Raw genomic sequence first — 137439 nt, 5'->3', positions numbered from 1 at the left:
TGTATAAACAACCCCACAAATTCATCACATGTTATTTTCCTTCGAGGCATTTTAAAGGCAACTTCTATTTGATTATGTTGTTACAAATAAAGATCAGTCAAGATTGACAAATGTCTAAATTGACTGATAAGGTTGCGTACCTAATAGGTAATCTTTTTAAGTACCAATCAAGTCAAGTATGGAGGTAAGATAGCATTGATATTCAATAAAATAATTATACATTTTAAGGTCGTAGGTATAAACGTTTCTCTATACGAATGTCATTTCTGTTTTTGACTGTTTTTTATAATCTTTCAGTATTGTCAAATCGTATTTGCTCCCGCGATAACGATGTATGATAATTTCATATAACTTATGTAACGTAATGCTGCATGCACTGTTAACTATTAAGCGTTAAATATTTAAGTAATTTTATGATGTTAGAACTCAAAGTAATAATAACCTTTACCTTGTCAATGCCTCCCGGAGCCTTAAGCTCCGAGTAATCAAAGTATGTACCTATAGTAGTATACCCTATAATGGACACGGAACCAGTAATGGGACAAAAAAACACAATTCCTCTAAAATAAGTATATAAAAGTAGTTTATAAACACTGGATATATTTCTATCATAAATAAGAGTCCAAGAGCTGATTATGTTTGAATTTTTATTAAATTCGGTTATTTTTTAAGAAATGTGCGTCAACCCAAAAGTTGTCGTGCCACTGAAAAAAAATATCACTAAAAATTCTTAACAACTTCGCTAAGAGAGGTGAGTTAATTTATTAAATTTTAATTAATTAATACTTGATGAAAACTAGAATGTGTTTTGTTAATTGCATTTACCATGAGATAAGGTATACAACACACTATGTTGTGACTCCACAGATGTAAAAAAATAGTGGTATTTGGCCCAATCCCATTATAGGAGCTGTAAAACTGCATACCTCCTATGATGGGACAATTGACATAATGATGCTTGCCATGCCATAATTTCATGTTTTAAACAATACAGAAGTAAAATGTAGTTACGAAATATGTCAACCAGGAGGTATTCTCGGACTTAGGATAAATTAATATCGTTTTTACAAACTTTTATTTAACTTGCCTTGTGAGTTAGTGTGGGTCAAATCTTGGTAGCTGAATTTGACCCACTTTTCGATTTCCGATTCAGTTGAAATTTTGTGTAAGTACGTAATTAAGTATGCAAATCGGATGATAATGCAACATTATGATAACATGGACTTGATCTGATGATGGAGACAGGAGGTGGCCATGGGAACTTTATCGCAATAAACCCTAACTAATTGTGTTTGGGTATATTAGAATTGTCTCGATGAATCTAATACAATAATAATTGGCTGTGGAAAGAAAAATACATTCAGCGATAAAAGCTTATACCAAAAATTGATATTTTTGCCATAGCTTATTCCCCATTTCAATATTTTATACTGATAGAGCAATGTCCATTATAGGGGGCCCATTACTGGAGCTTTGGTGTCCATGACTGGAGAAAAAAAGCATAGTTTTAATTTGTTAATTATGTGGAAACTCATTGCAGTATCTTTGATACAACACGCCTAAAACATGAAAGGCGGATAGGACTTTCATCTTTTAACACGCTAAGCGGAAGACCATTTACATGTACAAGGGAAATATCACAAATACTCCAAATTTCCTCTTAAATGTCCCATGACTGGTGCTGTTACTATAATTGTAATAAGTGGTGAACGGTGTTGGTCACACATACTGTATATAGTGTTAAAAATACTTTAGATTTAAGCCTTTCTTGTAGTGACTGTTTGTTTACCTAAATAAATAAAAAAAAAAAATGATTTGGTTTTTACCTACTGATAAAACTCATTTTAGTCACGAGATTGCATTGCATGTGATAGGATATTTCAATCAAGAGTATAATTATACAATTAATACAATTTTGAAAAACAGCTTACTATTAATTACATAGCTGTGAATACCCGTGGAATTAATTTCCTTCCTCCGTCCTGTTGTCAAACTTTCGAAAAATAGAATCTAGAACCACACTCGCACGTGAAAACCTAACCTATTAATACTCCCTGAATCAGGGAATCCTCGTGATTCATTATCACTACTTAAGCCAAAAAATACGGTTTAACTCAAGTAATTTCAGTCACATAATCATAATTATTTAGGTATTTGCACATAAAAAGGGTACACATAACTTTACATAGAGTTTACAGGAAAAGGGAAAGGGAAGGGAAGGGTTTACATAGAGGTGTTATAAAAGTTACATGTCCTAGCCTTTTTAGTTTGCGCGACATGTTTAGGAGAGCCTAGGTCTCCATTTTCAAGTACTAATAGTGCATGTGAGTAGCGTCCAGAAAGACCGCGCGTTGCGCACTGCTGCACGCCGCATCGCGCGGGTAGTGTGCGCGACCAGATAACTGGTTGGGGTAGGTCTTGCGTTGTCGTTGTAAGCGGGCAAAGCTCTGTGAAACAATGCGTGAGTGACAAAAGTTTAACCGTATTTTTTGGCATATCTAAGTTATGACTCACGAGTCTAAATTCGATCATCATTATTACCATTTAAATGAAACTGAAGTAATCAATATAATATTTATTGCTTAGATTGGGACGGAGACCAAGAGTTGTTATCGGATTTACAAGTTTCGCTGTATAGATTAAATGTCTAGAAGAATTTATTCAGGTTTATCGAACTGCACCAAAATTACCAAATACATGGCAGCAGACGTTACAATCTGAAAATAATAAATAAATATAAAAAAATAGAAATTTCCAAGCAATAATTGCATGAATTATGTCAAGAGTAGCGCGCGGTTGCTTTATGCGATAAACAGCGATAAGCGCTTTGTCATCTTTCATACAATCCGTAAACGCGTGCGTTCAACACTGCGTTTATCGTATAAAACCAAAAAACAACCGCGCGCTTAATAGGGATTATTTAACTTTGAATACAGATACATTTATACAAATATTTGAGGAATTTCGTTAACTTCTAAACAATTTAAATATTAGATCTCAGACTCCTGTTAAAAAAGTGTATTTCAAGAGGTCCAAGCACATGTACTTACATGAAAAATAATAACTTACGAAATCGGGTAATATCATATAGGTCAATAAATAAATTGAATAGCTTATGCAACTTACATTAAATACCAGAGTTGAATCCAAAGGAAAATATCCATAAATAGTAATCGCCGTGTCCTGATAAGCCATCAATGACGAAAAATGCAGAACCTAAAAAATGAGGACATTTTGTATTTTTAAGACGTGTACCATGTTCCTTCTGGAGTACTTTAGAAAATACGCATTTATAGTCTGTTAGGAAAGAGAAGAGTCGTGGAATGTACTATTAGGACTGGGCCCCATACATTCCACAACTCTTTCCGCACAGACTCTACTAGGTAGGTACTTAAATCTGCCCTTAAGCTTATTTTTCGTGTATATTAGGTCTTCCCCTTACGCAATTTGAAAAGTCAATACATAAATATAAAACAATCAGTAGGTACCTATGTACAAAGTAGATTACTTACATCTAAATATACTTTCAGATCTTGATCTCCACTGATCGGGATATTGTGAATAGTGCGCCCAATTTCATTTACCTAAAACATTTAAAAGGTAATTTATTAAGCACTGTGTTATCAACTACATGGGTTAATTTTTTTTTGTATGAGTTAAGGTTACCATGCGACTTAATTTCCTGTGAACATCATAGTCTACTCGAGAAACTGAAAAATGTGAATAATAGAGATACTACTCCTAAAAATACGTGTGAAACCTCATTAGATTCGTAATGATGCCTAAAAAAATGTATTCGAAGCGTAAAAAATATAAAAATTATAAACAAAAAAAGGGGGAAAAAGTAGATATTTTTTATTTCCCCCAATATCTCATAAAGTATTAATATTTAAGAAACCAAAAATAATGTCATAAAAGAGAAGGATATTTCCAATAAAACATTCCATACTTGAGGAACTGTATCTTCATTATTTATACTTTTTATTCAACGCTGAACAGCCATACACATCCCTCCGCGCCTAATTTTCGGGAAACGCGTGCGGCGTGTAAAAGCGTGTACGTTACATTAAATAGGTATAAATAATTTTAAAGGTATTCAATATTCATCGAAAAATGTTAAAAAGTTATAGTGTATTTAAAACATGTCAGAAAATGTACTACTAATGGAAATTTATCTTAAAGTTATTTTTTCAACAAATTAGGCATATGTTCATTAACAAAAATTATTCGAACTTCCTTCTTTATTGAAAACTAAAAATTTTTTTTAAATATTTATCGTAAATTTTTTTCGCTTGCCCTTCTCATATAGACTAGACATAAAAGATTCAAAATCGCTCTCCTTCTTGATTCGACTGGCAAATCATATTCGGTAAATAATAGTAATAAATCGGTTGCTTGATCGAATTCTTGACCGGAAGTGAGATATTTGATATAAAAGGTCCCTTTTTTAGTTTTTCGTAAATAACTCCTAAACGGTGGCGCATAGCATGTTCTAAGTAATCTGCACAAAATTATCTACAAGAAAGATTCAGTACAATTTTTCGCTAGGATCAATATTCAAAGAGATATTAACGCGGGAAATGTAATTATAATCACTTCTACGGCCCCTTTTTTTAGTTTTTCGTAAATAACTCGTAAACGGTGGCTAATACCAAAAAATCTTGTTAAACTTTAATAATCTACACAAAATTTTGTACAAAAAAGATTCAGTACACTTTTCGCAGGGATCAATATTTAAAAAAGATAATAAAGAGGGAAACTTAATTATAATAAATTCTAAAATTCCTTGTTTTTACTTTTTCGTTAATAATTTGATAAGTATGACTCAAAGCAAAAATAAATCTTGCACATAAATAATAAACATAAAATTTCCTACCAGAAACATGTAGAACACTTTTCGCTTTTTTTATATTTAAAAAGACAAAGCAGCGGGTAAGTTCATTATAATCAATTTTAAAGTCCCTTTTTAGTTTATTGTAAATAAGTAAACGGTCACCCATAGCAAAATAGGTTTTTAAGAATAAATTATCTACATAAAATTTTCTCCAAAAAACATTTTGAACACTTTTCTCTAGGATCAATAATTGAAACGATATTAAAGGAAGAAAGTTAATTACAATCAGTTCACAGGTTACTTTTTTTTAGTTTTTCGTAAATAACTCGTAAACCGTGGCCCGTTGCAAAACAATGTTATACATAAATAACGAAATCGTTTAGATCGAGATAATATTTATTAATTCCATAATATTTATTGAACATAAAATTTTCCACAAAAAAGGTTCTGTACACTTTTTCGCTACGACCAATATTTAATGAGGTATTTTTACCTTACCCCCTGTAAGTCAATAATAATTAATTTCCAGGGCTCTATTTTTAGTTTTTCGTAAATGACTCGTAAACGGTGGCCCATAGCAAAATACATAGGTTCTTAATGTTCTTGTATATAAATAATCGACATAAAAAAAGCTATTAAAGCGGGAAAGTTAAATAATGTGTAGAATTGATTATAATTAACTTTCCCCCTTTAATACCTCATTAAATATTGATCCTAGCGAAAAAGAGTAGAGAACCCTTCGGTACACGGCGGGAAGAAGTTGATAACTCGAGATATTTTATTCATAAGGTCATTAAGAACCTATTTTGCTATGGGCCACCATTTACGAGTCATTTACAGATAACTAAAAATAGGGACCTGGAAATTGATTATAATAATTAACATACCCTCTTTAATACCTCATTAAATATTGATCGTAGCGAAAAAGTGTACAGAACCTTCTTCGTGGACAATTTTATGTTCAATATTTATGTATAATATTGTTTTGCAACGGGCCACCGTTTAGGAGTTATTTACGAAAAACTAAAAAAAAGTTACCTGTGAACTGATTGTAATTAACTTTCTTCCTTTAATATCGTTATAAATATTGATCCTAGAGAAAAATGTTCAAGATGTTTTTTGGAGGTTTTATGTAGATAATTTATTCTTGTACACCTATTTTGCTATGGGACACCGTTTACGAGTTATTTACAAAAAACTAAAAAGGGACTTTAAAATTGATTATAATAAATTTTCCCGCTGCTTTGTCTTTTTAAATATTGATCCTAGCGAAAGGTGTTCTACATGTTTCTTGTAGGAAATATTATGTTTATTATTTATGTATAAGATTTTTTTTGCTATGAGTCATACTTTACAAATTATTAACGATAAAATAAAAACTGGGAACCTTAGAATTTATTATAATTAACTTTCCCTCTTTATTATCTTTTTAAACATTGGTCCCTGCGAAAAAATGGATTGAATCTTTTTTGTACAAAATGTTGTGTAGATTATTAACTTTTAACAACATTTTTTGATATTGGCCACCGTTTACGAGTTATTTACGAAAAACTAAAAAAGGGACCTTAGAAGTGATTATAATTAACTTTCCTGCGTTAATATATCTTTAAATATTGTCCCTAGCGCAAAATTGTACGGAATATTTCTTGTAGGCAATTTTATGCAAATTACTTATCTAGTAGAACATTTTTGGCTATGAGCCACCGTTTAAGAGTTATTTACGAAAAACTAAAAAAAGGGACCTTTAGTACCTATCAAATATCTCACTTCCGGTCAAGAATTCGATCAAGCAACCGGCAAAATCGGATTCAGCGGGGTCTAATTAGGTTAAAAAACCCGGTTGCCAAAAAGTAATATGATTTGCCAGTCGAAATCGAATTTTACAAAAATAAAACCAGTCTAATATACATGCTTAATAAGATTACGTTATAAAAGTTCTGAAAAAAATAATAGTTTGGTTTACATACACGCTAATATACACGCGTTGAATACATTTTTCTAGGAATCATCACGAATCTAATGAGGTAGGTATCACATGTATTTTTAGGTTACACCTACCTCTATTTTTCACCATTTTCAGTTTCTCGAGTAGACTATCATGAAATAAACGAATTTATCGTATTTGCACAGTCGCCAGCAGAAACAACTATGTCGGCGAGGTATTTATAATGGCCTTGGCACGACTTTGTGAAGAGAACACGAGCTTGCTTTCATTGGCTAGGCCCGCTAAGTTGCTTCTGCTGCTTGCTGTAGGTAGTAGAAATACCTGTGATTTCAGCAAAGCACCCGATTTAGCTAAAGCGTACATTTTGATTAACTGGTTTAACACCCACACGGTGCACTCGATATCATCATGCGTAGTGAAGTTAGCCTGGAACGACAGCCCGTGGTATATCATGTGGGGCATGGTCACCAACTCAAAGAAGCATACCACCAACGACACTAGTAACGGCGCCTGGAACGCCTCGTTTATCTGCCTCTTAATCTTCAACGTCTTCACGTATATCTCCCTTAACTCACGAATGCTTACTACCAAACGAGCTTCAACCAAATCATTAGGAACGCTATTCTTCACAAGCGAAATTACTTTGAACTCCTCTTCAATATTCTTTAACAGCGCCACAACCATCAATATCATCACGAAGTAAAACGCTATCATTGTAAACTGTATCATATCTGGTAAGACAAAAGTCAGTGCTACTAATATCATCTTCCATACTCCTGAATCGCCTGTGTATGTGGCCACGGACAATACAAGAATCATTGCCAGTACAGTGGTCAAAACCACACAGTTGATATGTACACGTAATCGTCCAAGAATCAATCTCCTCTTTCCCATTGCCAGCCTATCCCAGCAAACAGCCATGTCGTTCAGTATAGTGATGTATACATTTCTGTCACGAATTACGTAGAAATAAGAAACCGTGCAAAACAGTATTTCTAAAACTAGGTCAGCAATGTAGTTCATTAGAGTCATTTTACCTTCCGTCATGGAGTTATCTTTACTAGAGACGTTTAATTCTTGTAAATGAAACACCAAAAAGGCGTGAACAATTACAATCATGAACAAGGTACACATCGAATTTATCATACTGTTTTTGATATTCAAAGTGGTATTTTTTATTCCATCAGGAAATCGTACAGCTTGAGGAAATAAACCGAGAGCGGAGAGTAAAATATACAAGGGTTTGAAGATCTGCAGTAAACATAGTTCTTCATCCTTATTCACCAGTGGTGAGAAATATTTTTTCAGTGAAGTGAACATTATTGCATATAAGTAATTCTTGGCCAGTAGTTAAAATGACACTGGAGAATGGAATAACTACAACTTGACTAGAATGTTTTAATTATTGGTGCGATAGCATCTCTTACTAATCGATGATATATTTTAAATGCATGTTCAGTTGTCCATGGTTTACTAAATATAATTTGTTTATTTTAAATATTTATTTTATTTTACTATTTAAAATTAATTCCCGTCATAAATTATATTTCATGTGACACGGTCTCTAACTAATCAAGCATCTAGTTGGAACTGCTTCATACTCGTAAACAAATGAAAAACATTTTTTGAAGTGAAAACTTCTTTTGTGATGGGGAAAAAATGTTAAACTCGCGACAGGTCACGTGACCGATAGATTCGACAGATTGAAAATTCGTAAGATGGACACGTGACCTGATCGAAAAACTGTTACAATGTCATTGAGTTTTCACTTCTACCGGCACTCCCGGAGTGCAACCCGTTGTTATTTTGCTAACTGGACTGTTTGTCTTTAACTGACCAACTCGTAGCGAAACCTATCTTTGTAAAATGGCGTTACGAGTATAATATTTTGCTACAGTCTTCTAAAACCAGATTGCCTCCATTATCAGACCACTTTGCTGCGACTATTAATCGATTGCGCCGTAATTGTTTTCAACTCGTTTTTATAAGTAAGTTACAGGCAATGGAATTGGGGCATTCCAAGAGACTGTCGCTTACATAACGGTTTTGCCTCGTATGGCAGCTACCTCAATAAAATACGTGAATCTCGAGAATATACTGCCAATTTGTTAGCCAAGTCATGAAATATTACCTGACCCAATATCGCTTACTCAGCATTTCCAAGTATTAGAAGAATTGCGCTATGTAAGCGACAGTCTCGTGGAATGCCCCAATTAAGCTCTAATATCAGTTAAAAGTCAATTAGGCAAGAATATCGAAATCTCAAGGGAGTACAGATGTAGTGCATAATTATTTTCTATCGTATTTTCATGGAAAGGTACAAACGTGTCTTGTTATTTCAGTCAATCTCGGTTCCAAAAGTACTGAGGTACATGCACTACATCTGTACTTTATCTATCTATCTATACATATAATAAAGCTGAAGACGGTCGAAAGTCTGTACATGGAAGATATATGAAAATAAGTTGGCTGGGGATACTTAGAATCGATAACAGAACACGTTCCAAAAGTTTTTAGAATTTTTGTCTGTTTGTCTGTTTGTCTGTTTATCTGTTTATCTGTTTGTCTGTTTATTTGAACGCGCATCACGTGAAAACGGCTGAACGGATTTTGATGAAAACTTTACTAATCTGTCGAGAAAATCCCCGGCCAGGTTATAGGCTATAAAAATTAAACCCCTAAAAGGGGGGGTAGCCACAACACTCGATTGACTTAAGTTTGCCCCTGAATCTTATGGCGCTACTTAGGAAGGAGGAGCAAACTTTTTTCAAATACGTGCTACCACTATTGAGTACCCTGGTAAATTAACAGATGGCGCTGAATGAATAAGCCACCGAAGAAAGATTTTGACAAATTAACTCTAAGTTTAGAAGAGTGGGTAGTGTGGGTACGGATATCAACAAAAATAATTGAATAATTATTTCATTTCATTTCATTTCATTTATTCCATGCTTAGTGTGTGTACAAAAGGTCTTATGTGTAAATCATTACATGTCTCAACACAACCCTGTGAGGGTATTGCAATACACTTAAGAGCTAAGAACTAAAGTACCAATACATAATAACATTTAATATACAAATCTAATTAGTTAGACATTAAAATTACAATTTAAATTAATTTAAAAATATGATAATAATATAATTTCCATTGATTTATGATAATTTTATATAAGATATATTGCTATTAAAGAGAGGTGACAATATCTATGACCATTTTCAATATCTTGACTCATCATTTTGTAGATATTCCGCGACGGTATGATAGTTTTTTTCCACAAGAAATTGCTTTAATATACGTATAAATTTGTTATAATCAGATTCAGTTTTTATGTGATTCGGTAATTTGTTAAAAATCCTTATTGACGTGGGATAAGGTCCATTTTTATGTATCGCTAAATTAGATGATATTTGTATTAGATTACTTTTGGAACGAGATTCAAAACGACGAGGTACATCTCCGATTTTAGTGAACATTTCTGGGTGATTTTTAACGAATTTGCATGATTCTAAAATGTAGATACAAGGTAAGGTTAGGATGCCAAGGTTTTTAAAATAAGGTTTGCAGCTTTCTGGGTGTTTAGTGTTTGAAAGAATACGGATAGATTTTTTTTGTAAGATGAATAAATCTGGTGCATCAGTGCTATTGCCCCATAAGATCACGCCATAGCTAAGCCACGCGTGCGCGAAGGCGTAGTATGCCGATAGGGTGGTCTGTAGGTCGGTGGTCCTTTTTAGTTGCCCTAGTTAATTATGTTGATTTAATAAATTAATAATACAACAAAATTAAACGACAGTAAATTAATTGCCCCTCATCACACAGTGCCATCTTTTGGGGAACTGAGTAAACATTAAGTAATCAAGAAAATTAAAAATGAGTTTACATAGTTACGTAGTGGTAAAATAAACACACATATCAACACGCGTATAATTGTATAATTATTTAAAATTATTAATTTTCTCCATCATGAATTATACCTAATCGTAATTATATCGCACACATATCAATATTCATTCATTTTGACCCCCCCCCCCCCCCCAAAAATCATCCAAAAATCATGTTTCGAATGACCCCGTTTCCTTCTTCGTCATGCTACCATCATCCGATGTCCAGACCCCCCCCCCCCCCCTAATTCTAAATGACGTAATGTATGAATAGCCCCTATCGCCTCCTTTAAGCACTTAATAATGGCCACGAAAGGTGGGTACTTTGAAAAAAAAAACATTGACCTCTGTCATTTGCAGTGCCGGATTAACCCTTTTAGGCAAAATAAGCACTTGCTTAGGGCACCACGTCTAGGTGGCACCAAAACCGTAGGCAAAAAAAAGCGCAGGGCTGCATCAGCATTGCAGTCGTCGTGGAGTAGGTACCTACATGAAACTTTTATACGTGTACAAGTACCCATCTAATAACGAAGGTAAGTAGGTAAGTAAAAGTACGTAAGAACATCTCCAACGTAGGCTTTCGATTTGACATTACGCGGAGGCCCTTAAAGTCATGGAAAAAAATCTTGCTTTCGGGCTTACGGCCAGCCGATTTTTTCGACATAGGTTACCGATTTTATAGCGAATTTTGCTCTCTTGCACGCCAGATTTGTCGGCCAAGCCGAGTTGCTCCTTAGCCGAGATCCTGAGACCTAACTGTCAAAGTGTTATAAGGGGCTCCGTGAAAGCCTAAAACTAAAAGCATCCTATCAAGTAGCGCTTTCGAGTGAAGCCAAAGAGAAAGCTTTCCTCTTTCGCAGCTGGGCCTTCTGCCTTACTCACACTTCGCCAATTCAATTCACTTGGTCAATTCCAAGCTCTGCTTTCTTGCATCTTTTCTGTATGAAAACAACCTCGCTGAGACCCTTAAATGTCGAGCCCTATGCGAAGCTAGGCTGATAGAAAACTGTCCCATCCCTTCTCTGTATGAAATCCTGGATTCGCGCCTGGTTGGGACTAAAAGTAGGTAAAAATGTACAACTGTCTATCAAATTGCGTTTTTTATATCGAAAAATTTTCGATAACTTTATAAAATATGATAATAGTGACATTCGGGTGGCGACTGCAGCAGCATTACTCTGTTGTAACGTTACTGCTGCAGCACTGTCAATTTTCGTGATAAAATTATGTGACTGATTTCCATACTAAAAGTAAAAATGTACATCAAATGTCTAACAAATTGCGTTTATATATAGAAAAATTTTCGCGCTCGCTTCGCTCGCGTTTTCAGTCACTTTCTAAGTCAAATTGCGTTTTTTATATCGCAAAATTTTCGCTCTCGGTTTGCTCGCATTTTCAGTAACATTCTAAGATATAAAGGTGACATTCGGGTGGCGACTGCAGTAGCATTGCTCTGTTACAACGTTACTGCTGCAGCACTGTCAATTTTCGTGATAAAATGATGTGACTGATTTCCATACTAAAAGTAAAAATATACAACTGTCTATCAAAATGCGTTTTATATCGAAAAAATTTACTACTACTACTCTGTCGTTTAAATCACGTGTAAAATTTGAATAAGGGCGAAAAAAACCATTTATTTTGGAGTGTAGTTTTATTTAGTGGTACCTAATTGTAAAATATTTTATCTGGACTGCAGTCCTCTAGCATATCCATCTGTCAACTTTACTTCAAGTTCCGCCTCCAGGGGAGAGGGAGAGAAATTAGGATTAGAAATTAGCCGCTTACTGACACAGACCGAATTCCACGCGGGCGGAGCCGCGGGCACAGCTAGTTTATAAATATTTACCTACATTTTGTTCAATCACATTGTGTTTTATTATGGATTTTTATAGACTGAATGAATTGGAACTTATTTTGTAGTAGGGGAGCCCAAGAGGGGATTTCAGGATCTACTCGAGCGCGGCAGATTAATATACAGGGGGATACCTTGTACCCGGTTAAGTACTTCCACCAAATATGAGCCCCATATATATCGCAGCCATCAAGGATAAAGGACTAGTAAAAAAAAATTGATCATCTGAAATTCTCGAGCGCGTCAGATTAAGGTAGGGTGAGTTAGTTACATGCTAAAACGTGTATATTCCACTAATCTGACAATTTAAGAGTGACGTAAAGACGGGGGAGGGCTACAAAGTTGTAAAAAAAAACGTCATCTCGACATTCTCGAACGTGGCTAATTTTTTTTTTATTTTGAAGGGAATTATTTATTATTCAAGGAACCCGAAAAATATATAATCTGACGATTTCCACAAGCCGAAGTAACAAAAATTCATCGATAAAGTTGAATGCGTGCAGCCACAGAATAAATAATAGTACTAGGTACAGAAGACTCACTCTCTAACAAAATGTGTCTGTTACGATCAGCACAGATATGGCCGCTAGGTGGCGACAGCGCCACGCGCGGCTTATGGGTTTCCCCAAAATTGGGGCGGAACGGATGTACTTTAGCAAAGCGACGACATCGCGGAGTGAACCACGCCTGGTGCAGCTACGTGATGCCTATATTCCCCTCTCCGCGTTTCAATTCCTTTCTCACTCTTTCTCTATTTATTACTCTCTCACTCTGTCCACACTCTGGACCAGAGTTGCCAGATGGGTACGCAACAGTACGCATTGCGTACTATTTTATGGTATTGCGTACTCGCGTACTCATCCGGCGATGTGCGTACTATTTTTATATTTTATCACCTGACAGCCTGTTACTCCACTTGAAAAGAATAAATATTTTTCATTTCTCATGCTCTGAAAGAGGGTCATTGTTGTTCTAAACGGGGTGCAGAAAATGATACCATAATGACAAGATTAACTTCAAATCAAGGTATTGCCGTTTTCGGTGGTTTCAAGCTGTGTATGCGGTGTATGTGTGCGTAAAATCGTGTATGTGTGCAGTTTTAAGGAAGTGAAAAGTAGATTTTAATCATGTTATATTTCGATAAACGCTACAGAGCGGAACGAAATAGCGATTATACTTGGTCAAGCAAATCTTGTCAATAGAAAAAGGCGCGAATTTCAAATTTTCTATGGGACGATAACTAGGATGAAATCGAGGCAGAGGAGGAAGATGATTCTACCGATGATGATTTTTTAAAGTATTTTTTAAATTATCATCTTGATAATTTAAAAAATACTTTAAAAAAATATTTTTTTATAATTATGTTCTTATAAATACAAGTATTTTACATAAAAAAACATCCACTTTTTAGGGTTCCGTACCCAAAGGGTAAAACGGGACCCTATTACTAAGACTTCGCTGTCCGTCCGTCCGTCCGTCCGTCCGTCCGTCCGTCCGTCCGTCCGTCCGTCTGTCACCAGGCTGTATCTCACGAACCGTGATAGCTAGACAGTTGACATTTTCACAGATGATGTATTTCTGTTGCCGCTATAACAACAAATACTAAAAACAGAATAAAATAAAGATTTAAATGGGGCTCCCATACAACAAACGTGATTTTTGACCAAAGTTAAGCAACGTCGGGAGTGGTCAGTATTTGGATGGGTGACCGTTTTTTTTTTTGCTTTTTTTTTGTTTTTTTTTTGCATTATGGTACGGAACCCTTCGTGCGCGAGTCCGACTCGCACTTGCCCGGTTTTTTATTTCCATGCTATTTCCTGAGCTTTTCAATTAATTGTCTGATTAGGCGAATCCCTCCAGATAATCGTCAGATTATGAGACAGCACGTCTAGGGCATAAAGATGTACCGTATATATCTTAATCTGACGCGCTTGAGTATTTCAAAATGGCGATTTTTTTTGCACATTCTAATAATGGCCGCGAGCTTGCGTCTCATCCAAATCGTCAGATTATTATATAAGAGCTTTTTTTAGGTTCACTTAACATCTTCTTAGAAAATCTGACGCGCTCGATTAAAAAATTTTTTCTTCATTTTCAACCCTTACGTACGACCACTCCCATCATGGAAACAATCAGATTAACATACGTACATTTTTTTAAATACGTAGTACATGGATGATATCAATATCTGACGCGCTCGAGTATGTCCATGCAACAGTTTTTTTTACATTTTTGAAAATCTATAGCCGTTCCCCCCACCGATTAAAAGGTATATATTATATGACATTTTTTCTTTTTATCATCTAAGCTTTGCAACCCAATAGGTCTCTATGACGCTCGAGTAAATCCCGATTTAGCATCGTGGGCTACTACCACTATGTACCCATATGTATTTTGTTTACTATAATTAAAGAGGAGCGATGGTATCTGTACATTAGTAATTAAGTGTCCTTGATATATTCAATGGTTAAAACTAGTTTCCCTCACGTGTGACACGGTACCTATTTAACTAGTATATTAGAGTTTAAAAACTTGATATACTAAAGTTTAGTACCTAGTCGCACTTTCTTAGGTTTTATTCGTAAATATCAAGTTTTTTAAACTCTAATTTACTAACATTGACAAGAACATTATTAGAACATTGTTAGTATGTCTCACAACAGTTTAAATTCGATCTAATTTACTAGTTAAATAGATATGGGTTGGTTACACTAAAAAGTATTTATTTTAAAAGATTTTTAAATGACAGTGAGTTCATACTTTATTAACCAGTCATTTAATAGACTTAACCATGTTCTGCCTTGAGAATCTTGCGTATAAATTGTAAACTGTGTATACCTACAGGGAAGAAAGAAAGTATAAGCTGTGCTTTGAATATATGCTTAAATTTTTGACAGTGAATTTCTTTTTGAACATGTTATTTTCGAGGTCCTAAAATACTTATTGTGCATCTTGTGTCAATTTTGTTATTTTATATTTGCTTGTATATTTTTTGGCACGACTTCCCTTACTTGGGCTTTGGGCTTATTTACCTACAGACTTCTTCGAAAAGACCAGAAGCATAAAGGGTAAATTAGATTAAAAACCTTTTATCCGTGATCATAAATTTATTACCATGTAAATATACACAAACGTTGATTGCAAAATAGGTACCTATATTCTCACCTTGTTTAGGCACTATCAAACTGTACCAATATTACCAGAAAAGCAACCGCGGTAGCGATCATCTGAAGAACAAAAACATTGTTATTAATATAATTGTGATTCTTAACAGCCCCTGGAGGTCCCTGAGAGCATATGAAATAAAGTTGACGACCGGTCTGGCCTAGGGTAGTAGCCCTGCCTATGAAGCCGATGGTCCCGGGTTCAAATCCTGGTAAGGGCATTTATTTGTATTATGAATGATACAGATATTTGTTCCTGAGTCATGGTTGTTTTCTATGTATTTAAGTATTTATTAGGGATGTACCGACTAGTCGGAAAAGCCGACTATCCGGTCACATTTGTAGTCGGCGATTAGTCGGCGACTAGTCGGCAAAAATGGCCGATTAGTCGGCACTTTATTAGTGAAAGAAAAACAGAAAAAAAAAGAAATCAACTGTCAATATTTACCACATGTTTTATGTTTATTTTACTAAAATACCTATTCAGGGAGCATACGAAAACTTTTGTTCATATAATTGACCGTTTGATCGTTATCGTATGTTGGTGGGCTGATGTTTTCCCCTACAAGTCGATCTCAACTGATTCTCGTGTAATTTCATATGTAAGTTCAATAGTATTTTTTTTTTATTATTATTCCTTTTTTGTTTTTTTTTTATGGTGGAGCCATGAGAAACTTTTAATGTTATTGCAAAATTTAGATACTTAGTCACGGTGTTAGCGCCTCATTGGTGCTACCGTGCTACCTTCATGTACCTACGTTGCTGGCCGCTGATAGCCTTATGAATTTGGAATTCAATTATTGACATTGACGAGATAGATATGATTTTGTTCTTGCTGTGAAAATTATTGATTTTTTACCAAAAGAAGAAATGTTATCTAATTTACAAAAATGTTAGAATATTAATAAAGTGATATGTTTAAATGAGTTGTATACGTTCTCAAACACACGGCACGTTGCTCGTAAAGACGCTGACCACAGGGGATAGATTATAGAGCCTTGGAAACCTCCTACAAGCGTTACTGACGGTCTGCTCAGGATCGCAAAATAAAAGAACTAAAGACAGAAATTGAACGAGGATTCTTGTGATAGGTCTTTGAACCTGTAGAGAACACCTTTTAGCCAAGCAAAATTATGATGAATAGCGCAACCAAAGGAGCAAAACTATAGTTTTTCACCTGAACTTATACGAAACTAATGATCTGGCCGACTAGCCGACTAGTCGGCCGACTAATCGGCCATTCGAGTGCCGATTAGTCGGCTAGTCGGCCAAATCAATAGTCGGTACATCACTAGTATTTATATTATATATATATATATATATATATATATATATATATATATATATAATATAAATACTTCTATAAGCCTTCTTGAGCTTACCGTGGGGCTTAGTCAATTTGTGTAAAAATGTCCTATAATATTTATATGAAATAAAGTGAATTTATTCGATTTAGTAGTATAGGTAGTTAGACAGTCGATGATGGACCCTGGTTATTTTATCGATCACCTGATTATTCGCCAAAAAGAAGCCATGTCTAGTTGGTACAGTAACCACACGAGAATGTCATGCCATTTAGGGCCTGCTAAATTGGAAATTCTATAGCGTAAGTATTGAACAACCAATGATACCTATAAGAATATACCCAAATAGAATTACCTACTCGAAGAAGCTCACACTATCACATGCGTGGTATTGTTTTGACAGTATTTTTTGTTTCTAAATAAGGTACCAATAAATTATTTACAAAATGATTATACAATATTTACAAGTATAGCAAACAATTGATAAACCTAATCATTACAGTAGGTACTAGGTATAATGATCCACTAATAGCTCTTCAAAACGTTTTAATAAAACACTTTCATAATGCGTTTTTAATGATCGTTTTAATAACAATATTTGGATTGTTACACGTAAGCACCTTACAACCATTATAAAATCTGTAAGTTGAAAGTTATAAATGTTATAAGTTATAATAGTAGTTTATGTGACTGCTACATAATGAAACTGTTCTCGTTTTCAGCTCGTTTCGTAAAATTACACTCGTGTTATAATGCGTAATTAATAATTATGTACAATTACATACACTGCTTTGTCTACACACGGCCCGATTCGAACTTTAAGATACGTCAAATATTACGTCTACATACGTTATGGATTCGATATGTCATTGTCAAAAGTGACGTTTCTTCAAACAATAACGTCACTTAACACAAATTTATTTCTTGCGAAAATGGAATAATAGAGTGATTTTGAAAATAGTGGCATCTTAACCTGTCATAGAGTTTTTGAATTGAATGTATCTTTATTTGCTCTTTTTCATATGAAACAAAAATGTATCTAGATAAACTAAAACAATGTTTATCGAGGCCAAGTCATTATTTTTATTAAAATTTAATACTTATATTTATAAAAAATAAAGAGTAGCACTTTTCACTGTAACCTGTCTTGTCCAAAAGCATCGCTCTTCCAGTTTTAGTTCTTTAGATTTTATAAGCATCAATTTATGTAAATAAAATATCATTTTATATAATAACATAAACAAGGGTAGGGTACCATCATGACCCAAGTGTCGTAGATTCGTAGAGACGAGTGGTTAAAGGCAGACATCTGGGGTTTTGTAACGGAATGTTAACTTTAACTTGTCTCGATTATTTTAAGAATTTGGTATGGGGCCTAATGTAATTATATCATTTTAATATTGTATGAAGGTTTATTCATCTATGCTAAAAGTGAGACATTCGTAATATTATCCGTTCAAGGGAAAAAATAAAAATGAATGTATTTTTCACTGTAACCTGCTTAACTTTAACCTGTGTTCAATGTATAGGTTATTGTAATTCTTGAAAATAACTTCTTCATTTTCCGTTCCCTTTTGAAAATTTGGGGTACTTGAAGTAGTAAAACATATTTTTCATTCTTAAAAGTAAAAAAAATACAAAAAAATTTTTTTCATTAACTTTAACCTGTCGATGCCACTTTCTTGATAATCACTCAATAACGTCGATATCGATTAGACATTCAGAGAAGTTATAATATGACGGCCCGATTCCAACTTTAAGATACGTGCTTGTAACAGAACGCAACTACAGACTGTTGACCCAATGCATATGGAAGTAACAGTGACAGCAACCCAGCGCCCTCGCCAGACAAAGAATGAAGGACTTTGGAGCAGGATATCTGGAACCAAATGACTTTAAAACGCTACCCATGAGCTCCATCATCCGACACATGGATATGGTGGGAAAAGCTCTTGAGTAGTTGACGGATCTTCTCTAGGGGGTGATTGCACAAAAGATCCCTATAGGTCGAAGAGTATCCACAAGGGCCCCCGAAAACAATAAGATAGAAGACAGAACAGTGACAGCGAGCGGCATTTATTAAGTACAGACGCTGTTGAAGAAGAATGAACTGTGTAACTTTAGGGTTAGCCATATTGGATTTACTGGTAGGTAGATGTTGTTTGATCGCACATGTGTAAAAGTTATTATAAAATTAATATAAATCAAACTCAGTGTCAGCAAGAAATAAATGGTTTTAATTACAAAACATTACATGGCGCAGTCGGTAGGATATGTCAGTGTCAAAAGTGACGTTTTTGTTTGAAGAAACGTCAGTTTTGACACTGTATCTTTAGCAAATTTTTGACGTATCTAAAGTTAGAATCAGGCCGTTAGTCTGGTAAGAATCGGCTCTAACGACGGAAAACTTAACAGGTTTTCTATGAAATTACAACGACTTATGTATCTTTGTGTCTCCATCTCTGTCACTCTAGGTGTAAGACCGATAGAGAGAGATATATCTAGTATAAAGGATATAATATTCGATGTTCACGGTAGACAGACAGGTTGCAGTCGGCGGCAGCCATCTTAAAAGATCGATTGAATTAAGACTTTTTGTTCGTATCAAATTGCACAAGCATCACTATGTACATAACAGCCGCTGTAACTACCTAAAAATGCGAACAGGCATCAGTACAGTCAACCGGTAAATAGATTTTTTTTATGTGATAGCAAACGAGCAGACAAGCCGTCTGATGGGGAGCGGTCACCGTTGCCCATGGACATAAATAACATCAGAGGAGCCACTTAAACGTTGCCGACCCTTAAGAGCCGTGAATACCCGCTTCTTGAAGAACCCCATGTCGTAGCGCAAAGGAAATACCATTCCACATTCTGCACGTTTTGGAAAGAAACGAGTGATATGCCCGCTTATTCTTGGTGAGCCATGTACCTAAAGTGGAAATGAGCTTTGCTCCTTTGGCGACTAAATAAACAAAGTACAATTTCTCAAAGGCTCTGGTGCAGGTGTCCACGAGCGACGGCAATTGCTTACCATTAGACAATTCGTCTGCTCGTTTATCTCCTCCTATATCATAAGTAAACTTACATTATAAGTGAAGGTAGAATCCAGCGGGAAGAAATCGTAAACAGTCATCTCCGCGTTCTGGTACAATATCATCGAGGAGAAATGTTGCACTTCCAAATACAATCTAGCGTCATCTTGGCCTGGGTGTATATTATGCAAGCTGCGTCCGATTTTTGCCGCCTGTAAGAGTTATTTTTTTAAACTATTTACTATAATATATGTAATAAAATCTTACTGTTGTTATTTGTGAAGGGAGAGGAGGGTCGATTATTATTTTGTTATAGACAACTGTTATAGAATTATTATTTTTTCGTTAGATTTGGATAAAGTTTGGCTGGTGTGAATAGCTCCTTATTCTAGGCGGAATAAATAAGAAAGCGAAATTTGTCTCGAAAAAAAAGTATGTATAATTTTCCGTTGATTACGGAAATACCAATACGTTTACTTAACTCGGAGAAATAATTTTTTCACCTCAGCAGCTCGGACAAGGGTACTTTGCTTCTTAAAAACAGTGAGCAAAATCGCATTTTGCTCACTGAGTCATTTTGTCTCACTCAGTGAGCAAAATGCGATTTTGCTCACTGAGTGAGACAAAATGACATTCAAGTGACCTTTATAGTCAAATGTCATTTCAACATGCGGGGTCTAATACAAATTCGATATACTTGGGTTCTATTATCTCTGTCCCTCTAGGTATGTTCTCACTGCTTAGGGTGAAAAATTTTGTGTACTACACGAGATCAAAGTTATTTACATCTCGTGCGCTTTTGAATCCCTTACTACGCTCAAGATTCTAAATTAGATTCACTCGCTACGCTCGTGAATTTATTATAGAATCTTTCGCTTGCACGGGACTCAAAATAAGCACTCGAAGAAATATCAAACTTTGATCTCTTGTTGTACAAATAACTATTATGGCATAGGTGAAATTGCGCTTATATCATATAGAATAAGGAACTATATCTATCTACCTTTTATCAAAATCTGATGAAAAAAAACCGACCACAAAATGAAAATCGGCCCAGTAAAATTGGGCCCAGGTTTTGTTAAAGCCCTGATTTTGAGCTCACAGTAAGCCAAAGAGTCTGTTAAATAATCAGAGGGCCTACTGTGAACACTGAAGTTCGCAAGTTGGGGGCATCATTTTAACTCCAATTAAGGCGAACTTCGGTGTTTGCGGTATAGGCCCTCAGGAGCCTTAGCGAAAGATTCTCAAGAAATGCCCAAGAGAGCGTTACGAGAGACTTAAAACACACAAGGTGCAAATAAATGGTCTTGGGTGGCGCACAGGTACAAACATTTTACTTTGCGAAAAAACACAGCAGTAATTTTGTCTTTAACTAAATATATATTTTCCTAAGAAACTTCGTCAAACATGTCACTTACATGCTCTTTCAACATGCTCCCTGAACACGATATAGTGTATATCTTTATCAACTGATACACAATCCATATCGAGCAGTTACATACGTCATGCGTCGTCAGAGTATGATCTACGACCAGCCCGTGGTAGAGAATGTGCGATTCACTCACTATTGAGTGGAAACATTGGATCGCAGTCGCCAAAATAGATGCTTGAAATGCTCTATTTATCTCTCGTTTCATCTCCAACATGTTCACATAAACAACTTCTATCTGATTCAAAGTAATCCTTTTATCCACTTTTATAAATCCAGCATTAATCCTGTTGTAGTAACATAACCTTTCCATTTGCTCATTAATGTTTTTCAGGACACCAACAACCATCAAAACTAACACGTAATAGAAGCTTATAACTGTGAATTGTATCATCTGTGGTAAAATAAAGCTAGAAGTCACCAGCATCATTTTCCTCACTGTGTCTAGTCTTGTGAAATTTATCGTAATTTGTATCAATAATAATAAAAACAGACACAAAAGTACTATCTTCACCTGCACTTGTAATCGACGGACAACTTTATGATCAATGAACTTGTTACTCGATGAAACTATGGCATTCAATATTTTCACGTAATTAAATCTGTTTTTATAAGCGCAAAAATAACTGATCGTGGCAAATAATAATAAAGTGAGCATTTCCAACATGTAGTTGAGCTTGGTCGTTAGAACTTCAGTCATCGTGTTGCTTTCGGTTGTGGCGAACACTTGCTGCGTATGAAGAACGAAAAACGAGTAAAGGATTAAAATCATTGAGACCGAACAGAGTGAGTTGAAGTATATCGACTTATGGATTATTATAGCGCCTCCAGATCCCTTTGGAAACTTGAGTGAGTACGGTAACAACCCAAACAAAGTTAATATAAAATACAAAGGTTTAAATGCACTCCAAATATTAATTTTCTCACTTTTCGTGCTTGTATATTTTTTGAAATATGACATGGTTGACTCTGTTGCATTACATTCAACGAACGTACGAAACGAACGAAAGTGTAGTGCGGTTGTGTTTTAAGATTAATGGCTTCGATATATTTTGATGATAGCTGCACCGTGAATTACTAACAGCAACAGAATTAACTGACTTTAGATGTACTTTATGCCTTTACGATAAGGTTTAAAATTGTCGATTAACAATGAGGGTGATGGTACAAATAGCGACACTCTTAACTGTCCATCGGTGGATCTTATGCCTTTTGTAATAAGGTTTAGGAGCTGTCAGTTAACAGTGTGGGCGTTGGTACTATAGTGGAAAAAAATGCTAATGGTAACATGCAATCAAAAATCAACCTTAAGTTGAAAGTATTAAAGGTTAGTGTTACTAACAGCCTGCGTCGTAACGTAACGAAGCAAAAACCGATGGTATCGCTTAGGTATGTTACTGAAATATTTATCGAGTGCCCATGTCTGCGTGATCAATTTGTAATATAGATTGGTATCTACGTGTGATTTTTACGGTTTTAGTTGCAGCAGTTAATTATACTATTTATATTTTATCAGATGCATTTTATTGACTTTAAACCCTAAATATAAGTTTACCTAACACTCGAATACATGAATAATCGGATGCAAAACGCGTATTTTAAAGCTATGGTATGACATCGCTGGTGTATCACAAATCCTTCAAAGAAAACCGCAGTAATCGGCTTTTTGGAATATAATTGGAAACATTTAATTCGTAAACAAAATAAACAAATAGCATCTCATCCTAAATGCATGTACTGTTTTCACGACTTAGGGGTAAATAAATATATTATCTGTAAAATATTAAGACGCTCTTATACTCGAGTTTTACGTTTTCAAGGGGGTGAAGCAGACGCAGCGATAGAATAGGCAGGGGGGCACCCCGCGCGCCCCGCCGCACGATGTCCAAAATGTCTGCAGCACTATGTATAATTGACCCATCCTCCTTTCTATTGAAAAACTTTAGTTCCGAAATTGCTGGCCAGTGAGCTCAAATTTGTAGCGTTAATTGTTTAAAATTCGAATAGGAATTGTAAAGTTACCTTGCAGACCTCGCATCTAAATATATTTGGTCATGATATTTTGAGTTTTATTCACCAGTACTAGAGTTCACTTTTATTAGCGATTTCATCAAGATGAGACTTTATTGAATTATATTGGAGTGATATATAAAGGGCTACAAATATAATGACCACCAAAAAATAGTTTGGTACCCTAAATAAAAAAATCATGCTTACAAAAAAAAATTACTGAACACCAAAAAAATAAGGCCTAAAAATACAAAAGTACCACCGTTTTAATTACGGCTGCACTTCAAATTGTATTCAAATACCAAAAATATTGAATGATCACCAAAAATCATTAATGATCACCAAATCTTGAAGACCAAATTAATGCGATATTTTCACCTAAATAAACCACTATGATTACCAAAAAATGTATACATATTACCAAATAAAGTAAACTAATGCCAAAATTACTAGCCCCTCCCGCTCAACCCCCCGTACCCCGCACCGCATACCTACCTAACCAAACCTACTTTTCTAGTAGCATTTCGTTACTCCTACTAGAAAAGTAGGTTAAACTGCTATCAGTTTGAACTGCTATCAGTTAAGTGGGTTAGGTTAGGTTAGCACTGCGACCCTTACAGAAACGAAATAGTACTAGAAAAGTAGGTTAGGTTAGGTTTGAACTGCGACCTTTACAGAAACGAAATGCTACTATAAAAGTGGGTTAGGTTAGGTTAGAACTGCGATCCTCACAGAACCGAAATGCTACTAGAAAAGTGGGTTAGGTAAGGTTTCAACTGCGACCCATACAGAAACGAAATGCTACTAGAAAAGTGGGTTAGGTTAGATTTGAACTGCGACCCATACAGAAACGAAATGTTACTAGAAAAGTGGGTTAAGTTTGAACTGCGACCCTTACAGAAACGAAATGCTGCTAAAAAGTGGGTTAGGTAAGGTTTGAACTGCAACCCTTACAATGCTGGAATGATATCCCTCCGCCTTTAAGACAACTTAAATCCAAAAAAACATTTAAAACCCACTTTAAAAAACTTCTCCTTGAAAAACAAACCGCTGGGATTCCATTCGGCTATTTGGTTGCAGATTTTAGGATATAACATGGTGAGGCTGGTGTCACACAACTGGGAGACGTCACACAGTACACGGGTCAATTTTACCTACTATCTAAGTATTTCATCAAAAAATTATCACACGACATGCACATATCACACTTACACTGTACGATTGTTTTCGACGTACGTAAATACTTCTACATAAATATAATATTTGTTGTGACCTGGGTTCCAGCAGAAAATCAGTGCTTTGCTCGAAAGAGCGAAGCATATCACTGAGCCGTGACCCTTTTGTCCTGCTGCAACGCACACAGTTTGTACCTACCTACTTTTATAAAATTTTACTTTTGTACCTACTCATTTCTATGTTATTTTCTTTGTAACTCAATTTTCTTTGTTAGTGTAATAATTATTGTTTTTTCTTTCTGTTATGATATGTTTAAATTTATATTGTGTGTCATTGCAGCTGTCAAATAAATGATTTATCTATCTATCTATCTATCTATCCTTACAGAAACGAAATGCTACTAGAAAAGTGGGTTAGGTTAGGTTGGAACTGTGACCCTTATAGAAACTAAATGCTAGGTACTAGAAAAGTGGGTTAGGTTTGAACTGCGATCCTTACAGAAACGAAGTGCTACTAGAAAAGTGGGTTAGGTTAGGTTTGAACTGCGACCCTTACAGAAACGAAATGCTACTAGAAAAGTGGGTTAGGTTAGGTTTGAACTGCGACCCATACAGAAACGAAATGCTACTAGAAAAGTGGGTTAGGTTAGGTTTGAACTGCGACCCATACAGAAACGAAATGCTACTAGAAAAGTGGGTTAGGTTAGATTTGAACTGCGACCCATACAGAAACGAAATGCTACTAGAAAAGTGGGTTAGGTTAGGTTTGAACTGCGACCCTTACAGAAACGAAATGCTACTAGAAAAGTGGGTTAGGTTAGGTTTGAACTGCGACCCTTACAGAAACGAAATGCTACTAGAAAAGTGGGTTAGGTTAGGTTTGAACTGCGATCCATACAGAAATGAAATGCTACTAGAAAAGTGGGTTAGGTTAAGTTTGAACTGCGACCCATACAGAAATAAAATGCTACTAGAAAAGTGAACCCACTTTTCTAGTAGCATTGCTAAAAAGTGGGTTAGGTTAGGTTTGAACTGCAACCCTTACAGAAACGAAATGCTACTAGAAAAGTGGGTTAGGTTAGGTTGGAACTGAGACCCTTATAGAAACTAAATGCTAGGTACTAGAAAAGTGGGTTAGGTTTGAACTGCGATCCTTACAGAAACGAAGTGCTACTAGAAAAGTGGGTTAGGTTAGGTTTGAACTGCGCCCCTTACAGAAACGAAATGCTACTAGAAAAGTGGGTTAGGTTAGGTTTGAACTGCAACCCTTACAGAAATGAAATGCTACTAGAAAAGTGGGTTAGGTTAGATTGGAACTGTGACCCTTATAGAAACTAAATGCTAGGTACTAGAAAAGTGGGTTAGGTTTGAACTGCGATCCTTACAGAAACGAAGTGCTACTAGAAAAGTGGGTTAGGTTAGGTTTGAACTGCGATTCTTACAGAAACGAAATGCTACTAGAAAAGTGGGTTAGGTTAGGTTTGAACTGCGACCCTTACAGAAACGAAATGCTACTAGAAAAGTGGGTTAGGTTAGGTTTGAACTGCGATCCATACAGAAACGAAATGCTACTAGAAAAGTGGGTTAGGTTAGGTTTGAACTGCGACCCTTACAGAAACGAAATGCTACTAGAAAAGTGGGTTAGGTTAGGTTTGAACTGCGACCCTTACAGAAACGAAATGCTACTAGAAAAGTGGGTTAGGTTAGGTTTGAACTGCGATCCATACAGAAATGAAATGCTACTAGAAAAGTGGGTTAGGTTAAGTTTGAACTGCGACCCATACAGAAATGAAACGCTACTAGAAAAGTGAACCCACTTTTCTAGTAGCATTGCTAAAAAGTGGGTTAGGTTAGGTTTGAACTGCAACTCTTACAGAAACGAAATGCTACTAGAAAAGTGGGTTAGGTTAGGTTGGAACTGTGACCCTTATAGAAACTAAATGCTAGGTACTAGAAAAGTGGGTTAGGTTTGAACAGCGACCCTTACAGAAACGATATGCTACTAGAAAAGTGGGTTAGGTTAGGTTTGAACTGCGACCCTTAGAGAAACGAAATGCTACTAGAAAAGTGGGTTAGGTTAGGTTGGAACTGTGACCCTTATAGAAACTAAATGCTACTAGAAAAGTGGGTTAGGTTAGGTTTGAACTGCGACTTACAGAAATAAAATGCTACTAGAAAAAGGTGACGAAGTGCATTAATTAATTTAATAGGATAACGATATATTTTTAAATATTTGCACATTTTTAATTAAAATGTGGTTACAATTTTGGTGGTCATTTACTATTTTTGGGTTTACAATGATTATTTTGGAGTAATTTGCTTTAATAGAATAGCAAGATTTAAAAATTTGGCTATAATTTTACATTAAAATGGAGGTCTAATTTTGGTGGTCATTGATTTTTATTGGGCTTACAATGATTATTTTGGTGTCATTTTCTTTATTAGGATATAGTAGAGATGATATAGCCTTTGGGGTCAAAATAATTCCCACAAAGACGGGGTTTGATGTTTTTAGTTCTTTGGGTGTATCTTTTTGACATACTAAAAATATATCAAAATATATGCATGCAAAACGCATTTATTGACATTTCAAATTTGAAAAATCAAAAAAAATATTAAAAATCGTGTGTGGTATCAAATGACAGGAAATTACACGCTAAAAAAGGTCGTGAGGTTAACTTTACAAAATAAAAAAAAACAAAGTGGTGGCTGAAAAACTGTTTTTATTTCAATGTTGAAAATTATTTCCTACATTGAAAACTAAACTAAACGATTATAGTTTTACACATCAAAATACATTGTGTAAAAGAAAAGAATATTTAATGAATGAATACCTATTTTTAATTATATTAATATAATATGAAAAATATAGGCTCTATATTAATTTAAAAAGTTTTATCAATAAACTGAACGAACGAATATATAAAAAAAAACTATTGTAAACTGGTCATATTTTTGTAAAACTCGATTTCGACTGGCAAATTATATAACTTTTTGGCAACCGGGTTTTTTACCCTAATTAGACCCCGCTGAATCCGAATTTGCTCGATCGAATTCTTGACCGGAAGTGCGATATTAGATATTAAAGGTTCCTTTTTTTAGTGTGTCGTAAATAACTCTTAAACAGTGGCGCATAGCAAAAATGTTCTTATGCGTAAGTAATCTGCATAAAATTTCCTACAAGAAAGATTTCGTACAATTTTTCGCTAGGATCAATATTCAAAGAGATATTAACGCGGGAAAGTTTATTATAATCACTTCCAATGTCGCTTTTTTTTTAGTTTTACGTAAATAACTCGCAAACGGTGGCCAATATATTAAAATGTTGTTAAATGTTAATAATCTACACAAAATTTTCTACAAAAAAGATTCAGTACACTTTTCGCAGGGAATCATATTTAAAAAGATAATACAGAGGGAAAGTTAATTATAATAAATTCTAAGGTTCCTTGTTTTTATTTTTCGTTAATAATTTGAAGTATGACACAGCAAAAAATATCTTACACATAAATAATAAAAATGAAATTTCATACAAGAAACATATAGAACACTTTTCTCTAGGATCAATATTAAAAAAAAAAACAAAGAAGCGGGTAAGTATATATTATTAGGATTATAATAAATTTTAAAGTCCCTTTTTAGTTTTTCGTACATAACTCGTAAACGGTGTTCCATTGTAAAATAGGTTTTTATGAATAAATAATCTACATAAATTTTTTGTCCAAAAACATCTTAAACACTTTTCTCTGGGATCAATATTTGAAACGATATTAAAGGAAGAAAGTTCATTACAATCAATTCACATGTCACTTTTTTTTTAGTTTTTCGTAAATAATTTGTAAAGTATAACCTATTTTGCTATGGGCCACCGTTTACAAGTTATTTAAGAAAAACTAAAAAGGGACTTTAAAATTGGACTCAGGCCTCTTTGCCAATCCTTCATGGCGGCCTGGGCATCCGGCTAGTTGTCAGCATCGCCCTCCCAGGTTTTTTGTCCTCTTTCCACAGCACGCAAGATCTCGCCAGTAAAATTTTTTGCCCTCCTGCCGACAATATCTGCATCCAAATACAGATCGAGGCCAAAAATGCTTGGACGCAAGCCTGCCCGGAAAATCCAATCCCAGCCTTCGTTCATTCTCAAAAACTTTGGGATGAGCCCCTCTGCAGAGCCACCTTAAAAGCTCTTATTGATAATGCTCAAAGCCCTGCAGAGCGCGCTCGTCTCTTAGCTGTATCGGAGCCAGAGTCGGGGCTCTCGCTCCATGCATTGCCATCCCCCAACATAGGCACTCTCCTAGAGAGAAAGGCTCTCGCACTCGCTACCAGTCTGCGATTGGGGGTCAAAACCAATGAGCCCCACCGCTGCCGCTGTGGCTCCAATGTTGACGAGCTGGGCCACCACGGCTTGCCCTGCCAGAGAAGCGCAGGCCGCATCTCTCGCCACACCTCCCTGAATGATGTCATCCGGAGGGTGCTTGCTTCCTTTAGCGTGCCGGCCATCCTAGAGCCGAACGGTATCGCACGCGACGACGGCAAGCGGCCCGACGGAACTTCACTTATTCCGTGAAGGCTGGGGAGGACGCTTGTGTGGGACGCCACCTGCGTTGACACGCTCGCGCCGTCCCACCTACAGGCGACCTCCGTCAAGGCGGGACCGGCGGCTACAACCGCTGAACAGAACAAGCGGCGCAAATATGCTGTCCTCGGCGAGGGCTACATATTTGCGCCGTTTGCCGTAGAGACTCTCGGACCGTGGGGGCCTAGCACAAAAAGCTTATTTAAGGAATGTCCCAGCGCCTCATGGACATCTCAGGTGACCGGAGGGCTGGCAGCTACCTCGGCCAGAGGATAAGCCTGGCCATCCAAAAAGGTAACGCTGCCAGCCTTCTGGGCACCATAACTCATGAAGGTGACCTGGGGAGCATTTTTTACTTATAAGTTTAGTTTAAGATTTGTTATATTTTAGTTTTAATTTTAACGTTTAGTTTTTTTTTTCACTTTGTTATTAATAAATAATATCATTAAAATTTATTATAATGAACTTACTCGCTGCTTTGTTTTTTCAAATTATTAACGAAAAAATAAAAACAAGGAACCTTAGAATTTAATATAATTAACTTTCCCTCTGTATTATCTTTTTAAATATTAATCCCTGCGAAAAGTGTACTGAATCTTTTTTGTAGAGAATTTTGTGTAGATTATTAACATTTAACAACATTTTAATATATTGGCCACCGTTTACGAGTTATTTACGAAAAACTAAAAAAAAACCGACCTTAGAAGTGATTATAATTAACTTTCCCGCGTTAATATCTCTTTGAATATTGATCCTAGCGAAAAATTGTACGAAATCTTTCTTGTAGGAAATTTTATGCAGATTATTTACGTATAAGAACATTTTTGCTATGCGCCACCGTTTAAGAGTTATTTACGACATGCTAAAAAAAGGAACCTTTAATATCAAATATCTCACTTCCGGTCAAGAATTCGATCGAGCAAATTCGGATTCAGCGGGATCTAATTAGGGTAAAAAACCCGGTTGCCAAAAAGTAATATAATTTGCCAGTCGAAATCGAGTTTTACAAAAATATGACCAGTTTACAATAGTTTTTGTTCCATATATTCTGCCAAGCACCTCCTTTGAGGTGCGTTCAGTTTATTGATAAAACTTTTTAAATTAATATAGAGCCTATATTTTTCATATTATATTAATATAATTAAAAATAGGTATTCATTAATTAAATATTCTTTTCTTTTACACAATGTATTTTGATGTGTAAAACTATGATAGTTTAGTTTAGTTTTCAATGTAGGAAATAATTCTCAACATTGAAAAAAAAAACAGTCTTTCAGCCACCACTTTGTTTTTTATTTTTATTTTGTAAAATCAACTTCACAACCTTTTTTAGCGTGTAATTTCCTGTCATTTGATACCACACACGATTTTTAATATTTTTTTTTAATTTTTCAAATTTGAAATGTCAAGAAATGCGTTTTGCATGCATATATTTTGATATATTTTTAGTATGTCAAAAAGATACACACAAAGAACTAAAAAAATCAAACCCCGTCTTTGTGGGAATTATTTTGACCCTTACATACAAATTTTCATACGACTCCTCTACTAATAGTAAAATGTAAAAATTTGGTTATCATTTCACATTAAAATGGGGTTTGAAATTTGGTAATCCTTTACTATTTTTGGGTTAATAATGATTAGTTTGGTGTCATTTCCTTTAATAGGATAGTAAAATGTACTACAATTGTTAATCATTTTACATTAAAATGGTGTTATAATTTTGGTGATCATTTATTATTTTAGGGTGGTAAAATATATTTTTTTGGTATTAAATTTTACTAAATCTGGTGATCAGTTAAATAGCAGCCGATATAAAGTTAGAATGTAACTGTGAGATCCTCGTATTTCAGCCCGTACAAGATTAGAACATTGAGCTTTATTGCTTAATATAAAAGTCCAGTTTTAAATAATTGACCTGATTATGATACGTTATGACTAAAGTTCTTTGGTGAATAACATTGTCCGTGACACATGACGTCAGCTTTACGTTACGCGTTACGCTGAATCGAGTTTATCATTTTTTCCCCACCTCAAAAAGTGCTCAACGCCGCTAAAGAAGTTTTCACTTCAATAAAATTTAAATTGATTATAGGCTAATTCGTATTTTGATGATTATTTAATGAAATTTACAATGGTAGGTATAGTTGAATCATCGAGAGCGTGGAATTGCATATGTAGTAGTATTGTTTGTTTACAGGCATTCTATATTTGAATTTTCTATTTTCTTGTACTATCAGCATACAACCACTACAAATGCAATTCCATCTTCTCGATAATTCAACTATAAGTATAGATAATTATATGTAAGTATACAATACTAGAGTATTCCACAGTAAAATAAATAAGCAATCATTTCTAATCACAGTTAATTCCACATTGTTTTACCATTCATGTAGTCTTGTGTGGTATAATAAGCTTTAGAAATCGATACCTTTGGGTTCAATTAGCGTAAAGGACATTTTGGCGAAAATGAGTTATATATACAGTTTTGTTCAGAATTCCAAGCGCTTTCGTTCTGTATAGTTAAAATTTCGATATCTCTTAAAAAGAAATGAAATGAGTTTTGAGGTAGAAAATAAGGGTATGTTTGGATTTTTTTTCTATCGAGCGAAGTTTGTCCAATTATGTAACGAGTACCCGACGCGACGTAATTACATAAAGGTCTCAAAAGCAACATATATTTTTTTCACGTGTTTAATCTTTGCTGTTTCTTAATAAAATGGCATTAAAAATTACGTTTCTAAGAGCTTACCTCGCCTTAAGTAAATTGACAACATAGGTAAGCCCCTGGCTAACTAGTGCCTACGTCAATTCTTGGGATTAGTTGTCAAGTAAACCCGAGGCTCCCATGAGCCGTGGCAAAATGCCGGGATAAAGCGAGGAAGATGATGATCATAGGTAACCCCCCAGCTTTACATTGGCTTAAGCATGCGAGAGCATAACTAGTTATATATAGCTACTATACGGTACCTCTGTAAGATGTAGGCATGTAAGCTGTTACACGTAGTGATTTAATTCTCTTTGAACTGTTAGTGCTGGCCGCGTAGCCAAGATGCCAATCGCTTACGCTCCGTAGCGATCGAATGTTATTACAGATACAGATACAGATACAGATTTTTTATTGGTAAAAAGGTACATTTTACAAGTCATTCGGTTCTTATAATTAAAAATATTATTAACAATAATAAATTAATCATGCAAATGTTATTAACAATAATAAATACAAATCAATGATCGTTACGCATAGACTCTATGAATTCGTCAATTGAGTAGTAAGCTCTTTCAATGAGTAACAATTTTAGCTTTTTGTTAAATATTGGGTCACTTTTCGACTCCTTTATATAAGTCGGTACTGAGTTATAGAGAGTTGGTCCCATGATATTTAGTGACTTTCGTGATTTCGCGAGCCGGCATTTAGGAGCGAGCAAAATAGGCAACTTGCGGGCAGGGCGACTGCGGGTAGAACCACTGGATTTATACAAGTGGATATTTGTTCTGGCATACATACACGCGGTCAGTATATATATACACGGCAGCGTTAATATTTTGTGCTTTATGAACAGAGATTGTGCAGGATAGTCAACGGGTTTGCCATCAATAATGCGAAGGGCGCGTTTCTGCATTCTAAGCAGTCTATCGCGATCAGCAGCTGTGCCCCAAAGATCAACACCTTGAGAAAGTATTGCATGGAAATATCCGTAATAGGCGGTCTTTAAGTTCTCAATAGATAGACTAGGTGCTATTCGGGACAGCGCAAAACAGGCTGAGGCTAGTCTGTCGCAGGTGGATTGTATGTGCGGGGCCCAAGTTAGTCCAGAATCAATTTGGTATCCTAGGTATTTTACAGTGTCTACTTGTGGGATTTGGGTGTCATTTACTACAATATCAAGTTTATTGGTATTTGTATTTTTTAGTTGAAAATGGACAATATTTGTCTTATCAAGATTAATTAACATGCCATTTGCAGAAAACCATTTTTCAATTAAACCTGTCACGTGACAGAGTTTGGACTTTAAGTTGTTAAAGTTATCCGCTTGTACAATAATACAGGTGTCGTCCGCAAATATAACATATTCAGGGTCTGGGCAAGCTGCTGTTATATCATTTATGAGAATCAAAAACAGGTTGTTACCGGCAATAGAACCTTGAGGTACCGCGCAACTTCCTGTGGATTCTAAATTAGACTTAGAGTTTAGGACGTAAGTGCTCTGTTTCCGGTTTTTTAAAAATGATGAAATAGTTTCGTGAAATGTACCTGCAATGCCATACTGTGACAGTTTAGTTAGAAGGAGCGAGTGGTCAATCATCTCGAAGGCGCGGGACAGGTCACAGAATATGGCCGCGACCTGCCGTGCGTCCTCGAGATGCTTTAGCACTCGCATCACTACGTCACGAGCGGCGTCCGTCGTCGATCGACCTGGCCGGTAGGCATATTGCTGGTTGTTCAAAAGTGCATTGGAGGTAAAATGCTGCGTCAGTCTATTACTGAGCAGTCTCTCAAATACCTTTTACTAAACCAAAGCAAGAATGCTATACACATAATAATATTGACAGAAATCAATGTTAAGAGCGAGGAAACGCAACTGTCATTGTCGCACTAATATGATAGAGAGACATAAAGCTTTTCGTTGTCGAAGCGATAGCGATTGTAACTTTGGCTAGGCCGGCTGGTTAGTACCTAAGTAATAATAAGCGTGATTATATAAGTATATTATGTAAGTATGTAGAGAGAGACTGACAGTTTTCTATCTACCCCAGTATCTACCCTTATTAATTTTTACTTACCACACGTCGCTTCGTAGCTAGACGCATTGCAGACGTCGTCTAAAAATGTTCACAAAACAGTAAACACGTATACACAACACAACTTTAAAAGTAAAGTAAGTATTACACCGAGGTAGAAAAATTGTTATCACAATAAACTCGTTCCCCATAAGTAAGGTGAGCTGCAGGACGCCCAAGACAGAAGTCTAAAAAAAATATTTAAATGAGAAAACAATACTTTTCAATGCTTGCAATACAGATGTAGTGCATAATTGTTTTCCATCGCAATTTCTCGGAAACGTTCGTATTTGTCATGCTACTTCAGTCAACGTCATTACTTTTTGTACCGAGACTGACTGAAATAGCAAGACACGTTCGTACGTTTCCGTGAAAATACGATGGAAAATAATTATGCACTACATCTGTATTGCAAGGTATTGTTTTCCTATTTAAATATTTTTGTTGCACTACATCCAACTACATCTGTAACATATTTGACACGCACGAACTGACAAACTTATGACAGTATTCAACGAAACTCTGTGTTGAGTAAATAGTAAGCAAAGAGTTCCGATATTTCTCTCAAAATAAAGAAGAACTGTCAAAACTTCAAAAACGTCATACTAATGTTAAATTTTCGGTAGTATAAGTACAAACCATCCAAAAAAATATATAAAATTCCAAGTACGAATAATGGTTCTGTGTGTTTTAAGAGTGTTATGTCGAGGTATCAGGCAAGTCAGCAATGCGAAGGCGGACTGGGTTAAGGGCTTCAATCATTGCGGGTGTCCCCGGTACAGCAATTGCCCTGCCGGAATGAAAGTCACAATTTGCGGGGCTGGTGGATGTACTGGTATGTTATATTAATATCTGGGAGACCGAGCTTTACTCGAAAAACATATAAAAACACAAAAATGCGCATTTTCCCGGAGATAAGACCTAGCTAGATCGATTTATCGCCCCCAAAAACTCAGTTAGAGCCGTTTCCGAGATCCCCGAAATATATAAATAAATATATATTGAATTTGAATTTTGAAATATAAAAGAATTGCTCGTTTAAAGGTGTTAGATAGATAAAAGACTGTTCCAAATTCAAAAGCATGAAATTGCTCTGGGTCGTACGAGGTTAGAGTTGCCCTCGGAGTTACTCTGAATGTTTATGGAATAATAAAAGATGTTAAAATTAAGGCGCCCTCAATAACTTTCTACAATTTCTTGTCAGACTATAATACAATTTGTGTCCAGTTGTAAAAATATTATTAGAAAATGTAGTCAAATAAAACCTTGGTTCCTTCCAGGGCAGCCGCTCGCCCTACTCCTAAAACAATGCCCACTGCTGGACGAGATAGCTCTGTATGACCAATGCGCCACCTGTGGCTTTGGTATGGAGCTGAGCCACGTCGACACCAAGTGCAAAGTGTCGTCCTATTCAGGGCGTCATATGCTGTGTGATGCGTTGACGGTAGGTATTCTATAGTCAACACCTGGCAATCTGCTCCGGCTTTATCCGGCTTTGTCTCTCTATCACTTTTCCATATTAGTGTGACAGTGCCAGTTGCGTTTCGTTCGCTACGGAAAGGTAGCGATTGGCATGTTGTCTACGGGGCCTGTAATCTCTTTACTAAAACAAGTTGCCGAACAACGTTATGCTCTACAAGCATTTTCACGTTGGCGAAAAATCATATATATGATGATATATATCATCAAAAGCAGAAAACGGTAGGTAGGTATTTTATGCCACGAAGCTGTACCACCTGCGCCTTGGAACCACTTGACATCAAGTGCAAGGTGTCTTACTCCGGACTTCTTATGCTGTGCGATGCGTTGATGGTAGATAATCTGACACTGCAACTAAGGCACTCGCCGCTGCAGTTGATGGTGAAATTTCCTTAACCCGAGGGCTTTTAACGCATTTCCAGCGTGTACGCTCGATGCTGATGCCGACCGCCATAATGTTTCTTTTTTTAACCAATGCAGCGTTTCTTGTGCTGAGCCGCGTGAGCTGTTCCGTGGCCGAAGATTAGGAGTCTCTTATAATTACTACATTAAAGGCTATTTATTTAAATCTTTGGAATGAGGTCATGTGGGGTAAGAGAAACATAGTTTATTTAACTCGGGGCAAGAGCAACAGTATGAGGATTCCCTACAAGTGGCACTCTTGCCCCAGTGTTTGCCTTACCCCATAGGAGCTTAGTTAATCTTATATTTTTCTTGGACATTAAAGGATTACTTATAACATTTTACAGCACTCCAAGATAGTAGTGATTATGGTGCGGAACCAGTGTGACTCGTTCGAATCCAACGCCCCCGCCGTCTCAGACATCGCTCTTCAAATCTGCAACGCATGTCCATCAGTAAGCTACTATATTTATTATATAATAACAACAGATATGTACCAAGTTTCTTAATTAAGCATTGGTGCATGTTGGTGCGCCAATTGAAACATAAAGAATGTATTGTATCAAAGAGAATTTGAATAGAGAGTTACTGCCATGGTAAATTATGTAGCTACTACTGTACATTTACTGCCATCTTCCGACAGACGATTAAAACAGTTAGAATGCCATTTGATTTTGATCATTATTCTTTCACTGATATGTTGTGTTAAATTGTTAAATATTAATATTAACGCCACCTATTCGACTATAGGTTATACGATGATCGGAGCTAATGATGATAAGAATTATAATGGTAATGATAATGAAGATGATGATGAAGATTATGTTTTTTCAGGCATTCACAATAGTAGCAACGAAGCCGATAGAGAGTATGGTGCCGATCGTGGCGGAGATCCAAAGGCTGCGCAATTGTTACGACCCGCGCAAGCTTCTTGGCTGTGTTGAGCTGAACTGTGTGCGCGCTAATACGGTGATGGCGGATTTTCTGCGTGTGCCTCCTGAGACGGTGGGTATATGAAACATGTATGGGTAGTTTGTACTAAAAATTACATTTACAAAAACATATTTATTTATTGCCAACTCTACTTAACATTCCCAAAGAACGTTTTGTAGAATACACTTTTTGACACTGACTTAAGTAGGTACTTAAGTTTACTGCAACATCTTTCTTCGAGCGAGACCACACTGGTCTTAAATAGTGACTATTTAAGTCAATGCCGTCTTCGCAACGGAGGTAGTTTTTCAAATATTTTTCAAACAGCTTGGATACGGTGACAGACTTCGTCGGAAGCCGGTGTCGCTCGAAGGTGACAGATGTCATCTTGATAAAATTTTGCGGCATTTCGCGTTTTAAGGTTATAAATTATATGGAGATGGCATTTTTCACCGTACCCAAGCCGATTGAAAATTACTTTAGTGAATAATAATAAATAACTGTACTTATTTACAAAAAAAATAACAATTTTATGACAGAAATTTATTTAGAACAGTAAACCATTTTTTATTATGAAAGATTATTATCCTATTATTTGTGTGGGGGGTACTTATCCGCTATGAAATAAAGACATCCTCAAATCAACGACTTAGCATTAATGATGCACCATGAGGTCATTACTGAAAATATACTCGGAAAATAACGAATTTTTAAATATTTATAGGTGCGCGTGCCCGTCATCGGAGGAGCCACGCCGCAGACGATGGTGCCGATTATCTCTTCTGCCGTGCATCCTTGCATGCTCACTCAAGAACAGGTAATACCTATAAACATTTCGTAAACAGATGAGTACAATTACATACACAAAGAGAGGACCAGCTAGCAAAATCCTAATTATTGAACCATGAGTTTGAGTCGTCTCGTCAAGGGTAGTCCTCCATGGTTAGTCTTTACCTTCCTTTTTTTCAAAATTGATATTCCATTTACAATGTAATCTTCTTCTTACTCGCGTTATCCCGCTGCCGTGTCACGCCACTCCGTTAATAACTCGAGTTACATGAGTTACGGATAACCAGTCTAAATCGTCTTAAAAATAAATACGCAAATAAATATAACAAACCACCACCAAAAGAATAATCCTCGACACGTGTTTCAACTTTTAAAGTTACGTGAGATGCGCGTGACAGGGCAGCCCGGCATTTAGCCACGGCTCATGGGAGCCTGGGGTCCGCTTGACAACTAATCCCAAGAATTGACGTAGGCACTAGTTTTTACGAAAGCGACTGCCATCTGACCTTCCAACCCAGAGGGAAAACTAGGCCTTATTGGGATGGGATTAGTCCGGTTTCCTCACGATGTTTTCCTTCACCGAAAAGCGACTGTAAAATAACAAGTGATATTTCGTACATAAGTTCCGAAAAACTCATTGGTACGAGCCGGGGGTTTGAACCCGCGACCTCCGGATTGCAAGTCGCACGCTCTTACCGCTACGCCACTAGCGCTTATTCAATTTCAATTTCAATTAGCCTTTATTTAACAATTTTACTAGTTTTACAAAATATAATATAAACATCTTACTTAAAAATAAAATATAAAGAACTATTACAATATTTGCGCTATCAGACATCGGAGTCAAGATTGTCTTGCTTTCCAGCATAGGCCTCCCCCAAGTACCTCCAAAGTTCCCGATCATGGGCTTTCCTTCGCCAAGTGGCACCAGCTATAACAATGAAGTCATCTTCCCATCTTCGTAGAGGTCTGTGGTTTTTTCTGCCTCCTTCCCTAGGATACCAATCAGTCACTTCTTTGGCCCATTTGTCTTCCTTGCATCGAAGTATGTGTCCTGCCCACTTCCATTTGGATTTTTTGATAGTATGTGAAACATCTTTGACACGTGTTCTTCTACGTATGGTCTTTAGGTTGATACGATCTATTCTCCTTATGTTCAGCATACTTCTTTCGATGTTATGTTGTGTTGTTTCTAGTCTTTTCGTGTGTTCTTTTGTTAATGCCCATGTCTGAAAGCCATATGTCATACAGGGCAAGATACAAGAGTTGAAAATGCGACTTTTTAACTTAAGTGGCATTGATGGGTTCTTCGTTATTTCTTTCAGCGACCAGTACCTGTTCCATGACGAGTTAATGCGACTTTGTATTTCTTTAGATGTGATCTCTGAAGTAGATATTATTTGGCCCAGGTAAGTGTATTCCGTGACATATTCTATAGTGTAGTTATTAATTTGTATTATAGTAATATTAATTTTGACGTATTTATTTGAAGTCCGACTTTATCGCTTTCCACTACTAGTTGTTCCAGCATAATGCGTAGGTGGTTCACGTCGTCAGAGATAACTATAAGATCATCTGCGAATCTAAGATGGTTTAATAGAGCGCCGTTTACTTTGATGCCGTATTCGCTCCAATCCATTTTCCTGAATACTTCCTCCAAGACTGCGGAAAATAATTTTGGCGACAAGGGGTCTCCCTGCCTGACGCCCTTCTTGATCTTAAACCTATCACCATGCCTTTCAGTCTTTATTGTCGCTGTCATGTCCTTGTAGAGGTTCCGTATAAGCCTTATATATTTTTTATGTATGCCTTGGTTCAGTAAGGACTCCCAATTTTTTGCGTGATATAATGAATCGAATGCTTTATTGTAATCTACGAATGCCAAATAATGGGGCATTTGGTATTCGTTGCACTTTTCAATCAATTGCTTTATTGTGTGTATGTGGTCAATCGTAGAACAACCGCTTCGAAACACTGCCTGTTCCTTGGGCTGGTTCTCATCTAGTGCTTTTGTGAGGCGACCTAGCAGAATCTTTGAGAACACGTTGTACATAGATGACATAAGACTTATAGGCCTGTAGTTATTAATATTGTCCCTATTTCCTTTTTTGTGGAGCAAGGTCGATGATGACCATTGTGATGGTATTATTTCGCTTTGTATAATGTCATTAAACAACTCTATTAAGGTTTCAAAAATAGTTTCTGAAGTACCTTTCAGGACTTCATTCGTGATGCCGTCTTCTCCTGGCGATTTTCTGTTTTTCAATGTCTCTATGGGTTTGGATATTTCTATTTTTATCATAGGAGGGACCGGTTCTTCTTCTTCATGCTTGTCTAAATACGGTGTCGTAAAAGTAGTTGTATCATCATTGTATAACTGTCTGTAGAAATCGGTAGCTGCTTTTAGTATATCTGTCCGCTTAGTTTTAGTTTTGTTGTTTTTATGATTCTTCATATTTGGAATCCACTCTGTATTTTCTTGTAATTCTTTCCAAGCCTTTTTGACTCCTCCTGTAGATTCAATGTGATGTATAAACCTTTCAGTTCTCATTTTTTCTCTGTGTTTTCTTATACTTATATTAATCTTCTTGCTTATACGTGAAATTTCTTTTCTATTCTTTGGTTTTTGCTTTTGGAGTGCTTGTCTTTCCGTTAGTAGCTTTCTGGCGAGCTCTCCGAGCTTATCTTTTTTCGTTGTGGTTGTGTTTAAGGTATTTTCTATATTTTGGAGCCCTTTTTCTAGAATATTGTATTTTTCTTGAACACTTGTTTTGCTTTGTATATTTAGTTTCAGATTCTTTTCTAACGGGTTTAGTGTTGCTTGCGGCAAAGGTATCCGTATTTCCTTTATGTTGTTTTTAATATGTTTTCGATATGGATTTAATTTGCAACTTTTTATCTTTCCTCGCACCATACGGTGATCAGTACTAAAGTTTAACTGGTTTATTATGCTTACATCTGCAAATATTTTTGGTTTGTTCGTTAAAATGAAATCTATAGCGTTCTTTACTTACCCATTGGGTGATACCCATGTCCACCTTCTGCAAATTTTTTTGTTAAAGAAATAGCTTCTTTCAGACTTCTTCATAATGCATAAGTTTTGTTGCTGTACGAAATCAACTAACCTTTGCCCATTATCGTTTCGTTTTCCAGTTGTATAGGGTCCAATAAATTTACTTTCATTGGGATATTGATCTCCTATTTGGCTGTTTAGATCACCCATAATAATTATAGTGTTTTTTAGATTTTCGACTGTACATTTAAGGGCGTGATAGAAATCGTCTTTTACTTCTTTTTTAGAGCTCTCCGTTGGGGCATATACTTGGATTATCGATGTACATTGTTCGTCTCCATGTAAATCTATATTTAAGATTGCTATTCTGTCGGAGACTCCTATAAATTCTCTAATTCTATTTTTTAAATGTTTTTTGACTAGGAAGCCTATTCCGTATCATCCTGGTGTTACATTCTTGTAGTAAAAGATAAAATTTTCGTGTTCTTCAATTTTTTCTTCAGATCTACGAATTTCGCTCAGGCCAAGTACATCCCACTTAATATTAGTTAGCGCATCCTCAAGCTCATATAGTGATTCTTGACTTTTTAGCGTTCTTACATTTAGAGTCGCAACGAAAAGATCTTGTTTCTTCTTCTCTTTTTCCTTTCCTTTCAATGTATTGGGAAGTTTAGGGGGGTTTTGGTCTGTCTCCCCACGGTGACCAACCGTATTGGGGACGCATTTTGTTTTTGATTGTTGTTCCTTAACTGTTGTTGTATTGTCTCTGTCTCCGATGTCTACTGTACCAGCGCTTATACAATGTAAATGTAACATGAGAATGTAATTTAATATGAGAAAATTATTACTTCCTATCATATCAGTGTGGTTGTTCATCTGATGAAGCTAATATACCTTAGTTAGCAGGTGCGAGGTGAGCTGTTGTTTTTAGTAGATTCTTCTCAAGTGAGCACACTTAGATTAATTTTGACGAGACGTGTACGTTGTACGATACCTAAACTTTGAAGTGTGTTTTTTTTGTAAAATATGAGTTTGAGCCGAAATAACAAAACACGTGTCCATTATTTTTTCATGTTCTCTAACATATATGCAAACCAGTAATTAACTAGAAATTTGCTTGAACAAAACTCTCTACAGAAGTTAGAGCGTTTTGTCACTTTTCAGTACTTTGGAAGCCTATTTCTCCCAGGAAGTTGAGTATGGGCAGCTAAAAAAAAAATACGTGTCCTTTATTTTTGACTACCCTATAACATATATAAAAATTAATAAAATCGGAGCCGGCCAGTTGGGTACCCTTCCTTGTCAGCGTAGATCTTTCGTCTTGAAACCTGACAACGAATGTTCCAGGTTGAATGTTTAACTTCCTGCATAATGGGCGGAGGCGACGCCGTCTGCGCTGCCAAAGGCTGCTGCAGTGAGACCGCCTGCCTCGCCGGGGCCTATGCCATCGCCCGTACCACCATCAACGTGGCGCGGGGGCTGCAGGGGCAGGGAGGGGTGAAGCAGTGTGCTTACGTCGACAGTCTGAATACTTGTGCCCCATGCTGTCAGTTTTTTGCTAGTCCAGTAAGTACTACCCTCTCCGGCTTCGCACTTGAAAACCTTAACAAATTATACACCTAAACCTTCCTCAAAATTCACTTTATTGATAGGTGAAACCGCATAAAAATCCGTTCAATAGCTTTTGAGTTTAACGGGAATATACATACAGACAGATGCGGAGGGGGACTTTGTTTTATAAGGCATACCTAGTGATTACTGCACCTGTTGGTAAAGGGTCGCTAACTACCTAGCATGGATGTGACGTGCAGTGCAAAAAGTAGCAATAATAGGTACAGTAGTTACATCGCGAGCCGTATGGTATCACTCGATGTGGGTAAGAATCCGATTCGCCGGATTTTTGTTTCGCTGGATTCCTGTTTCGCCGGATTTACTTTAGGACAAAAAATGCTTAGTCCTTTGCACATTCTATTCCTTAAACTTAAAAACCTAGTGTACTCTCTAAAATCGATCCGTGGAGTCACAGGCTGTATTATTTTTATGAAACTGTTACAAAGACTCGCGGTCACAGACATTGACTTCACTGTAAGGCGAAGATGTCTCGGACACGTCTATGATGTTTAACCCCTTAACCGCCGGAGTCTGATATATAAGACATTACATATCCAGCTCATTTCGCCACAGTCTGATAAATAAGACAAAGATCTGATTTGGTTTTTACAACACATTTATAACTCCCCTAACTATGCCAACCTTACTCTGCGTGGTACAATTACTGTCGGTGGCGACACGAGCACGCTCGATCATAAATTGCTGGCGGTTAAAAGGTTAATAAAATACTACGTTGGATGTTATTATTTAGAAATCTTACTACCCCTGTCTTTGATCAAATCACAATAAAATACGATTAAAACTGTTACCATTTTCTGGTCTGATACATTTCAACAAGAGATGTCAGCAATTTTTGCTCCGAATTCCACTAACACTTATATCCACTAATATAATTCTTTTCAGGTGCTGTTGGGCGCGTCGGGCGTGACATCGAACTTTGGTGTTCCGGAGTTGTCCAAGTTCGAGCACTGTCTCCTGATGAACTGCCTCCCCCATGTCCGTAATGAAATAGCACGCGCCATTTGGCTGGTAATATTTTTTTACCTTTTGAAACGACATTCAATCTCTACTAATGTGAAACTTGTGAAAGTAACTTTGTCTGTCTGTCTGCAGTGCCGTCTTTACTATAAGGGTACACGGGCCCGTGCCCAGGGCCCCCATCCTCAGGGGGCCCCGAAGGACAGACAGTAACAGTATATTTGAACACCCATAATAAATAGAAGATCATAGTAGAAAAATGTTAGTTTAATTAGCTTTCTTTACTTTCCAAAACGGCCCCAAATTCTTATGTGCCCAAGGGCCCCGGCATAGTTTAAGACGGCCCTGCCTGTCTGTCTGTCAGTTGTGTGTCTGTCATACCTGTTCACGTTTAATATGATAACCTAAATATTTAAATGAAATTTGAAATGGTAATGGTTCTAGTCCCGGGGAAGGATGGTATTTATCATTGCAAATATCTGGCAAATATTGTACTTAAGTACCTGGCTGGTGCGATGACCCAAAATGAGTCTCGGCCTGTAACACAAGAGCACGACATTTTGCTTGGTCCTGAGCGGAATCACACCACCTTTCGCCAACGCCGAGCTCACGGAGCCTACCTCCTCTCTATCCGCCGAACGATATTGGATGACCAATAGGACGGCGTCCAGTTGGTCGATCCAAGTACGAGTATGCTGTTTTGACTGCCCGATCTTCACCCATCCTTTCGAGGTGGCCAAGGCAGCAAAGACGATGTGCTTTGGTCTCACCTATTATGTTCGGCTCGGCTATTAGTTGTATGCTGCCCCTTATTGCTTAACACACGCCTCTGTTCTGTGTGTGCGAAACCTAAATTCCAATTAAACTGAAACATCGTACACTGGTTCCAGGTGTGGGTATATGGGAGGCGCACAGCCTGCCTGACGTTGATGTAGCTGCTGGTGCGAAGGACTGGAACCAGTGTAAGACTTTTTTGCTTTATGTTTATTAGATAAACGTAGTACATGTACCCTGAAAACCTGATACAGAACTATGAACCCCTGATACATTGCTTATAAGCTAATTCAGTTGATGATGACTTCCAGGTGTATTCTATTTGTACTTCCTGCTGCACGGCGGGGTGCTGCGTGCACCCGTGCACGTGCCACCATCCGCCGTACATGCCCTGCGTGCCACCTGTAAATTGGACTTGCGACTGTCCAGACGCCTGTCGTGATGATTATCTAGCATCTGTAAGTGACCTTCCAGATGTACTCCAGTCGTACTTCAAAAGTAGGTACTCTAGGTGTTAGTGCGTCATATATGTCAATTATATCGAAAGACGGGCCTTACGGGCAATTAAGGAGCCCACAGATTACCAGTTCGCCGGACGATATCAGCCTGTCAGTTGTTCGGTGCTGTCAAATTTTGCGTTTAACTGACAGCCTGATATCGTCCGGCGAACTGGGGTCTATTTCTCGTACGTTACAAGTTCACAAGTCTACAAGCTTACATTTAAAATTTCATTGTACAAGTGTGTTTTAATTCTGTTTCTCGTAGGAATGATTACTACAAGTGCTACAAGGCGGCTGTCTAAAGTTAGAAAATAGGTTTGTTTACTATGCAAAAAGGAAATGCAATGGCCATTATAAATGTTATCTTAATGTCAATGTCACTGCTATGCATCATAATCTTAATAAGAGGAAAATAAAATGGCTGACTTGTGTTTTCGGAATATACAAGCGTATAATAATACAAGTAGTAATGAAAAGCGTTTCTCAAAATTATCAATTACAAGTGTAAAACCAAACTCAGTTTCGTCAGTCACTCTATGAATGTTTACAAGCTTCAGGGTGGGTCAGTTTTTTTTTATAATACGGGTGAATTCGTTACAAAATTATTATGTTATTGGTCATTTACTGGTTCTTTCCCAATTATAATAATTTCATAGGAATGAGTTTACTGTTTTTTTTTGGAGAATAAAAGCTTTTAAATAATATTACTGATTTTAACGAAGTGCATTCAAAACTTACACTTTTGAGATCTTAAAAATGCAATATCTTCATTTATTTATTAATCGATTTTTACCAATAACGCATATTAGCAGTTTATAGAGACTCCTCATTATTTCGTGATAAGTCACAAGCTACAAGTATAAAGTACAGCTTTTGAGAAACGAAATTACTATTTTAGTATATAATATCTACTAGTGTTTGTCAACTTGTGAAACAACAACACTTGTGAAAACTCTTTTATCCCCGCTCTTGTAACAATTATACATTTACGTGAAACGGAAACTTGTAAAAATTATTGAAATACAAGCGTTACCATAGATACACACTTGTATTACAAGACTTGTAACGTACGAGAAATAGGCCCCTGGGGCCTATTGCATAACAAACTACAACTAATATTACAAGCGGAACTCCTTATTTAATAAGTGAAATTAGAAAAGAAGTTGCGCTTGTAATATTAGTTGTAGTTTGTTATACAATAGGCCCCTGGTAATCAGTGGACCGCTTATTAAGTATGGAGCAGGTCTTACTAGAACTTCGTGTTCCTCAGATTTGGAGTAAAACTAGAATCTGGGAAGTGATCTTTCTGTAAATTGTGTAGAGTGAATAATGCCTCTAAGGTTGTATAGGTTTTTGCCGACAATTTACCCGTCCTTAGAGCTTGACAACATACACAAGAAATGCCCATAGCCTACGATTAAATGGGAAATACAGTTGTTTACATTAAAATCAATCTGTTTTCCTTCATGTTGCCAGATTTGCCGCAAACACACCTGCATCGACGGCCCCTACGACCTGTGCTGGCGCCCTCGTCAGAGAGACTACGACGAGGCGCGAGCGCTTAGTTTCAAGCATTCCGCGGCACATAAGTGTTGCGCCTGCTGTACTTGCAACATCCCTCGGAGCGTGCGCTATGCACAGGATTATTTAGAAAAGCATAGGGACCCGTGCTGTGGACGGAATGTGTAGACCTCAATAAAAATGTTGCCTACACAATAAACTTTACCTACACCCTAGGAAGCGAGGCCCACAACATGATCATGATATGCCTGGTTAATCCACAACTGCCTCGTCGAATCGTGCTCCGGACGGAACGTGTAGGCGTATCTGTATAAAGCTTCTGCTGTTCACGCTATGTGCACCTACCTACTTATAAAGTGTCATTCTATGGAACTTGCTAACTATGTAAACAAAAGTCACTAGTAAATTCGTCATTCTTTGCCGCGAGGCGAGGATTTTGCTGATTGTTTGGATCTTTATCTTGTGAGAAATTATCTTGACTGTTTGTTATAAATACCAAACTAAGATAAAAATAAATAGAAATGAGGATAGAATAAATTGAATTATAATGCATGGTTATCGTTGTTAAATAAAAGTGACTGTTTAGAAAAATAAAAAGTTTACTATGTTTTTTTGTAAATATTTCAAAATATAATATGAGAATTTCATCTGTTGAAATAATTTATTATTTTGTCGCATATAGTATCAAGCTTCTCTCGTAGCACGGTCAAGCAATGCGGTGTTGTTGAAAATTGCTGTAAAAGAATCAAAGAACTATTGATTGTATTGATATAATAAGGTAAATGGTACATGTCATCTTGAAACTTAAGTCATTGTCAATAGAGGTGACAGCAAGGTGTCATCTATTGGGCTTTGCATGTCGAGCGAGCACTAGTACGTTTACCTTACCTAACTAATATTAATTTCCCTGTGATCAAAAAAAATCTACTTAAGTAAAGCCTGACCAGTAATATATGATCATTGTCAAGAGGGCGCTGTTTCTCATGTATAGAGTGACAGTTCAGTATAGTATGAAAAAATCAGTTCCAGTGAAATTCCGCAACATGGCGCGTTATCATGTATTACTGGTCAAGTTCAAAAACATCTGATTATACGATGTACGTTACCTCATCATCAGATGATGTCTCCGGCATCTTTTTATTCTCTATGTCCTCCATTTGGGAAACACTAAATTGACTTTGAGATCGTACTAAAGATCCCTGCAAAAACAAAATTATAATAAATAACTAATAAGCTAAGTACGTATGTATAAAAGTTTCATTTATTATGACGTATGCACATTTTTGTGATACGATACGCTGCATTGTAAAAATGTAGATTTAATCATACAGTTTCAAAGTCCTAAAAAATCCTAAAAAAATAAAAATAAAAAATTGGTCGCTCATTAATCTCATTGTGTTTTCTGTTACAAAAACTTATTAAATCTACAATATTAACTAGTGAATTGAAATTGTAAGTTTTTTGAGATAGGGCCCTGATGTCCGCAAATTTGAAAATGATGAATGATGAATCATCAGTATCATTATCATCGAGTATCATCATCAATGATGATATTGATGATGATACTCGTTAACTTATGGAACTTATAAGAGGTACTGAATGGTGATTACCTTATAGATTTCAATATGGATTCCTGTTTTAGCTGTGCTGCTGCTGTTAAAGGCTGACTGAGATCTCTGAAAAGTGAGAAGTGAGTTATGTGACTTAGTTATTGGGTAAAGCATAGGTTTCTCAACTACTAGCATATATGACAATCGAGGCTATCAAAGTTTGAGAGCGTGACCGGATATAATTAGGATCAGGACTGTACACACTGGTTGAGAGCCTCACACCGAGAGTCTCGGCAAAAAACCGACCCAATCGGAGAAGAGTCAGACTAGACGAGTAAAAGCGAGACAAGAAGTGACTGCTCCTTTCAGTACACATTTTATTCTCAGCCTGTCTCTGGGTCTCTCGATGAAGTGTGTACAGCCGATATCAGTCTATGAGCACAGTACTTGTATAATAAAGAGTACTAGATATGAGTGACTAACCTGAGGTAAGCATAGAGCAATGCCGCATGGCTTTGTATATGGCATGCTAGCTCTGGAGGTCGAGGGTGTGTCACTCAGTATCTGCAATGCAATGTTTCAATGTCAACACGTTCTGCGGTAGGGGGTCGAAAGACCCCATGAAAAGTATGGTTAATTACGAGTTACACTAATTGCCGCAGCGAAGGTGTTAGCCTACTTTATGGGCAGTGGCAGATACCTATTATGTTACCTTTGGCGGGTATACTTACTTACTTAGACTAATTTATTTCGTATTAATCAGTGCTTCTATACCAAAAAAGGCTATGTTAATATTACCACAGAATAAATAAAAGTACTTTACTGCCGTACAGAAAGGAAACTTCCTACAAAACCGAAGTTTGACAGCGGTTCAGGGTCGAATCATGCTATCCCTTTCTAATATATGGCACTATCACTTTCGGCTATTTAGGGTTGTCAAAATTCAAGCGATTATCTTATCTGTGGTCGTGCACGCAAAAGGAAGTCAAGTGGTGCCAAACCTAATAATTGCTCGGAGCAATGCTGAGCCGAGCGGAGCCGAGTTTGGCCGAAGTCAGGAGTTTCGCACCCCTGATTCTGCGTTTCCACCAATTACATAGCGAAGGATGTGTTTATTAAGAAACAATAGTTATTTGTTTTACATGAGGGCAAAGTTGTTGTATAACCGCTCCTGCAACCTTAATCTGCAGCGATACAGACATTATCATAAGTGAAAACTGAACCTTTTACTTTTTGTAGGCTTGCCGACGCGCGAAAAATATTGCTTATCAATCGCTGTAAATTATATAGGTAATTAATAATCATACCTGTAATTGCACTTTATTAAGATATTCAAAATCATCCCAGGAAACTCTCTTCTGTGATATATCGTCAATATCATCATTTGTCGTCTGAAATATTTTGAATACCAAATAATTAGGTACTATACTTAATTACTGGCCAGTTCAAAAACATAAGTATGACTATTACCTCAAGTAAATTTCAAAGCCTTAAGCAGGCCACTGACGAGCCTTCCAAATGGATGCCGTTACAATGGATTCATCCAAATGGACGGCATCCCAATATTAAACATTGTATGTTTTTGACATTCACGAAGCGATTTTGGATTGCAGCCACGCTATTTGGACTGTTGGAAGGTTCGTCAGTGGCCACCTTTAGGCAACCTTCCCACTTCTTATTTTCCGCACTTGTATCGAAAACAACTAATTCAGCAGCTAGTTTGAAGTTTACTCGCCTCACTTCTCGCTGCTAAAACACTACTTATTATCTAAATAGGTAATTGGTAACTAAAACCACTACATAAAAACCAAAACCAAATTTTTATTGCATTAAATATTATGTACATTACAATATACATGTACCTACCTATTCTTATGAGTAGGTTGCAGTCCTATTTATATTTTATTTAAATTAAAATATACTAGTGTAATACAAACCTAGAAATTTAACTTTAGAGACCGTCACTATTGATAAGTGTATAAGTTATTTCACCAGTGTGGGCTTTACGCGGGTCCTGCATTATTGCATAATGAATGGCACTTTCAGCAGGCATCTTAAATATGGGGGGAGGGGGCGGGGGGTAAAGCGTTACACATCAGAAGTTTGTGCAATATGGTCATATTGCCATATGATGTCCATATATTCCGTTTAAGATTCATTTACACGGCTCAGTGAACTGAGCTTTATATTGCCTGTCAACTTCTATATAATTACCTTCACCTTGTTTTAGAAAACATTAACATAACCAAGAAATAAATAAATAAATAAATAAATATTAGGGGACATCTTACACAGATCAAACCTAGCCCCAAACTAAGCAAAGCTTGTACTATGGGTACTAGGCGACGATATACATACTTGTATAGATAAATACATATATACATAGAAAACAACCATGACTCAGGAACAAATATTAGTGTTCATCACACAAATAAATGCCCTTACTGGGATTCGAACCCAGGACCATCGGCTTAGCAGACAGGGTCACTATCCACTAGACCAGACCGGTCGGTCAAAAGCAGAAGCTTCTAGATACAGTAAAGGTAAACATATAAGGCATTGGTACTGAGCAGAACTACGGATACGCATGCTCTATGTGGTCTTAAGACGATAGTGGGCGACAACCACTCCATACAAATGTAGTCCTATTTTCCTCCCTGGATATTGACATTATGGAAAATGTTTTTACAAAATGTATTGTTTATTAACCATAGTTATGCCCCTTTGTTTGACTTTCGCAGGAGCAAAAACAAATTCCATACAACTTTTTAAAAGCTCCTAGCTTTTGTAATAATTCCACAGAAGAAAAAACAAACGAAGGGGCATAGCTGTAGTTAAAAAAACATCAAGTTGTTAAAAAAGCTATATAATGTTAATATTCGGAAAAAATAGGGACTACGTTTGTAGGTTTGGAGGGGGTCTTCAGACGCCAGACGATAGTCGCGTAGTGGAGATACCGTCCTCGGACGGGGGAGAGTAAACCACGCCACAGCAGAACAGCTCACGAACAGCGCGGGTCATTTTCGATGACATGGACTCGGTGCGCGGCAGCCCGCCGGCCTCTTGGTCTTCGGACTACAACAATATGCCGAGATTAAACCAATATTCAGCTAGTCCAAATAGTCAGTCAGAATCAATTAGATAGTGACGGACAAAGAAGCTAAAAGTATCCGTGTACATTGTTATTTCTGTGGCAACAAAGGTGATGAGCGGTGATAAGCAGTGATGAGCGGTGATGAGAGGAGACGTGCGGGAATAAACCATTCGGCCCGATTCGAACTAAGATATGTCAGTTAATAGATCTAGAAACGACATGGATTAGATATGTCAGTGTCAAATGTGACGTTTCTTCAAACAAAAACGTCACTTTTGACAATGACACATCTAATCCATGTCGTTTCTAGATCTATTAATTGACGTATGTTCGAATCGGGCAGATTCGGCGTTGGTTGTAAACCACATCCCTTCTCCGCTCCGCTGGTTTATTATAGCATCTTCGCTTAGGTATTTCCGCCTCGGTGGAAAGTTGGTCCCTTAAGCCGTCACGTCACTATCTTATTGATGTTGACTACTCTGTCCATTTTCAACGACATCACCAAAAGTCTGGTGACTTAACGAAGTTACAATATTCAGACATAATAAGCAAATGTTTATTCCAACGGGCCCCAGTTTTTTAAACTTTTTTTATAACTAAGAATTTTTTTTGGTGCAGTTGTTAAAGTGAACTTTTGAATAACTCGCTACGTAATAAATTATGATAACAATCGCGGGCGGGCTACCGGGCCTTAGATTTAAATAAAGTACATATACATAGATACCATTGGTTGGAACGAGAATGCGCTGTGGGAACATTTCACAAAAAAGGTCTACTATGTCAGAGACATGACGCATATGACACCAACCTTAACCTGGAGAAATTTGAATTTAAAGTTAAGTGATCAAACGTTATCATGCCAAATATCAGGTTCTTAGCTTAATTAGAAGTGTTAAAAAATATAGCGTCACATACCCGACACTTTTCTGGATTGTCCCAAAGTACACAACTCATACGATTCCATGTCATAATTCCACTTACCCAGGCGGAGATCCTGGTTTCTTCGCGACGAGGTAGCACTACAATATTCTCTGAGAGACTGTCTTCGTCTTCGTCTGACCTATCATCTGTCTTCGAGGCCAGGGAAGCTTTCGTGATCGGAGGCTTTACCTCCGGAGGAATTGGTTGGGATTGTTTTACTCTCTGAAATTTACAGGTGTTTTTAAATAATACAGTGCGTCACTGAAACGGCCAGAAAAAAAACTGGCACCTGAGTGATAATGAGTGAGTGAGTGGTGATGAACGAGCGATGCGATAATAACAACACAAGGCGAGCAATTCCTATTTTGGCCAAGGTATTTTATACCTATGTTTTTTAAAGACATGTCGAGGACTTAAAAGTAAATGTAAAATGTGTTATTGAAAACTTACTTTGGTAGATTCCGATTCTATAATTTCCGATCCTTTATCTTCCGATCGATTAACAGCACTTGATGCAATATGTTCTAATTTCTTTTTCGATACCGTGCCCTCAAATCTTCTAGGAACTTCTGACACTGTTGGCTCAGATCCTATTTCTGCTGGAAATGTGGTTACGAAACGCTTTTCGAAGTTAGGATCCATCTTTTTTGTTAATGTAATTGTGGGACATTTTTTAATTACTGGCACGGTATCCACCTGACCTGACCCTATTTTCGTTAGTTCTATGGTCTCAGACTGTTTCACAACTGGCACATGTGAAGTTGTGGATTGCATCTTGGCATCCTGTTGATTGATGATTTCCTTGGGCACTGCAAATAAACGTCAAATATTTTAATTATCCTCAGTTAGTACAGTTCTGTAACCTTTGATATTGCGTGATGGTCCAACATTGTGGGTTAACTCTTTTCCAGGCCTCACCAATCAATTCAGCTTTGACGATTCATTTGAAGACAGGTCCAATCTATACTAGTGGCTCTGTGAGCTGTAGACCTCGCGAGCAGAGCTTGAAATAACATGGTGCTAAGAGCTTTAAATACACCGTGTTTTTTTTGATTTCCGTTAATTTCAAGGGTGCATTCCTGAGCTTAAATCAAGTAACTTTCTCAAAGATACCGATGTTCTAATTAAGTCCATTTCGGAGATAATCCATAATTTATTTTTTTACTATAAGGCCTCTACAAGCGTGTACACTTGCCTTAGGGCCGGCTTACATATTGATTAGTGTTTAGAATGAGTTCATACATTTGCTACTAAACTTAAGTACAATCTCGGTCGATTGATGTACGAAATGACATTGATATGTCACAGATTTCAATTGTTTGGTTGAGTTAAATGTAATGCCCGTGTTACAACAACGCTATATGCTACATTTAATTACTTTTTAAACAAAAAAAAAAACAAAAAAGAAAACAAAAAAAAATTTTTTTTTTGAAAATTAACTATGCCATTTAGTTCTTATAAACGTACTTAACTATACCCCGAAGTTAACGGAATTCAATAAAAACACGGTGTATAGTAAATTAAAGAAAAACAATACGAAATTTATGTGTAAAAAAATACAAAAAGTTATAATATCCCAGCATACAATTACTGGGGATCGAACCCAGACCCTCTGTGCAAACAGAAAAAGCGAACGTTTACAAACTGAGCCAAATATTTCTTAGATGGGTTGACGAAATTTAGCTACTCCTTCTCAAATTAAAATTAGTTAAAATTAAATATCTAAATACCGCCTAAACCAGCGATAATTTTTTTCTGCATTTTTTGCTATTAACTCTGTAAACATGTTTCAAAAAGAAAAAAGTCTTATGATATCGATACGACTATTTGTTTAGGCGCCAGGTATCACGACTCCGCCATTTTTAAAAATTTCCAAAAACCGGATTGACAAAAAAATTTTATTTAGTCATAAAATTCGGTCACAAAATTTCACGAGAATCGGTTAAGAATTGCGACCTGTAGAGGAGAACATCCGGACATACGAAAGCAAAATGCCCGAGTCAAAACGTAGACCTTCGCTTCGCTTCGGTCAATTATGTATCTTTAGGTATTTAAATAAAAGTAAACAAATAATTTGTACATTTTCGGGTAGTTATAACATTTATTGGTTAACCAACCCAATACAAAACCGCCTGGCGATCTGTCACTCAACGCCCTGACTTTAACCTACATTATTTGATCGTGTAATGTTTTCATCTACCCTCAACTGGCTTAAGGAGCCATTTGAGGGTAGATTTTGTTTACTTTTATTTAAATTCCTAAAGATACAGACTATAATTTGAACCTTAAATCGAAATGCTGAACTTGAGATTACTATTGGCGCGTATATATGTGGTCGATAAATCGTACTATGCCTGGAAAGGTTAAATACCTCGGTTGTGTAAAAATCATTATCGAAATAGATGTAAAAAGATAAGATGACTAAATATTCGGTTAGGATCCTCCTCATACAAGAGGTTAATTTTAATAGAAATTTTACCTTTATTTTCTTCATATGGCTTTGATATAACGTGACTCGTCTGATTTAAATCTTCTTTTACATTCTCTGCTACCGCTGACAAAGAAATAACAGTTTCAAATAAGAGACAATTATAAAATCATACCCTAAGGTGCGAGAGCGGTGGTAGCCGAATGGATATGACGTCCGACTTTCAATCCGGAGGTCGCGGGTTCAAATCCTGGCTCGTACCAATGAGCTTTTCGGAACTTATGTACGAAATATCATTTGATATTTACCACTAGCTTTTCGGTGAAGGAAAACATCGTGAGGAAACCTGCATACATCTGCGAAGAAATTCAAAGGTGTATGTGAAGTCCCGAATCCGCATTGGGCTAGCGTGGGGATTATAGCCCAAGCCCTCTCGCGCATGAGAGGAGGCCTGTGCCCAGCAGTGGGACGTATATAGGCTGAAATGATGATGATGATGATGACCCTAAGGTGAACCACTCTACACATCGCTATTTGCCACAGCAAGCGAAGCGACAGTTTTTAAGATTAATGTAAGTACATCGGTTTGATAGTCCAGCTGACATTTTAGTGCCATACTTGAAGTAGAACTACACGTGAAAACTTAGCGTGGTACAATTATGATAACGTGGAATGATTCATCTGTCATTCCGCTCACCGCGGCAAGTGTATCGCGTCCATGGTATAATAATATACTACGCCTGGTACTCTCTTCCCGTCTTTTCTAGGTCACCTGACTGACACAAGCCTACGTCATCATACGACAGCGCTATATGATAATATGCGATAGCGCTATATACAAAGTGGCAATGTTATTGTGAAGTAGCTTGTGTCACTCTGGGAAGAGAAGACCCTGTTTTATTAGATTATGTATCGCGTCAATATGGACGAGATTTTCTAAAGGGTTTTTTAAAATATTTCGTACAAGGGATACCAGGTACTTTTGGCCTTTTGTGGGGCCCGTCACTTGGCCCGTCCTGCCCTGAGGGCTTGTTTCTATTCTCGGAAGCCGGCTGCTGATCCATTACAACTACGGCTTTCCCGGCATTCTTGAGCCTATCTTCCTCCTGGTTCGCCATTTTACAGGACCCCAATCGTATAAAAACACTAGGTTAAGCCATATGAAAATTTGCTATGAAATTATATAAAGGAAACATAAACGTGTGTAATGTCACTCTATTTTAAATTTGACAGTATAATTGCTCGTTTTATTGCGTTGTCATCTTTTATATCAAACCTGCATAGAATGATATTTTGTACGTATGTCGAATTACTAACTAGGATTCTTTGAATGTATGTACCTAATTTAAATCAACATACCGTTTAGTGTAGTTTAAATTTAGTTTAGTTTCATTTTATAGTTGGCGTAGAATATAAACTTTATGAATAATTATATTTTTAAAGTAAGAACTGGTTGACTTATTTTCTGTCATCATTTAATCTTTTTGACAATTCATTCTTCTTTACCTGTCACAATGTAGAAATTTCGTCTTTGCACACAACACCAAATTTTTGTTTATTTTCACTGTTTTCTATAAATTTGGTGATAAATTTAAAAGTATGCCGGGGAAGAGAAAAATAAAATGTGATGGAAAATAGAAAATCACCATCAAAGAAAAAGTTATTACACGACCAAGAAGAAAAAGTTCGTCAAGTAAAGTGTGATATCCGGGCTGCCCCTGGCTCGCCCAAAAAACGACTACTCCTAGGTAATAAATAAGTATATATTCTAAGTAAATATTTAACTTACCTACCTATATAGTACTCCTACGCCCTGTTATCTTTACAATCTATTCGTAAATCTTGTTGGAAAAGCATAAAATTCCAAGTTTCTAAAAAAATTACAAGGTTTCCTTTTCATTCTTACATTCTAACATCAACAATTGAGTCACTTAACTTCAAACTCGGGTCTATCTATCAGATTATGCGATTTTGGTATTAAAGGTAGAATTGCTGAGAGGGTCGAATGGATTTCCCCGAGTTTTATTTTTGTTGCATCTTTAATATTATTAGTATACATTTTTCCAGACATAGTGACACTCCTGAATAAAACAAACCAACAGCCATTGCAACAAGTTCACCTAACAATCCATCCTCGAAGTCCTGTCATCAAGACCCTCTTTCTCGCCGAAAAGAGACGATTCAATTCAACAAAGGTTATAAAGGTTACTAATAGTAATGGTCTTGTCTTGCAATGTTGACTGTTTCACATAATTAATTATTTTTCAGAAACCCGAGAAATCTAGGTCGTTACTTGCAATCGGAGATCATTTTTCTTTAAGTACTCGTAAGTATATTTATATTTCAAGGAATAGTTGCAAATATTCTTTAAAATATTGGATGTATAATTCGGATGTTTAGTTTCGACACTTAATCATTTCGACAGATTTTGCTGACACACCTACGAATTCTGCCAGACCTATTGTTGGCGACAAAAAACAGAAAAAGAATCAAGAAATATCTGACAAGACGATCGATGAAGCGTTCTACCAGCAGGTAGAAGATTCTCCTGATAAACCTTATGACGATAAGACGAAACTCGGGCCAGAGGAAACATGTTTTGTTCATGTTCACCGTCACGAAACAAACCATCACAATCTGAAGCAAAACTTTAATAAAAAATCTAATTTTGAGAGAAAAAACCGTAAACTTATAGATGCCGACTGTTCGTACGATAAAAACTTACCTGCCTCAATAATCAAGTTGAATAACAGAGTAGACTATTTAAAAAGTTTAGTAAGAACACAAGAAATGGTCGTAGGTGAATGTAATTCTCATCATTCTCTGTCCTCGTCAGATGAAGAGTCCAGGGACAACATGCCTAGCCGTTGCTCTGGGCCTGCTCGACCAGGGTGCAGTTACACAGAACATTACAGTCACATTCCAGAAACATCAGCGTTTCAAAGATATGCTCAACAATCAAGACTATTGTCACCAAGTAAAGGCGCTACTATAGAAAAAGAACATAATTCAGAGCAATACGGACGAGATTTTACAACTTATGATGGGCTCACGGCGCGAGGGAGACGGCAGTGCGCCTCTGCGACTTCTAAGAGAGACGATTTGCCGCAAGCCGCCGAAAGAATGACCAAGATACGGCATAAACTCAACCCGGTACGTGATTACAGACTGATGGATACCGTACATTACTTAGCGCAGGGCGAGTTCGCTCCACGCAATGACGGTATAAAACTAACTCCATCTCGAGAAGCCGTGCTAAGTGATATCATCTGGGAGGATGTCTGCCGCACACATTGGCCAACGGCCCGCTTGGGGCGCCGACACACACAGGAGAGGGGTAACACGAGAAGCGAACTGCAGCGGCTAATAGACAGTCTGCTCAGAGAGCGTGTGGCTCATGTAGAACGCAGACGACGACGACACTACAGAATAGTGAAGCACACGCAGCACAGTGCGGGGCGGGTCGGCAAAACTGGCGATATAATCGTGGCCAGTGGCAATAACAAACATCGGGATGACGATGCACCGACTGGTTACACACATCATGCCTCTGGCTTGATGATGTCCAGTATTAGGTGGCCCGATCATCGAAGTCACAGAAGTGATGATCGGTTGATGTCACCTGAGAGACGACGCGTAGTGCAGGAAGAATGTACACCGGGACCGAGCTACGCAGTGTCACGGAGCAGACGCGAACCGACCTGCTGCTACCACGCGGCCGGCCCGTCTAAACAATCTGAAGAACGAAAAAACAATTGCGATTATACTATGGAAAAATATTCCAGCAGCAGCACTGCTTCGTCAGAGAAACATAAAAAAAATCCTCGCTTGATTCTTAAAAAAGACTCTTCACGCAAAAAATACCACGAGAAAGAACTGAACCTTGAACATTTTATTTTACTTCCAACTCTGGTGGTTCGTACGCCCTCTAACGTGAGACGTCAGAAGAAATTTAATGAATTGTATCATCGTATTCTAAATCAATTGAGCACTGGTGAGTATTAATTTATTAGTAGTACCTACTCTTCTTTCTTGTAGTTGTTAAGACAGAATAGGGAATTTCACTCGGGTTGTCCCTTAATGTTGGCCACTACCGTAAACCTTGTTAATATTGATTAGGGCAGTTATGTTGTTGACGCACTAAACCTTAATTATTTTTGTGCGCTTTTCGTGTCAAATAATTACGTACTTTCAAGTAATTCTTAACTCTGCCAATGAATTAACCGTATGAGTGACCTCTTTGAACGTGGCAAATGTCGCTTAATTTATTTATAATATTTATTTTATTTTCTGTTAATCTAATAATGACTTACTCATTAATTTACAGACCAAAGCAACAGGTCTAGAGACCAAATAGACGCTAATTCTCAATGCGATTGTAAAAAGGACTCGGTGACATCAATTAAACATGGAAAAAACAAGTAACAACTGAATTAAAAGTAAGATCTGAACTGTTCATTCCACACTTAATTCATTCGTTCATTCTAATCATGTGTATGTAACGGAATAAGTAAAATAAATTATTATGATCACCGAAGTTTTCTTGTTTAACTTTATAGTACTACAGTCAGTATTAATACTAGCGAAAGGACAAAGCACCAACAGTATCTGCCAGACTGCCACCCTGAAATACTTTTCCAAATCAAGATATATCTCTACATTTCACGTTCAAAAACTATAAATGTCACAATCTAATAACATTATTGTTCAACATGGTAGTAGAGACATGTATCTTTTTGTATAGCGAATAGAAAATAGTAGATACTTTTGACGCATAGTCTGATCCGCTAATTTTGATGCTGATTGTACTAGCGTCATTAGAAATATTTGCCACGGTTATTTCTGCTTTAATCAACCCTTTTTATGCCACATCGCCATGGCTTTTTCCTAATCATTACTAATAGGAGAGAGAACCTGTAACCTCAAAGCGTTCAGAACAAAAAGTAGATCTCGGCATAATATGGATGGGTTAAGAAATGTTATTTTGAAACAAATCGATATCTATTTTCATTGTCATCTTTGTCTTTTCTAATTAAAATGTAACATTATTACGGAGATCCTTAGGGGAGGCCTTTGTCCAGCAGTGGACGTCTTTCGGCTGAGATAATGATGATGATGATTAGTAAGGAAAAGCGGACTGGGTCACGCCTTTCGTTAATCAATAATATCTAGGTACCTACTGCTTGAGTACCTACCTATAGGTAGTATCAACCTACTTATGTCTGATAATATAATGGCTTGGAATTTATGAAAAAGGTACAGGGTACGTGGCGCTATTGTATAACACTTCTCATAAAACTAATAAGGCAATATTTGGCATGATAACGTTTAATAACTTAGATTTAAATTCAACGGTATATAATACAGATTTCTGCACGTTATTAAGGTAGCTGCCATACGCGTGAAGCCTCCGACATAATCGTTTTTGTGGAATGCCCCTTTCATCTATACACCTATCTATAGCTCAATTTTATCACACTCAAGCCTAGTTTTGGGGCATTTAGCTGAATTAAAAACGTTCAGCGCAATCATTAATTATACTGTCAGCAAGCCTTTGCGATGATGATTTTCTTTTTATTTATATTTTCGCTGAGTCAAGGTACAAGCGTGCTGAAAAGTAATGCTTGTTGAAAAACATTCACTGAAAATGGACCCTTTTAAAATATGGGGACATACGTGATACGTGGGTATTTGTCCGATTTGAACTGACCGCAATATTTATATTTGTTCTTGGCTCATGAACTGTGTTTGAAAGAGCGTTATCCTAACGCTCTGTCTTACGTCTAATAAAAATAAATATGAAAACCGACTTATTTACTTGCTAGCAGAGCAGATACTCTTAAAACTGCAAAATGTACACTTTTGTACAATTAGGTAGTTTTACAAACAGCAACACTCTTAACTGTCCATCGGTGGAGCTTATGCTTTTTGTAATAAGGTTTACCCACAGTTAACGATGGTATATTAATTATCTTGTCCATTATTTCCAATCGAAGCCTTTGGCTAAGGTCAATATGGGGAAGACCGCCATACACAATTTTTGGTTGAGAAGACTGTCATAGGGCAAGAACTCTACACAGACGCACTTCACTCAGACACATTTAGAAAGTAAGAGCTTCGTTTCTTCTGCTCTACCAACCTTCTATTATTTCCAATCGAAGCCTTTGGCTAAGGTCAATATGGGGAAGACCACCATACACAATTTTTGGTTGAGAAGACTGTCATAGGGCAAGAACTCTACACAGACGCACTTCACTCAGACACATTTAGAAAGTAAGAGCTTCGTTTCTTCTGCTCTACCGACCTTCTATTATTTCCAATCGAAGCCTTTGGCTAAGGTCAATATGGGGAAGACCGCCATACACAATTTTTGGTTGAGAAGACTGTCATAGGGCAAGAACTCTACACAGACGCACTTCACTCAGACACATTTAGAAAGTAAGAGCTTCGTTTCTTCTGCTCTACCGACCTTCTATTATTTCCAATCGAAGCCTTTGGCTAAGGTCAATATGGGGAAGACCACCATACACAATTTTTGGTTGAGAAGACTGTCATAGGGCAAGAACTCTACACAGACGCACTTCACTCAGACACATTTAGAAAGTAAGAGCTTCGTTTCTTCTGCTCTACCGACCTTCTGTAAGCAGAGTGTGTACAGGCACAGAGTTAGTAGCGATGAAAGAGCTTGTAGACGGTCTTACCTGATAGACGGTCTTCCTCACATTGACTACATCATGGCCACTATGAAGAAGCGGCGTGGGTGGAGGATGTGCTCAATACAATTTAGCCTTTATTTTCAGGCTTTTTTAGCATATTTTCAGTAACTACTTTCGACGTCGACTGTACCTGTTGTCGTTAAGACTTGTCTCGTGTGAACCTCGGAGTGCGCATAATGGTGCCAGCCATCTATTGACTGCAATTCTCACACCTGAGGTAATTCAGTATATTACCGTACTTTCCCTAGGCTACGTGTGTTTTGTGTGTCCCGAATGTCTGAAACTGAACAGCTGTTGGCAATCCAAGGTCATTATTAAATTTTATTATTTATATATTTCCTAACCATTCAGCAGGCATATGATGTGAAGGATAACTTTATCCAACTGATAATTTGATATAATAGCCGTCACTTTTAAAAATGGCAATTTGGCCATTACCACTGAAAGGTTAAGAACCACTGGCGCCTAGCCAAGATGTCAATGTATGTCAATGTCAACGTGACTTTTCATAGCATCTGTCATCCCGGAACATTTTATCTATTCATAGATAGATAGATAGATTACTCTTTATTGGCACACCTCAGTAATAATTTTTCATTGTAATGTATTCATTTTGCGTTTGTCGACATACGATTGTCACCTTGGTTAGACCCCCTGGTCTAATAGAACCGATATTTCGGTAATAGGTCAACAAATTGAACGATGTCAGTCTGTCGGCTGGCCGGTAAATATTTAATACGGCACATTATCGACCGGCGCGCCGGCCGGCAATCGATGGCACGGACATTGCCATGTGTCCACGTCATGATATAATTAACCCTTTAAATTACTACGGCACTTAAAGATGTTATGTTATGCCTACAGAATTATCTTTATTCTTTTCAGCAGCGTTTGAGAATTGAACAGGTTGAGCGACTAGCTATGTAACATAATAAGTTCAAGTAAAGTTAGCAGAGGACCACTCCTTCCTCACCTCACCTCCTCCCAGTTGAAACCCCCACGGGTTTCAACTTAAGCAAAATTTCAAACCCACGACGAAATTCCAGATTCTTACTATACCTCTCTGTATGACTATTACTGAATAAATGATAATTTTATGATATGATAAAGCATAGATATAAAGAAAAAAGTAAAGGAAAAATTCGCTGGAGCAAGAAAGCTTCGTATCCCAAATCTTTGGCCTCCTTAGAATTTTATAACAAGTAGACAAATAATATAAATAAGCAAACATTTCAAACGTCCTTCGACATAAGTATCAAAGGCATTGATGTAAGATAGCAAAACTAACATTTGCTATTGGGACAGCGGCGTACGCTATAAAGAACGCTTCTGGCCGAAGGGTGTGATATTTCGGCGGTTCCGTGGGAATCTGCCGAATCCTACACCAGAGCAAGTGACGCCGCAACAGAAAACTGCGTCACGAAAATGATTTTTTAGTATTTAAGTTTTTTATTATTGCATATATATGTTAGTTTGTAAGGTATGTATCTATGGGCCTTAGTAGCCTGAAAATAAATGCTTTGATTGATTGATTGAAAGCAATTTTTTGATATCGACATAAAATAACAAGTTACTATTTCAGTCAGTCTCGGTACAAAAAGTACTGGGGTTGACAGAAGTAGCATGACAAATACGAAGGATCCGAAAAAATACTATGGAAAACAATTATGCACTACATCTGTACAATGCTTGGAAGGTTCTAGGCTCTCAAAAGGGTAAAGTAAAATATTGTATTAATTTTATACAACATTGTAATGAAAAATGCAGATGTTTCAGTGAAGAATCAGCCAGCATCGTAGAGCTGGGGGTGATGGAAAGCATCAAGAAGTGGCTGCAGGACCGAGGCACCAGGAAGGACGGTATCTACGTGCACCACAGCCCGCCGAAACGTAAGTTATAGTTCTTCTTCTTCTTTTTAGCCCTTTTCAAGCAATCCTCCTCCTCCTCCTCCTCGTCCTCCTCCTCCTCCTCCTCCTCCTCCTCCTCCTTAACTTTTTGCCATTCCATTCTATTTTGTGCTCTTTGTGCCCATCTTGATCCAGCTGTTCTTTTAATGTCGTCATACCAACAAATTTTTGGCTTTCCTACTGGGCGTGACTCTCCTCAAAGACGTGGAGTTTCTACCAACCATTTTAGTTGCAGCTGTTTTAGTTGTTACTATAAATATATCTTGAGACTCCGCTGCCTTTAAGATAGAAAATTCGTTGCTATGCCCCCTTACTGAGGCGTATTAACAAAAGGAAGGAATGGAAACAATCACATGCTTTTAGTTCTTTGAAGCCTGAAACCTAAACAAAAATCTAAACAATTCAATTTTGCACCCATTTCCATTAGGTCAAAACTTCCAACTACTTAGCCTCAAGTCTACATTTGTCCTACCCATAGTAAATTGTGTACGTGGTAAATAATCCAACTTAAAAACACGAGTAGGTAAAAGTTTAAACTAAATTTCCCGAAAAGAAACTAAAACAAATGAAGATCATGTGCAGCGAGCTGCCAGAATGAAAGTGTCGTGCAAACACTGTGTCAGCCGAAAAGCCTATCGCGTGTTGCTGCAATATGTGCCAACGATTAACGCCATATAAACCTTCGATATTTCTTCGAAATTTAAACCTTACCATGTAGGTCTGTAAGGCCTATATAACATTTCCACGGCAACAAGGCACTATGACTAATTTAAAAAACTGACTATATGTACGTCTTAGTGCTAAGACATAAGACTAACAACTATTAGATGCTTCAGGATCTGAAAATTGTTAATATACTTAGTTAAAATGTCATGTTAAAACACAAACACAACTTTAACTATTTAGAAATTGCTAGAAAATTCATGAATGTGTCGTGACGTGATAAGTACGTAAGTAGAGTTCTGGGGAATAAATTAATACAGTTTTGACTCATCATCACCAGCTACCTACACAAGGTATACAACCCACTGCTGAGTTCAGGCCTTCTATAAAGATTGTACAAGAAAATCGAATGCAGATTGAGGATTTATATAAAGTCGAATTTCATCTTGAATTAACCGTTTGAATACCAAGCCTATCGTGCGCGGCGTGGCGCTTCATAGTGAACCTTGTACAGTCGCCATCAGATATATCGGAGCGTCCGAGGTGCTCAAAAATATCTGAACACGCACTCTAACGCCTTGACAATAGAGGCGTGTTCAGATATTTGTGAGCGCCTTATCCGCCCCGATATATCTGATGGCGACTGTACCTTGGGTACGAAGGTTGATATTAGACTGTTCCGCCTGCGTCACTTGACGTCTATAGTCAAAGAGTTAAAAGTCTATCGCAGGGGGTTTCCTCATGAATTATCATTTGTTCTCTCTAAGAGCAACTGATGATTTGGTATAAAAGGGTTCATATCATATTATATTACTGGCACCAAAGACATAATAATATGTAACTTCGTATAAGACGAATAAAGTCTAAGGAAAAAACGTGCCTCGGAATTCAAGCAAAAGTCATTCTCGAATAGATGGCGCACACACCTTTAGCCTATCCTCGGCTAGATGGCGTGACGACACCGTTTCATATTTAACAATTTTAACACATAGATATCAGTGAATGAACATGGATCAAAATGATATAAAAATAATAAAATCATTTATCCATATATATACATTTTTTGATAACTTTATACGATTTCATTTTGAGTTTTAGTAGTGTGTCGATAGATGGCAGTAAATTTACAGTGACTACACAATTTAGAATGACAGGACCCCTCTATACTATCTATTCTTTTTGCTGGCACTAAGAAATTAATTGGTAGGTACAGATTTACATAATACAGGTTTACAAAAAAAATACTAACTTAAGCCACATGTTGCTTAAATGCTAATATTTTCTTTTTAGGTATTTTACTTAACCAGTGTAATATATATTTGCTAAAATACAATGCCATTAATTAATTCGTACATATTCGAAATTCCGCTTTAACGATTTGATGCTACGTATTATGCCATAAATTGCTAATCTGTAGCATGTGCCACAAAGTTCAAGAGTTAAACATTTTTAGGTCACTCGTGCATTAGACATTGTTTTAATGTAACTTGTATATTTTAATAAACGAAGGTCACCTCTTATCTTAACGACTGCATAATGTTTAAAGCATAGACCACTGATTATGCTGCTAGGGCTGCTACATGCACATGCAGCAGGCATTTATGCAAACTGGGCAGAAACTAAATCAGACGTAATATTTTTGGAAAATCAATAAAAAAAATATTGAAAAGGGCGTTGATAATAATTTACCCGCAACCTAAATGGCTTAATTTTAATTTTGTAGCTGAAATATTTACCTACTAAATAACGTTTTTTGTAACTGAATCAATGAATAAACGATATTAGATTTATCGGAAGTTTATAGCCCACTTAACGATTATAAAATTTATAAAAGTGTTCTATGACCCCGTTTGCTTGAGAATACAAGCAGATGTGCCGGAGGTTTCTCAACAAGGCTTCTGCTATAATATGGATAATTGATTAATCCAAGGAAACCTGACGGCGTAGGTGGCTCTTAAGGCTCCATAATGTGCATATTGAGAACATAAACTACATATATATAGTCATACAATGTAGATATAGTTATACATTTATACAGACGAACGGGCGAATAATGACAAAAATACATCATTTGCATATCATTCCGATGTCAAAATGTAAGTTAGAATTGGCCTCCGGAGCTTATTTGGCTAACTTTTCAATTTATATTTGTAGAACAAGAAATGCTGTTGTCTTAAAATAGACAGCCGCTTTGTATAGGTGCTTTTAACATTATTTAGACTGTATGCTACGGATCATAGCGATGAGGCTCGAATATTACGTAATTATCGATATTCCTAGTGTCTAATTCCTAGAAACTACCGTAAACCGGGGTTACTTTGATTTGCGGGTCGACTTTGATAACGACTTCCCTCCACTACTAAAGTGCTTGTTTTGACGAGTTGGAAAATACCTTCGCAGTTATTTTTTCTTTATTGGCAACACTGATAGTTGCTTCACCGCCCAGTAACCGGACGCGAGTGTAATATTATTATTTCGTCTTGAAAAAAAATATTAATGGTGGGTACGCATTTTTTCCTGGTTTTAATGGTTGAAAAACTTAAACTGTATTTGTGTCAATAATTAAATACATGTAATTTTATAGTGTCTTAGGTTAATCAGTGTTTATTCGTGAGTTTATAAAAAAATACCTGTATTCAACAACCTACACATGAGCACATAGCCGAGGAATCCATGGGTCGGGGTGTCTTTGATCACTTATACGTGGTGAAATTGATCAAAATATTAAAGTAACACCATGAATTATTTTGGCAACTTACGATTTTTTAATGTATCCCTTTCAATAATAAATAGGTATCGTTTGAGTCAGTGGAAGAGGTAGAGGTTGTAGAATTATAAGTTTGTACGTAAATGGTGATATCCGGAACTGCTCATCTGATTTTAAGCATTCTTTTACCCGTTTCTATTTTATGGAATTAACTTTCTGGGTGGAAATTGGCTATATTTAATCCTGCGTCTTTGCTTTAGGTGCTTTATTATACGTGCGTAAGGCCACCAGCCCACCAGGGTATTAATTAATTCTACTATTATTAAATATGCATTTTTTTTATAAAAACAATGCCAGAGATTACAAAAAAATATCGGGTAACGAGACTACAAAAAATACCAAGAAGAACAACTCAATGATGCACTCGCACACATAGTGGCGGGCACAAAATCTATTCGTGCCGCATCGAGAGCATACAATTTTTTTTATACAACGTTACACAATAAGTATAAAGGCAACATATCAAAAACCCGGGTGCACAGACCAAATTTACTGAAACCGTAAAGCTTGCAATTCAAAAATCAGTTGCTAAGTGAGATAATAAGTTATAATCCTACGTTATTTATAGTAGATAATGTAATAAGCGCTTAAAGTTATTAATTTGTATCATTTGGTATGTTATCAAAGTAACCCCACACCTTAAAAATATAAATAACTTAAAAAGTACTTAACCGATTTATATTTTTTTATTTTTTATGGGCTTTTTAGCGGGTCTACTTTAGATTGTCAGCAAAAAAAATAGTGGTTTCAAAGTAACCCCATTCTCAATATAACTTTGATCGCGTTGTTTTTATTTATTTCCGAAAAAAAAATAAGTCCCAATTTTTTTTTATTTGGCAGGTGGAAAGAAGAGAAAAAACCGATTATTATATTTTTATTTCATATTTTTACGTATATTAGGAAAGTCAAAAAATGGTGCCAAACTCTAAAATTGATCAAAGTAACCCCGGTTTACGGTATTTAGGAAGTCTGACACCGCTCTCGTGCCGTGACTGGCTAGTCTACAACACATCAACAGCTCGACCTTAGCGTGATGGCGTGAACAAAGTGAACATTTCGCACGCTTTGACTTGCTATTCCCACCACTCTATGCCTACAGTATAATCGACTAATTTTGTCGTCGATATTGTCATAAATATATATACCTAATTTGATATGTGTGGGTAGTGGAATAAAGATCAGTCTTACAACCACCTTACGAGTACGTGTGTTATTTATTCCTCGGTTACAATACATGTTTTACATGGCGCAGTCGGTAGGATACGAACCTACGCTCCCATAGGGTACGTCGATATCAAGTTCTTGTCTCCAAACTGCGTCCCAGGCGATGCAGCATCCGTGAAGAGGAAACTTCACCTACTTAACAAGGTGCGGGAATCAACACGGGTTGGACACTTGTCATGATTGTGATTATACTGTGGCAGAAGATACCGCTCTGGTATTGGACTCTTCAGTCATCGAAGACGTTGCAAAACACCTGATTTTACCCGACGCTGCAACAATCATTTGCTATAGATGTTGTGGCCAATGGTCATCAGTATGTTTTAATTGGAGACACCGATTTAATACAGCGGATTGCTTGTCTACGATCAAAAGCGCGATGAAATTTGGAAAGATGTCTAATTGTAATGATTGGATGTTATTTCCTTTTGTAACGGTATTTTCGATGATACCATCCATAATACATACATATGTCTCGAATGCAGTTTTTCGTATTTTCCATAACGCTAACCTTATTTACATTCATGCAGGGTGCTAGGACACTACAGAATTCCAAAAGTAGTCATGTTTTTTAATCTGTTAGCTATTTCAAATTCATGAAATGCTCATGTACGTGATTGCCTCTCTTTTGCACACTTCAACTTTAAGCAGGCCACTGACAAGCCTTCCAAATGGATGCCGTTACAATGGATTCATCCAAATGGACGACATCCTAATATTAAACATTGTACGTTTTTGACATTCACGGCCCGATTTTGGATTGCAGCCACGCCATTTGGACTATTGGAAGGCTCGTCAGTGTCAGTGGCCACCTTGCGTTAGCGCCATATTATTAGACTGCCTTTCCACCGAAAATGGAGATGAGCGCGATGAAAGGAGACGTGTAGGAATCAACCAATATAGCGGAGCGGAGAAGAGATGTGGATTACTAACCATTGAATTGAACTGTTGAGTCCCGGACTGGTAATACTGGTTAGTTAATGTGGATGCTTAGTTAAGCCATGTGGAATAATATTCTTGTCATGCGCCCTGTCTCAGGGGTGAATTATACGAAATATGCGCGGCATTTTGCAATACTTTTACATTTTTATTTACAAAGTGACGTTTTTAAGTGGAAAATTGTCGACACTTATGACTTTTTGTAGGTGGGTCGACTGACCTTATTAATTATGAAGCACACCCTAGAAAGTCTGGGGCATTTGAAGTAAATTAGATATTTAACGACAAATGTGACTTTCATACCCGTCCGTCTGAGCTATATAACTCTGCACTATGCTAGGGAATGCCACAATAAACGTCATATTTTCACAGTAATTTTATGATTATGGTGACATTTTCACACTGTCATTGCAGTCTGTGCAGAATTAACTCTAACACAGGTTCAAATACTGCTAAATTGGTCAGGTATATTGAATCAATATAAATGGGTCAAAAACGTTCGGGAAAACCGGCATCTTTTCTGTTTAGACATTACAAAAGAAAGATACTACTTGGATATTTTTTTCTAACACTTACATCAAACAAATTTAAAAAAAAATTGAAGGTTTTTACACGCTTAGAACGATAAAGTACAAAAATTAATCTATACCAAACATTTTTTAGATCTAAATGTTCAATAATACCTACATTATATCAATTAAAAAGATTATAATCGTAGGGCTCAAATTTTCGTGTATGACAGTACTTATTCTAATTTTCTATCTAGATAGAATCTACTAAAAAGCTAGACCAACTATTGAAAAGTTTTGTAGGCCGCTCAGGTGAACAGCCTATTGGTCGTCGAACCTACACACCCCATTATAAACCTTAATACGCTCCAATAAGGTTAAAAAATATTCAATTAACCCTTTAACCATTTGGCATTCCTTTCTAGTCATTCGATTTCGAACCGTAATTCTCACAGTAGAGATGCGTTTTTGTTTTAAGTATGATGGCAAATATGTTGCCGTTGTGTCGTCGAACCGACATCAATATTAATCGTGTACATCGTACAGCCGCCATCAGATATATCGGAGCTTCCGAGGTGCTCAAAAATATCTGAACACGCACTCTAACGCCCTAACAATAGAGGCGTGTTCAGATATTTGTGAGCACCTCGGCCGCTCCAATATATCTGATGGCGACTGTACACATTGCATTTTAGAAATGCCACGGGGAATTAGCCTCTATTTGTATTGTGATAGGGTTAGATAGGTGTGTAAGGGTTAAATTGTGCTAGTTCCATTAGTGTTGGGCACGCAGTATGATCTATTCACGATAATGGAGACCAGAGACGAGTAAATAATAGACTGGCAGTTTGGAACGTTACGTTTCAGTAAAGTAGAAGGTAGTATATAATATATGTACTTAGTTCAAAAAATATTTTCGAAACGACGTTAGCATATTCTCGGTCAAATGGTGTAGGTACCGAACTATTTGAATACTTTGGATGCTACCTACCATATGGCGCTGACTGTATAATAACGTTTTGACGTGACAGTTACGACGTTTTAGAAGTAGGCAGAAAGGAAAAGTGAGGCTATGACAAAGACAAACAATAAGCGTTTTCTCTGCTATGGGATTCTTAGTAGGAACTAAGAATCCCATAAGATCATTTCCCCCTTCCCCTTTGTCACCTCTGTAGTGTATTGTAGTGTTGTTCCTCTGAGCTTGGTACAAATTATGACAATTGATTTCACACTTCTTTTGGAGATTGACAGTCCTTACTATACATATCTCTGGTAGGCATATTCTGTTGTTTGTAGAGCTTTGTCTCTGTCAGCATATAGGAAATTAGGACTTACGTTTCGTTTACTCTTGTAACCTGGTATTAAGGTAGTGTAGGAAATAATGTATCTAGCCTGAGTAGTAATCAACTTAGGTCATTGACCTATTGTACATTACATTACACATAAATGCATGATATTGTATCTACATCATTTATGGCCACGGAATTTATTTTTCGTTGTATGTTATAGAAAATATTTTAGATAAAAGCAAAAAGAATAGATAGTATAGAGGGGTCGTGTCATTGACAATTTTGTAGTCACGGTACATTTACTGCCATCTATCGACACACGATTAAAACTTAAAATAAAATTGAAAATGTATAAAATAATCAAAATATGTTTACGGATAAATGATTCTTAATTTTTATTGTTCCATAGTGACCCATGTTCTTTCACTGATATGTGTTAAAATTGTTAAATACCAAACGGTGTCGCTAACGCCATCTAGCCGAGAATAGGCCAAAGGTAATGGCGCCATCTATTCGAGAATGACTTTTCCTTGGCCGTTCGAGGCACGTTTTTTTCTTAGACTTTATTTATCTTATACGGAGTTATATACATCTCTGATAAAAGGTAAGCATTTAGTAACTGGAGACGTCATGGCTGTCATTATCTGTACGAAACAGTCTGTTGATTTTTGCGGGGGAGGGGACGTCAAATGTACCTATATTGCTATTTCTATATGATTTGTACGTAAAGGTGGCCACTGACGAGCCTTCCAACAGTCCAAATAGCGTGGCTGCAATCCAAAATCGGTCCGTGAATGTCAAAAACGTACAATGTTTAATATTAGGATGCCGTCCATTTGGATGAATCCATTTGGAAGGCTCGTCAGTGGCCTGCTTAACGTTCAAATAGCCATGTCAGTCCATACAAAAGTTTGCACAATTGTGCAGGTTTTTCGGCAGAGGGGTAAATTCTTAAAGGCGACTCCAGTTATTAAATACTCTAAGGATAAAAGTAGTTAAGTAATCACTTTATTTTTACCAGAACCAATTTTCAATTAAGGAAAAAAATAATCTTATCGACTATTTCAACAGTAACACTGTATTTACAGCTATAGGAAAATATGCAATTTTTTACTTAATTAATTAATTATATTTTTCGCATGATTGAATATTGCTGGTAATCTTGGCTTCCCGACACCAATGACCGCCATGCTACTCTGTCCAAAGCCGTTTCTGTCCAGTCGACTGCACCGAGTTCACTAAGGTCTTATTGCACTTCATATACATGATTGAATATAAGTAATTTAATTAATTACTGCCATAAAAGTAAAATATTGTGTTAAATACTGTACGAATAGCGTTTACGCCTGCATGTGGTAGCAGCCTTTATGATCAAGTGTGATGAATTAAATTTGCATAATAATACACACCTTCCGCGAAGTAAAATTCATAATTAAACGATTTACTTAAGTAAATTGCTGTAAAGTAAAAGTTGATGGTGATTATTGTAGTTTGCCGCTACTTAACATTATTTTAAAACAAGAAGAATTCATTTATAATATACAGGAAGATGTCGTTTTAAGAGTCACATAAAGTCATACAAAATCCGCTCCCATACAATCGAAGTTACGTTAGTTTTCGTTGTTAGAAATTGTAAATACAAAGAAGTTAGAGCGGGTAAAAGTTTTACATATTAGAAAACTTTAACTCACTATTCCTTTCAAATTTCGTGCTAGCAAACGTCGTTTTACTCTTTCTTTTTTTTAATATTTATGTATTTAAACTTTATTGCACAATAAAAATAAGTACAAATGGCGGACTTAATGCCTTAAGACATTCTCTACCAGTCAACCATAGGGCGAAATATCAGTGTACTTACCTAGTAATTCTAGGTAAGTATTTGTGCAAGACAGGCCTTGCACAGCTAAACTGTGGAATGAACTGTCGCCCGCGGTATCCGATACGACCATGTTAAATGGCGGCATCGCACTTGCAACCCCTCTGATTTTACATCAGGTGTCCATGCACTGAGAGAAAAATCATCACCAGGAATTAAAAAACAGTTCTGTACTGGGGGAAAAAATGAAGTTTAGTAATAATTATGGAAGTTTCACTATTTCTGTAAACTTTATTTATTTCTACAAACAGCTCAGTAATCCTAAATCTAATTTCAACGAACAGATAATAGAAATTGCAAGAACTAATAGAAATTGCAAAAGTCAATTTGTTCCTATTAGTTGATATGACGATATGACTATATGACTATATGACTCTCCTTGTCCCCGGATTAAGTTTTTTTTTGTAATTCTAAGTGTGTTTTTGTTATACTTTTCTCCTTGTGTGGGCGAAGGTATTTGTATATCATCGGACGATTCGTCAGCTCGTTTATATATAGGAGTCTATATCATTATTATTATCTCCTTTATTCATTTAAACTCTCAGTTTAGGTTTATCACAATATGCATATAAAAATAAAATATAAAACACATAAAAAATACATATAAACACATTATAAAAAACCTAACCTGGGTGCCGCCGGCAGCGGGACAAGGCCCACGCTGCCGGTGGTCAGGGCTGCAGAGTGAGGAACCGACGTACTATACGCGCCGTGTCCAAGATCACCGCCTTCTGCATCTGGCCCTTGATCCAAGCACCCAGCGAGAGTCTCTCTAGTTGTTGGTCGAGACTCTTCGCTATTAGACCGTTCGCTGAAACGACTATCGGGACAATAGTTATTATTATTAAGAATGCTTGAAGAATGCAACCTGTATAGCTGCAAGTAGCAAGTACAATGTCAGGCCACGACCGCCGGCTGTTAGGGCATAAATCCAGTAATCTCAGAATGGTCATAAACATGCGAACAACAGGCTGCTCCATTTGCATTTTACATGCCGGCCAAGGGCACATTTTTTTAAACAAGCATAGCAAGCAAAATAGCCCACCATTTATGATCTTTACTAGTTTTTATGGTCATCAGTTGCCTGAACATAGTGTTGTTAGTTGAAAAATATAGTGTCTGTTTCTTAAAAATTTAGTTTAAGAAAAAAAAATCCAGTCCATAATTGGTTCTTGTCCGTCACCCTATGGTTTAGTTCCCGTGTGATTTTTTTCATGGCATTTAAATACCCTTAATTACAATTACAATTTTGCGTTAGTCCCCTCTCAGCTAGCCATCGATAGACCTTATAGCTTTGTAATAAGGATTACATACTCGTCATTTGTTTGGACGCCAGTATGCGGTCCGTGGAAATAATGGAATGTAACAGCATTTATGAAGTATTTTGCGTAAATAAGTTCAAGTAAATGGTATGAAACGGTTACGTAATTGTAGTAATTTGCTACCGAGAAAAACGTTTTTAGGAGATAAAAATCAGCGAATTATTGTCTGTATATATATTTGACTTCCACAGGTGGAAGCAATTATGTACTGGATACCGCTAGAGGTATTTTATTCAAGGGTTTGGGTCTTTTGGTGTAGATTTTTGTACCTACGTGCTCATGGAAGTCAATAAAATTAGGTACTCGATAGAAAGAAACGTACTTACTGGCGACTTCAATTAAAGGCATCTTAATAGTTTCTCCCATGTTTCTCCAGTTCAGCTTAATTAATTAAAACACTAATCACTTTCTTCTGAAACTTCAGAACTTTCACAATGAATCACCAAAATTTGAGGCATTGACGCGACCAACTAGACTTAAAATAATGTCACTTTGATAACCACATTATATTGCCTAGTTTCCTCCTCATATAGGTAATGTGACATATTTTTCACATGTATGTGTCTGATGATGATTTTGTATATTATGTACATAATATTATATAGATATACATATATGTATATACATATCTTACACTTGAAAACGCCGCCCACTACGCCGTAGGCGCCGTAGCACACACGCGTAAAGTCTACGTGGCGAAGATTCAGTAGCATTTCACACGTTCGGTCAAATCTTATACCTTTAACACATTCAATACCACTAAGTGCTACGGGTTACGCTCGTAGCGCGTAGCCACGGTTTCGTCGTATGTAGCGCGTAGTCGCTACGAACAGTGTACCCGACAGTCGGGTTCTTGGTGTTGAATGTGTTAAACAAGCAATTCTTGTCTATATATTTATTTATTTATATATTATATTTCGGGCATCTCAGAAACGGCTCTAACGATTTCGATGAATGCTATAATATGGGGGTTTTCGAGGGCGAAAAATCGATCGATCTAGGTCTTATCTCTGGTAAAACGAGCATTTTTGAGTTTTTATAAGTTTTCCCAGCAAAGCAGAAAATGGTATGTGGTTTTCGGAACCAATAGGTACATAATATAACTAGTGGCTTAATTATGATAAAAGGTGTTTAATAACAGCATATGATATCATTGTCTTAAATGTGGCCTAAGGGCTCATATCAGGGCGCAATAATCATCTAATTATGCCTTTGTGAACTCCTGATAATGTTTTATTGCCAATAATTATTGTTTACCGGTTCACCAGTCTGCTAGAACGGTTTTGTATAATTCATGTTCCAACTTTAAACACGATCAGACGCGAGACGCGATGAGTTACCTATAATCTTTAAAAAAGAGTGAATTGTTCTTCTGGTTGTTTATCGGTTATTCACTAAAGGGGCCCACTGATTAACAGTCCGCCGGACGGTATCGGCCTGTCAGTTAGAACAAAACATTTGACAGTTCCGAACAACTGACGGGCCGATACCGTCCGGCGGACTGTTAATCAGTGGGCCCCTTAAAAGATACCAAAACACATATTAACTAAATGGATTGTATTTAGTTAAAATCATATCAAGGGGTATGATTTCTGTGCTACTCTTACTTTTAATATGAAAAATCGCGCCAGGGATATCATAATTATTGTGACTGTGACAAGGTTCGAAGTTACTTGGAAATGGAATTTCTTCCCCCTAATTTCATATGATAGCTCGCTATAACAACAAGAAAATTAAATAATAAATCCGCGACACACAGTATTTCGTCGGGTGACAAGCATAAGTCACTAAGTACTATCAAAAAATTAAAGTAACAATGCACGTTATTACACTTGTAACACGGTTTATTGTCCAATAATTTCAATGGTGTTAGTTAGTGACTTTTGATTGTCACCCGACGATTTCATTAAAGGTTTTGGTTTCAAAGTTCCACTGCCCAACGTGTAAGGTTGACCTGAAATAGACAGATTAACAATTTTTTTATTGAAAAGAATATGTATTGTATTATATGAAGCTTCATGTTAAAGCGCTTATCCAGTCTAGAATGTAATTGTAATCTTTATTGATTTTTGTTTTGTTTTGTGTCCTATGTAATATAATAACTAACCAATAATTTAAATAGGTATCATGTAACATGTGAATATTAATTTTACCTGTACTAACACACTATGGACCACGATCTGCAATAAGTATTCCAATTTCAATTAAATATATTAAATATTTCTCTCCAGTGTTAGGCGCGGTGTCAGCAGCCCAACTCCGTCAACTGGCCCGCGGCGGGGCCGACGGCGGGCTGGAGCGCGCCGTGCTCGCGGGGCAGGGCCGGCGGCTTCTCATAGAGGCCGAGCCGCTGCCCCTACCCACTCATATAGAGGCCTTAGTCAACAAGTGTGAGGCGCTGCATGAGGCTGTGGAGAAGGGGTCGCTGTTGGAACTGCAGGTACAACTGGTAATTGGTGTTAAACGCTCTTTGTAGTTGGAAGTCACGTATCTTACGTTGTAGGCGCACCGTCAGGCTCAATTGTCACAGTAAAATGCTTCTAGAATGACTTACTGGCTTTATGCATCACCATTATAAGGCCATAAAGCCTCATTCCCACGAGCGCTTTTACAACGCGCGTTAAAAAAGCGCTTAAATCTGTCCGCACTCTAAATTCGATTTAACGACCAAGGCATAAAGTCGAAAATCCAACAACGCTTGATAAAGCGCCACCGCCGTCGTGTGAATAAATACACATGTACCTATTTGTGTCATTCAAACGATTTTTTAACGCACGTTGTAAAAGCGCCCGTGTGAATGAGGCCTAACGCATGCTGTGGCATGATATGGCCGAGGACGTTATGGCTCTATACGGGGTGCCGTATCACGTGCCCCTTCAATGTATAAAGATGTAAACAAATTTAGCTTTATTTAATTAGTAATTACACAAACGGGTCTACCGCGATATAATTTCATTGTTTTTACCTTAAATTCCGACGTTTTAGCTGAGTTGCACCAGCTGTGGTTACGGAAAGATCGACTTCCCAGCAAATGTCAACGGAGATATAAATAAAACAACACTAAACTACCCGAAATTAGTTTATAAAAATGTTCGGGGTAGACAAAGAAATTGCAGCAACAAATTAAGCTGTCACAACTTTTATAGAAAATGGGATGTGGCAGTCTGTCCATAGAAAAGTCCGGGAAAGCACCTTGTATTTGGGATTTATATGTCCCGCATTGATCACGCAGTTTCGAGAATGGCGCAATGTCCTTGAACGTGTTAAAACATCAATCTCTGCAACTGCGTCTACGCGTTGGAGCTTTATCCCCACTAATACTGTCTGTATATTCACAGGAGCTTCTAGACGGCGATTACAATCGCAAGAAAACAGTCACGTGTCGCGACGAGGCCGGTGCCGGGCTGCTTCATAAAGCTGTGTACTATGACTACACGGACATCGTCGAGTGGCTGGTCAACAACTACCCACAGCTCGTCCATCAGAGAGATTCTGTAAGTACTGGGGCCGATTTTTGAATTACAAGCGCTCGATTTCATCACTCGAAAGTCTGTGGAAAACGGCGAATTGATAATTTTGAAATACGAGCAATAGATATTGGGAATCTGGTGGAAAGAGGTATTGTCCACTCGTTTCAATTCTATTAGTAGAATCTAAATGCCTAGTAGTGGTGAAATATTGGAGGGAAAATCACGATATCGAGCGCTCGAAATTCAAAAATCAGCCCCTGTACTTAAATAAAAAAAAACCGGGCAAGTGCGAGTCGGACTCGCGCACGAAGGGTTCCGTACCATAATGCAAAAAAAAAACAAAAAAAAGCAAAAAAAAAAACGGTCACCCATCCAAATGACCACTCCCGACGTTGCTTAACTTTGGTCAAAAATCACGTTTGTTGTATGGGAGCCCCATTTAAATCTTTATTTTATTCTGTTTTTAGTATTTGTTGTTATAGCGGCAACAGAAATACATCATCTGTGAAAATTTCAACTGTCTAGCTATCACGGTTCGTGAGATACAGCCTGGTGACAGACGGACGGACGGACGGACGGACGGACGGACGGACAGCGAAGTCTTAGTAATAGGGTCCCGTTTTACCCTTTGGGTACGGAACCCTAAAAATACACTCACCATTAGGTAAATAAATTGTGACGTCCCACGGGTAAAGGTACCTTATGGTGGTTGGCGCTTACGCTATTATTAACGCCGCTCCAATATTATTGCGGCGCTATGCGACGTAAGCGCCGGCCGCCATAAGGTACCTTTTTCCGTGGAACGTCACAATTGAAACACGGAAAACGGGCATAGCTTGGGTAAACTCTAAGACGCTGGCACTCGTCAGTGCCAGCATAGCCCGTCGGCTATGGGCGATTGTGCACTACAATGAATTTTACTGTCCGGCAGTCCGAGTTTTCATGGTCCGATATGGCATGATAAAAACGGATGATTGGCTTGTGCACTCGTCCGTCTTTTTACTCGCAGGTGCGGCGCAGTGGCATGAAAAAAAACGGATGATTGGCTTGTGCACTTGTCCGTCTTTTTACTCGCAGGTGCGGTGCAGTGGCATGAAACACACACCCCCCCTAGCCCGCCCCACCGCCCGGCCAACTCATGAATAATATACTAATTCTAGACGCAGTGCACAAGCATAAACACGTTTTTCATAGCTGTCATCTCGGGCCGGAAAAAAACTGTCCGGAATGGGGAAAAGTAAAATGTCGGACGGTAAAATTACGTCTAGTGCACAAGCTACTATATACATTTATTGGCGTGCCATATCGGACCGTAATATCTCGGACTGCCGGACAGTAAAATTCATTGTAGTGCACAATCGCCCTATGTCCATCTGCTAATGATCCGCCCACGCCAGATTCGGCAGACTGATCAGGAACCGCTGAAACATGACAGCCTAATATCGAACGTTCTGAAGGATTCTTCTCGAATTGCAACTGCAATGTTTGTCAAATTTCATTTGTCTGAATGACAATTTTTTGTCCATAACCATATTTTCTAAACTTTGATAAAGACACCGCATAGAACCTTTTATATTAATTTAGTATGATTAAGTTTAGATCTGTAAAGTAACTGTTCAGAAACTTTTACTGTTAGAACAAAATATTCCTAAGTACATAATATGCATAATATAATACCTACCTACATCATACCTATAACAAGTTGAATCATTCACATCGAAACCATGTTAAATACCGCCATAGGTAAAATCCATTAAAACAATACCTATCAAAACAGCTTTAGCTGCACCTAATTCAGTCGGTTTCCAATTAGGTATATGCAAATAGGATGAGGCCGCGACCAATCGCGGGCCAATTTGTCGTGTTGTATATTTTTTGTATATTTTCTATACCGACTAACTTAGTTATTAAGTCAAAATTGTTACTAACATCATATGGATCATTGATCTGCAATAAATGTTTTTTTTTTTTTTTTTTTTATGTCAGTAATAGCCGACATCAATGTAGACTTATTAAATATACATGCGCAATTGTTCTGATAATTGTACGAACTGAAATAGTGTTTGGTGATGATGATGATGTCCTCCCAGACGTATCCGTCGACGGCGACACCCGGACAAATCAGTATCAGGTATTCTGTAAATTCTGACGTGCATGGGCTCGAACGTGACTTGCGAAACCGAGTTTTGTTTTAAACTTCCGGCCGCAAGACATGCAGTAAAGCTCGCCATTTGAGTCGTAAGTGTATGTGTAGGAGGGCTTGGGCCGAGTGTTAGTGTTTGGTACCATTATAATTAACTAACCATTTGTGACCCTTATTATGAAGTGATAAGGTCTATCTATGTTCAGTTAAATGATGTTGGTGCCTATTTCAAAATTCCTAGATTGCTATGAAGTTATCCGGTAGTATCCAACCAAATTAAGTTTAGGCATAAAAATCATATTTCGGCCAAAACTAGAGCAAACCCGAATTTCGGTTTCGACAAAAAAATCTAGTTTAAAGGAAAAAAAATAAAAGAATATATTATTTATTTACGTCACATCATCACTACACCTAATAAAATAAAAAGTCCCCTGCCGCGTCTGTCTGTCTGTATATTCGCAATAAACTATTGAATGGATTATCATGCGAGTTTTCATCTATCAATGGAGTGATTCTTGAGGATGGTTTAAGTGTATAATTTGTGAAAGTTTTGTGTAAGCCGTGCGAAGCCAGAGCGTGTCTTGAATATTACTAGTCTCTGGTGGTATTGTGTTCTACATGCGTCTATCAGCCAATCGATTAGATGACAATCGAGTTCTAGTCTAAAGTCGGTATGTGCGTCACATTATGGTTTCCACGTTTGGGGTCATCCATCAATTACGTCACACGAATTTCTAGGTTTTTTGACCCCTCCCCCCTTGTCACATTTGGTCACATTTGGCAAACCCCTCCCCCCTAGTGTGACGTCACATTATCGTTTTAAAAACTTGTTATTTAAATGTACAGCGAATAAAATAATTTATAAAAAAAATTCGGTTACTGATGAAGTTAAAGTGACGTCACAAAGTTTGTGTCTCCCCCCCCCCCCCCCATGTCACAATATGTCACATTTTCTTGACCCCCTCCCTCCCCCTAAACGTGTGACGTAATTAATGGATGACCCCTTTGTAGTTAGGGTTACGAGTTCAAAACATTTTTAGATACCTACTTACTAATTAATTGGGTTGGAGCTTGGGTAAGAAAGTACTTAATACGTCAATATTTTTGTTTAAGGACAAGCAAAAAGGTCGACAGACACTAATATTATACTGTTTAGTCAAATGCTAACACTTTTTTGATGCTAATGCTTTCACTTTTGTTTTTCAGCATGGTGGTAAAGACATACAGTTTAATTAAATAATAATACGATTATGTAAGCATAATATCCCAGTAATATCCTTAATCTACTGACAAGAGATTTTTTTAAGTCCATAAAAACAAGTGTTCAAGAGCAGGAGTCATCGACAGTGCTATTAACTATCAGTAGCTTATTTACATGTTTTCCACATTGCTCACTTATTCACTGTTATGCTATGCTCAATGTGCTACGCCTTAGCCAAAACATTGTCTTTACGGAGGCCAATGTCAACTTACATTCAAATAGAGTTAGACCAAGAAAAGTCTGCAACGATTTTGGTAGCATACGCAGTGGAAGTGTTATTTATATACGTCATATTACATAGATTTTTGATGTTTAATATAACACTTGCACTGCGTGTGCTATCAAATTCATTGCAATCTTTTCTTGGTCTAACTCTATAATAAGTTTCTGACAAAAATAATTTTTTGATCCTAGATTTTATCGATGTCTGTACTTTTCTTTCAACGAGCAATATAATACTCATAGAGACAATATTATACGTGAAGTTTCAGCTCTACTCTATCGAATACTAACAGGCCTATTCGGATTTCGAGATAATCACAAGACCTAGAGACGATTTAGAGATCAACTAGATCTACATTAGATATCGACTAGATGTGACTTGGATATCTAAGTCATAACTTGTCGAAATCGTTCAAGAGGGCCTCCAGAATCGCGGAAACGTCAAATTTGACATATCTATCTTACAAATATCTTTAAATTATCCATATCGTAACTTGTTGAAGTCTAGTAGAAATCTAATTCATTTTCTGAATCGAGCCGTAAGTGGGCCTAATTTAGCTGCGTGTACTTTTACTTGTTTCTGGCGCAAGCGAGACGCACGTGCGAATGATAAAATGGCTTCCTAGAGACGTAACGACAATGTGTCGTAAATAACGCTAAATAAGTAATCCAGTTGAGTCGCAAGCCATGCCTTGTCTGGTATTAGCCTAATCTTGTAAATACTGGGTTACTATTGTCGAGTATGTAGATATAAAGATGAACTAAAGCATTGTTGATCTACTTGTAATTCATGCGACTTTACGGATATAACGAAGTGGAAACCACCTTTCCCCCTTAACAATAGTTAAATTATACCTATGATTGATTAGATTTGCAACTTGATTTTAGAAATAACGTAATTATGTTCGTCAGTTCGGCCGCACACCGCTCCACTACGCAGTGGGCCGCCGCGCTGGCGCCGCCGCAGCGCTGCTGGAGCGCGCGGGTGCAGCACGCGGCGCGCGAGATGCAGCGGGCCGTACACCAGCATTTTACCGCGCGCAGCGCACTTCGCTAGAGCTACCTGAGAAGATTGCCATACCCATGCCGGATAAACCAGGTTAGAGACTTGTTCAAATGTACAAATAATCTGTCTGTCTAGTATATAATAGTATAGCATGTATGTCATCGTGCGGGGGCAGCGCGAGATGCGCGGAACGCGGCGGGCCACGCGCCAGCATTTTATCGCAAGCAAACGCAATTCTCTTCATTCTGGAAGAAATAGTGGCCAGCCCTCTGGTCACCAGAAGCCTCTATTAAGCGCGCCGACAAGTTTTTGTGCAGTCGACGTGCACTTGGCCCCCATGGCGGCAAAGTTTCGACACCAAACACCGCAAATATTTAGCTGCTTCCCAGAGCGGTATAGCTACTTCGGCTTAAACCTGATCACACAACATAACGCACACACAAAAACGCTCCTAGCAAAAATCACCCTAGTGACTCATAAAGAAGATAACTTTGTTTTTAACGGTCTACCCTAGACGCCAGCGGAAGCGTTAAGCGGATTTGCTTGGAGCGTTTATTTCGTGGCTCGTTGAACGCCACGCCTATCATGTGCGGCGCGCCCCGTCGTGAATCTTGTGGGAATGCACGAGGGTTAATAGTGCGCGTCTCGCCGTCTTTAACGGTTAAACGGCATCATGTGTAACGCCTTGGTCACAAAACGCACGCTTCAATCGTGGACGCTTGACGCTGCGTTCCGTGGCCCTCGGGGTACGAGTACTAACTTAACGCGCGGGCGCGGGGGGTGAGACCGGCCGCTGCCCGCCGTGGCCGCACTTCGTTCGAGCCCGCGAGAGCCACGCCATGCCGCCCGACAAGCCAGGTTAGAAACTTTATATTTACATATTTTAAAAAAATTTCAGTGCCAAAGTTAATGGGAATTTCTAAAGTTGTAAAGTGTCTGAAGGCAAGATACCTAATCTGTTAAAGAGTGTTTCAGTTTATAGCATTTTAAAGTATTTTCTTATCTTAAAGTACTTATGTTTTTGCGACCCTTTTTCCGAACATCACTATATTTTTGATATTGTTGTTCACATGCCTATGAATTAAACATTCAAGTGCCGAAGAAAACCTATATAAATTATTTATAAATTAGGTATTGGAAAATCCAACATCAGCCTTAAACTCCATTCCCAAAAATTTTATGTTTAATAGTGGTATGGACAGTATGTCTTAGTACGAGTACCAGCTCTTTGAATTCAAAGTATCAATCTAAATGCCATAGAATGGGCACTCATTGTTTTTCTTCTGACTTTTCTCTTTAAAGCACATGAAACTTTCCGAAGTTGTAAACTTTCTACAAATAATAATTGTAGTACTTTGAAATGTCACACACAACACAAACACAATGTAACAATGGTTTGTAGGTAACGTTGAATTACGTAAATGTGTAAGTTACTTAAACAACTCTTTCGTTAATGTTTTTAAGTTTTATACATATGTACATATTGCATGAAACGTTACTAAACAACAGCGACCCAATTACAAAGCTAATGAAAATAATGTTATGTCAAGGTAGGAATAAATGTATTGAACCTACGTGTATTGTCGACTGAATGTACAATGTTTTTTTTTCCAAAAATGGACGGCAAAGTCGACTTTGCCGTTTAAAAAATAGGTTGCGAAGCGCGTAGTTTATGGTCAGTCAAAAATTAAAAAGTTAAAAACATTGCAGTCTCGATTTTGGGACTGCAATGTTGCATACAAATTCCATTATTTGTCGAGTTCCAAACTTTTTAAAAGTTGAAATGGCCATATCAAATGAAGGCACAGGCCCATTAAACAGCCAAACAGATGATTAGTACCGCGACTATTTAGCTGTCTCAAATAGGTTGGCGTATTTTCGGCAGAAAAATACACTTCTATTTTTTTATTAAAAAAATAAAAAGGCGGCAAAGCTAATTTTTTCAATTGTTTCTACTTTTTTCTGTGAAAATATATACGTAAGAAAGTTGCTCTTGTAAAATATTTCTATGATATTTATATTTCTTGCACCATTTTTGAGAAAAGCACTATATATGACTCGGCTGGAAGGCTACTTGCTGGCTTCGGATTCAATTAAACGGACTCCCAAGGTCGTCCGTTTAAAACGAATCCTCAGCCTGCAAGTAGCTACTTCCGAGCCTCGACAATAATGTACTATTAATGTGTTGCAGAATTACAAAAAAATACTTACCTACTAAATAGTAATCATTTTCCGTTTGTATTTACCTAAAAAGCCAAATCCTCTTTGTAGACCCTAATTAACATAAAACCTTCAAAATAACAACATAGTTTAAGTAATACAAGCATGCGTGGAGACGCTATAATAGATTTAGATTAGATTAGATTTCTTTATTTCAAGATGAAAATTACACTATAAATTTGCTACATTCGTCAAAATTATGTTTATCTTCTCATCATGATCGTCAAAAATTACATTATATATTTAAAAATAAAAAAATATTAAGATTAATAAAAATATGAGTAGTTATTATTAAAACTTTAACTGTTTAATTAGATGCAAGGAATTCCTTCTCCGGTGCGTAAAAAATACTCTTTAATTCTACCTATGCTTGATTAATGACTATGTTATGCTACACTCAAAACACACAAAAAACTTAAAATGCTCGATTGAGTTGTGAAGGCGTTAGCTATGTTATTTTTTTTTAATAGTAGGTACACTTCATATGAAGACGAACATACTAAAATAGTTTCCCTTTTTAGTGAGTACGAGTGTCCCTTTCCTTGAAGCATAGTGCCCACGCTCACGGCTTTTAACTGACTTTTAGGGTTGTCTCTAATTTAGTTCAATGCTTCTGCTGTGAAATTAGTACGGATAAATATGGCCAAAATATGCTATTTTTCCCATGCTAAGTGTCAGCATAATGAAAACCCTAAAAGGCTTAATAGCTATATTCCGTGTATACTTAACAATTAGTATACCTAAATAACAATCGGTACCGGTACACCGTAGACCTCCTACGACATTTCGCAGAGCTTAAAACCCAATAGAAAGCGTATTTGTAAAGCTAACATGTATCCATTAGGTTTCAATGAATCGATATTTTATATTGCCTTATACTGATGTGTAGGCGATAGAAGCTTATGACATATGTGAATATTTTAGTACCGCTATTCAAATAATTAGTACTCGCGTATGTAAATCGTTTTGTGGCCGGCCAATAACGGTATTTCATAGTGTTTTTACTTATTTCGTGAATAAAATAATATGTGTTGCTCTATTTTCATATTTAATTAATAGCGATGTGTCGATATTTTGCGATAAAGGGGTACATATCGATATAAATTTTGTAAATTATGTACATTCGACAAAATATTTTGTACTGTTAATGTTGGTTATATGAATAAGAGCCGATTTTTCAGTCCCCAGTTAAACAGACGGATGGGATTTATTCACACATTGATACCTAACACAATTTTCATGTGTTATTCTCATAACTTGATTCGTTGTAATAGTTATCGGACAACTTAAACGGTAACTAAGAAATAATGCCCTAAGTGACACTCAAATCGGCTGACCTATTACTTAACACATTCATTGCCACTAAGTGCTACGGGTTACGCTCGTAGCGCGAGCCACGTTTTCGCCGTATGTAGCGCGTAGACGCTACGAACAGTGCACCCGACTGTCGGGTTCTTGGCACTGGATGTGTTAATTAGAAAAACCTCATTCATTTTGACGTTACTGTGGAACGTAGAACACATAACACAAACAGTCAAACATACACCACCACCCTGCACCCACTTCGTACATATACTGTTAAAGAATAACCCTTCCTTTTAATTAAGCCGTATTCGGTTAAAAGGGGGATATTATAACATGTCAAAATATTTATTTGTGAAGTCCACCTATCGATCACAGAATAACACTAACATACCATTTGTTTTCAACCACCAACACATTAGGAAAACTAACATACCATTTGTTTTGTGGCACAAATTGTCAAAAACTTTCTTATCTACGCTCTATCTAAATAACTCCTAATTTACATATGAAATACCTACTCGTATTAATTCATGCGTCGGAGCGATTAGCCGATTCTGATGTGATAAGTTGATACGATTTTGATCTTGTTTTGATACGACCCTTGAAGGACGCAGAACGCTCACTCTTAATTGTGTAAGTAATAAAAGTCGTGCGTGAGATGCTCACCAAGTCGATCGTCAAGTTATCTAAACATATACAACATAACAAATTGTTAAATTCCGAATCCGATACGACCTTCAGACCTTTAAGAAAAGAGCGTGCTCCCGTCTTAAAGGCAGGCAACGCACTTACAACCTCTGTGTTGCGGGTGTCCATAGACGACGGTAATTGCTTACCATCAGGCGAATCACCTGCTCGTTTGCCTCCTTTAACATAAAAAAAAATTGGTTCAATACTTTATTTTCTACGTCAAATTGCCCTTTCCCCAATCTGCTTGTCCATAAATTATTCTATTCTTAGTTCTACGAGTACAAAAAGTCGGTTATAACACGTTACATAATTATAACCATTAATCTAGAGGCAAGTGTTCGGGAAATTGCGTATATTTGAGTCGCTTAACTTCAAACTCGGGTAAATCCATCTGTCGGATTATGCGATTTTGGTATTATGAAAAGGTAATAGGGTAGATATTTGCTGAGAGGGTCGAATGGATTTACCCGAGTTTGAAGTTAAGCGACACATTTCGTAAAGGAATAGTTCTTACGTGTTAGAGCGGAGTTTTCGAGCGTTCCGACACGCGAACTTGTTGCGTATTGATGTCTTAGGAATTATTGTAAGAGGGAACGTATTTTTGATTACCTACAGTGCTTGTTTGAGTAGTACTGCCGTTATTTTTTTCAGGTTCGATTTTAAGCAACTTAATATTTACGAATTTAACATGCCAATAAGTAAATTCATGTCACAATTTATTAAAACGATAAATTATTGAAGAACAATAAAAAGTTACTTGACTTTTATAAACAGCATATATCTTGAGCGGGTTCCCCTCTTCTGGCATAATATTGTTTGTCAGAAATACACTTCGCATAACATGTATCGCAGAAACACTTTTAGTCGAATGATCATTTTGCATAACTACTACTTTGCATTACTATTACTGCGCATACAATACATTTTGCAGGATATTATTTAGCAGAAGATTACTTTTTCGCCGACTTTAGTTTAGCATAATTTTATGTACCATAATCATCCTGCAGCATACTCTTATTATGGCATAGTGATATTTTCTGCTATTAGCAGAAAAGTGGGTTAAGTAAGAACCGCAACCCCAACAAAATTGAACCTGTGCCAGAAAAGAAAGTGATATTAGGTTGTAACTGCGGCCTCCTACAAAAACGAACAGCTGCCAGAAAAGTAGGTTAGGTTAGGTTAGAACTGCGACCTCATACAAAAACGAACGGCTGCGAGCAAAGTAGGTTAGGTTAGAACTGCGACCTCAACAACAGCTATCACATGCCAGAAAAATAGATTAGGTTAGAGCATAACATTAAGATAGGTTAGGATACCTATCATTAGATTATGAAATTTATTTCATAATCTTTTTACCCGACGGACTTTATAGTTAGTGATTATATTACCGTATAAACACACTTTAAAAACTAGAAAACAGCAATTCCATCATAACTCTATCCGTCTGTATATTACCTCTTCACGCTTAAACCGCTAAAGTGATTTACGAGTAGATGGAATTTGGTCTGCAGATAGTTTGAGACTCGTGGAAGGACAAAGGGTAGTTTCTCGTAGACGAAGACTCAACTTGTTAACTTTATGCCACCTAAATATTATGCAATACATTTATCTGCGAAAACAATATTCGTCTTTTTTATTTTTATTTTATTCATAAGGCACACTATACAGACGACATTCAATACATGATTACAATAAAAGTGGTAGGCTTTATATTGAAATGCCATCCAAAATAAGTGAGCACAGCAAGAACAATAAGTAACAACGAGCAAAAACTATCCTAAAATTATAAAAAAAATACACAAAATATCTTAAATACATACTAAATTTTAAAATTTAAAAGACTATTATGAACATCAACAGTATGCCAAAACATGGTTCTGGATTTTAAAACTCTGCGAAATGATTGTATGCTAAATGATATATGCGAAAGGTAATTCTGCCAAACGACATTTCTGCCAAGTAACATTATGCTATACAAAAATACGTCAAAAAACTTTCTGCAACACATTAGTAAACCATCTTGAGCTGAATATTATATACACCTACTAAACAGGATTGTTTTAAATCTAAATTGGTTTAGTAACCACGCTGTTATTTTCATCACGCCATTTACAACAGCACTGATAAAATAAACCTTAAAAAAAACTGCAATTAAAAATATTCCATAAGAGCTATGCTGTATTAATCACCATACCCTGACTACTGTCATTAAGGCTGCTATGTCAAAGCTATGTAAAATACGTAACAAAAACAAACAAAAAATCAGCATACCAGTGAAATAGAATCCTTTTAGTCGGGGTAGGGTAGATATTTAGATAATGTCATCGCATGAGCTTTATACCTAGTGTCCGACGGTCACGCCATGGGTGCGGCTCCGAAAGTTTCATTATCTACTGTATACTCGTTATTTATGTCATTACTAGCCTCCACTGAGTCTTTTAAAATGTTTGACCCCGTTTTCACCTTCTTAGTGGAAATATACATTTTCCTGTCGCTTCTTTCCGCCATGCTGCGCGCTACGCGACAGTTTTTCCATCCTCACCACTTAGATGGTTGATAGTCTCAAATGTGCGTTTCTCCAGAATCTTCCTTTTGTAGAATTAAAGTGTCATTCTATGGAACTTGCTAACTATGTAAACAAACCGCCATATTGAAATTGTCAAAGAATGATGAATTTACTAAAGTGAATTTTGTTTACATAGTTAGCAAGTTTCATAGAATGACACTTTAATTACATATGTTTGTGGTCAAAAATCGTGAGTTAAAAACCTCAGTTGCGCCGAATAGAGCAGAAAATTTTTCGACAAAAGGCAAAAAGATAACTAAAAACTCGGTCAGGATCCTTATCGTCACAGACAAGAAGTAAAATCGTTAATATTTTTTAAAGACTAATAGTACTCAAAGTAATTAATTACCCTGCGTTACGCTGAAAGTCCGTTTTAATTATTAATAACCACAAAAACGTGACCGTCATCGTGTAATTTAAAATATCCATCAACCCTTTGTAGTTCTCGATGGAATCTTCTGATAACGGTAATTAACTCTATTTACGGCCTGGAAAGTTCGATATGCAGACAATTATTGAACGAAACATACGTTCAAACTGCAGGCCTCATATTCTAAACGGCTACCAAGTGTTCAACTCAAATATAAGATTTATTTTGATCTCCGATGATCTAGTTCCTATAAATCTTGAAGCCACTTATTTTTTGAATAATTAAATCGACAATAAAAACCTATGTAATCATTATCGAACTAAAATGCTACCCGCAGAAAAGAACAGCCCGAGAGACGTACGTACTTTTACGATATGATGGCTCCACTACACGATGGGCCATCATGTTGGCCATCATAATAAGATGGGGCAGCGTGTAGAGAGAGTAGTTGTGTCGGATGACTTATGGCGCGGCTGAATGGCGATGGGATGGCCACGGTGTCGGTTTTTTGTCCGCAGGTTGGCCAGTGATGGTGCGTAAGCATCTACAAGTGCTCTCAAACATCGCATGGCCATCTGGCTGGTCCAGCGCTGGGTCATTGTGTAGAGGAGCCATAACCATCGCATAGCCATCTCGCTGGTCCAGCGCTGGGCTATCGTGTAGAGGAGCCATGAAACATGAAACTGAGACATTCGCTACAGTCGGTCAATTAAGTGACACTCCACCGTCAGCAATTTGACTGTGGCCTTGGCCACAGTTCAAATATTGTGATTCCATGCAATGAAAGGGCAGAAATACTCAAAAATTGCACTGAAATACGTTGTACCTATTAGGACACCTAGGTAGATAATTTCTTGTTCACCTAAAATACCGGCTCGCACGAGTCATACGCTTGTTCAGTGATAACAATAACAGTCCAGGTGTGTGGCATCGATCGGCATTAAATATTAAACGGTTGTCTGTCTGTGCCTCACTGAATAATACAGGCCGGCCTTGACACTTCACTCGGGTCTTATCGACTGATGGAAGAATTGAAAGTGTGGACACGTCTTCGGGATTGCTAGAGGACCAAAATAACTTTACACCGACTTAAACTAAACAAATCAGGGATTGTCATAGAAATTTGACACTAATTATGAAATTGACCCACTTTGGTATTGCAAATGCGTTGCATAATTATCTTGGTCCGACCCTAAGAGTGACGTGAGGATTTTGTTTTGAAACTTTGTCATACACAGTGCACAGATTTTATACTCTTTTTTCGAGATTTTAAACCATCTAAAATAAAAAAGATGTTCTAAGAAATTAATTCATTGCACTAATCATTGTCTAGGTATACATAATCATAATAGATTATTTAAAGGCTTTCTGTAAGAGATCGCACTATAGCCATAAGCCTATTGATTACCTATTTATTTATGTAATATATGTTTCTTTAGTATATTTATTTTGAGATCGGGCAAAAAGAGGATTTTTATTGTGTTGTATTGTTGGCCACCGAATATTTTACGCCTAAAAGTACATATACATATTTTTCTGCTTATTTACTTACATATAATTTTAATTAAAACTAGGGAATAAATCAATTTTTTTTGATTAATGATATCTAATTCAGTTAAGTAATAATTATTGTAATTACCTAAGAACCTCGGCCTCGATAACCTTATTTCGACTTACACAACTTTTTATTGTACCAAAAATCGATTTCTAAATTTAGTCAATTGAATACCACCTCATCAATCCTCTTTCAAACATTATGGACAACAAGCGGGGCCCAATCGTGTTAACGATAGAAAAAGCCATTTACGTAACTCGAATTGGAAATTCACACGCAATTTATCCAATAAAAATCTTTTTAAATTGCTTCCTATTTAGGGATCAGTACTCAAAGGGTAACGGGGCGCTATTACACTCTGACCACTTTAACTTTGCACAATCTTGGGAGTAAGTATGCAAACATATTCCTATAAGCTTCATACTTGATATACATATAACGTGACGCAGCACCTGACATGAAAATTTAGCGTGGTACGACTGTACTAAACCATCTTCTGTCAATTTCTCCATTTATTACAGGGATGTATCTAAAAAACTTTAATAATTAAAAGTAACTTAAATTTATACATAATATAGTAATAAATAGTGACATTGTCCCGCTACATAAAAGAAACCAACGGAGTCCCCATACCAAAACCTATTTTATTTTATTTTTTATTCCTATAACGGTTGAAGTTTCAGACCTGAAGCTCGGTATGATAATAAAGAAAATATACTGCATAAATTGCGTAATAAATAATAAAAACTGACAGTATTAGTTGGAAAAATTAAATATTGTAAACAATTGGGTGATGGTGGCGGAGGAATCAATTCTATAAGTATTACTTATGTCACTCGTTGCCATGGTTACGGCCTTCTGGGTCACTCTTGAAACCCTATTTTTTGAATTTTTATTTACGAAACATACATTTTTTTGGTAGTTTAAAAGCCTTTTCATGATAGGTCATCTACTAAAAAACTGCTATTCGTCCCATGGCTCACTCGACAAAATAACAACATGAAATAGTTAATCCATCCACCTAAGGCTGGATAATAATAAATTTCTCGAACGGTATTAGTTTAATATTATGTGTTGCCATGCTAACCCATACGATTTGACAGGGGCCCATTTCTCGAACGGTATTAGACTAATAATATTAGTCCACGAACTGTCAAATCGTATGGGTTGTCATGGCAACACACTAATAATATTAGACTAATACCGTTCGAGAAATAGGCCCCAGTTCGTGGACTAATAATATTAGTCTAATACCATTCGAGATAAGTTTTTGGCAAAAATTTAATTTTTGGTACAAGCTTTTATCGCTGACTGTACTTTTCTTACGACAGACAACTAATACTCATCGAGACAATTCTAAAAACCCCTAACACAATTAGGTTGCGTTGTTTCATCATAGAGTTCCTATGGCCACCTCCTGTCTCCATCATCAGATCAGCTCGATGGTACCATAATATTGCATTGTCATCCGATTTATACATGCATGCAAAATTTCAGCTCAATCGGAAACCGGGAAGTGGATCAAATTTAACTTGCAAGATTTGATTACAGACCGACAAACAGACAGACAACGGTCAGGTGAAACTAAATAAAAGCTTGTAAAATGGGCCCCTAACCTAACCCAACCCACCTACCAAGGTAATCCTTGTGGCGCGATACGATTCGCCCTTTGCCGTTTCTCCTTGAAAAGTTTTACCTTGAACCGTTTCAACCGTTTGATTGCAATTTCCACTGAATCATACACTTTTGTTGTCTGCATGTTGTCTAGTTCCTTTCAATGTGGCTTCGACATTAGGTTGGTGGGTGACGTGATTGTTGTGGTCGCTGGGACTGTTACATGAAAGTTCGTGCAAGTCATGTTACTGATTATTTTACACACGTGATGGTACATACATCACGCCACCTACATGAATATAATGTGTACGATGACCCTCGAATGTATATGGTTCCGTTGACACCATGAATCATTTGAATTGACTATATTATTACATCTTTATTAGAAACAGAGATAAATCTACACACGATGATTAGGGATCAGTAGCCGTTCTATTATCTTTATATATAAACGCGAGCGGCTTTGACGGTAGAAACAAATTAAATTATGCTCAAACAAAAGAGCGTAAAAAAATAACACTTTTGAATCGAGAACATATATCCGCAAAATTCGTATTGTCGCGTATTTTGCATTTAAAAGTGAAAAAATTTCGACAAACAATACTAAAGGCTCAATTTGTTGGTTGACATTTGACAGCTATGCGTTGCGTTTAGAAACTGCAAACATGCTTACAAGTTAGGTTGGTCGTTTTTTTTTTTAATAAAAAGCAAGACGAATATTACTGTTTATTTGATGACTTTCCGGTATGTATAATGGTTATTATTTGCATTAAGTTTCGTTTCATATGGATATGTATACCGGTATAATTATTACATAAATTTGTTTTTAAGCCAGAACGTGCGATAGTCTGTTACGGCTTTTAAGACGATAGCAACACTGCCTAGACGTCAACGATGACTGTTATTCGAAAATACTTTATCCGGTACTCCAGACGTGATAAAAACCTGTTAAATAGTGTATTGTGTGTGTTAACAATAAAAAATAGTCACCGAACATAGTGCAAAGTGCAAACGCCATCGTAACGTAACGAGATTTGAACTTCAAAGCGTTCCATGGGTGTATTGTGTTTAGTATAAACATCGGTCTCTCAGTTGTATTTTAATATTTCAGAATGATTCCAAATATTCTTACATGTCAAGGCACTACTAGCTACCTGGAAATGCAAGTGAAAGCAACCTTGAAGCAGCTGTGATAAACTAATAAGTGAGCGAGATGAAAATGACGTTGTTCAAAGAAACTTTGAGTTAAGTGCCAGCTGACTGTAACTCATCTAATTAAGTACATTGCCAGTGTGAAACAGTGCAAAAAGCTACAGTGTATTGTGGACATATTTAATAACTGTGCTTTAGACTATGAATCAAATTTGAGGTGTATCGGTGAATTGGAAAGTCAACTGCATAAAGCTAATAAGTTATCTCCGGAGTCAATGTAAGTTGAATATAAGATTAAATATAATAAGATATATAGATAGTATATATGTCGCAGTCAAAAGTGTGAACTGGTCAAAAGAACTTTTAACCGACAAAAACAGGCAAAACTGCTTTTGACTGAGCATGTTGGTCAAAAGTAGTTTTACCTGAAAATCATTGGTTAATAGTAATTGTGTTGTGACTGTTACTATCAGTCAAAAGTACTCGCAGAGATAGGTAGGTTAGGGTTATTTTTTTGCTACGCCCAAAAAACGAAACTGTTCCCAGAGATAGGTAGGTTAGGGTTATTTTTTTTTTTGCTACGCCCTAAAAACGAAACTGCTGCCAGAAATAGGTATGATTTTCAGGTAAAACTACTTTTGACCAACATGCTCAGTCAAAAGCAGTTTTGCCTGTTTTTGTCGGTTAAAAGTTCTTTGGCCAGTTCACACTTTTGACTGCAACAGGTTGGGCTGGACATATGGCAAGGGAAGGTAAAGATAAGTGGGATAGAGAGGAAGCGGAATGGTATCCTAGAGATGGAAAAAGGAGAGAAGGGAGACCAATAATGAGGTGGTCGGATGACATAAAGAAGCATGCGGGACCTAATTGGATAGGGACGGCAAGGGATAGAGAGCTGTGGAGAGAGCTGGGGCAGGCCTATGCCAAGAAGGCAGACTGAAATAATTATTAAAAAGCAATGACATAAAAATTATTTAATAAAGTTACTAAGGAAAAAATATTGAAACTAATTGATATAAATGAAATGTGAATTTATTTAAATGTAATATGTGCTGAAATTTAATTTTTTGGTCAATAAAGGCTATTCTATTCTATTCTATTCTAATTTGACAGGTGACAACAAAAAAAATATTAATTCCTGCTAAAATTTCAGAGTCATAGTGAAGCGTAGTACATAGTACCAAAACAAGGTTGATTTTTAGGGTTCTCCAATATGTTATTAGATCAAAACAAATTATTTTCAGAAAATATTTAATTTAGGCTTAGGGATGGCGAGGCTCCATAAGCCTTCAGTAAGTAGTGCATAAGTATACTTGGAAAAATTCGACCTATGCCGCCGTGGGTGGCCCGGTGGCAGAATGGCACAGGCACCTGCTGCAATAGCAGAGGACGCTGCTTTGATTCCAGCCTAGGGCACTGGAGGCCTTGGTCACTTTTTAGGGTTGCGTACCCATAGGGTAAAAACGGGACCCTATTAAATATTAAGACTCTGCTGTCCGTCTGTCTGTCACCAGGCTGTATCTCAAGATCTCATGAACCGTGATAACTAGATTAACTAGACAGTTTCAATTTTCACAAATGATGTATTTCTGTTGCCGCTATAACAACAAATACTAAAAACAAATTAAAGAAATATTTAAGGTGCAGTGGGTTCAGAAAACGAAGTTTTTAAAAAGCCGTAGCTCTTTTCTGGATCACAATACGGCTGCCATACATTCAATTAGCAATCTTGAGGGCTTTTTCTAGTGACTTCCGCGATTCGAATCCTAAGTTTTTGACTTTTGCTCGATAGAAAACGATCACGAACATAGGTCTAAAACGGACTTTAAACATTCGTAACAATTTGTGCACAAAAGATAAAATTATGAAAACTGCTTCTAATAACGCGCAATTTTATGCTTGAGCGAATTCCGCGATTACTTTTTTTTTTAATTTAACATTAAATAAATAAGTTCAAAAACATGATATCAGCGGTCCCGTGCACGCCACTTCTTTGATCAGATGCCCGCTGGGCTTGAACGAAGGCGGTCCTATCGCGGAGCGCACTAAACTGACAGTTGGGTTTTGCAATTATTTTGACATTAAATCATATACGTATACGAAAAAGTATACCAGTAGACAAATTGTATTTAAAAAAATAGGGTAAATTAATTATCATCCCATAGAGCTCGGGTCTCATCTTAAATTTGATTTGTTGTTGTTTACGGGGGATAATTATTGAAAAACGCAGTAAACTATCTCAAAACAATACGGTTCTAAAATCATTTAAGTAATTTGCTCCTTGAAACCCCGCTTAAAATGAAAAAAAGTTTGAAGACTCATACTTACTGATTGGAGTTAATTTTCATTATGCTGGTATTACCTAATATTGCGTAATTTTAAAAACGTACCCATGTGACTTCTGTACGTCAACGTCAATTAACTGATTGTGATGACAATTTTGTGATCTTGTATTTATGTTAGAGAACTTTTGATCTTCAAATATTACCTATTAATACGGAACGATATGTAAATATTTCGTGTACTACTTGAAAATCTTGAAGCGGTACACCTATTTTGTTGCTGTGAGGTCCGCCCAGATATATAATGCGGTTACGTGCTGTTCTGCAAACCTTCATGAAATCAAGAATAAATAAACGACTATGGTCTAGCCTCAGTCCTAGTGAGTTTTTGCGGCTCGTGAGGCCGAGATATACTTGCCTACGAGGCTTACAGGCCAATACCGTTGCGGACTGGTTTACTGTGATTGTCTATGTATCGATTGTTATCCAAATTTACTATAAAATAAAACAAAGTTTCTAGTTCAATTATATTCTGTGCATATTTAATTTTATTTTTTATACCTCGTCGATGACAAACAAGCATACGGCCCGTCTGATGGTAAGCAGTCTCCGTAGACTATGGACGCGGAGGTACATGCGCGTTGCCGTGCCTAACCCTCCGCACCCTCGTTGATAACTGGCAACCATACTCACCGGCAGGAACAATACTATGAGTAGGATCTAGTGTTATTTGGCTGCAGATTTCTGTAAGGTTGAGCTCTGCTCTAGATCTGGAATGACATCCGCTGTGCTGTGTCCTACCACACAAAGCGAGATGTAATTCACAGTGCCCATACCTCTCTTTTGGAAGTAGTTCAAGGACCAGAGGAATGTCCATATATCTTAAGTATTTTCGTACTAAATAACTACACAGATTCAGATTCTGAACATATAACCGTAAGTTTACCAAAAATTTGGCGTAGCTGTAAAGTCAGATGCAGAGAAAAACAATCCGCCAAAATTAAATTTCCACCCTGCCAGGACTTTATTTATTGATAAAGATAACGATATGTTTGCAAAAATGTAGTGATGAACATAGGTGGACAGTAATTTTGGATGCGTAGGGGAGAGCGGGGAGAAACGCAACACTTTGTACTTTGACCTTAGTTTCTGGCTAACCGTTATTATTTTGATGAAATTAATGTAGTCATATATAACTTCATTGCATGTTCTGTACATTAACATCTTTGTATCTGGTTGCTGCTGAACTGATACTGATAGGGCTGAACACCTGGAGCCTGGCTCCCGCGGGCCGGATTGGACCGCTGTCGGCGGGCCGGATTGGAACGCTTCGCGGGCCGGATTTGGCCCGCGGGCCGGAGTTTGGAGAGCCCTGGTTTAAATCATCATTGACGCATTAAGCATGTGACACCATATTAGATTCAATAGGTATATATTGTATGGGATGTAAATGTTACTTTTGTACCTATACAGCTTTGTTACTTTTGTACCCGACCGCATTTTTCTGAAAACATGAAAGATATCTTTGAAACGGAACGTGCTCGAGAAAATAAATTGCAATCAATCTAATCAATAATCAATATCCCTTCGGGTGGCAGGGCCTCCGGTTGAAGGGTAGGAGAAAAGGCGCGGCCATGTTTTTAAATATGCCCCTGCGTGGCAGAGGGCGGGATCCGGACACTTCCCTAATTGGCGGCGAACCGGGAGACGGTTCCGTCATAACAAGCCCGTGAGTGGCAGAGACCGTCTCCCGGCCTCTGTGCGACATCGTATTTCGCGCCTAAAATAAAACCGTTAAAACTATGCCTTGCTTGTTCACTCTTGCAAGATGCATTCGTCAATAAACAAGGATGGTATTCCTTAACGGTCGAATTCCCGCGTAAAATAAAGTTTGTTAGAACTGTGTGAATCATACTAAATGTATTGTTTTACCATAAAAACTGCTTTTTCTACAGTCAATTGTTTTATTTCCTAATTATACGTATTTTTATACATGAAAGTAGAACAAATTGGTAATAATATGAGATTTTATCAATTCCAGCATAATTCACATAAAATAGAATGTAATTCATTGGTATACAATCAAATAAACCACTTTATGCTGAATTCAATAATACATAGTTAATATACATATATCATTCATACATATTTTTTGAGAAACGGTCATATTTCTAACACGCGCCAAATTCGCGATGACCATCCTGGAGGCCCCGCCACTTGACGTATATTTTTCCAAAATGGCCGCGCCACTCAACCTCAACCCACCGTTAAATCTGAGGCGCCGCCATTCAACGGCTTGTTATGTCTGTCCGTCTCCCGGCTCCCCGCCACTTACCGTAGAGACCGGGAGCCGGACAATGCCACTCTAGGGGATATGCAAATATTCAGAAAATGTATGTATTTTAATACAACGTAAACATCAAATAACTAAAAGTCGAAAAACGTACTTTTGATTCGAAAAATCACGTTGCGTCCTCTCACACAACCTAATAGCACGTGGCGCCCGTTTCGACTGAATGCAAGTGAAGGGGGCGCCACTGTGTATCACCTAATAGCAGCGGAGTGGTGTTTTGACTATTTTAGATACACCTACAGAGCAATAGTTACTTTCCTTTCCACCCGCCGTTACGTTTGTCCCCGCTCTCCCCTACATTTCACTTGAAAAAGCATGCAAAATTTTCTTATTAGCTAGGTACTACAACTAAATATATACAGATTGAAGCTAAGCTAAGGTAAGTAAGTTATATAATAATAACATCATCGGAATACACATATGATTTCAATGAAATTGTCATTGAATTGATTTTGCGCCTTATCGAAAGCCCTATTGAATAGAGTAGTACCTAAATAACGTTTTTCATCTGACGACTTCTGTATTTATTCGGTTTATTTAGTACGCGTATCTAATGAATTCGATTTTAGTTAATTTACATTTAAATACGTCACATGTGACATGAACAGACAAGGAGAGTAAGATAAAATATAATTATTGTTTCTCTTCCTTCTTTCAATTGATCTTTTTTAGAGTTTCTCTTCCTCAAAGGAGGCTAGTGGTTAACACGAAACTCAAAATACTCTCATTTGCATCTTAAAAAAAACAGGATGGGTCACTGACCTGTCCCAGTAAAGTGAGGTAGTGTGCGTGAAGTGTGCTTGTGTGTGAAATGGGGTAATTTGACAGAATCTGAAAATTTTCCTCGGGCATACCTCGCCTTAAGCAGGGCCAATGCAATGCTAGGCTGGATATGACTGATGAAATGAGTAAATTTTTATTAATATGTTTTAATATGACATGTTGGTGGCAAACAAGCATACAAGGCTGTTAATGCCGATGGTAAGTGGGAGTTTAGACTAGACCTCTGCTTCTCCAAGGGACTCACATTGCTGACCGAGTAAATTTTTATTAATATGTTTTAATATGACATGTTGGTGGCAAACAAGCATACAAGGCTGTTAATGCCAATGGTAAGTGGGAGTTTAGACTAGACCTCTGCTTCTCCAAGGGACTCACATTGCTGACCGAGTAAATTTTTATTAATATGTTTTAATATGACATGTTGGTGGCAAACAAGCATACAAGGCTGTTAATGCCGATGGTAAGTGGGAGTTTAGACTAGACCTCTGCTTCTCCAAGGGACTCACATTGCTGACCGAGTAAATTTTTATTAATATGTTTTAACATGGCATGTTGGTGGCAAACAAGCATACAACTCATACAAGGCTGTTAATGCCGATGGTAAGTGGGAGTTTAGACTAGACCTCTGATTCTCCAAGGGACTCACATTGTTGACCGAGTAAATTTTTATTAATATGTTTTAATATGACATGTTGGTGGCAAACAAGAATACAAGGCTGTTAATGCCGATGGTAAGTGGGAGTTTAGATTAGACCTCTGCTTCTCCAAGGGACTCACATTGTTGACCGAGTAAATTTTTATTAATATGTTTTAATATGACATGTTGGTGGCAAACAAGAATACAAGGCTGTTAATGCCGATGGTAAGTGGGGGTTTAGACTAGACCTCTGCTTCTCCAAGGGACTCACATTGCTGACCGGTTACAAATCTATTACACTCATACTAGGGTTCCGTACCTGAAGGGTAACTAAAAAACGGGAACCTATTAGCGATTCCGACTCGCACTTGGCCGGTTTTTCTTAGTAGGTAAGTATATGACATTTATTTCAGTTTTACTTCATTGTCCGTCTGTCTGTCTGTCTGTCTGTCTGTCTGTCACTAGGCTGTATCTCATGAACCGTGATAGGCCTAGGCAGTTGAAATTTTTACAGATGATGTATTTCTGTTACCGCTATAACAACAAATACTAAAAAGTATGGAACCCTTCGTGCGCGAGCACTTGCCCGGTTTGACATTTCAGGCTCCGTCACACAGGCGCGTTTCGCGTGCGGCGCGTGAGCGGGGCGCGCCGCTTTTTCATATAAAACGCTCAGGCCCGGCTTGAAATCGCGCCGGTGTGACGGAACCTTTATTTCAGTTTACTCCACTGTCCCTCTGTCACCAGGCTGTATCTCATGAACCGTGATAGCTAGACAGTTGAAATTTTCACACATGATGTATTTCTGTTGCCGCTATAACAACAAATATTAAAAAGTGTTCCGTTCTTGATGGGTGAGTCCGACTCGCACTTATTCAGTTTTTTTTGTAAACGAATTTAATATTAACGGATAGGCATTAATATTAAAGAATGAAATAGTAGTGATAATTTCCATACTTTCACTTTAGTGCCATGAAGGGTAGGTACAAAAGGGTTCCCTCTTTTGAGATTGGAAAGTGGGCTAGGTTATAAATGCGGCCTTCACAGAACCGATCTGCGACCATAAAAGTGGGTCAGGTTAGAACTGTGATCCTTATAGAACCAAACTGCAACCAGAAGTAAGTTAGGTTAGAACTGCGACCCTTACAGAACCGAACTGCTACCAGAAAAGCGGATTAGGTTTTTTTAATTACATATTTGTTTTTAGATATATCGGAATAGTAAATTTTTCGAGTTATGATTGTATATTACGGATTTAAAGTTTTCTGAGATGAGATAGGTTTGTAACCGCCTTGATGAAGGTATGAAGTCTAAAAGTAAATAATTACTTAATTCAAAATGAGTATTACCTATTAGTCCTATTACTATTATTTATTTTACCCGAGCGAAGCCGGGTTTTCATCTAGTATTTCTGTAAAGAAGTCATCGAAATTTTCTTCCACGCTAGGAATATTTTTAGGTTAGGGACGATAGGGTGTCGAATAAAATTCTCTGTCACAATGAGTGGAGGTTGGTGAGAGAATACCAATTGCTCACTTCAGAAGACGCCTTCTTTGGAACCTAACAAGTCAATTTTTTATTTCATTATCGCACCGCTTGGAAACGAATTTGTTTATACTCCAACGAGACCTTTAGTTTACCGTGGACGGTAACGAAATATCAAGGATGCCAACATCCACGGTAATTTAATAGTGACTTCTTACTATCTCATATATTAAGGCCCCCAAATTTATCCTGACGGTAAAACACGCCATTGTCGTGGACGTCTACGATGAAGTCTAAAAGCGCTCAAAAGGTTAGAGCTCTGCGTACAGCCTTGCTCGTCTACCTACCCTCATTCAGGAAGTGCAAAAACTGTTGTGCCATCGGAAAGTTTCCAAAATTGCGGAAAGTTCCACATGGGAAAATTTCGGAAACTTCTCTGATTTTTATATGTGGATCTTCCATTTCCACAATGAAGGTTTCCTTAATTTCCTGTAAAAATATTGTGAAATTTCCGAGAACTTTTCCAATTTTTGAGAAACATGATAAATTGATAAACTTGACAAAAATTGATTAATCACCCATCTGTTTCAGGACTGGTGATAAAACGGCACAACATCCGAATATGGTGCCACGACTGCGACATGGCGCGCCTGCAGCGCGTCGTGTGGGAGGGACATGGGGCCAGGCTTCTCAGCGAGGTGTCCAACCAACCTGTGGTCAAGAAGTTTCTGGAGGCTGTGCCTTATTTGATGGTGAATATTACCTTTCCAATGGTGCACCTCTATGATGTCAATACGATATGGCCTGATGTTTGCGAAGTGAGCCACGGAGCCAGACTTCTCAGCAAGGTCTCCAATCAGCTAATAGTCAAGAAGTTCCTGAAAGGTGTAACTTATTTTATGGTTGATACATGACCTGCTGCTAGAGTGAAAGATTCACATCTGGAATACCCTAACCTTTCGTCTTGCTTACTCGATGTAACCAACACGTATGGGATTACATAACTCCTTAATGCACATCTAAAGGGGCTCACGGGTTACCAGTTCGCCGGACGATATCAGCCAGTCAGTTAAACGCAAAAGGTGACAGTTACGAACAACTGACAGGCTGATGTCGTCCGGCGAACTGGTAATCTGTGGGCACCTTAAGATACCTAACTTGTTAACTATCCTTTTCACATTTTCCAGAATACAATACGAGACATCCACGAGGCAGTGATCCAGAATGACTTGGAAGGTCTGATGAAGCACTCTGGAGACCCGGTGACGCCTCAAATCCTATCCAGTCGCGACGCCAATAATATGACTGCTATGCATAAGGTGAGGCCTAGTGAAGTGAGGAGTCCAACACTTTAAACACTCGCGTTTTGTACACATAATTTATGTCTAAGTAACATGTATGTAACTATAAATATTGGGTAGTTCAGTGTTGTTTACCAATAATATCTCTATTGACATTTTGCTGGGACGTCGTCTTCCGTGACCACAGCTATTGCAACCTGGCTGAAAAGTCGGAAAAAAGGTAAAATAATGAAATTTAATCGCGTTAGACCCGTTAATGACATTATTAGTGAGGAGTCTTCATCATCACCTATTGGTGAGCTCCTCCTCCACAGAGCAGAGATATCTTCCTGAACATCCTTATATCCAAAGACGTCTACAGCTGGGCATATGCCTCTCAAAGGATTCACAAATACCCGTCATATACAGATACACTTTCCTTTATAAAGGGATTGTCTAAATCTGATTATACCCTGAGAAAGATTACTCGATTTAGTCCAAAAATCTGAATGGTGTACTGGATAATGCAGCAAGTGATAGGCATTGATCTAGTAGAGCAAGCTGAAGTTAGATCGACAGTGTTGACAATTGTGACGATCAGGATAATCATTTTAGTCGTTGTGGTTATTTAAAAACTCCAACGGACAGTCAAATTCATGATCATGCTATTAAATGTAGACTAGTGTAACATCTCACGAAACTACAAGTATAACTTATGAAATGAAAGTAAAAACTTGCGTCTGTCTTAAACATTGGATCGTATCTAAACTGGTAATGGATAAATTGGATAATACTACTAACTTTTTTTTTATAATTGAGTCTTTAACATTGAAAACATCAAACTTGAGTACAGTGTATGGCTATTTCCCATCGTATTTTCACGGAAACGTACCTAATACGAACGTATCTTACTATTTCAGTCAGTCTCGGTACAAAAAGTACTGCATGAGATTGACTGAAGTAGCATGACAAATACAAACGTTTCCGAGAAAATACGACAGATAACAATTATGTAGGTACTATATCTATACCTTTCCAAACCATTTTTTGTTAGGTACCTTATCCGTTTTCAAACTTTGAATCTTCAAAACCATAAATCTCTTCCAGGCTGCCGGCTTAGGCCACGGCGGTATACTGAAGTACATCGCCAACCGCTACCCTCAAGGCATCAACGACGTCGACAACGACGGACGCACACCTCTACACTACGCGGCTATTGTACGCGATGAGCAGCACACTTACAATACGCTGGTGGGATTAGGGGCTGATGAGTCGGTTGTGGATAACGTGAGTTGCATGCTTCACACGTACAGTAGACATGACACACACATCTATATATTCAACGCACTACAGGACAGTACAAAAGACTTACTGTCCAACATAATCGATAAGTTTAAGCCGCTGATGCTCTTTTTCCTTATAGTTAGGGAGGCGAATAGGGGAATTTTCGGCAATACTCGAGCGTGGCAGTTTAAGATATGAGAGATACCTTAGACCTAATAGAACAACCTTGTAAAGTATTTAGCTCTATATGTAGTGACGCGCGCCTAGGATAGACGATCAGATTAGTAAAAAAAAATGGATAGTCTGAAATACTCGAGCGCCTCAGATTAAGATATTGGGGGTTGATTTTAGTGTTTAAAGACTAAATTTAACTAATCTGACGATAAGTCCTTGACGCCGCCGAGTTATAGGGTCGCGAACTTGTAAAAAAAAAACGTTAATCCGGCATTCTCGAGCGCGATTTTTTTATTTTTTATTTTGAAGAATATAATCTAAAACTTACTAAAAATACAAAATCTGCCGGTTTCCGCATGACCGGAAGTGTGGAGGAGCCATTTCGTCTTCCTAAGAACGCGTTGCGGCATATAAGTCGCGAACGATACATTTTACAAAAAAAAAGTTTAAATAAACAAAAAAGGTAATTTTATTTTACACAAAAAAGGTCTCTTTACATTTTTGTCCAAAGTTAAAACTTTTTGACTTGAAGCATCATAAAAACTCAACCAAAAAACCTTTTTCGGTCAGATTAAGAGAACCCACCAACATTTTTGTCAGATTAAAAAAATATGCTTTCAGGATACCGAGATAAACCTCCCCTATGAAAATCTGACGCGCTCGAGTATTTCAAAATAACTTTTTTTTTTTGCATTTTCAAAAATTCATCGTAACTTATCGTCACGCCGAAATCGTCAGTTTTTTTAAAGGAAGCTTCCTTGGGGCCTACTTAACACCCCTTCCGAAAATCTGACGCGCTCGAGTAAATTTTTTTTTTTGCATTTTTGACTACTTTATATGCCTACCCCCACCACGCAAACCGGCAGATTAGTATACCGTTGTTATCAGAGGCACTCGGGGCATACGTAGTATGAATATCTGACGCGCTCGAGAATGCCCAAGTAACTGTTTTTTTTAACATTTTTGAAAAACCGTACACGCCAAACCCACCGCTAAAATGGTTTTTGCCATACGAGCTTTTCTTTTCGAAATTATTTTATCTTTCGATTTTGATAGGTCTCGACGGCGCCGTTGAATTACGCCATTTAGCTACCTCGCCTCCCTAACTATTAATGCAAATGACGTTATAATTTAAACTGAAACGGGACATAATCGTGTACCTACACTTACCATGTGTGTGTATGTTTATTTTCCGATTCAATTTAAATTATGAGTGAAAATAGTGTTAGTTTAAATCAGCATATTACGTTCCCAATTGGCTTTATAGGGTCCAATTGTGCAGTGTGCACTTGATATAAATTAACAGACTTTAATTTTGAGAAGGAAGGGGTTCATTGTGGAGAAGGTTTTGGAAATAAAAATGGGACAATACCTCTACGCATCTATGTTTCTTTATCGATAAGCACAGACAACAATGTAATATACATATAAAAATAGATAGGTTTTATATAATATGACTACAGTTTAATCGACGCTATCAATTATAATAGAAATGCGTAAGCGTATAACTTAATCATAAAAAAAAATATGAGGCAACTCACTTAAACATTGTATTTTTGTAGAAAAACAAGACACCTGGTTATTATATAAATAGACCTCAGGAAATCGACAAAAATATTCTAAAAACACTTCCTGATGCACCTCGAACCCCGTCCAGTACCTACCCGTCGTCTTGGGATTGGAAGATACTGGACACAGAAGTCATAGCTGAACTGAACAAAAAGTCAAGAAGGAAAATGAAAGCATCCAGTGAAAATATTTCTTCGAAAAATAATACAACCACCGTCTCTGAAACAATAGAGAATAAGGCAGGGGCCATGAAAAATAGTAGCACGCATGAATTCATTAAAGACTTACCTGATCTAGATGATAATGTTAAGCCTAATCACAATAATGGCGATACGAATGATAGTAAATTAGAGGTGAGGACTGCATGCCAAGCTTACACTGTTGTTGTCATGGTTTATTTGCATAGCTTGTTGATAAGCATCTGCATGAAATTTTATTTTTGCATTTTAGGATTCACAAATAGCTGAAGAAACAGACGATGTAACTAAAAACCGTACTGAAGATGAGGAAAAAGAAAAACCAGAGGAAGAGCAAGCTGAAGAAGCACCAGTTGAAGAAAACGCCAACGACGTTGAAGACGATCATAATAATGAAGAGCTTAAAACTGAAAGCGGGGAACATCATAACAATGATGAATATGAAACTAAAAATGGTGAAAATGAAACTAACCAGAAACAAGAAGAAACCGATGAAAATCATCAGGAAGATGAAATGAACGAACCTGGAACACAGAATGCAGAGAATACTGATGATAAAACGGAAGCTAATGAGCAACTACCCGATGTAGTTGAAAACCACGAAGAAGTTAAAGATAAAGAAAAAGCTGAGATTGAAGATATTACGCACGATGCCTCTGAAGACCATGAATCACATGATGCCTCTGAAAACTATAAACCACATGACCATGAACATTCAGAGCAAAATGAAGTCGATGAAACAAAACCTGCAAATGAAGAAGAAAATACAGAGATTAAAGACGAGGAGCACGATGTTGCTGTTGAAAACCACGAAGAACATAATGGTGAGTCACAAGTTGATAAAAACAGTGAGCTGACACACAAAAACAATGACATTCATGAGATCACGAAGGATACTGGTAATAAATCAGAAGAGGAAGTTATTGAATCTCCAAAAGAAGGTAACAACAAGTATGACCACAACGAGGATGACGATGATGTACAAGTACAAGGAGACGCTGTTTCCGAATACAGCGAAACAAATCTCAGAAGTACTGCGGAACTATCCGATACGAATAGTGCCAAGAGAGGTAAAAGTGCCATCTCTTCTGGTACCATACACGAAACAATAAAAACATAATCATCACAACACCTATTTAATCATTTGTAAAAGGGTCCCTGACAAGCTCAATATTTTTAATTATTTTGCTGATTAAGGAAACCTGACTGACGGAAGAAGTACGCAAGACAGTCTTATTGAAGGAATAGTAAACGGAGAAGTCGATTTGGACTCCCAAGATGCAAGTATTACACAAAGAGATGGATCAGTACACGGGGACGGGCTCGCTGTTGTAAGTATAAGTCATACCGTACCACCCCGTAAGACATTCGAAACAGATAAAGGTAACGAATACGTAAATTAATTAGTTGATTGTGGTGTTGTTTAGAATAGAAGCATCATTGTAGCACTGTGTATTTCCACAGGCACACGTAACACCACTGTCATAAATTGATTTGCCAGCTTTTTAGTTAGAGACTATATGTTTGATAGTACTTCTTAGTACGCGAATGCCTTTCACTTTATTATTTACAATCTCACTTTTTTAAAACTGTCGTTAATCGTGTAATATTTAACAGGACAGTGAAATTGACCCGGAAGTGACGGAACTTATAAATAATGCAAACATGGAAATGTTGGCAGCATTGGTTTTAAATGGAGAAGGATCAAGACTAGTTGGTAGACGTTCAGGAAATTCTGAATTACAAGCGTTTCTAGACAATGTTTCAACTTACATGGTAAAATTGTTCAATTCAACCTGATAATCTATATTTGATTTTGCAACAGCGCTCTTAGCATTTACTTTCTGATTTTAGCAAAAAATAAATAAGGTTCACCTGGCAGCCAGGGAAGGTAATATTAGAGAGCTTCAAGCAGCTTTAGATCGACGGAAATTTGCCATAGCACGAGATTCTATCTCACCTAACGGTGCCACGCCTTTGCATGTAGCTACAGTTTTTGGAAAAACAAATATTATGAAATATTTAGGTGGGAGGTAAGTAGTTATAAAACCAATGTCATCGATCAATAACACTAAAAAAGAATATTGAAACTGCAAATGTTCTAATCGTAAAGAATATGAAATTATTTTGTCTGTATTACAGATTTCCTGAAACGCTCTCAGCGGTTGATTTTGAAGGCAGAACGGCATTACATTATGCAGCTGTATTGCCCGACAACGGTCACTATTATAATTTACTGCAACAGCTAGGGGCCAATGCAAAGGACTTAGATGATGTAAGATTAGTTTATTAAACAGTAAATTAATTAAGTTGTGAAGCAACGGAAAATTATATTCCACACATATTTTCCTACACAGAACGGTCGTTCGGCAGAAGATTATTACAAAACTCCGAGTTTATTGCCGTTTAGTCAGTTAATTGCAGACTTTGGCATAGACGAGGAAACAGCCAAAGAAATGCTATCGGACAAAGGTAAGGAAGAGGATTTTGTTTCGTAATTTTTTTATTTTATACGCTTGCTAACTTTTACTAAATATATGCACAAAATCTGTTTAAAAATCAGTGCCAGAGGACCAAGTTTCTTCAAGGAGAGTATTGGATGTACCAGAAGCATTGGAAACGCTTGAGCGGTGCTATCGTTTGCTGGCTTCTGCCCGTCCCGCGCGTACTCCCCTCTCGGCTTCATCTAACAGTGCTACACCACCATTGGTTTTAGGCAGATTCCTCAAGAGACCCGTGTTTGATGCGCTCAAGTATAGAGTAACAAAATTAGATCACGATTTATTCGATGTGATTTGGCCTGCCGTAAAAAAATTACCAGACAATCGAAACGTCGTCCAAACAGTGGAAGAAGATTTTCCGGGAGGTGTGACTGCCCCGGACTATTATGTCTACGAAGTATTTCATGAATTTTTGACCCCTTTAGTGAAAGATTTGCACAATATCAATGTGCACTCTGATTTGCCGCTGCACCCCCCTTCTGATTTTGTGACGCATCAAAGACCACAGACAAAATCATCTTCTTCCTCGTCGGAGCCCCTCGTTGAATTGAATATAGATCCTAATGATGAGTTTGTTCTATCGGGTACAATAGAATGTACAAGAAGCCTACAAGGCTTCGAGTTACCCATTAATTTGAAAATCGGCAAATTGGAAACAATAGAACGAATTATAACCACAGTTTTAATGAGAGATGATTTTGCTAACATCACCGCACAATCTAATCCAGAGTCTGACCAAAAGGGAGGAACATACTATACAATGAATGAGGTGTTGGAAAAGCCATCCGAAATATCTGCCACTTTAGCTTCCTCTGGACTTCTTATCGCACTTTGTGACAGGGAAGAAATCGATGACTATACCCGTTTGCACGGTAAACACTGGCCTTATGGTCGCGGAGTTTACGTCAGTGATGATAAAACTATAGCCATCTGGATAAACGTACATGATCACATCCGCGTAGTAACGTCTTCACCCGCAGAATCACCAGGAGAGGTGGGTCTTCCGTTCAGCAAACTGTTCACTATCATGACATACCTTCATGAGAAAATGGATTTCGTATTTGATTATAAACTCGGGCATTTATCCAGCAGACCAACATTTTTGGGATCAGGCATCCGTTTCAGTCTAATAGTAAATTTTCCTGGACTAACAAAAGATCCTGATAATATGAAGCATTTGTGTGCCATGAGGGGTCTGCAGTATAGAGAGACTTTGAGCCCCGATATAGCCAGAATCAGCAATTATCAGTGTCTCAGTGTTACTGAATCGAACTGTTTCAATGATTTCACGACGGCAGCTTCTAATTTACTGCACTTAGAGAAAGATTTGTCGATGCAAAACTCAGCGCACATCGCTACAATGCTGTACAATGTTTTCCGTCGGAAAAGAAGCAGTTTAACTGGTGCGGATACGTCGGATTACGAGAAACCATAAAGAAATCAATGAATAAGTTTGTAGATTAGAAGCCACTTTAGATTTTTCTTTAATAATGATTATAATCGAATGTTGGAAAGATGTAGGTGCAGTCGTCGGAATGGGAGCATCGTTAGTAGCCATGACTGCTGTTAATGTTTTAGGTCAGTACAGTAATTCTAAGTCACCCTCACATGTGAGTTGTGTTCGTGTGACTACATCCGAGTGTTGTTCATTGACGCTTTGACACCGAGCAGTTCATGTGTTGCACTCACCACTAGCAATGCCAGTCTTTCCAACATTAGATCAACTGGGTCATAAAAGGCTATGGCTTTGTTTTTGGACACACGATCTAATTTAATACATTGTTGACACAAGTCATGACATGAACAAGAAAAAACTACACGGCTTGAGAAATCAGAATCACGCGAGATGCCAGTGTCCATTAACGAAACCTTAGACTTTTATTTCTTATTTCCTGTTTTCAAGAGTTAAGTGTCTTGTGGGAGCTCTAAATAATCAACTCATCAAAAAATTACTGCTAAATAAACTCTATTTGTGGATATATTACAATATCACAAATTAGGTTCGACCTCCTTAACTTTTGGTAACAGGGAGCGAGTTTTTATTTTTTAACTACTAGTAGGTATTTATGATCCAACTTAATTTTGTGTTTGTGTCCGCACTGATGGTGTTTATACCAAAAATAGACAAAGGTGAAGGCAATACGTCACTAAAAAATATGTCAAATATTTTAGAAATATTTGTAAAAAATGAACAATAAAATGAATATGTGGCAACGTATGATGAACGATGTCGAACCTTAATTACTAAAACTGGAATGAGTCATTTATTGCGTCATACGAGTACTAAATATTATTGATTTACTGTCTAAATAATATTTAATTGACTACCACGTAGGTATACATTAACTAAAAGGTCACAGTAGTAGGTGAACTGTATGGGATATCATCAACGATCGATAACTTCGTCATATCAATTATTACCTTCAAGCGCTAATAGAGGGGTTTCTATTTACCGACGATTTTTCTACCGGCACAAATTGCCTCCTACGCCTACAAATATACTGTTTGTGTATTCACACGCTGTATCGCACACAGACGCACCGAAGGCCGACTACTGAATTATAAATAACTTTCAGGTACGGACCACGTCGCAAACGGCCATATGGACATTCCCATCTTTCGGACCGACGAGGGCAGATACCTCGCCAAGTGTAAGCTCTCAGATTATAGTAGTTTAAATATAATTAAAATGGAAGAAGTTGAAACGAAGGACGTTTACACGGACACTGTTTTTACAGCTCTCGGCGATCCTTTGATTAAAGGGTTGACCGAAGTGGCCAATGTAAAGCCAAAGGACCCAGTGGCGTTCCTAGCGAGTTTTTTGCACAATTTTCCGGAGAATGAGAAACCACGATTAGGTACGCAGGTGAGCGCTTCTAATTTTATAATCTAGCTTCTGCTGGATTCAGTTCTGCAGAACTAAGTTGTATTTTGCCCAGTAAGCTAAACGCGTTTTGATTATTTATATAATTTTAACGACGTGGAATTACTTAGAAGTTTATTTTTGAATACGGTTTACTTTTATCAGTAAAGAAAAAGTAATGTTTATTTCAACCAAGATCATTCTCACTAAAATAAGCCTGAAACATGACTTTTTTGGCAATTTTGACAACTCATCATAGTCACATCATCTCATATCATGACTCGTATCTTTAATCTATCTACCTGACATATGAAAAGATTGTCTAACTAAGGTAAAATACAACATAATCCTCTAGTCCTTGAACCTAAGACTTCAACTTTAGCTTATATTGCTATAGCTTTATCAGTCCCTTAGTAAATTATTGCATGGACCCTTATTTTATCCACGTACCTAGTGGAACTAATAAATAGATCTGCATATTAAAATCGGATCACCCCTATAGCTTTCAGCATCTCTTGCACCTAACCTGCATGCTTAGACACAACTTTGTAAACAGGAATCCAATGTGTTAGTGACGCACGGGCCGCCCGAGGTGGAGAACGAACAACCTCCTCCAGACACGCACGCGGCATTGTCTCGGAGCGCGACCCGTACGGCGACGAGGCCAAGGCCTATTGACGTTATCACGGTGGATCCACGGGCAGAAAGCAGTCCTGATGGTCCGGAGGCCGCATTTAGTAGTGCTGACAGGGTAAGTTTATTATGTTCTGTCAGTAGGTATAGATGACATTTTTTAATATGACCGTTTAGAACTATGTTCTCATAGTCCTAAACGGTCAGCTTAAAAAAATTCAACTATATACGTAGAAGTCTCGGACTGCGACCCGTACGGCAACGAGGCCGTGGCCTATATTATATTGGCGTAGGTAATTTCGGTAGGCTCACGGACGGAAAGCAGTCCTGATGCGCCGGAGGCGGCCTTTAGCATTTAGACTAACTATAACAACATAGCTAAATTATTTATAAAGTTACAGAAAATTCGTTTCATGTGAAATTTAATTGAAACTTACAAATCAGCCTAAGCATGAAAGCTGACGAAGCATTTAACGAAGATAAAAAGAGGCACAAAGGATTTAAGCAGTTCGATTAACACATATATACCTAAAAACCTACCTATATGAATATGTTCTTGTTCCAAGTACTGATTTGCCGTCAAGAAGTTTCCAAAATTGCGAAATTTCCACTTGGACAATTTTTAGAAACTTCTCATATTTTTGTATAGGGACCGAAATTTTCAATTCCATAATGAAAGTTCTCTTTTTTTCATGTGATAATTTTCTGAAATTACAATCCCCAACTTTTCCAACATATTGGAAACATTCCGGAACTTCCACATCTGTAGTTCCAAGCCTCCGCACCTCCTTTTCGTGTTGTTTCCCTACCGTACCTATATTTATGTCACAACTCACAACTCTATAAAATTGTAAACGACAACCTCGAGGTTATCGTTTGGTTGTCATACTTATGATTGAGATGGTGTGTGTATGCACGCTAATGATATACTTGCTGTAACAGTTTGATGTGGTAGTATTTCTACACTTTCTATAACTGATGCCATAATGTGAATACGTGTCCTATTTATAGGTTTAAAGATAGCCTGTGAGATATTTGTATGCCGTGACGAATACGGAATCATTTGCTTGGTATCAATCAGTTTGGTTTCCAAGGTTGAACGAAAGTATAAACAGGGTTAACGCATAAGGCCGCAGGATACCAAAGTCGTCGACATGACATGAGAGAGATATCAGAATTGTCAGACTTACTCGTATGTGGGCACATTGCTTATAGAACTACTCGACTGTGAAGACCCAGATACAGTAAGCCGTTAAAAAGATGCGCATCAGATGATCTGGTTAAGAACTGGTCAGGGATTGTTGGAAGTGGGATAGGAGCAGCACTCTACTGCGACTAGAGAACCTGAGAGAAGCTTATTATCCATCACCGGACGTCTTTTGTCTTATTTATCATGTTAATTTCTAGGATGAACACGGTCAGTCGATGCTCCACTTCGCAGCCGCGAGGACGCACACACGGAATGCACTGTTCCAGCTGCTCCAAGAGTCTGATGTCAATCTTGCCTATAGAGATGAGTTGTACCGAACTGCGAGAGACGTATCTATGCAGGCTAATGTGCCGGAGAATACTGCTGAGATCGACCGATGGGTGTTGCATCTAGCTGCTAGAGGTATAAGGCTTACTTGACATACTTCCAATTTTTGGAGCATTCCTCCAGAGTGTACGCGTTCGTTATTCCATGTCAAACGACGACACACCTTCCAATAATTCTCAGCATTATAAAAAATAAACAGTCTCAGCATTATAAAAAAAATAGAGTAGCGTTCATAAGCGACGTTCGTTAGAATGCTTCTTTGAGTGTTGTATGTTACAAATACAAGACTGGAATGACCCGCGTGGTAAAATGTCCGACACTTAATTATGGTGGACGCGTCACCTGTCTGTTCACGATCCTCGGCCAGGAGAAATTCAAGAACCTACTAATAATTCACCTATGTGGAACTGTAAACCAGCACTACCAGCAGCCTGTCCGATTTTAATATTGTGTCAGGTAAAATTTCTATGATTACTCGTACCTAAAATGTAATAAGCATGTGTTTCCAGGTAACAAGGAAAAGATAATGGAGTTGTTTCTAGAAGGCTACGATCACATACTGGACGTCGTCGACGATGAGGGAGTGCCAATAACCGACGTAGTGGCCAGCCGGGACAGTGAAATGAGCAACGTGCTTGCTTCGATACCTGCTTTCGAGGTCTGTTATCTCGCCATCAGATGTATCGGAGCGGTCAATGTGCTTCAAAATATCTGATCACGCACTCTAACGCCTTGACAATAAAGGCGTGTTTAGATATTTGTGGGCACCTTGGCCGTTCCGATATAGTTGATGGCGACTGTACATGTCATTGCGCGAACCGAGCCGTTCTCGATGCCTATATGTATTATGTAGACTATTAATGCAAACCTCGTAGAGTTTGGGCTCATTAAAAATGCCTCGATAAGAATTACAGAATGTAGTGCATAATTATGTTCCATCGTATTTTCACAGAATTGCACTAACGTGTCTTGCTATTTCAGTCAGTCTCGGTACAAAGAAGTACTGAGGTAGACTGAAGTAGCATGACAAATACGAACGTTACCGAGGAAATACGATGGAAAACATATCGACTACCGTAGGCTCAAAGGGCTTAACGGACAAAACGCGATTTTTCAGGAGAGCCAAAAAACAGTTTTGTTTTGAGAAAAAAAAACATAACTTTTTTGTTTGTATGAATAAACTGACTTTTTGAGCTCTTTTAAACTGATTGCTTGAACTTATAATACAATGCTTATTTACGAAAATAGCATGTCCGTTACGCCAAAAAAACGACTGTTTTTAAGAAGGGCGTCCCTTAAGCCTCTTTTTTATGGTTTATCTTATTAGAAAAAGGGCGTAATGTACAAAAAATTGAACTGTTTTAATACCATTTGGCTTAAATCCAACAATTTCGTTGCAATATTGGCAACTTGCATTTAAGGAACACTATACTTCTAAGTACTATAATTTACAATTTTTTTTCAAAAACTTATAGAAATGTATTCACTGATAAGTTTTTTCCCCATTTTTGTTATTTTGGATACTTAAACGTGGAAAAGGTCGTTTTTTTAGTCTCAAATCCAATGTTTTCTTTTTTTATTTGTTTATATTCCTTCAACAGAATCACTGCTGTCCTACCATCTATATCTATTTATGTACTTATATCAAAACAATTTATAACAAATACTTTTACCATAAGTATGTACCTATGCGTTATTTCTGTTTGTAATCTAAATTTGATCATAATTTTTACTTTTATATACTAGGTATAATACTATTAGGTACAATAGTAGTTTTGACATTTTGTATGTCTGTTCAGTAAAACTTAATGAATATGCGTTTATTTATAACATAACATCAGAGTAGGAAGCAAAAAAGGCATATGGCCAGGCCTACGTACTTCTATGGATTTAAATCCAAACGTTACAATAACTTTCATACGGTTAATCCTATAAATTAGAGTTTAAACAAAAAAGTATTAATATTACGACTAAATCAAAATTGCAAATGGCCCAGTCACATACAGAACTAAAAGTTATCAGTCTAACGGTTAGCTTGACTGAAGGTTAGACTCTAACCTTAATTAATCGCCATAATTATCATTTGGATATAGTCATGTTTTATTATTTACATAAAACTGATGAAAAAAGTACCCACTAGTTCAGTTTAAATTGTCAAATTTTAGCAACCGTATAAATTAAGCATTAATGAGCACATGAGCAGGTAATGCAAGTACTTACTTGATAAAAAAATTTGACAAGGAAAGTACTAGGTCATCCCACTTAACCACAAAAAGCAACAATTATAAACTAGAAATTGTACATAGTACGTTGGCGTATCTATTACATTGAATTCTCTAACACTCGTATAAATATCCACTAGTTGTGGGCGTAACGTACATTTAGCACTCAAAAATCTACTGCATATAGGCGTAACTGACAAAAAAATAGCACAGATTTAATAAAATTTCCGATGCAAAAGGGCGTATCGTACACAAAGTTGGGAGTTCCGCCAAAATGTCTCACAACATTTTTTTGAATTGGCAGATACGGCAAAATGCGTTGGAAAATTGTGTTCAAGCATTGATTTTTATAGGGCTTATCGGACATTTTTTTCAAGTTATCGAGACGTTAAATATACCATTCGATAGAGAAAAAAATACTGAGTATAACTGCATTCATAACTCATTTTCACCATTTTGTCCCTTACGCCCTTTGAGCCTATGGTAGTCGATGCACTATGTACATGTGTAGATGATTGTTTAAAGAAAATTACGGTCGACGATAAAAGCTTTTGTATCAATCGCCTGGGTAACGTCAGTAGTTATGACCTGTTTAAAATCCACAATAAATAGTACAATATTTAAGAGAAAAGTGATGAATATCCTTAAGCCAATTCTTCCATATTTTCAGGACTCACGAGACGCCCTCCACAGTGCGATACGAAGAGGAGACCTCGCTGCAGTTGAGAATACCCTGGCAGCAGAAGGTGGAAGAACACTAGCTAGAGGCAAAAGCTCGTTCGGCAGAACAGCTCTCCATGTAGCGGTGCTGGCGCAACATGAGGAGATCGTAGCATTGCTGGCTTCTAAGTGTCCGGAGCTGCTACGGTTTGGAGACAACGTACGCCTTTGTTACCTCCTTCTATATAATTGTTTAAGTTTCGAATGTTTTTTTCTATCTACGATTGTTATCTTGGGGGCCGGCCTACCCTAAGATTTGTCAAAATCCGTCCGTTAGCCCAAGGTTCGAAAGAAGTGTCATCATATTTCTAGTCTCCTCATACTCTCACGATCGGCATTATGCTCAAGCCTTCTTAAGTTCTTACATGGTGTGTTCCGCCGAAGTTTTTCGCTAGTAAAACAGAAGTTTCACCAACTCAGTCGCTTGCCCTTATCCCATTCATTTGGGAGCATGTCTTTTTCTTCCATACCTCTCTCTCGCCCGTCATCTCATCATTCACTTGCGGTCGTTTCATATCATCTCTCACACAGTTCATCCACCTTTTTTTTTCCTCTCCCGTTACTTCCCTCCACATTCATTCGTAATACCTACTTACCTTTCTTGTCACATGACTTTCATCATCACATGCCCGTACCATAGGCGATTCGCTGTTACTTTTTTTACTTTTGATACTACTTGAAGTTTCACCAACTATCAAGTGATTAGGTATCCTTTTCTTTACAGTTGGAGCGCACCCCCCTTCACTACGCGATGGGAATGGAGAAGATGGAGTCACTAAGCCGTGTCCTCATCCGAGCCGGTGCCAAGCGCGTGCTCAAAGACCTGAAGGGGCGCCAACCCTCCTACTACTTCATGAACAAGTCTGACATCCTGCGGCTCAAAGAGGAGGAGGAGATTTACTGACAGAGCAGGAGGGTTTAGTTGATTCCTCGAATTGTAGTTGAGGATTTTGGATGATTTTATTCTTTATCCTTTTATCGTCTTCTACCCTAACTTGTGCACAGTTTCATGTATCTATCCTGACTTTTTTATACATGAATTACCCTTTCTATCCATTTAATTCAATCACTATTTGTAAGAATTGTGAGGTACTTTATGTTTGGTATTTTAATATGATGTGATATCTTTATCCATGGCTAATATTTAACTACAAATGGAATTTGTGAACGATAGATATACCAATTCGGTAATATTAACTAGCCAGAAGACGATAAAGGAATGAGGACAAAGAAATCCAACAAAATATTTGGAGATGGAGAAACGATCATGTTTTGGACAGCTCATCTTTTAGTATAGGTTTCTCATCGGCTGATAGATTATGTACCTATGTATCTACACACCTGGTAAATACTCTGGTGTTCTGTAGGTGACAAATCCCCTGATAGCATATACCTATGGTGAGCCATGATCTGAGATTTTCCGTCTTTTCCAGTGGTCAGATCATTGGTTAGACATTGGAATCATGAGACCGTGTGATTGCGAGGCTAAATAATTTTGTAAGCGGGCCGGTATCTAAAACGAAACATTTGTATTATTTGCTTTTCATACTGCACTTTAGATAACTCTAAATGTTTCGATGAAACTAGTCGTGTGCCGAATTTCTTAGAAAGCGTAATTGAACGCACGATACGGATTTTATATAAAAAAAATATAAAATATAAAAATAAATAGGTATTTTTCTAATTCACATCATTCGTAACTTGAGGGGACCCTGTAGATTCTAAAATTGTTAGAACTATGAAATAATAAACGTTTTAAAATAAAGGCTTCATTATTTTAAACCCCGATGATAAATTAAAACAAGAGCAATAACTGGGACCTATATTAAATTTGAGAGCGGTGGTGGCCGAGTGGATATGACATCCGACTTTCAATCCGGAGGTCGCGGGTTCAAATCCTGGCTCGTACCAATGAGTTTTTCGGAACTTATGTACGAAATATCATTTGATGTTTACCACTAGCTTTTCGGTGAAGGAAAACATCGTGAGGAAACCTGCATACATCTGCGAAGAAATTCAAAGGTGTATGTGAAGTCCCCAATCCGCATTGGGCTAGCGTGGGGACTATAGCCCAAGCCCTCTCGCGCATGAGAGGAGGCCTGTGCCCAGCAGTGGGACGTATATAGGCTGAAATGATGATGATGATGATATTAAATTTATATTAACTATAATACAGTCTGTAGCAGAAAATGTAAAATCCCATCAAAAACATTACATGTAGGTAAAAAGATGCAAGTCTCGCAACGCAGTTCTACTACAAAAAAGTTTTGAGATGTAATGTGAAACCAAGTCGGTTAAGTCAGTGCCAGGGGGTATTGAAACCGTAACAATATTAGATACTTTTATTTGTTTTATACTTAAAGTAGTAACAGACTATCGCACCGGATCGCGACCTTGGTGCGGTGCGGCGCATTTATCGATAGTGTGTAAGTTTCCATCGTACATAATTATTATTAATAGCGGTGCGGTGGGCATGCACGTCGCACCAACTGACAGGTAATAATAATACTGGTGCGCTCCGCACCAATTTCCCTAGTGTGTAAGCTGCATCGCACCGATTGACAGCTGTCATTTTCAAATTATGACAGTGGAATAATAATACTGGTGCGCTCCGCACCAATTTCCCTAGATATTCCCTAGTGTGTAAGCTCCATCGCACCGATTGACAGCTGTCATTTTCAAATTATGACAGTGGACGGCAAAGTAGCCAGTCGATGAAATAACAAAAATGCGGAAGTAGTGCTTTAATAAAAAGACACAGGTTTTTTAAGAATTTAATGGAAAAATGTGCATTATATTACCTCACGCCCTTCATCTACCTCTAAAAAAGCGGAACCACATTAATTTAAATTCCATATTAAAGGATTCCATTCATTGTGGAATTACATTGCAAAAATTCGTTGAATAACACGGAAATATGGGACACTTGGCAACACTGGCGCACGTGTGCGGCAGTCTATAAGCTAGGATCGCACCATTTTGACGGTTCGGTGCAATAGTGTGGAAGCCCACGCCAGTACGAGCTATATTCCTAGAACCGCTCCAAGGTCACGGTGCGGTGCGATAGTCTGTTACGGCCTTTATAATGACTTGGCAATCGGGCGTTTATCGACTTAGGTAAAATAGGTGAGTGACCCGTTCTTGATGTATGTCTGTGTCTCACGGAAGTTTTGTTATTAAAACAACAATATTAATCTAAAAATCGAAAATTTAATCTAAAATAAAGTACATTTGGTATCAATAAAGCTAGAAACGATAGTCTGTAGTTGTCCGACGCAAATAACTAGATCCGTCAAATAACTGGATCCGTCAAGTAGGGGACTGCCATGGGATCGGGTTGATATACATCTTAGAAACTGAGCCTCGCATACCTGTGATGGATTAAAAATACATTGGTCACTTCACTTTTATCTAAGAATTATTCATAATTCATAAATTCAAAGAGAAATTCGTGCCCCAAGCTGAAGTCACTCTGGTGGCCATAAGTTGACGTTAGGATGGTATTCCACCTGTCCAATATCATTGCGTCTCACTCTCTCATTAAGCAAAATGTGGGACGCAAATACACATTGGTCCAAGAAATTGGACAGGTGGTAGGTGGACACCACCTTTAGATAATCCAGTGACCACAAAACAAGGCCGTGCAACGCCATTTATTTCAGCTGTTTTGTCATAGACTACCTACTGGTTTTTTATCATCAACTTTTTGCTTGTATCGATAGTAGGGTAAACTTAGCCATGATTGGCGTTGAAAGGTGATACCTTCGGAAGACAACTATACGAAGATGGGCTACCTACTCCTCATCATAGCGCTTACCCTATTGTATCCTAAAGAAACCGAGGTGCTATTTAAAATTGGGCAAAAATACAGGTCATGAAAGCGACCTCCTATCGTACCATATTGGGGGCTAGTCCGCTTTCTTTAAAAATTCTTTTGCTGAATTGCGACTATAGTTCGTTTTTTTTAGCATTAGAAAGAACTTCAAAGAAGGTAAGCGATCTTGACATGTCTTTTAATTGAAAAACGCTTTTTAAAAATCAGTAACTATTACTTATGAAAGCAGAAGAATATAAATGATCGTATTAGATTCATAATTTTTACATATTTGCCGTAACTTATTTTTAAAATGTGTTTTTCAATTAAAAGACACATCAAGATTATTTACCTTATTTCTAATGCTAAAAAAAACGAACTATAATAGGTCGCTATTAAACACACAAGCTCAGAGAATTGACTGACCTATCGTTTCGGGCAAATGTAACGTAGCCAAATTCCGCCGTAGGTATATGTGAGATGGTAATAACACGGAGAATGTACTTAATCTGATGGTAATGACACACCAGTGCCAGATCCCAATAGGACAAACATCGAAAATCGGAATTTCATGATTGCATCTTTACGCTCTCACATTCGATGGATAGAAAGGCAAATAGACGAACGAAAGAGCACATTATTGGTAGGGGCCGTCTGTAATAATACTTACTGAGCTCTCCCTGGTTCAGCGGCACGGGTAACGGCTTGTTCCTACTAGTGCGCAGCCAGTCGCGGTACGCGCGCTCGCCTTCTGCTCGCTTACGTTGCTCCTCGATAGCGAGACGTCCTGCTCGGCGCTCTTCGCGAGTCTTCATTACTGAGAAATATTGTAGAATATTATCTTTCCCCCCCGAAAACGTCTGCGTGAAATGATGCTGATGATTCATAAAAATTATGCTATGTTCCCCGGGTATCTATTAACTATCTCGATACCAAATTTCATCTAATTTGGTTCAAAAATTTAAGCGTGAAGATATAACAGACAGAGAAACAATTACAGATTGATGATGAACAGTCGAATCGAAAATGAAAAATGCGAAGACAATTGCCGGTTAGTTCCCGATTCGCCGGATTTACTTTAGGACGAAGTACCTACCTATAAGAGAGTCCGACGAAACGACAATCCGGGGAATCGGGAACTAACCCAATTGACACTGAGACTTGAGGGATAGTCTAAGGCCCCGTTCGCACGGCAGCTTTTTCAACGCGCGTTAAAAAAGCGTTTGAATGACACAAATGGATAACCATGCATGTATTCACACGAAGGCGGTTTTTAAGCGCGGCGCTTTTTTATCGAGCACTGTTCGATTTTCGGCGTTGAGCGTTGGCGTCAAATTGAATAGACCATACGGAAATCCGTGTATCTGTTCTCACAAGCGTTGAAAAAGCGCTGGCGCTGCTGTCAGTTGGCTGTCAAGTGTCAATTGTTGGTGTCAATCGTCAAGATTATTATTAGTTTCACCTTAAAAATGTCAACTTATGCTTACAAATTCCTGAAATATTCAAGCTATATTCAAATAATACGTCGTAATAGCAAATAAAGTATGGCTTTGCTGAGATGCGTACGTGGCATTACGACTCACAAGTGATTTTTAAGCGTTCATATGAACACAAATATTGGAAACGGTAAAAAAGCGCCAACGTCGGGTTTTAACGCAACGCTTTTTAAGCTGTCGTGCGAATGGGGCCTAACCGTCGTTGTTTGGAGCGATTGAGATGGACATCATCTTACGAGATGGACAGGCTTCCTCTGAATTTCTTTTTTCACTTACGTTTCATTTCCTCCTCCTTTCTCCTAATCCATTCAGCGAGTTTCTCCTCTTTCGCTCGTTCACGCATATTTCTCTCCTCCGCCAGTCGCTCGGCGTTTTTGAACTTGTGCACGATGCCCTCAGCTTTCCGACGCTCGTTCTGCGTGCGCTTGCATTCGAGCCAGCGGCGGTAGGATTCCTCGCGTTGCTCAGGCGTTGTGGTTGGTGGTTGCTGACGCTTGAGTTTCTCTTGGCGGGCCTTTTCGCGTTTCTGTAGGTACGATAAAGAAGAACCTATTTCAAAAGTTCACTACGAAGTTCCTACGTGCGCTGCAAAAACTTGCAAAAGAGCACAATTTTAGGGCTCATTTAGACCATGCGTGAACTCGCATCGCATACGAGTTTCATTACATTGCGGGTTTTGATCGGTCGGTTGAATTGGACGTAACCTACAGTCCGCTATGTAACTAAAATCGCATGCGAGTTCGTGCGCCGTCTAAATCAGCCCTAATGCAGTCTATCACTCACATGCCGCGATGTAGCGAAAATCGCATGCAAGTTCTTGAACCGTCTAAAGGGTCTAAACCAACTGTAGGTAACTACATAGCTTCTGGGTATCCTTACCTCTTTTTCTTTCCGCGCCAACCACTGATCAAACACCTGTCTCTTCTTCGCTTCATTCCTTTCTCTCTCCTCCTTAGCAGTAGTGGTGGTAGAAACCGACGCGACAGACAATCTGAACGTGTCCTGTCCCTCTCTGTACGTGCGGTCATCGCGAGGAGTTTCGTCCTCATCTTGAGGGGGACCGAGCTCTAGGCGACAGGATTTGCGTTTGATGCTGGAGGAGGATGAAGCTCGCCCGGAGAGGCAGGGAGTAGAGTTGCTTCTGTATGAGCTGGAAGGTAACGCGACGAATCACTAAGTTACGGGGTTCGATTCCCCATGTTTATTTATTTACATAATAAGGAGATCCAACAGCTAACTAAATGACAGTGGAATCTTAAATAGATATATAGAGCCAATTACAGGAACTCGCAAATAGATATGAAATAACCCTAGTAGCATTTTCGTTGGGGCCCACGGTGCCAACGGTAGGGAAAACGTTGGGATGAGGTTCGTTCCGTAGCCAACATTAATTTTGTATTGGCCCACCATCGCATTTACCAACATTCGCTGTGGCACAGATGCCCAACAATGGGCCTTTGTGTATTTTGGTACCGTTGGCTAAACAACGATAATATTCGTTGGCCCAATGATGACATATATCGCATTTACCAACATTGGCAGTGGCAGTGATGCCCAACAATGGGCCTTTGTGTATTTTGCTACCGTTCGCTAAACAACGATAACATTCGTTGGCCCAATGGTGACGAATACCGCATTTACCAACATTGGCTGTGGCACGGATGCCCAACAATGGGCCTTTGTGTATTTTGGTAACGTTGGCTAGTCAAGGATATCATCCGATGGCCCAATGATGACAAATATCGCATTTACCAACATTGGCTGTGGCACTGATACCCAACAATGGGCCTTTGTTTATTTTGGTAACGTTGGCTAATCGACGATATCATCCGATGGCCCAATGATGACAAAAATCGCATTTACCAACATTGGCTGTGGCACTGATGCCCAACAATGGGCCTTTGTTTATTTTGGTAACGTTGGCTAATCAACGATATCATCCGATGGCCCAATGACGATAAATATCACATTTACCAACATTGGCTGTAGCATTGATGCCCAACAACGGGCCTTTGTTTATTTTGGTAACGTTGGCTAATCAACGATATCATCCGATGGCCCAATGACGACAAATATCGCATTTACCTACATTGACTGTAGCATTGATGCCCAACAATGGGCCTTTGTGTATTTTGGTAACGTTGGCTAATCAACGATATCATCCAATGGCCCAATGATGACAAATATCGCATTTACCAACATTGACTGTGGCACTGATGCCCAACAATGGGCCTTTGTTTATTTTGGTAACGTTGGCTAATCAACGATATCATACGATGGCCCAATGACGACAAATATCGCATTTACCAACATTGGCTGTAGCATTGAGGCCCAACAATGGGCCTTTGTGTATTTTGCTACCGTTCGCTAAACAACGATAACATTCGTTGGCCCAATGGTGACGAATACCGCATTTACCAACATTGGCTGTGGCACGGATGCCCAACAATGGGCCTTTGTGTATTTTGGTAACGTTGGCTAGTCAAAGATATCATCCGATGGCCCAATGATGACAAATATCGTATTTACCAAAATTGGCTGTGGCACCGACGCCTAACAATGGGCCTTTGTGTATTTTGGTACCGGTGGCTAAACAACGATAACATTCGTTGGCCCAGTGAGCACAAATATCGCATTTACCAACATTGGCTGTGGTACTGATGCCCAACAATACCAGTTGAGTTTGCTTGTGGCGTCACTAGATGGCGTTACTGTCTCCAAACATCGAAGTTATAGTTATTTTCTCGATTATTCCGGATATAATCATAATATTTTTTAAAAGTAACTTATAAATCTAATAGCTATAACTATAAAATTTATACATAAATTTAAAAAATTGTATTTTACCAACATTTTCTCAATTTAAATCTCAAAAAACATAAATCTCGCTTACGAAGTTTCGAAGTGCGGTTAGTATATATGTCGCAGTCGGATCGTATAATCCGCCGTATTACATTACGGCTAGCCGTTTTCAAAAACAGGGGCGTTTTGAAATGCGGCGGTTTAACGATTAGCCGGATTGAATGCGGCTGAATGAGAATCCGCCGGAATGTATTCGGCGCCATACGTTCTTCAACACGGCTAGCCGTAATGTAATACAGCGAGTCATTAGCCGCCGCTTTGACAGTTTTTAGTTCCCATTTTTAACACCCGTGGCGCTGCCTGACGAACGCTGGGGTGTCCATCAAATCTGGAGTTCGTCGGACTGTTTCTTTTCAAAAAACATTTGTTTCGCAACTTAACTAGACGGAGCCCCGCTTCGCGGGGCTCCTATTTCTGAGCGGTTTGCCCTTCGGGCATCTGAAGCTACCTAACGAACCTAACCTACCTACGTATTGATTTAGTGAGACGTCCGTGAAAACATTACTCCGCTTGCGGGGCTCCGTCTATTTAAGTTGCGAAGGAAATGTTTTGGAAAATAAACACATGTAGTGCGGTGGGACCATGGTAAAAATAAATTAAATTGCAAACATTGTCAAACTCCGGTTACGTAGGCGACCGAAAGAACTGGTCACTCTACAATCTAAAATAGTAGTACGATGCGGCTAAACGTTGGCCGCCTTATTGAAGAACGTATCGCAATGACAATCCGGCTAATCGTCGAACCGCCGCATTTCAAAACGCCCCTGTTTTTGATAACGGCTAGCCGTAATGTAATACGGCGGATTATACGATCTGACTACGACATATATACAAATTAGAGTGTATAGTAAGTGTACTTGCTTCGGCAGTACATATACTAAAATTGGAACGATACAGAGAAGATTAACAACAACTGCTGCCTAGCCTAGGGCCTTCATGTGGATACAACCAATGCCTACCGTAGTGTAATTGTAATATTTATCAGCAAAGGCCCAACGTCGTATTACACAACCACTTACTTAACGTAGGGTAACTGTAGGACTCGTAAACAAAAGCCCATTACATAATTAGACTGTAGGCACACTATAAATTACACAACTATTTACCTACGGTAGTATTGTAAGAATCCTACACAAGGCCCAACGTTAAAGTTACAATGTTGGCCCTTTGTGGGACAAGCTGTGTTGGGCCTTCAACCTGGTGCACGACTACCTACCGACCTACCTGACTTGCCGTTGGGTAATTGTTGAATTTGCAAACAGAAGCACAACGAAAAAATTGCCCTTTTTTATTTTTTTGCAGTTGGCCCTACAGCAAGCCATACGGCCAAATGTAACAATTAACCAACCATCAAACAAATGTGTATAGGCCCAACCACGGCCCAACCAAAACCACCACCGTTGAATAATTGTATGATTTATTTAAATAGGCCCAACGAAAAAATTACTCTTATGGCCCTCTGTTGGGAATCTTCGGGAGGGCCTTTGTCGAGGGCCCTCCAGCAAATCGTACGGCCAAATATAACCGTTGCCCAACTAATACGTAAACAAAGGCCCAACAAAATCCCTACAAGAAAATGCTATTAGGGAAAACATATACTTAAGTAACACGCATCACTTACACAGACACACGCACGCACGCACGTACGTACGTACGCACGCACGCCCGCACGCACGCACGCACGCACGCACGCACGCACGCACGCACGCACGCACGCACGCACGCACGCACGCACGCACACACACACACACACACACACACACACACACACACACACACACACACACACACACACATTGCACACATGAGAGAGATAAGACTATAACCAAAACTAAACAGAACTAACAACATTCGCTTACATAAGCAAAACCTACTACCGGTGACGACACCAATAGTGTAAAAAAAATTTGAAAAACGAAGAACAAAATAAAGACTTATAACTTAGATACCTACCTACTACATATACAAGCACTCACTTACGAGATAAATACAAAATGCCTAATTGAAACACATTTCCGTCAATTTGCGCCTCACGGAGGGAATGTCGCAATTAAATATATCTATATCAAGCTCTTTCGTTAACTTATTCAAATTACGGCTCGCACGGTTAAGAAAACTATTACGTCTGTAGTTGGACGATGTTCGCTTTAAGAAGAAACAGGAGCTGAGTTTTAAATATTTTAGGTAAATATACCCGTCTCGCTAACGGAAGCGGCACCTAAAAGTACTTAGTGCAGGACAAAGCGAAAAATCCTGCGTAAAAATCTCAAAAATCGAGGTTTCGTACTCCTCTGTTCCCTCCTCCAAAACTTAACCAATCGTAACCACATTTGAAAATCTAAATGATTATGAAATTATCTGTGTCGGTCCGTTTTGCTTTTTTGGCTAATTGATATCAGTTTTGAACGCCACGCCTCTCATTGTGGCATAGTCAATTAGGCCATTTTGGCCATTTTTGAAGGGCTCTAGCGCCTTAAAAAACAAAAATATCAAAAAAAGCAAAACGGTCGGACACAGATATTGACAATATTAATCTGTGTTGAAAAAATCATTGCTCTAGCTTCAAAAACCACGGAGGAAAACGAGGAGTACGTTTGTATGGAGAAATGACCACTCCCGTTGGCTCTTAATGAGATAGGAGGGAAGTGTCTTTTTGACCGAGAAGGGGTTACGAATGAGAGCAATTCCGGGCAATCTATTTCACCAGTTATGATTTTAAGGAGGAAAATAATATCAGCAATTTCACGTCGTTTGAATAATGGTACCAGATGCTGTTTCCTACAAGTAACTAAGTAATCAATTCGATTAGAGGGGCACTTAAGTTTATAGCTCAAATACTTTAGAAACTTTTTCTGCACACGTTCTATCCTATCTATGTACGTAGTATAGCAGGGGTTCCAAATTTGTGATGCGTATTCGAGCTTACTTCGAACTAGAGAGGAAAACAAGATTTTAAGTGTTACCTAAGTAATATAATAAAGTCCGCAATGTTATTGGATAGTACTTATATAATAGATCCTTGAACGTCTAATATGTCCCATAGTGCCTAGGTACCTACCTAGACTCATGGTATAATAATATACTCCGCCTGGTACTTCATTCCCGTCTTTTCTAGGTCACCTAACTGACACAAGCCTACGTCATCATGCGACAGCGCTATATGATAATATGCGATAGCGCTATATATAGCGGCCATGTTGTTGTGACGTAGGCCTGTGTCACTCTGGGAATAGAAGACCATGTTTTATTAGACTATGCCTAGACTTCTCTTAGGTTATTTTAAAATCTGTTACGGTTTTGATTTGGATGCGATACGATCGCTCACGCTCTTTGGTGCGCGCGAGATGCATTGCTAGTCGTGTCAAGGTTGTATCATAATTCATAACAATAACAAAACTAAAAAAAACTGAGTAGGTACCCCTCGCGATCTTGCTTACAATACTAAACAATACAAAGTTACTATATAAATAAATATTTTTGGACAGCCAGTCAGCAGCAGATTAGCAGCTTATCATTAACAGGTAGGTATTTTCATAATAGACAGATAAATATAATCTTATTCGCCATGTTGGCAGGCGTGTCTCACTCCGCGATTTCGTCGCTTTCCTCCAGATAGCTAAAAGTACATCCGTTCGGCCCCAATTTTGGGGTTTGCCATAAGCCGCGCGTTGCGCTGTCGCCACCTAGCGGCGATATCTGTGCTGATCGTAACAGACGCGTTTTGTTAGAGAGTGAGTCTTCTGTACTTAGTACTATTATTTATTCTGTGATGTTGGTGTAAAATTAAATAACACTGGTAGCCAATCGAGCGGTTTGACAAATGAGTTTTAGGGAACTTGTACACGAAAAATCATTTAACATTAAGTACTATCTGCGCCAGCTGCTTAAATAAATGTTGAAATAAACGTTAGATATAGTCGTTCGATTTGTAGCTGGCCCCGAACGGCTAATCCTTTGTCTGTTTAGTAAAACCGGTTATTGAATTACAACTCCTATGAAAATTGCAATAAGATTCAAAATGGACAAATGGAAAAAAAATTGCAAGGCTGTGTGTGGTCCCTCTACGGTTAATGAGTGCCAGCGAGTCGAACGCTATAGAACCAGTTAAAATGTGTCATCGAGATTTGTAAGAATGGCGCGTTATTGGAGAGCGCACTTACACTTGTTTTTTGAGCGTTAGACTAGCCCGCGCTCAGGTGCCAATTAGAATCATACGACCCTTTTTTTTCAGGTAGTAGCATGCGCGGTTTTACTTAACAATTAGACAAAGGATTAGCCGGTCGCGGCCAGCTACAAATCGAAAGACTATTATACCTGTGCGGGTGCGGCGTGACATCCGCACAAGACGGCCCCGAATGCAGCGACGTCACCGACTGCGATGCCTCCACCGGCTCAATATATATCGCCGAGTTTATATATCGCGTCTTGCTCTTCCTCGAAGCATCGGAATCCGTATCGCTATGGTAATGTATGTTCTCGCCGGCCCCGTCGAAGACGTGGTTAGAGGCCTTCCGGACAGTCACGCATTCGCTATTCCTAGCACTGTCCCCGAAATTACGTTTATCTATGTCGCTTGCCATCTTTAACCTTTGTTTTAAAATATTTCGATTAAAAATAAATTATACAAATTAAACATAAAATAGTTGAGAAATAGGTAAATTGTGATTGTCAAAAAGATTTGCCCAAAGAGCATTCACTACATGGATTTGCCAATGTCGATGTAATGTCAGTCGGGATTCTAAAATCAAATGTTAAATAGTGGTAGGCGCGAAGTGGTAAAAAGTTTTCATACCAGAAACCTATACTTGCCGAAAAACTAAGTGGCGAGTCAGGTCATCTCTTTCACCCTTGATTGGTCTTTACAAGGGTAAAGGAGATAGCTCAGATAGCATTATGATTACATAATGTTGCTAAAAATTTGGATTTTAGAAAATTTAACAGGAAGTTATCATTTTGGAAGTGAGAAATGGTGTTGCGCTAAATTGAACTCTTACGATCTTGGAGCCGACATTAACAGGCGTTCCCCTCTGGAAAAGTCCGCGGCCGCCGGTCAAGGAGGTTATATAAAACTAGTTGCCACACGTCATACGCCATTTAGCAAACGTCAGTCTAAGCGGAATGATGGGAGCTGAAAATGCCGTATTGCAGCGTTTTCTCGTGCAAAATGAGATCGGAAACGTCTAGCGTACAAAAAGAACATGTTTATTTTCATATGTAAGCACTATCACATCTAAATATTATCAAAAATAGTGCACAAACTTTGGAAAAAACTAAAAAACATTGTCAATCTGAAAGTGATACCACTTAATGATACTAGATCTAATTTAGGGTAATTTTAAAGATGACTTTCTAAATATTAATTAGGTATAACTTCTAATAGGAAATATTACGCGAAACTCTGCGTAGGGGGCGCTACTACCACAATCCATCACAATCGGGGGGTCTACCGCGGAACAAGAAAATTTAACTTTCGTTATCTAACCTCTCTATCACTACTGCATATTCGAGCGATAAAGAGGCATAGGTATAACTAAATTTAGATTTTCACATTTCGCTTGTTAACAAACCGCTTTCATGCATCAATGTCATATTTTATTGTCTGTGCAAAACTTGTCAAAAAACAGTTTACTCGTAAGGCACAGTATGTATAAGTAGCTTTATGGTTTACTAGCTAGCTAGCTGGCGGCAGAACATTGTTTATATAACACATTATTTTTATATACCTAACACCTTAGTTTTATATCAACCTAATCTATTCAATCAAATAAATAGTATTGATCATAAAGGCTTGTGCACTATTCAGGCGAGGTTCGATAGGAGGGAAGGGGGTTTTAGAAAAAGTTGATCACGTTGGGGGAGGGGGGTATGTTAAATTACCGATAGACTACTGTTTGAAAATTCATTTTTCCTTTAGTTTCTACATATATTTTTATTTCACATGTCAAATATTTTAATTGTTTTAAGGTATTTACGGCTGTCACTTTCCATAAATAGGCACTTTTAATTTATTACTCTGGTATCACCGTACCAACGTTAGAGATGGGACACCATAAAAACCAATATCGATAAAATCGATATAAACGTTATGAATATATTATTATTTTTATTTATTTTCAGATTTGACTTGCAAAAACAGTCACACAAAAGTATACCAATATTAGGATAACTTATTTATCTAAAAATACTGACCCTAAGAATTGCATTAGGCACATATACACAAAACTTATTCATTTTAAGTATCAATAGAATTTCATTATAATATATTGATAACCGATTATGTGGTTTGCTCGAACGCAGCCCTACGGTAGGTGTCAATGGTGACACTAGGACTGGCGCGACCCCGATTGTCAGAAGAGGATCGCCCGCCATTACTGCGTCGGAGTGTAATTTACTTGAAGCTACGCCTGTTTTCCGAGTTTTATGTATTAAATCCTTTATTTAATGATGTATGGTGTTTTCTGTCTTAACAATATACAAATAAAAGATTTTATAAAAGTTATTTTTTGTTGTTTTATAAAAGCTGTTATTTCCATAAAAAAAATGTGTAAAACTGTTCTGCCTGAGCTTAGACTGATTCAGACCAATCACCCATGTAAAAAAAATGATTCTTTTAATAGTCTTTACAAGATCGTTTGTTAGAGGTTGTCCATTAATTAGTGGAGGGGGTCTGAAATAAACAAACATTAGAAGAATTAATATTTCCATACAGTTCTTGTCATATTAACCGGTTTAGAACAACAAAAACCGGTTTAGAACAACAAAAACCGGTTTCTTCCTATGTCGGTGTCTTTGTTTCCGCCGCACACCCAGGGCTCGGGAACCATTTTATTTTTCAAACCGGTTTCGTTCATTCATCCGGGAACGAAAAGGATATCGTATCGTATACCAAGTGTAGGTATTTGTGTTCCTTACGGTATGCTATCCTTGTCTAACTCGCTACCTAATTTTTGGCGCTAGAAGAGCGTAACTATACTTAAATGCCTTCAATTTCACCTCTAAATACGGCAACACCTCATTAACATTTTTTTTACATGGGTGATTGGTCTGAATCAGTCTAAGCTCAGGCAGAACAGTTTTACACATTTTTTTTATGGAAATAACAGCTTTTATAAAACAACAAAAAATAACTTTTATAAAATCTTATCATATTGCCAATCCTTTTACACTTGCAGCCTGTGGGTCAACTATACTCAGAGGGCAGTCAGCGCCTTGCGCGTTCAATACAATAACATATTTAGGATGCTGTTGGGTCTTCCTAAGTTCTGTAGTGCTTCGGGTATGTTTGCGGATACGCGAGTAGATGGTTTTCATGCCATAATGCGAAAACGAACCGCCTCCCTTATGCGCCGCGTACGTGAGAGCTCCAACAGCATCCTAAGCCTGGTGGCTAATAGGCTAGATTGTCCTATAGCAAGGCACTGGGATAGTCTCCATGTTCCCACATTATCCTAACTTAAGAATAGTTTTTTTTTTTGTGTCTTGACATTTTAATTAAACTTGACTGCGCATGACTTTAATTTTTTAAATTAAATCTCATATATAAATTTTATTATTTTATTATATTTTATTATTGCTTATCAATTTTATTTATTTTTTATCAATTATCAAATGCTCAGTTAATTTATTTTTAATGTCTAGTCATTGATCTCTATATTATATACCAATTTTTATTGATTTTAGTTTTAAGTTTTGACATTTTAATTGAATTGGACTGCGCATATATTTACAGTGTTTAACCTTAATTTTTAATTTTTATTTTATAGTTTTAAATTTTAATCTTTTAATAATCAATGAATTTTATTATTACCTATCAATTAATGCCAAGTTATTTTATCAGTTATCATATGCTAAGTTTGATTTGATTGTAATGTCTAGTCATGAATCTTTAATTAGGGCGAGCGAAGCGAGCCCTATCACTAATCGACGAACTATGCATTCTTGTGGTACACTTTACGGAAAAACTACTGCACTGTTAGGTTTGAAATTTAACATAGTAATTTAAATTCATGCCTAGATGTGTTATCAAACATAAAAATATCATTTTATAAACCTAAAAAAATAAAATAAAGTAATAACACTTTGTATTACTACTAGCGACATCTGTTGGCAAAATGATGAATTAACATTCGTGCTAATGTTAATTTTTTCTTTCTCTAACAGATGGCGTTAGTAATAAATAAATATTGGACATTCTTATACAAATTGACTACTTAAGAAGGCTTGTGTTGTGGGTATTCAGACAATACGATACCTATGTGGTGTTTTCAAGTTCAATAATGTCGATGGCGCTTACGCCATTAACAACGATGAATACCAAAGTGGGTACAATTTTGGATTCAACCCACCTCGCTTCACTTGGTTTGATTCCCATTTTAGCACTTAAGTTTTTGTGAATACCTACTAGAACAATCAATCTTGCTGTGTATTTACTGCGGAGGTCAATTTACTCGTATGTTTTGTGACGCTGACGATGTGATGATCAGTCATGTTGTGTTAGCAAACTTAAATCGGGTATTTTCAGTTCGAGATACAGTTATGGCGCCATTCATTTATTACGTAAGACGATTTTGGGGTGGAGGGGGGTCGAACATATCTTATTTTTTCTTACAAGGGGTGGGAGGGGGTTTTGATAGTTCTTAAGTAAGATCACAAAGATGCGATATTTTTTTTAATTTCTATGAAATTATGACGTTTAAAATAATACTTCCACACTCTATGCTATCAAACACGGTGCAGAGTTAGCTTAAACGAGCTCAAGTACCTTTGTACAGGTCCAAATAAACATTCATAAAAATATTTTTTTGAAAATAAATTATATTGGTGGCTGGACGGGGTCAGCCTATTCTTATTATTTCTTACATAGGGGAGGGAGGGGGTCAAAAGCTGGCAAAAATTGTCTTACGTAATTAATGAATGGCGCCTTTAGTGTTACTATTGCTTGGAACTGCTAAAATTATAAATAAAGATAAGCATAATTAATACAAACTTCAGTGACTTAGGGCCGATACAGACGGACTACAACCCGACTGCAACTTGTATGGGAACTGCACGCCAATCGAAACGTCGGCGTGCAGTTCAGCAAAATGACCCAGTACCCTGGCAGTACCTAGTGGAACTCAGGTTTGGTGTAACAAAGGCACATTATGGTTTGGTCATCCGACTCATCTTGATGAGCACTTAGGAGAGTAGTACCCAAGATAGAGCCGATGCCGAACCCTGGCAGTACCTAGTGGACCTCGGGTTTGATGCAACATACATAGACACACGCTGTTTTGGATATCCGACTCGTCATGATGATCACTGGGTAGATCAGTACTTTCAGTACCCAAGATAGCTGATGCTGAACCCTGACAGTGCCTAATGGAGCTCGGCTTTTATACAACATAGGCACACGCTGTTTTGGTCATGCAACTCGTCTTGATGAGAACTTAGGAAAGTATATAGTACCCAAGATAGAGCTGATGCTTAACCCTGGCTGAACCTAGTGGAACTCGATCAGGTTTGATGCAACATAGACACACGCTATTTTGGACATCCGACTCGTCATGATGAGCACTTGGGAGAACAGTACCCAAGATAGAACTCATGCTGAACCCTGGCAGTACCTAGTGGAACTCAGGTTTGTTGCAACATAGGCACACGCTGTTTTGGCCATCCGACTCGTCTTGATGAGCACTTAGGAGATTAGTACCCAAGATAGAGCTGATGCTAAACCCTGGCTGTACCTAGTGGAACTCAGGTTTGGTGCAACATAGGCACACGCTGTTTTGGTCATCTGACACGTCTTAATGAGAACTTGGAAGAGCAGTACCAAAGATAGAGCTGATGCTGGACCCTGGCTGTACCTAGTGGAACTGTGTGTGTTAGTTTATGTGCGGAGGAGCGTGATTACCGCCAGTAGGTGTCCAGACGGGATAGTTTTTCGATCAATTGTGTGGAGTGGACGCAAAAATAAATTCAAGAACATTGGCTCGCTGACCCAACATATGTAGGAAAGCCAGTTGGGTTCCTTACAAAAAGTACTGGGCGACCGTGTAGGATGTAAAGCCCCCTCCAGACTATGCGCGTGAATCGCGGGCCAAGCCGCGAACGCGAGTGTGAAGTCTAGTTCGCTGATATGCGAAATCGACTCCAAACTCGCTTTCGCGGCTTCGCGCCGCGATTCGCGCACGAGTGTGGAGCGGGCTTAATGCACTTATGAAATTGTATATTACGTGTGGATGATATTGGCAATTTGATTTTGTCGTCTGGACACGTTTTTAAAGGACAAAGTAAAAGCTGTAACAGACAGGCGTACCTACCGGACAGCAACCGGTTCGGTACGTTAAGGTAGAAAACCTCCGCGAGCCCTTACAAAGCTCTGCTTTTTGCTAGTGTTATACCTATACCTAATTTTTGTATTTTTAATTTTTAATTTTATCTTAAATGTATACTATGGATCGATGTTGTCTGGAATAAATGATTTATTATTATATTATTATTATTATTTGTATGTCTGTTCCATATCTCGGGACCATGGGGTCCCGGACCTTTGGGAGGCGTACGTGGGGCCGAAGCCAACAGCGCAGAGGCCCTTTAAGACACTTTAATCTAAAATCAAGGGATACACATTATTATTATTATTATTAACCACTCACTGGTGGCCGACAGTTTACTGGTTTTCGCATCGACCCGTGAGTGGTGGGTCGCCAGTTTACCGCTTTGTTTGATCCGACCATTAACGGGTTGACCGCCACTTAAAGGGATATCGACAATATTATCGACGGGTCCCTCGCACTACTTAGATTTACTTAGAACTGAGTGAACTGACGTCATCTCGTTCACGGACAGGGTTGTCTGTGTTTGTTCTTGTACTAGTGTGAATATAGTTTATGCTAGTGTTTGATAATTTTATCGTGTGCGTGTGTAGCGATGCACGCATAAAATGCATTAGTGTTAACTTTATTTGTGTGCGTTACCTCGTCCCCCGCGCCGAAAACGACAGAATGTTTCAGATAGAAATTAGTCGCCGCTCCATTCAGTCTTACGAAACTCCTATATAAAAAAATAATGTATGGAAACCTCGTCTCAGTTCAGCCAACCTAATAAGATAAATAATAAACTGGCAACACGAAGGCAGAATTGTCAAATACTTCAATTTTCAAAACTAAACCGTGATGAAAAGAAAATATTGTGATTCCGTGGTGTTTTACTTGTTTTCTATCATTCATTCGGTTTTCTCCATCTGAAGTAATCTGAACAGTGCAGTGCGTCGAGTTGAGCAATTAAGTTCCTCCGTGTTTCAGTTGTGTGATATTTTCCTATTCACAAACAAAAGACGTCGAGTTGAAGCAATGTGCTCCTCCGTCCGCTGTTTTTGAGTAAGATTACTGAGATAGAGACTCATTATGGGTGGAAAGAGCAGAATTTGTGAAATTTGTGGCGTTAGAGAACTGTTGGAAAGTGCTGGCTGTCTACGCTGTCATTGATATTTGAATTTGTTCTTGTGACATGTTTTCTATTTTGATGTATATCTATCAATCGTGTAACATGTAAGAATGTTTTCTCTCTAAATAAAAACATATTAATATTGCATCAATACACTTGTATTATTCTATCACTGCTTTCCACCATCAGTGGTAGCAGATCGCGGTTAGTAAAAAATAAAAGTGATAAATAATATGCAAGAATAAAAAAGTGTAAAAGTGAGAAAAGAAAAATGGGTTCGAATTTTCGTAACATCGAAACATTAACGAAATCCAATTACGACACATGGTGCCTACAAGCACAAGCAATCTTAATAAGAAGCGACTTGTGGGAATACGCGAGCGGCGAAAAAAAATTATTGGAGACCGCGACTACTGAAGAAAAAAGTGCTTTTGAAAAAGAAGATAGAAAAGCAAGGTCTGAGCTATTACTGCTAATATCTCCAGCAGAACTTAAGCAAATTAAAGGTTGCAACACGTCAAAAGAGGTATGGGACAAATTAGTATCCATCTATCAAAGCTCGGGACCAGCCAGAAAAGCTACCCTATTAAAACAATTAGTTTTGAAGAAAATGTCACCTCAAGAAGACGTAAGAGACCATCTCAACAACTTCATGGATGTCGTAGGTAAACTAGAAGACATGAAAGTCACTATCAACTCAGAGCTGTTAAGCATAATGATGTTGTATAGTCTGCCTACAAATTTCGACAGCTTTAGAACGGCGATTGAGTCGAGAGATACTTTGCCTAGCCCTGAAACTCTCAAGGTAAAAATAATCGAAGAACATGAAGCAAGGAGGCAATCTGAGCCCCAAACTTCAGAAGCATTCTACATGAAAGCAAAGAAAAAGAGTTTAATGTGCAGCAATTGTAATAAAAAAGGGCATTCAACGGAAGATTGTTGGTCGAAGAAAAAACAAAAGAAAAACGTAAACAAAAATCAACAAAAGAGCTTCAATGTATGTCTGACAACTGAAACGTCAAAATTCAAAAATGGATCGTGGTGTCTTGACAGCGGCTGTACGTCGCACATGACAGGAGAAGAAGATTTGTTGACAAACCTAATCCCTGCATCTGATAAACTACGATTGGCGTCAGAAAAGCATACTGCAAATGTAGAAGGTAAAGGAAAAGTGGTACTACATGCTGATGAGTACGAATATACTTTAAAAAATACGCTTTACGTTCCGGACTTGACAAATAATCTAATGTCAGTAAGCAAAATAACAGATAATGGCTTTAAAGTCTTATTTGAAAAGAATGAAGCTAGTGTCCTAGAAGACGAAAGTGTAATCTTAAAAGCAAAGAGAAGAGACGGGTTATACTACCTTGAACTTGAAGAGCCGACGGAGACAGCAAATTTCACGCCTGTAGTAGAAAGCGAAATTATGAAGTGGCATAAAAAATTAGGTCACGTTAATGAGAGAGACCTGAAACTAATGCAAAGAAATGAGATGATAAGAGGACTTGATTTCAAAGAAAAATCTCTTGAACCGTGTGAAACCTGCATCAAAGGTAAAATGTCAACTCTACCATTTCAAAGCTATGGTGAAATATTCTCTACTGAGCCTCTACAGATAATATACAGTGATGTATGCGGTCCTTTCGAGCATCAATCATTGGGCGGTTCGAAGTATTACGTCACGTTCATAGACGACTTCACAAGATATTGCTGTGTATACTTCATGTCACAAAAAAGTGAAGTTATCGAAAAATTCAAGGAGTATAAGAAGAACGTCGAACTATTCCATAAAACCAAGATACAGAACCTCCATACAGACAATGGTGGTGAGTACCGATCAAAAGCTTTCGACAACCTCCTCAAAGAGTACGGTATAAACAGAAGACTGACTACTCCCTACACACCTCAATCGAACGGGTGTAGCGAGAGAAAAAACAGATCTCTGATGGAAAAAACAAGATGTCTAATGCTTGACTCCAACGTCCCTCCATATTTATGGGCAGAGGCAGTGAATACTGCTAATTACCTGATAAACAGGAGCCCAGCAAGAGCTCTGAAAGGAAGCTCGCCCTACGAGAAGTGGACAGGAAGAATACCATCAGGAAATCACCTACATGTATTCGGAAACAGAGCGTTTGTTTTGAATAAAAATCGCAGAGGAAAATTGACTGCGAAAGCTATTGAAGGAGTGTTTATAGGATATGCGAGAAACGCAAAAGGTTTCAGAATATACATACCGGCGAAAAATGACATTGTTATCAGCAGAGATGTACGAATAATGGAGAAGATGCATTTCAAAATGAATACTGATGAACAATATGAAAATATTCAACGGGAACGTTCAGAATCTAAAAAAGAAGAAATTGAAATTGAATTAGAACCTTGTAAAACTAATAATTACTTGCCTTTTCAGGAACCTAATCAATTTTCTTCTGATTCAGAGTCTTCTTTCCAACCTGCTGTTGCTGATCCAGAAATTTCAGAGCCATTTGAGATACCTGAACCTGCTCCAAGTGCAAGACCACAGAGAGTAGTGAGGCCGCCAGAATG

General features: G+C 37.8%; 9 protein-coding genes across 11 annotated transcripts; 5 read left to right on the top strand and 4 right to left on the bottom strand.

The window, feature by feature from the left end:
- Positions 1–2620: 2620 nt before the first annotated feature.
- Positions 2621–8177, bottom strand: LOC134796531 (gustatory receptor 68a-like). Its single transcript, XM_063768716.1, has 4 exons — positions 7101–8177; positions 3513–3584; positions 3127–3216; positions 2621–2717 (listed from the first exon to the last, which is right to left on the bottom strand). Exons 1-4 carry the CDS (start codon positions 8097–8099, stop codon positions 2658–2660), a joined length of 1221 nt encoding a protein of 406 aa, XP_063624786.1. The 5' UTR covers positions 8100–8177; the 3' UTR covers positions 2621–2657.
- An 11874-nt stretch (positions 8178–20051) lies between these two features.
- LOC134796440 (uncharacterized) lies at positions 20052–22434 on the bottom strand. The gene is made up of 2 exons (XM_063768633.1): positions 21438–22434; positions 20052–20231 (listed from the first exon to the last, which is right to left on the bottom strand). Exons 1-2 carry the CDS (start codon positions 22407–22409, stop codon positions 20052–20054), a joined length of 1152 nt encoding a protein of 383 aa, XP_063624703.1. The 5' UTR covers positions 22410–22434.
- A 12103-nt stretch (positions 22435–34537) lies between these two features.
- Positions 34538–46338, top strand: LOC134796424 (malate dehydrogenase, mitochondrial-like). Its single transcript, XM_063768627.1, has 9 exons — positions 34538–34829; positions 35275–35438; positions 36223–36330; positions 36710–36880; positions 37533–37625; positions 41958–42176; positions 43125–43250; positions 44285–44431; positions 45950–46338. Exons 1-9 carry the CDS (start codon positions 34670–34672, stop codon positions 46160–46162), a joined length of 1401 nt encoding a protein of 466 aa, XP_063624697.1. The 5' UTR covers positions 34538–34669; the 3' UTR covers positions 46163–46338.
- A 243-nt stretch (positions 46339–46581) lies between these two features.
- On the bottom strand, positions 46582–55220 carry LOC134796378 (uncharacterized). Its single transcript, XM_063768565.1, has 9 exons — positions 54952–55220; positions 54039–54113; positions 52010–52368; positions 51620–51781; positions 48852–48935; positions 48028–48108; positions 47605–47670; positions 47101–47193; positions 46582–46728 (listed from the first exon to the last, which is right to left on the bottom strand). Exons 1-9 carry the CDS (start codon positions 55103–55105, stop codon positions 46639–46641), a joined length of 1164 nt encoding a protein of 387 aa, XP_063624635.1. The 5' UTR covers positions 55106–55220; the 3' UTR covers positions 46582–46638.
- A 186-nt stretch (positions 55221–55406) lies between these two features.
- On the top strand, positions 55407–58524 carry LOC134796439 (uncharacterized). Its single transcript, XM_063768632.1, has 5 exons — positions 55407–55735; positions 56055–56182; positions 56256–56313; positions 56413–57981; positions 58315–58524. The coding sequence occupies exons 1-5, from the start codon at positions 55615–55617 to the stop codon at positions 58410–58412; spliced, it is 1974 nt and encodes a 657-aa protein (XP_063624702.1). The 5' UTR covers positions 55407–55614; the 3' UTR covers positions 58413–58524.
- A 2423-nt stretch (positions 58525–60947) lies between these two features.
- On the top strand, positions 60948–81396 carry LOC134796438 (serine/threonine-protein phosphatase 6 regulatory ankyrin repeat subunit C-like). The gene is made up of 5 exons (XM_063768631.1): positions 60948–61010; positions 62471–62592; positions 75428–75645; positions 76535–76690; positions 81205–81396. The coding sequence occupies exons 2-5, from the start codon at positions 62514–62516 to the stop codon at positions 81394–81396; spliced, it is 645 nt and encodes a 214-aa protein (XP_063624701.1). The 5' UTR covers positions 60948–61010; positions 62471–62513.
- Positions 81397–82071: 675 nt separating this feature from the next.
- LOC134796337 (uncharacterized) lies at positions 82072–110116 on the top strand. Of its 2 annotated transcripts, none has more exons than XM_063768478.1 (14): positions 82072–82156; positions 100902–101062; positions 101498–101629; positions 102698–102877; positions 104611–104970; positions 105068–105638; positions 106012–106145; positions 106432–106590; positions 106669–106847; positions 106957–107089; positions 107172–107286; positions 107378–108893; positions 109892–109966; positions 110054–110116. In XM_063768478.1, the coding sequence occupies exons 1-12, from the start codon at positions 82138–82140 to the stop codon at positions 108748–108750; spliced, it is 3516 nt and encodes a 1171-aa protein (XP_063624548.1). In that variant the 5' UTR covers positions 82072–82137; the 3' UTR covers positions 108751–108893; positions 109892–109966; positions 110054–110116. The 2 variants fall into 2 exon arrangements, with proteins under 2 accessions (XP_063624548.1, XP_063624547.1); XM_063768477.1 differs by having other exon boundaries at positions 105068–105884.
- Positions 109973–117055, top strand: LOC134796382 (uncharacterized). 2 transcript variants are annotated; one of them, XM_063768569.1, is made up of 6 exons: positions 109973–110173; positions 110751–110929; positions 112219–112423; positions 112858–113006; positions 115241–115450; positions 116015–117055. In XM_063768569.1, the coding sequence occupies exons 1-6, from the start codon at positions 110005–110007 to the stop codon at positions 116192–116194; spliced, it is 1092 nt and encodes a 363-aa protein (XP_063624639.1). In that variant the 5' UTR covers positions 109973–110004; the 3' UTR covers positions 116195–117055. The 2 variants fall into 2 exon arrangements, with proteins under 2 accessions (XP_063624639.1, XP_063624638.1); XM_063768568.1 differs by having other exon boundaries at positions 109973–110181; positions 110735–110929.
- A 1425-nt stretch (positions 117056–118480) lies between these two features.
- Positions 118481–128172, bottom strand: LOC134796530 (uncharacterized). The gene is made up of 5 exons (XM_063768715.1): positions 127777–128172; positions 121480–121750; positions 120877–121126; positions 119775–119921; positions 118481–118661 (listed from the first exon to the last, which is right to left on the bottom strand). The coding sequence occupies exons 1-5, from the start codon at positions 128040–128042 to the stop codon at positions 118600–118602; spliced, it is 996 nt and encodes a 331-aa protein (XP_063624785.1). The 5' UTR covers positions 128043–128172; the 3' UTR covers positions 118481–118599.
- Positions 128173–137439: the final 9267 nt, after the last annotated feature.

The sequence above is a fragment of the Cydia splendana genome, chromosome 13 (assembly GCF_910591565.1).
Source record: "Cydia splendana chromosome 13, ilCydSple1.2, whole genome shotgun sequence".
In the NCBI taxonomy this organism is placed as follows: domain Eukaryota; kingdom Metazoa; phylum Arthropoda; class Insecta; order Lepidoptera; family Tortricidae; genus Cydia; species Cydia splendana.
This window is presented reverse-complemented; position numbering and strand designations above follow the sequence as displayed.

What these genes read in the sequence shown, in the direction of transcription:
- LOC134796531 (XM_063768716.1), bottom strand. Translation starts at nt 8,099, where the DNA reads ATGTTCACTTCACTGAAAAAATATTTCTCACCACTGGTGAATAAGGAT. An exon ending in ATCTGAAAGTATATTTAGAT is followed by an intron (nt 3,217 to 3,512) that starts GTAAGTAATCTA and finishes CTCATTTTTTAG; the next exon opens with GTTCTGCATTTTTCGTCATT. An exon ending in ATTCAACTCTGGTATTTAAT is followed by an intron (nt 2,718 to 3,126) that starts GTAAGTTGCATA and finishes TATTATTTTCAG; the next exon opens with ATTGTAACGTCTGCTGCCAT.
- LOC134796440 (XM_063768633.1), bottom strand. Translation starts at nt 22,409, where the DNA reads ATGTCATATTTCAAAAAATATACAAGCACGAAAAGTGAGAAAATTAAT. An exon ending in GGAGCATGTTGAAAGAGCAT is followed by an intron (nt 20,232 to 21,437) that starts GTAAGTGACATG and finishes TAACTCTTACAG; the next exon opens with GCGGCAAAAATCGGACGCAG.
- LOC134796424 (XM_063768627.1), top strand. Translation starts at nt 34,670, where the DNA reads ATGGTTCTGTGTGTTTTAAGAGTGTTATGTCGAGGTATCAGGCAAGTC. An exon ending in CGGGGCTGGTGGATGTACTG is followed by an intron (nt 34,830 to 35,274) that starts GTATGTTATATT and finishes GGTTCCTTCCAG; the next exon opens with GGCAGCCGCTCGCCCTACTC. An exon ending in TAGCACGCGCCATTTGGCTG is followed by an intron (nt 43,251 to 44,284) that starts GTAATATTTTTT and finishes GATGACTTCCAG; the next exon opens with GTGTATTCTATTTGTACTTC.
- LOC134796378 (XM_063768565.1), bottom strand. Translation starts at nt 55,105, where the DNA reads ATGGCGAACCAGGAGGAAGATAGGCTCAAGAATGCCGGGAAAGCCGTA. An exon ending in TAGAATCGGAATCTACCAAA is followed by an intron (nt 51,782 to 52,009) that starts GTAAGTTTTCAA and finishes TGTAAATTTCAG; the next exon opens with AGAGTAAAACAATCCCAACC. An exon ending in AGACATCATCTGATGATGAG is followed by an intron (nt 46,729 to 47,100) that starts GTAACGTACATC and finishes ATTCTTTTACAG; the next exon opens with CAATTTTCAACAACACCGCA.
- LOC134796439 (XM_063768632.1), top strand. Translation starts at nt 55,615, where the DNA reads ATGGAAAATAGAAAATCACCATCAAAGAAAAAGTTATTACACGACCAA. An exon ending in CAAAAAACGACTACTCCTAG is followed by an intron (nt 55,736 to 56,054) that starts GTAATAAATAAG and finishes ACATTTTTCCAG; the next exon opens with ACATAGTGACACTCCTGAAT. An exon ending in GACGATTCAATTCAACAAAG is followed by an intron (nt 56,183 to 56,255) that starts GTTATAAAGGTT and finishes ATTATTTTTCAG; the next exon opens with AAACCCGAGAAATCTAGGTC.
- LOC134796438 (XM_063768631.1), top strand. Translation starts at nt 62,514, where the DNA reads ATGGAAAGCATCAAGAAGTGGCTGCAGGACCGAGGCACCAGGAAGGAC. An exon ending in TGGAACTGCAGGTACAACTG is followed by an intron (nt 75,646 to 76,534) that starts GTAATTGGTGTT and finishes GTATATTCACAG; the next exon opens with GAGCTTCTAGACGGCGATTA. An exon ending in TCGTCCATCAGAGAGATTCT is followed by an intron (nt 76,691 to 81,204) that starts GTAAGTACTGGG and finishes TATGTTCGTCAG; the next exon opens with TTCGGCCGCACACCGCTCCA.
- LOC134796337 (XM_063768477.1), top strand. An exon ending in ATATGACTGCTATGCATAAG is followed by an intron (nt 101,630 to 102,697) that starts GTGAGGCCTAGT and finishes AATCTCTTCCAG; the next exon opens with GCTGCCGGCTTAGGCCACGG. An exon ending in TACGAATAGTGCCAAGAGAG is followed by an intron (nt 105,885 to 106,011) that starts GTAAAAGTGCCA and finishes TTGCTGATTAAG; the next exon opens with GAAACCTGACTGACGGAAGA.
- LOC134796382 (XM_063768568.1), top strand. Translation starts at nt 110,005, where the DNA reads ATGGAAGAAGTTGAAACGAAGGACGTTTACACGGACACTGTTTTTACA. An exon ending in GTTGCATCTAGCTGCTAGAG is followed by an intron (nt 112,424 to 112,857) that starts GTATAAGGCTTA and finishes ATGTGTTTCCAG; the next exon opens with GTAACAAGGAAAAGATAATG. An exon ending in TGCTACGGTTTGGAGACAAC is followed by an intron (nt 115,451 to 116,014) that starts GTACGCCTTTGT and finishes TTTTCTTTACAG; the next exon opens with TTGGAGCGCACCCCCCTTCA.
- LOC134796530 (XM_063768715.1), bottom strand. Translation starts at nt 128,042, where the DNA reads ATGGCAAGCGACATAGATAAACGTAATTTCGGGGACAGTGCTAGGAAT. An exon ending in GTCACGCCGCACCCGCACAG is followed by an intron (nt 121,751 to 127,776) that starts GTATAATAGTCT and finishes GTTACCTTCCAG; the next exon opens with CTCATACAGAAGCAACTCTA. An exon ending in AAAGGAGGAGGAAATGAAAC is followed by an intron (nt 119,922 to 120,876) that starts GTAAGTGAAAAA and finishes AATATTTCTCAG; the next exon opens with TAATGAAGACTCGCGAAGAG.